At 45.3% G+C, this 144,179-nt stretch overlaps 1 protein-coding gene across 1 annotated transcript; it reads right to left on the reverse strand.

Annotated features, from left to right (window-relative positions):
* Window positions 1-8,500: 8,500 nt before the first annotated feature.
* ERCC6L2 (ERCC excision repair 6 like 2) lies at window positions 8,501-68,822 on the reverse strand. The gene is made up of 19 exons (XM_058657356.1): window positions 68,558-68,822; window positions 66,615-67,039; window positions 57,810-57,932; window positions 52,394-52,587; window positions 50,720-50,881; window positions 50,142-50,349; window positions 48,666-48,806; window positions 48,056-48,166; window positions 47,112-47,231; window positions 45,086-45,157; window positions 43,867-44,012; window positions 38,273-38,368; window positions 36,621-36,720; window positions 33,143-33,295; window positions 29,808-29,888; window positions 27,526-28,672; window positions 24,814-24,968; window positions 10,714-10,877; window positions 8,501-9,546 (listed from the first exon to the last, which is right to left on the reverse strand). The coding sequence occupies exons 1-19, from the start codon at window positions 68,604-68,606 to the stop codon at window positions 8,592-8,594; spliced, it is 4,602 nt and encodes a 1,533-aa protein (XP_058513339.1). The 5' UTR covers window positions 68,607-68,822; the 3' UTR covers window positions 8,501-8,591.
* Between the last annotated feature and the right edge of the window lie 75,357 nt (window positions 68,823-144,179).

The following is a 144,179-nucleotide window of genomic DNA, read 5'->3' on the forward strand; positions in this document are numbered from 1 at the left end:
ACAGAGAGAGAGAGAGAGATTTCCCATCTGTAAGTTTTGGCATCCAAGGTTTCCACCCCCGTAAATACAGCACGTCCACTGTACTAGGTAGTGTGAGTGCAGGACGATGCTGGGCCTGTGCAGATCCCAGTAGTGGCAGCCACACACTGGGAAGTTGCTGAGTTGGGGACCACCCCCCCCCACCGCCCCAGCCTCAGAACAATGAGGTGAGGAGGTGGCGGTGGGGAGTGTACTCAAACTCCTGGCTGCAGCTGAGCAAGCTCCGTGCCAACAACCCTGTCTAGGAAACAGAAGCCAGAACCCAGGCAAACTGTGTGTGTCCTGGAGCAAGGAGCAGGAGAGGGGCCTGAGCTGCAGGGGTCTGGGTGGCAGGAGGTGGCTCCAGCCGAGCCCTGAACATTCCCCTGGGCTCCTCTTCCTGAATAGGGTCATGGAGCCCAGCAGCTGCAGTCCCCCAGGCGGGCTGAACCCCTGGGCGAGCCCTGTCTCCCACCCTCCCTCCACCAAGCCCTGCCTTGCTTGCAGCCTGTGCCCCACGCCCCATCCAGGGGATCTTGTTTGCTCTGGCAGACAGAGAGCCCATTCAGGTCCCGGGGTGGCACTGGGATGGGGGTGGGGGAAGTCTGGCTAGGCTCCCGGCTGGCTCAGGTCCCCCTCCACCTCCCCAGAAGCCCCTTCAGCTGGGGGAGGGGAGGGCAGGGCTTCCCTCTGGCCCTGGGGACTTTACAGCATGCTGCTCCCATGAACCAGAGAGCTGCCTCCAGCTGGCAGGCGAGCAGTGGCCTGGTGCCACTCTGTCCTGGCAGGGAGGGGGTCCCCTGCACCTGCATTGGAGGTGCTGGGGTTGTCCTGGCCCAAGACAAGCTCACTTTTCCAGGCCTCTGTCACTCAGAGCCAGGGCTTGCTGGATTTGTCCTGGGCTCAGAATCCTGGTGGCTGTCATCTCTCTCTTTGCCACCAGGAGGGGCTGCCTGGAAGGGTGGGGGACTTGAATGACATCTGATTGTGACTTCCACAGCAAGCTGCCACTCAGGCAACCACATGGGAGTCCTGGAGAGAGAGACAGGAAGAGAGAGAGAGAGAGAGAGAGAGAGAGAGAGAGAGAGAGAACGCAAGCCCTGGCAGGCAGGGTCCAACCGGCAGGCTTGCTGCAATGATGGTGTTTAAATACTAAAAATGCTTAGCTCAATCCATGGGCTTGTTTGCTTTCGTGGATAGTAAGTCAGCCAGCCGAGCTCTGTCAAACCTCCACCATGGTTTGAAAAGTGGATAAGGGACTCATTCAGGGATGCTGAGGTCTTACCCCGGCCAGGAACCAAGCTCGTGGTGGTGGGGGGAGGGAGGGCGGCACAGCCTGGGACCACACACAGAGCCAGCCGCTGCCTGCTACCTTCCCACCCACCCGCATGGGCACACACACACACACACACACACACACCCGTAGCCTTTTTTTTTTTTTAAAGATTTATTTATTTTTATTGGAAAGGCAGATATACAGAGAGGAGGAGAGACAGAGAGGAAGATCTTCCATCTGATGGTTCACTCCCCAAGCGGCCGCAATGGCTGGAGCTGAGCCAATCCGATGCCAGGAGACATGAGCTTTTTCCAGGTCTCCCACACAGGTGCAGGGTCCCAAGGCTTTGGGCCGTCTTCAATTTCTTTCCCAGGCCACAAGCAGGGAGCTGGATGGGAAAGTAGGGCCTCTGGGATTAGAAGTGGCGCCCATATGGGATCTCGATGCATTCAAGGTGAGAAGTTCAGCCGCTATGCTATCGCGCTAGGCCACCCATAGACTTTTATACATTCATACACATACACGCACACACATTCACTTACATACATACACACACATACACCCTCATAATCACACGCATGTACACATACCCAGTACCACTCACACACATTCATTCGCACACTCAGAGGATCAAACACACACTCACACACTTGTTCACATACTCATTGATACCCACACACAGACTGATCCACTTATACAATACACTCACACAAATGCATTCATGCATACGCATATTCTCTTACACACACGTACTACTCACACAGCACGCATGCACACACACACACACACACACACACACACACACACACACTCACACTCTCTCTCTCTCTCTGCCCTTACCCTGACAGGCCGTGAATGACAGCAGGAAGCCCGCCATCAGCATTGGGGTGGGGGGCGGTTTCCAGGGCTAAGGTGGTGGGCCCTTGGTCAGCGAGGAGTGGATGAAGAAAGGCACAAGCTCCCCGTGCTGAGGAGCCCTCCCTGGCTCTCAGTTTTGTATAGGTTCAGTTTTGGCCGTTGCAGCCATTTGGGGGAGTAAACCCAATGAACAGAAGACCTCTCGCTTTCCGCTTCTCTAAAATCTACCTTTCAATTAACGTAAACTTTTTTAAAAATAGAGAAGTGGATCTTGAGAAGGGACAAGCAGTTCTCTGTGAGGACTCGGGACTGGCTTCCAGGGGTCGTCAGAGTGTTAGACTGTGATCCAGTCCAACCTGGCACCCAGCCAGGCCCCCAGTGGCCAGTTCCCCAGCGGTGACCATTTGATGTTTTGTCTAAATCCCTTGCAGCTCTCTGCATTCCCCTCTGTTTGCTGTCCTGTACCCAGGGAAGACTGGAGAAAAACCTTTCTTACTGTTTCAAAGATGGCCCAGCTGAGGAGGCGTAGTAGAGTGCCCCAGGTCCAGTACAAGCTCAATGTAGAGGATTCTGGGGCTCCGTTTGGAAATGGCACTGAATTTAAAAAAACAAATACACTTTGTAGGTATTGGCCTAGAAAACATTAGAACATGGTTAGAGGAGGCACGTTTGCCAGGGTGTAGAGTGAGCCTGAGAAAAAAAAACCAGTGGAACCGGAAGGAGTGAGGGGGGCAGAGGAAAACCAGATACTCGCTGGTTCTCTCTGAATTTTGCGTTTGGATCTACCCAGCAAAAAGAGTGGGGAATTCTATTAAAAAACAAAACAAAAAAAGCAACAAGACCACTGGAGGGATGTGTATTTTGGAGGATGGGGGAGGCAAAAATGCTATCTGATGGGTGAGTGTACAGAAATGGGAACTGGGATTCAGCTTCAGTCACCACTGAGGGCGTCTCCCCTGCTGGCCAGCTGGCGACTGTCTGTCTGTCGTATGCAGGTTGCAGAGGATGGCATGACAGGGATTGTGGCCAATGCTTGGGGGCAGGAGGCTGAGGGCCAGGGACCCTCGAGGTGCTCCTGCTGGGCCCTGGAAAGGGGCCACCGTCCACCCACGCACCCTACTGCCAACCTAAGGAAGTGAAGACAGCTGTGGTGAGTGCCAGGGTGGAGGAGAGAACAAGTGCTGGAGACCTTTTTCCATTTGCCCATCCTGGAAACTCCACCATTCATCCACTCACACAAGTGCAGGAGGCACGAACTGCACCTGTCGCCAGCCACCCACCCACTTGGCGCTGCCGGCCGGTCGACCCTGGCTGCCGTCTGGCCAAGGCCATGGCTGGCGCGGCGCCTCTCCGCTTCCATGGGACCTGCACAGCTTCCTGCAGACCCCACCACCATGCGTGGAGCAACAGGGCCACGGAGACCAAGCCTCTGTGCCTCCGTTTCCTCTTCTATAAAACACACGTCACAATAACAGGACGAAGGCTTCAGACTGTAAAGTTACGCATGTGATGGAAAAACCTGGGCATGGCCTTATTATTACTTCGTACCAAAAATTTATCTTTGGATTCCATGTTTCCTTGACGTTTTATTGCGTCTCCCCTGTACACCTGCCAGGACGAATAGCTGGGCACATTAAAAGAGAAAATGAACCAGCTGTGGCTCACAGACTCCATGTGGGAAGCCCCACGTGGGCCACGATGTCGGCTGCGTCTTCTGTCTAACCGGCCCGAGACAGGCGCACGGCAGCCTCAGTGTCCGCGCGCTTCCCTGCTCCGAGTGAAGAAAATGGATTAAGGACGGAGAGAAGGCAGCATCGGAGTCCACGGGAGTCCAGACGGGAGGCGCGGGGCAGGCCTCGCGCCCTTGGCAGCGGGACGCAGGAAGCACTCCGAAGGAGCGTTCCTCCTCGACGCTCGGGAACAGGTTGGGAACGGGCTTCTGGCCCGGGGTGCGCGCGGGGGGTGGAAGGGAGGCGGAAAGGGAGCTGCTGGCCCGGCTGGGGCGTGGGGAGATGGGGTTCCCGCCCCTCGGCGGTGAGGGGATCTGCGTTCCCGCACAAGTGGAGGCCAGCTGCGCGGCCCCCAGGGGTGGATGCGGTGCCTGGCTTGGGTAGCAAAGGTGCTCGGTTTCCTTTCTCCGCCTTCCCGGCTCCCCGTCCGGACCATAGGAACCCACTGCCGCAGCTCACAGTCAGTGGCTGTGTCCAGGCCCGGCGCGGGGACCCTCTCCTCCCAATCGCGGGTGGGCAGCTGTGGAAGGCTTGCCCGTATCATCACGGCTCTCAAGCCTTCTCTGTCCTACTGCCCGGGGTTCCCCCTCCGTGCGCGGCTGCCCGGGGAGTGCCTGAGGGTTTCCAGCGCCAGGGAACCCGCAGGCAGGAACTCCCTGCAGCTCGGCCTGATCCGCGTGGAGCACGTGCAGGGAGCGTTTCCCGCCGGTGTGGCCGGGCAGAACAACGTGCGCGTGTTCCAGTTCCAACACCTGCAGCGTGAACGCATGAGGCTCATCAGGTGCAGTGGCCCCTCCACATTCCTGAGCTCGGAGTTTGCCTGAGAGCAGGTGCAGGAGAGGCCAGCCCGGAGTGGGCCTGCAGACCTGAAGAGGCCAGGGTGCGGCACTGGCTCTTCCACCTCCTCTGCGGACCACCTCTTTCTTGCCAGAGTCAGTGCAAAAACATGAACCCCTTTTCCAAACCGTGTACATTCCTGCTTATTTGGGGTTTTGAAGGCCAATGGAGACATCCTAGGTCAAGGCAACGTCTAGTTGCCTTCTCTGCAATTTGAGCCTAGCCCTTCCACCTAGGGCATACCTTGGACGTCTTATGTGCCTCATTTCGGCCACTAGGAGGGGCCCCTGGGTAGGCCTCGTCTTCCTGTGTAAAGCTGCATAATATTTCACTCTTGCTGCATTGCGCTGATGGTTGTCGTTGTTGCTTGAAGGTTTGAGCTATTGCGAAGAATGAAGGATGCTGCTGTGGATAAAGACACACAAGGGCAGCATTCCTGCAGAACAGGATATTTTGGGGCAACCATACATGCTGCACCACGGGTTTGGCTGTCCATGAGTGTCCCTTGGGGTTCCCTAAGAGCCACTGTGGAAATGGTCCCTCGGGGACAGGCAGGTCATGCGGTGTGGCATGCCCAAAGCCTTAGTGGGTTAGCTCCCGTGTGCTGGTTCTGGCCCGCCTGGCTAGGAGCTCATGGTCCCACGTGCAGGCAGGACAGGGCAGGGTAGGTACATCTCCAGAGTGGCCCTCCCTCCTGCCACAGATGTCCCTGGCCCATGTGCACAGTGCGGCCACCCTGGGGGACCGTGGCTTCTAAAGTGTCCCTCAAGGCCCTCCAGGGGCAACTGTGGAGAATGCTTGCATGAGAAGCAGCCTTTGCTCTCAACACCTCAACAGGCTCAATGATCCTAGGTGGGTCCTGGAGCCTTCTCTAACTAGATTAGCAACTGAACCACTATTTCCATCTGTGGCATAATCTATGTCCTTGAAGGCCAAGTGGTTTGGTCCCTGAACCTACGTGGCAGATCTGGAAGAAGCTCCTGACTTTGGTCTGGTCTATTTGGGGAGTAAATCAATAGATGGAAGGTGGCTTTCTCTGAATTCTACCTTTCAAGTAAGTAAATCAGTCATGAAAACAGAGTAAGGCAGCTAATCTCAGGGTTGTCAATAAACCCTTGGGAATTCAAGTGCACAGCACTCCGTGTTTATCTTGCCTCAGTTTGCAACATTCACAGCGGCATGGTGATGCTAATAGCTGGAAAGTAACCCTGTGTTTAAAAAGATGTACAAAGGACAAGGACTACAGCCAGTAGAACCACTGTCCTTTGCATTTGGGAGGTGGTTTGCTTAGCTAAAATCTCATCACAGTGGTTTTCAAACAGGCGTTCCCTGCCGTCACAGCATTGTTAACCTCTACTTAATTGTTTGAATCATCAGCTTCTACACTGTAGCTCAGTGGCTTTATAGAGAAAAAACACGTGCTTGCGTGTCAGCAGCCCTGCCTGCCTCTAATCGCGAGGAAGCGGAGGCTGAAGACAGCTGAGCGCTTTGCTTTATTCTATCAGTGTCATTGGCCAAACTTGGTGACAGCATCCCAGGGCGGGGATGGGGTGGCGTGGGCGGTAGGAAGGTTTTCGCCGCAGCCCTTTCCTAGGCACTGTAGTCATTGATGATGGAACCGACTCTTGCCACTGGTCCAGCGAAGAGCATCCACCCCAACAGATTTCCTCGCAAACACTGACCGGCCTCTGCACCCTGCCTGCTCCCTTGTGATGATACAGGTAGTAATAGTGATGATTGTTTTATGGACAACTGTTGGAAACTAATTTTTAAGCTTGGGCTTACGTTTCTACTGATATATATTTTTAAAGATTTATTCTGTTTTTATTTGAAAAGTAGATTTTTTTTTTTTTTACATAGAGAGGAGAGACAGATCTTCCAGCTGCTGGTTCATTGCCCAAACAGCTGCAACAGCTGGAGCTGACCCAATTTGAAGCCAGGAGTCAGGAGCTTCTTCCAGGTCTCCTAGCTGGGTGCAGGGTCGCAAGGCCTTGAATCAACCTCCACTGCTTTCCTAGGCCACAGGCAGGGAGCTGGATGGGAAGTAGAGCAGCTGGGGCTGGAATCGGCATCTCTATAGGATGCTGGCCCCACAGGTGAAGGCTTAGCCCACTAGACCACACTGTTGGCCCTAGGGCCGACATCGTGGCCCCCACATGGGCTCTCATTAGTAAGAGTTTCTTTGCTAGTACGTATGTGAGGTTGAATAGTACAGTGCTAATATGTGTATGAATGTTATCTTGATTATAAGGTCATACCTGTGTAAAACAGTTTTAAAGTGCACTTTATTAAAATGTCTCAACGATGCTGTCTAGTATTACAGATAGAGACACAGCAGGGTCCACTTGGTTCCCAAAGCTGCAGTCGACCACAAAATGAATGCCATCTATGCCAAGCCTACTGCGGACTGGATGATGCATTTATTTCCTATAAAGTCCCCAGTGGTAGAAGTCTGGTAAATCTGGGAGACAACTCAAGAGCAGGTGGCAAACAAAAGGACTGGCTGTATAACCTGAAGGCAGTGGTTTTCAAATCATGCTTCCCAGATACCAGTGGGTCAGAAAACCAAGGGGTTACGACAGCAACATACACACACACGCACACCAGCCTAGCAGAGGAAAATGTCCAGGTGCTGTTGCATGCCTTAAAGAGTATTAATTCATAAACATTTTATTTCTGTATTCATATGTAATGGATCATGATACAAAACACATTTCATCATTCTCTAGGGCCAAGCACTGTTGTCCTAGAGAAAAATGGACTTGACCATTCAGTCAATTGAGAAAAGGTTTCTGTTTATTCGCTTGGTTTCTGAGCGGAGGCGCTACCTCTTGCGTGCTCAGGAGTTCTCTGTCTCCAGTGCTTCTGAGTACACCCACTGCCTGAAGAACGCCTCTTCCTGGGGAGCCCCGGGAGCCTAGCTGAGGGAATGTTGTGACAACATGTCTGACCTGGGATCTGTGCAGCCTCAGCTCCCTCCCTCCCGTGTGCCAGGCAGGCACGGCCCCAGGAGCCTCACAGACACGAGTCCGCAGAGCAGTGGCATCCTGCTTATTCCTGTAGTTACACCTCATCGGCAAAGAACACAGAGCCGGAGTAGATACTTTTAAATAAATGTATTGAACAGAACATTCCAGTTGGTTCATAAAACTGTACAGAATAGATTCAACAAAAATGTGATAGTTTCAAGGAAAGCCCGATGTTGACTCGTGTAGACTCGTGTCTAGTTATAAAAGCGCTATGCAAAGCCTGACTGACCTCAATCGATTGTCATCAAGTTGTAAGATAAACACATAAATACAAGGCCAGGCACTGGTATCCGTGGCTACTGTTGGTAATCTGATTACGTTAGCATTACACGTGATGTCACAGCTATGCAGCATGCGCCCTGCGATGTCACCGAATTACCATTTTAATCCCATACCGTGATTCATTACCACATATGACTTTCAATAATAGTACATGATACGTAGGGGAAAGGAAAAACGCAATTATTTTCCAAATAGTAGGAAAAAAACACATCTGCGTGTACCTCATGTGGGGGGTGGATGGGCATGATCTGGCCCATGACTGAACGAACCATGGAACTTAGGGGAGCAAACTGAAGCTTTTCTTTATTTTAATTTTTATTTTTCCTTTTTAACCTGTAAGGACGCTCTTGATCAAGTTCAAACCCTTCTTCTTTCGTATTGCAAAACACGCACATCAGGGCAACTGACTTCTCTCGGGTCACTTAATTTCACCGATAGCAGATCTAGAATCATCTTCCAGATACCAAAGACGACGGGCCACGATGACACCCTGGACATTTCACAGTGAGGACGTGCTGAAGGCTTAGGCTGACAGACGGAGCGAGATGTGGCGTCCAGGGCTCAGGTGCAGGCCCCGGGGCTGCTCTGTGTGGGGCTGGCTGTGCTCTCCTCTGGGTCACTGGGGCAGAAGGTCTTCCACAGGAACTTGTCATTGGACTTCCAGAGAGAAGCCTCTAGCTGCCCTTTCCCCCTGGAGGGAGCGGGCCTGGGCACCTTCTCACACAAAGTCTCTATCGTCGCCAGGTCGGTGAGTTTGCTAAGGCTGTCAGCGTTCTGCTCGTTCAAGATGTCCCAGAAGTCTTTGGGCCTCTGCTTTGCTTTTTCTACGGGCCCTGCAGGGGTTCTCTTTGGCGTCTGTACAGGAACACTCCGGTGACTTTTAAAGAGGTCGTCAAGAATGGAGGTGTCCCCCAGTAAGCCTGCCATAGAGGTGCTGTCTACTGCTCGGTTTTCGACCGCCTTGTTTTCCAACCGGGACAGCCTGCTCCCTGGAAGGCCTGTGCTGGGAAGGTCTTGTTGGGCTTGCATGGTGTCTGCTGACCGTGTCCCGCGTCCTTCCGAGTTCCCGTCTGGGGCACTGGATGCTGTGGTACCTCTGGAAGTATGGCTGCTTCTCCCCTCATCCGTCTCTTGGGGACAGCCAAGGGCTCTGACCTCATCAGAAAGCACTTCTTGACTGGCATTGTCATTCTGAAACAGAACTGATTTCCCTTTGTGAGCGATTTTGCTGGCAGACTCGTTGAAGGCCAAAGCTTGGGAACTGGATGACTTAACCTGGGTAACAGGTTCTCTTTTGCAAGACCGGTTCCCGCCGCTGCGCCCTTTCTTGCTGGTGGATGTGACGACTTCGGGAGCAGACTCGACTGTGTAGAGTTCTCCCAGCTCCGGGTACTGAGAGGTATAGAAGTCTCTGAGCATTGTTTGTCGCTCTTCTGAACTGGCGTTGGTTATAACTCTGGCAAACTCCTTTATGGAAGCTGATTTAAAATAGGAGGCCATTTCTTCAAACTGCTTTCTAGAGATTTAATGAACAAAACGGGTGGTTATTTTTAGGTGCGCGTTATTGTTAGGACCACATCATAAATGATAGGGTATATGGAGGCGAAGCAATGTTCTTTCAATGTCTGCTCAATTCCATCATGAAAGTGCCTTCCATCCCAGTAAATATGACCTCCTTCCTCATGCTACTGACAAAAATATTTCAGCACATGAAATCACCAGCTCTTAGAATGACTTTGATTTATACTTAAAGGCATTTCTGATAAATTATGAGATCCCAGCATGCCGTTCCTCCCGTGAGCTGATTTACGGGTGACACGAGAACCATAATTTACATCATGCACACTCGAAGTCTATATTACATTCAAGTCCTGTGAAATACATGGTCGGCCCACGCAGGGTCTTAGGAAAGCAAAAAATTTTTTTCTGAAAAAGAAAGAAAAGAAAAACCCTTTCCTTCTCTCTCCTTATAGGGCCCAACTGGCCCAACTTGGGTATGAAGAGCTAAACTAAAAGGTCTGACACTATTGCAGAAGTGAGGTGTGATCCTGGTGCCAGGCACTGACAATGTTTGTTAGTGTGTGTGAGGGAGTGGGCCTTGTGGAACCCTGGGGCAAGATGTGGGCAAAGATCCCCTCCTGCCGAGTGACAGGAGAGGGTGCTGCGGCCTGAGCTCTCTCCCCCATTTTGCTGAATTCCCAAGGACAGGCACAGCACCCACAGGAGGTAATTAAGGACAGAAGATGCCATGAGGATGCGGCCTGATTCTACTTGGATTGGTTTCTCACATGAAGAGATGTCACAGGGATAAGGGGTCTTTCCCTACATGTTCCTCTCTGTGGCTGATCACCTGCAAGCCAGTGGACATCTTGCCCTGGGGGGTCCCCAGCCTTGAGGACTGCACGCTGCAGAACTTACCACAATGCCTGGGCACCTGTTAGGTGCCTGATGACTGAAAAGTGAATGAACAAAATGTACTTAAGTCCTTCCTTTCTGTAGACCACGTGAGTTTGTGAATAAGATACATGTAGGGATTGGCTTTCTGAAAGCATTTAAAGTGGGATTTTAAAAAAAAGTGTACGGTGAATCCAAATGACTTTTGAAATACGCATCTGTGCATTTTGCCAAGGAGAAGCTCTCCCTGGGGTCACTCGCTGGCCTAGTGCTGGCGCAGATGACGCACCTGCGGATTCTGTTCGGCGTTTCTCCGACTATGAAGGTGCTCTGGCCGGTACGGTAGACTCGCTTCTTCCTCTGGCTCACAGGGTGTGAAAGGTAAAGGGGAGACGAAACGCCTCCTTCCCGGGGCGGCTGGCCCTCCGCTTCGTTTGCTTTTTCTTTATACGTCTGAGAAAACGAAAAGGAAGTGAAAAAAAAAAATCAGGAAAACCAGTCCTTTTTGGTCAAATGAAAACAACATTTTATCTTTTTATTTCTTCCAATACTCTTTAGCTCTGGGCCCACATCTTTAAAAGGGTGCTATGGAAAGGCAGGCACTTGATTTGGTGGTTGCATGCATTCCATTTCAAAGTACTGGCTCCAAGTACTGGCTCCACTCAGGATTCCAGCTTCCGACTAAGGCGCACCCTGGGAGGCAGTGCTGATGGCAAGGGAGCTGGACTTAAGGGGAGAGGGGGATCTTGGCTCCCAGCTTTGGCCAGCCTTAAATTCTATACCCACTTAAACTATCATTTAAGAAATGTTCTGACGGACAAACACTACTACAGTCTATTAGACACACAGTCTTGCAGATATAATCATTTTTCTTTTGAAATCTTTATATATTTTATTTATATATAGGTAGTTTTAGGAGCATAATAATATTTCCCACCCACTCCTCCCTTCTTCCTTTCTTGTTTTTCTTTTAATTTTTAAAAATGAATGATTCAATTTTGGTAGTTTTTAGATTGTTAAGTTTTCTAATGCAACTGTAAAATGTATTTGAAAAATATGAAGACATATTAAAATATGCAATGGTAGCTTTAAATATTTAAAATAAATAATGGCAGCCTTTAGCATTTCAAGTTCTACAAGACATATACTAGGATTATACTAAGTAATGGGAAACTTTTGAAAATAAACTTTTTTTTTCTCTAACAGATGCCAAGATGAATCCATGTCAGGAGAACTAACTCTCCGTGATTCCCCGTACAAGTTCCTTGTCCTGGGGAAGTGTTGGTTACTGCAGAAAAGGGCCTCACCCCGCCTGGATCACAGGAGGAGACATTCAGACAAGCTCTAATGATCAATGCTTTCCTTTTGCTTTCAGAATTAGATATAAGGCAACATGTGTGTGTTTTCATTGAAACAGCATGTATTGAAAGGCTCAGCTGAAGAAAGTGTTATATTCTGCATATCAATTGGTAGGAAAACAAAACAAAACAAATTCAGATCTGCAGATAACAATGCTTAAAAAGAGCCCGCTAAAAAAAGGAGAAAAAGGGACACCCCTCCTACCTTAGGGTTGCTTTGATTACATTAGCCTACAGATGGATTTTATCTTTACATAGTAGGAAACTACAGTGAATAGTTTAGAGACTGTATAAGGAGAAAAATCTCCTCCTATTGCTATTCTTTGAAGTATGATGCAATTTTGGAGGCAGCTTAGTTAACAGCTGCAGAGGGCACCTAGGTGGGAGTGGCAAGATGACACAAGTGGATGGCGATGGACTGTTCCTATATCCTTGGGGTGAGAAGCCCCCCAAGCAAAGCCCAAGCAGGTTCCATTCCTGTTCTGGCAGGACAAACACTCAGCAGTCTCCATCCTTCTCAGGTTCCTCAGGCTAGTTCCTGGAGACAGGTGGGAAGTCAGGCAGGCAGTGTTGATTCCTTCTGCTCTCCTCATCTGTACAACAGCCTCCCCCCCGCCTCCCCCTACACACACACACACCTGGCAGAGGCAGCTTGGAAGGGGATGGTGGACGGTGAAGTAGGACAGCCTGGTAGGACTGACAGCCTGGTCATGGCAGGCAATCGGTGCTTTGTCAGATCTTAGGAAGCAAGTTTGGAATGAGTCTGTCTACTGGGGGATCTTTCCAGGACACACTTCATAGAGTACAGCTGAGCAGTGTTTACATCATAGCCGCATGAACCTTCCTCAGCGCCTTAGGGAGGACATTCTGGTACTCAGGTGATTAGGGAGAGGATCAAGGGAGCTGGAGAAGCCAGTGCAGTGACAACACACTAATCCTCTGTCTGTGGTACCAGCATCTTATATGAGCTCCAGTTCATGTCCTAACTGCATTGCTTCTGACCCAGCTCACTGCTTATGGACTGGGAAAACAGTGGAGGATGGTCAAAGGCCTTGGGACCATGCATCTGTGTGGGAGATCCGGAAGAACCTCCTGTCTCCTGCCTTCGGATTGGCCCAGCACTGGCTGTAGTGACCATTTGGGGAGTGAACCGGCAAATGGAAAATCTTCTTGTGGTAATTTTCAAGTAAAATAAATAAATCTTAAAAGAGAGATTAAAAAAAAAAGGGAATTGAATGGTCTAGATGGCTTGGACCGATTGAGAATCTCAAATAGAAGCTTCACTAAGAGTTCTGATTCTGAGATCACTGGAAGATCTGCCCAACAGAGGAAAGTTCTTTGGTCTACAGCTTATTCCTGAGAATGGCACAGAGCTTGACAAACACCCAAGGCTCACCGTGTGGTCCACACGCCCCCATGCTGGCCTGAGCATGCCAGCTTTGCCCCAGTGTACACAATCAAGTGCTCTTTCATCTTGCTTCTTCATTAAACCTTGAATAGCAAAGTCGGAGAGGCAGCCATGCTTTTGTTTACACATCTGTTCAAACAAATGATTAAAAAAGAAATCTCCCTTTGGGTAAGGGCCAAACCCTGTAAACACAGCGAAAGTCATACACTTGCTTGCCTTTCCGAGTACTATAAAAACACACAGCACACTCTATGGATATTCACTCCCATGGTAACTGAGAATCTACGGTGACAAAAACTTCCAAGGCACTTTGTGTGAAAAATCCCCCAAGTAACTGTTCAAAGTTGCTGCCCAGAGACAAGGTGATGGTAAATGTGGTTTTCCAATTCTCAACAAAAACCAAGGGCACCTAGGAGCTACCTCTAAATTGTCTGAACTCATTATTTGGACAAAAGCCAGCTGGGTTAGACAGGACCCTCCACAAACACATGTTACAGTCAAAATTTCTGCTTACGTTTGGAAAGGATGTTCAAATTTGAAAAAAACAAACACTTGGATGGAAATCTGCAACCTTTCCGTGGAGAGGGGAGGCTCAAGTTTCTAACTAAGGGTCTATTTTCCTCCTGGATGGGGAAACGGTTACAATGAAGCTTAAGTCTTCTTTCTCCACGTATTACCTGCTTTCTGAGTGAGTCACAAAAGGACAACTTTATATTGGCTGCTCTGGCCTATTTAAAAAAAAAATCCACAATACTGAATATAACTCTTCAAACTCATACAGGTTGAATTAAATATGAATGTAGAAGTTTGTGGAGGTTTAGAATCACTTAGATCGTCCATCCCTGATCTGGAAGGCAGAGAGGACAGCAAGTGCTGGCAAAGCAGGTTGGGGGCAGACGGGCACATGCTACAGATGGGACATATCAACTCCACCTCCCCAGAGCCGGCCAACCTCCAGGCTCTGCCATTCATGACCGCAGCAGTGAACCGTGGGAAAAGACCAGGTGAGCCCTTGGGCCTGACTCAGCCCCTTACTGTGTAAACTTTGGTAGTTTTCTGGGTCTTTTTCAGCCTCATGGTCTGGGGGATGATGAAAGATTTGGGGACTGGGGATTTGGATTGGGACTCTTTCCTAAGGGTCTCTTTCAAATTGAAACACCATGATCTACCAGTCTTGACAGGATCTCCAATGAAGCGCTCGTGGGTAGCCCCCGCATCCCATGGCCTTGACTTCTACTTTAGATTTTGCCATGCACTGAGTTTTATTTATGCTACTGTCACAGTTCCTCTAAAGCTTATTAGAAGACACCACTCCCTGCAATTTGAAGATTCCAGAGGAGTGGTGTTGGTGGTGATAGGTTAAGGCAGCCTTTGCTGGTAAGCACGCATGCCCGCCTGCATTTCCCAGGGGTGGGTGCGGCCTGTTTATTTCCCTCCTTCAACAGCCTCTAGCTGGGTTGGGGGCTCAGGCTGATTCGGTTCAAGGCCACCACTGGCTCTCTAGTGTTGGGGAAGGACATTTACCTGGTGGAGAGGTGTAGTGCACAGTATTACTGTTAGCAATAAAGAGCTGAGACAGGCACGTGATTGACCTGTTTCAGTAAACATCACTGGGCACTCCTGAGCTCTGCAGGAGAAAGGGGAAAGCTGAACGATAACGCATTCTGCCAGGATGACGTCACGATGCTATGGACTTCTCCTATGCTCTGGCACAGTAGTTCTGAGGCCTTTGGGTCTCAGGATCCCTTTCCACTTTAAAAATGAATGGGGAGGGGGTACCAGGGAAAGGGAACGGGAAATCCCACAGCCTATGGAATTGTATCTTAAAACAATAATAAAAAAATAATTTAAAAAAACCCCAAGATTAAAACAGAAAAAAGAATGGTGTGTCTGGGGTAGGTGGGTGGCGGGTGCGATAGCCTAGTGGCTAAAGTCTCATCTTGTATCCGCTGGGATACCATATGGGAGCAAATTTGTTTTCTGGCTGCTCCACTTCTCATCCAACTCCCTGCCTGTGGCCTGGGGAAGCAGTTGAAGGGCCAAAGTCTTGGGACCTTGCACCTATGTGGGAGACCTGAACAATCTCCTGCCTTCTGGCTTCAAATAAACTCAGCTCTGGTCATTGCGGCCACTTGGAGGAGTGAACCAGCAGATGGGAGATCTTCCTCTTTGTATTTCCTTCTCGCTGTAGATTTGCCTTTCCAGTAAAAAATACAATAAATCTTAAAAAAAAAAAAAAGAATAAGGATCTCAAATAGCTTTTTAAATTTTGAAAATCCAAAATCCTTATTAATTCATTAAAACAATAATATGCCATTATGTGTTAATATCAATATCTTTCCTTTTTAAATATAACAAAATAAGAACCCTATTCTTTTAGAAAGCAAACAAAAAATTAGAAGGGTGGCTCTGTTTTACGTTTTGCAAATGTCCTTAGTTTAATAAAACACAGCTGGCATTTCTGTCTTTGTTGTTGCTTTAACTACAAGCTCTGGGAAGACCTTCTGAGGAGAGCTTGTGGTGGGAGGCCACAGCATCAGCTGGTCCACGCTCTGGAGTCTGATGGGAGCCTGATCACGTGGTGAGCAGCTAGGAAGAATCTGCACTTGAACCAGCATTCTGCAGAACCGCTGAGGCCACACCCCCGGTGAGCAGACCCCCCTCAGATGCTAAAATCAGATCAAGTCCCCACCCTTAATCCAGCTATTGTCCACATTCAGACAGTAGAGTTTAAGCATCTGCGTGAGTTTGTGGGGGACAGGCCCGCTGTCCCCCCGACACTGGCGCTTTCCGGATTCTGCACTCAATCCGCCGTGACGTGTGTTGATATGTTTGCTTGTTAACATTTCCCGCTGGTCATCTGGAAAACACTGACTAGCTGACTTACGGAGATCTTCCAAGTAGTGACACATGTGACTGTACAACACTGGAAAATCATTCTTATTACTACTGGAAAAATGTTTCCGTACTGGAAAGCAGCAAAGTTACAGTGGCAGAGATAAAACAGTTTGGTGTTTTAATTTTCACATGCCAGTCTGAACTTCATCACTGGCACCAAGTACAGTCCATTCTGTGAAGGGATGTACTGACTAGGGTCATTTTTGAGAAACTTTCAAGACCCCAGGTTTGAACAACCATAGGCTGTCTGTCACTGTTTGAAGCAGGGGTTGCTTCAGACAATTGATGTTGGTTGGGATTATGGTTAAAACTATACAAGGGCTGTATGCATATCTTTCAGTTCATCATACAGAATACAAAAACTAAAAGGTGTGAAACGTGATAAAATTAATCAACTTTACTGCTTCAACAGTGATATGCACAAGGGAAACCCGTGTCCTTTGCTTCTAAGTATGCGGTGCTCCGGCACCTCTAACTACTGGTGCAATTTAGGGCCATGGCCAGTCAGCGTCCCCACCACGGCCTCTGAAGCTGTAGGCACTTATACTGTGAAAGCAGTTCCGACTCTGCAGACACCCTGGACGAGTGTCGGAGATGGGAGGGGTGCATGGGCCACCTTTGGGAGCTCCTGATTGCCACATGATAAACTGGCCCACTCGCATTCAGAACACTCCTGATCCCTCTCTGCTAGGAACTCTGACTCCAGCTGGCTTTGGGCTTCCCTTTGGGCTCTACGCACACATGTGCATGAATACCGATTACATGCGCCTGCACTGGCCCCAGTTCTTGGCTGTCTTCATCATGAATGGTTAGATACCTAACACATCTTGACAATCATCAGAGTAAAAACTCTAACACCTTCATCTATTTGGGTCAGTTTAGCATTTTTCAATGATTTCCCTAAATACAGTGCCTATTCCCAATCCCCCATGCAACATTCACTAGCCCCTTTTGTCCAACATAATCTAGTTTCTTCACTAGCTACCAAATGCCTCATCGTGTTTATTCCTGGTTCCAAATGTCCTCAGATTTGCCTCTGCCGCACATCATCCACCCACGCTTACAGGTCCAGCTTCATGACACCTGTCTTGCATACCTTTTTAAAATGTTTTCATCATTACTTCAATTTCTTACGTGATATTATAGAAATGCAATCTAGCTTGATCGAAGATTTTATATAATCACAAACATTAGGCTAAACTAAGCATCCTATAGTACTGCATGCAGGTAGGAGATTCTAATTCACTGAGCAAAGACATAATAAAACAGATAGGATCTGTGTTATGGTTTGAGTATGATTTTGTCCCTGAAATCTTGCAGGAAATTAACAGCTCCTCTTTGCCCCAATCATAAATAATGGCACTAAGAAGGCAGAAACTGAATCTAATTACAGTGTTGAGGGGTGAGGCCTCTGAGAAGTGATCAGACTGGATTGAGCTATGGGGTGGAACCTCCAAGACTGAATCCTGGTGGCCTGCACCAGGACACCCAGAGAGACCACCCAGACAGATCCAGGCCAGCTCTGTCTTTGCCCTATGCTACTGTGAGACTAGGCCAGAACATCCTCACCAGAGGCTGACCCCATGGGGCCTACCTGATGGTGGACTGTGGGCCTCCAGAGCCATGAGTGAGAGCACACTTTTGAGATTAGCCTGCCTCTGGTATTTTGTCACAGCAATGAGAAGCTGACAGCTCAAAGCTCTTTGAACATGCATCCGTCCATGCTGCCTCAAACTATCTGGATTACTTAGATCTTGTCTCTTTAACTGGACCACACATTCTTCTAATCCATACAACCACGTAGTTTTGAAAAAAGTAAGTGCTGAGTCATATATCTACAGTGCCTGCTGGATAACTGCTAACTTGTACAAATGTAACACAAGGAAAAAAGATCAATTTTGGGGAGACATCTACCAAAAATTTTTATGAACAATGTAAAAAGTTTTCACTGTTAAAGCATTCTTCGTTTCATCTGCCTTACACACGCAGTAAAACAGAGGACATGACTTTCTCAGCCTACATTTTTTAAAAAGATTTCTTTCCAATTCCATCTGGATGCAGTAGGTGTTAAACAGTCTTGAGAACAGTTCACAGATTGAGATCTGATTCTGATAGTAACTTGGCTGTGTAATGCTGGACAATTCTAAACAGAAACAGCAACTTACCAGCAAATTGGCTGGTTCTAAGTTAAAGGGGTTATTAGTTTTATCAGAAAAATTGCAAGAATATCGAAATTCCACCACAGACTTATTTGTCCTATCCAACAAGAATGCCAACAAAAGAATTCCCTAAAAAAAAAAAAAAGACTTTTTAAAAGAAATGATAGAGTCAACCCACCCAAGTTTTTTCTGTTTCTTGTTTTTTATAGTTATTGAAGTGAAGGTTCATAGGCTGCCTGGGAAAATTACAAGAACGATTTGTCCTACTGGGGAAGGGAAGTGGAAATGTCCCAAACAAAATGGAGACTAAAGGGGATGACAGAAGGAAAGCTGCAGAAGATGGAGAAGTAGAAGACAACAGCACCCGAGCTGACCACTCACTGCTAAGCCATGGCCAGAGGGAACTCACTCAATTCTCCAGGTTTTCAAAATCAGTGCAAGCTGATGTTTGGGTCAAATGGTCTCCAACAATCCTTCAAATTTTGAAATGTTGTTTCTCAAACCTCACGATTTTTACTTTACTTGCTGTACAGAGGTTCAGAATTCCTACGTGCAGAGGCAGGATCCTCAGATGACAACGTCTTAGGTGTTCCCATGAAGTGTGTCCCACTAACACCACAGCTTTCAGGGAGGTAATGGAACACCCACTAGGCAGCCGCAATCAGCACTTAATGAGACATTAAGAGACAGCATTTTCAGACCTACTTGGAATCCTCTAATTATTCAAAACATAGATACTGCTAAAGAAATCAAATCCAAAGGGTAGGACTTTTTTTTTGTTGGTGGGGGTTCTAAAGACCATTAGATACTTATAGCATCAATTAGCAGGCCACACAAAATTGTCAACTAAAATATTAGCTTGTTTTAGATGAACTGAATTTTGAGTCCTACCTGCAGTTGGCCTTGGTGGCGTCTGATTAAATAATGTTGCTGGTCTCACATAGCCTGTGGGCCGAATGTCCCATCCCCCTGTGTGCAACTAGGACACTGACCAGGAAGGAGGAATCAGACTACTTCCTAATGGGCACAGTTCACTATTAGGTTAATTCATAATTCCTTTCAACTACTTCTTCCCCTGGAATGATCTTTGTAGCTGTCAGTCACAATTCATAGCCAAGTCCCTCCCCTATAACACTGGAGACCTGGCTCTGATATTTTTCAAGCTATTCTTTTTTTTAATTATTATTTATTATTTGTAATTCATTAATTACATTGTATTATGTGACACAGTTTCATAGGTACTTGGGTTCTCCCCATCCCTCCCCAAACCCTCCCACCATGGTGGATTCCTCCACCTTGTTGCATAACCACAGCTCAAGTTCAGTTGAGATTTCCCCACTGCAAGCGTATACCAAACATAGAGTCCAGCATCTTATTGTCCCGTCAAGTTCAACGGCTTCTTAGGTATACCCTCTCTGGTCTGAAGACAGAGCCAGCAGAGTATCATCCCAGTCAATTGAAAGCTCCAATATACCATCAGCAAAAATTTACATCATTATGGAATTAATTGACATAGTAATGAGTAACCAATATGTTAAAAGTAAATGCGAGTTCCTAGCCACCTTCATTCAAGCTATTCTAAAACATTCTATTATTACTACTGTTATTAGCAACACAGAGCGACAGATGACTGCCCAGACTCGAGAGGTGTCTTATCCATCATTCCTGGTGGCGAGCATCAATCGCAATTACAGTGATGAAAACGGTACTTGCAGTCATTTCAATGCTTTTCAACAAAATGTTGAATGTGTCTATCAGCTCATTGGTTACATTCCTCCATGAGTCCTGGCAGTGGCACTGTGACGAAGGTGCCACAGCTCTGCACAGCTGCCAGACTAGCAGGGGACAGGCTGCTCCCTCCGACTAAGCAACATGCTGCTTCATTCAAATGCCATCCAATCCTTCTGAAATGAACTACCATTGCAAATCAAGCCTAGTTGTTGGCACAGAAACACATGCCAACTCTGGTCACAGCATTCCATGCATTTACACATGCAACTTAAAAAAATCTGTTTCTTTGCTAAAATTAAAGAATAATTTTCTGATGCAAGCACCATCACACTAAAATTCAGCCAGAGGAAGAAAAACAGTAAGAATAATAATAATAAAAAAATCCCACCCAGTAAGAGTTAATTGTGCTACATGCTGAAGCCATAAACCTTACTTACTGGACTACTTCATAAACTAGTCATTTGTGAACAATTACTTAGAGCCATCAAGCCATTCATTATCCTGAAAACCAGGATAATGGAATGCCCTATCTCCCCAAAGTCTGTTCACTGTAAACAATCTCTCCCTCCTTGCTGACTCCCAAAAGCTGTATAAACATACCAGAATCAAACCCACCAGAGCTCCCAGAGAACTGTCTTCAAATAGTGTACAACATGCCAATCTAACATGAACACTAGAAGTTCTTGCTACCACAACATTTTGTATTGACAGTACCTCGGAGCAGGGCATCAACTTGCACTGGCTGCGACACCTCCCCCACCTTGGACCTACCAAGGTTCATGGCACGCTTCCTTCTCTCATTTACACAATGATCCGCTGACATAAAGAAGGGTTTACTGTGAACCCAAGTTCCACTACAAAGCAACCCGTTATTGCTCTGTCAAACAGTGGCAAGAGTGCCAAGTGTCTGTCATCCAAGTCAGGGGATTAAGTCTTCTTTTATAGTCTGATACTTGTACCAATTTATATATAAAAAATACAGATATAGTTTCTCAGAGCTGGACCCAGTCTATATTTTGGCTTGGGTTCAGGCAGCAGAGGTTGAGTGTGACAGCTGGCAGGAAACCGAGAGAAGAACACATCCTCATCCTTCAGTGGCCACATCTCCGTTGCCATAGTGATTAATCCTTGGCTGAATGCTGTCTTTGTACCCTTCTTTTCAGAAAACTTTAAGTAAACTGCAGCTGAAAACAGGCAGTTGACTGTAAAGAGGAGGCATGGCATCACAGACAGGTAGAGTGATGTTCCGTGACATAGCTCCACACGTTAAAAGAACAAACTAACTCTCATTAAGATATTGTTCATGTCTTGCGATGCTTCAAACATTTCTTTTCAGTTAGGGGGTAAAACGGTGTCAGGTTTTCCCCTGCTGTTATCAGAGCCCTGATCTTACACAATGAACTGTAGTCTGAAACCGGTGAAAAACAGCCAAGCGCAAGGGAGCTCTTCACGTGGGCATCACTGCGGCTCGCATTACCAAATGATAACGATGGGGAGGTTTGTTTGAGGAGAGCGGGGTTGTACATAAACCTGAAGACACCACGGCAAGCATGGATGAGGTGGTGTGTTCAGGCCTTCGCCCAATCCGAACAGCAGGTTCACTCTGCCTAGCATTAATTACATCAGAAAGCAGAGACAGGTCCCAGGGGCTTCTCCAGGACTGTGAGGTCCACTGCCTCTCCCTCCTCAGTCTCCCACTTAAGACACACAGACTTTTGTGATTTAGACAGAAGCTCAACTCAGGCCCAAACAGAGCATTCCTCAGAAGGTGAAATCCCAACATAGTGTGGCCGTAGCTGTGCTTGTGCCGGCTTTATTCAAATGCACAGGGTTGGTTTGCTTATAAAGTGAGGCATCCGGTCGCAGACACACGCCCCCCCACACCATCTTTTCAAACATAAGGAAAGTTATTTAATAACATCTCGAGGACAGACATGAAGCGCTCTGGAGAATTCTCAGGCATTAGCAGGTTGGGGACCCGAGCCCCACCTGAGGCACTGTGCTGGAGCTGGGAGGTATGGCTTCTTGGCAGACTTGGAGCAAGGGGCGTGCAGGTATTTTCCAACGCTGTGACCAAATCTCTTTTGTTCTTACTTCATTTCCCTCTCCCTCTTTCTTCCCATAGCTATTTACACTTTTTCCTCCAAAAAACAGCAAAACTCACGGTTGCCACCCACCATGACAGAACAAGCTTGGAAATCTCCTGGAGAGTGACACAGATATCTCCAAGATGATGGGGCCTCAGGCATTTCCCAGTGACAGGTGCGTATCACAGAAACGGCGACCTGGGACAATTAAATCCAAGACTGGGGCCATCTTACTTGCAGGAATTGTACGGAAGGTTTTGAAATGCTGGAATGGAATTCCGCTGCCTCAGTACTAGAAGCGGGCCACCGTGTGCGTGTGCTGACACATCCTGTTTTGGGCGTCTAGCTTGGGTGGCATGGGATTGGGGTTAGTGCTTTGAAAACGGCCTTGATTTTTTTTTCTTTTCTTTTTTTTTTAAGAGCCACCGAGATCGAGTCACTTAACCACACATTCCTTCCTACTCTCTGGAAACGGTCAGCTAAGATGGGTGTGTGACGGGTGTGCACACAGCCTGGATGGGTAGCTGAGGGACCCCTGGGGGCACACAGTCCGCTCTGGCTCCTGGGAAGAGGTGCCTGCCTCTCACACGTGAAGCCACTGCAGAGAGCAGTGAGGACCGCGCTGTCCACCACCCAGCTGCGGGGGGCAAACTGCATCTCCAGCACTTCCGCTTTTGTAACTTTCCCTAGGAAGGTGCGGAGGGCCTGTTCACTGCTTCTGTATCTAGGAGGGACTTCTCAAGTCATTTCTAAAGGAATTAACATGCCTGTACATGTCAACAGCTATACAACCTTAATGTTTGTTTGGAAAAAGATTTATTTATTTTTATTGGAAAGTCAGATATACAGAACAGAAGAGAGACAGAGAGGAAGCCCTTCCGCTCATTGATTCACTTCCCAAGCAGCTGCAACGGCCAGAACTGCACCGATCTAAAGCCAGGAGCCTGGAGCTTCTTCCAGTTCTCCCACTTGGGTACAGGGTCCCAAGACTTTGGGCCATCCTCAACTGCTTTCCCAGGCCACAAGAGGGGGCTGGATGGGAAGAGGGGCCACTGGGATATGAACTGGCACCCATACGGGATCCTGGCGTAGGCAAGGCAAGGACTTTAGCCACTAGGCTACCGCTCTAGGCCCCCCAAAATGACCTTTTTAGAAAGGGCATCATTTGGGAAAAAAAAAGAACCCAATAAAAATTACCCATTTAAAGGAGTCCATTTACAAATGGAGACAGTCCAAGTGCACTGATGAAAAGACAAAGAAAATGAGGTCCATATACAAACAGAATATTACTCCGCAATCAGAAAGGAATGAAATCAGAGACGGGGGAGGGAAGTAAGAAGAAACAGAAGGGGAATGTTCAATGAGTAGGTGGGCGTAAGATGTTCTAGGGTTTGTCTTCACAGGAGGACTGTCTATTAACATGCATTAACTGGCATGTACTACATACATTTCTTTAGTCAGAAACACAAACTAGGAGACAGGAATTTAAACATTTTCACTATAAATAAATGTTAATGTTAGAAGAGATATATTACTCTAGTTGGACATAATGCAATGAATCCATGAATCCAAATTGGCAACCCCATACATATGAATTCTATGTGTCCATTAAATATTTTTTTTAACTAAGAAAGATTTTTGACATACTCTTTATCCTGATAGAGCAAACTTCTGAGAAACTCAGTAAGCATCATCCCACATTTTTGGATGGCTGCGGGAGTTGTCTCTGGGGGTGGCTGAGAGACGGTGTACCCTTAGATCAACTGGGAACTTGAGAAGGCAGCAGGCTTGGGTCATGAAGGAATCCCCTGGTGAGTGTCGTTATATACTCTGGTTTTATCGCTAAGACAATCTGAAGACACAGGCAAATGAAGACGGCTTGACAGACCTGAGGCATTCTTTCTCCCCTCTGTTCTGAAAAATGGTACTACAGATCACCATTGCATACACTGTGCGCACCTCTATGGGCCACAAAAATGAGATAGTTAAATTACTCCTCAGACAAGTAGCTCTAAGGAATTAAGAAATAATAATCCAGCAATAAAATATTTTTAAAATCCTTGATGCAAGTGACTCTGAATAAACAAATCATATCACAACTATATCAAACTTATCCATCCCTGCAAGCAGTAATTTCAAGTGGGAAGAGCCTATACAAAATGTTTATTTAACAATATATTTAAAAATCACCTTAAAAATGTAAATCCTACATGAGGTTACTTATTGCTGAATCTCTCCATTTTAAAGAAAAAAGAAAATTTAGATGAAATCTAAGCACACACTTTCCTTCTGTCTCGTGTGCAGAACTGAACTGGGTTCCGGTGGAACTGCATGATTCCCTTAGACTCGTCTTCCTCAAGGGATCAAATTCTAACTCGGGGGTGGAGGGCATCAGTGATTCGACGTTATTAGGTCTTTACAAAGCTCCTTCTGAAAGATCACGGACGTGTGTACCATGGAGACATGCATGAATTGCACAAAACTTCTGCTCAAATACTCCTGTCTTCTAGATTCTGTGAGCTGTTTGACATGCTTTGGTAGACTCACATTTGTCTTTTAAATCTAAAACAGCTCCTCTGACTCTAGTTCCCCAACAGGTGTTTGATTTTCCCCCTTATTCACATGTCACAGTGAGTGTTAGTAGCTGCTTTTGAGGGAGTATCTGATGGAGATTCTACCGAGTGTCTTTCTAGGGAGGGGAAAAAAATGAGGCTAAAAATCAAAGACGGCATTCTTCCCCCTTCTTACCTTAGAACTGCAAACAGCTATGTTGGCAGGAAGCTGGGAAAACTGCTTCAATTCAAACACGTCTCGAGTGGCCCATCGACTCATGTGATTCTCAGCTTTGCTGGATCCGATCACCTTCTGGTTGGAATGAATGTAGGCCACTTCTTGAACTCCACCTAGGAGGCAAGCGGGACTGTCAGGTGCGGTCTCAGCAGGAAGTGACATGACTTCAGCAACAGGGAACCACAGGGACCCCTGTACACCTTCCACAAGAGTTACACATTCAGTTTGTGTGTTAACATCACAATATTCTTTCAAAAACAAAACCAACCTAGTAGCATCAGTTGTGTGTTGACCTACAGGGGAGGATTTGGGCAACGGGTTCTCCCTTAGCAACAGAAGAGTGGCACTCTCCACGGTTCACCCTGAAACCGGGGGTTTTGGCCAAGAGGAATGTCATGGTGAGAGTTCTCCACGCTTGTTGTCTCTGTTCATTTCAACAAGTTGTTTATTCATGGAAGGAGCAGGGCTGGCCCTATCTGTATCTTTAATTGTGGTGCTGATCACACCAGTGACGGAACAGGACCCTGGGGTTTATGACCAGGGAGCTGAGTTTGGCCGGCTTCGCTCAGTGTGACTATTTCTATTTTGTCTTTTTTGCTCACATGCCACAGAATGTCAAGATGGGAACAAATTTTTAGGAAATGAGAAAAAAGTGAATGCATGCCTTTATAACAAAATCAGATGACAAGATAGTCCCATGAGCCCTAAACTACTACAAGCAAGAAGGGACAACCCAACAATCAGCCACTCTCTGGATGGTCTCAGCATTGGAGCTGAGCAAGAGGGCAGCAACTGGGTGGTATCTGGCAGACTTGGGCACAGCAGGCTCTGGAAGAGCCCAGACATTCGAGAGGTGGCAGGCAGCACACGGACAGCTAGGGAGAGCAGTGAGGGGGAAGACAGGCTCTCTAGTGCTGAGGCAAACCCACCCACCAGGGATCCCAGCCCTGCAGGGCCCAAAACAGACAGCAAAGGAACTGAGCGGGAACCAAAATGAGCAGCCAAGGAAGGACAGAATGGGGGAAAGAGAAACAGACATGAAATTGTACCACAGTTCTGAACACTACACAAGAATGATGCATGGGTCTCTGAGGAGTTAGAAAAGATTTCCTAAACTCTGCCTCACTTAAAAAAAAAAAAAAAAGAACCTCATGGCTAATCATCTCATATTAAAGTGAGCAAGAGAAAAGTACCAGGGTCAACTACCAAGAAAATTATCATGAAAAAAAAATCATTAAAAAAATGAATAAGCAGCAAAACACAGCAAAGATGTGTTCACCAAATAGCTTTATATTTATAGCTACCTGCAAACTAAGAAAAAGCAAGGTCTTAACAGGAAAATATATAAAGTGATATCTGTATTTCTGATGATTTGGATGCAATAAACCCATTTTCTAAATGGGAGAGTATATGCTAAAAAGATTAAACAAACAACAACAACAACAACAACAAAAACTCTAAATGTCCCAGTTACTACATAGTGGTAGTATCACTATTTTAAGAAAAATAATTAAGAATGAAAAACATTACATTAAGAAGAAAAACTTGCACTAAGCAATAGTGGAAAATGAGGGGTAAAACTTCTTCACAAAAGCATTGTAAGTAAGGAAGGTGAGGAAAGGAGACAAGTAGAACATACTCTTCCGCAACACTATATAAACGAACAGGTATAGAGAGTAAGCATCAACAGCTGTTGAGACCATGAAGACGCAGGACAGCAAATATCTTGTGACTCTCACAGTCCGGCCAAACACCAACTTTTGTTTGGCTAAAGGAACTGAGTCTGATTCAGTCGGATCCTCCATTTGGTTTGCTTCCCAAATGGCCATCATGGCTGGGCGTGGGCCAGGAGCTTCATCCACGTCTTTCATGTGGATGGAAGGGGCCAGAGCACTTGGGCCAACTTCGGCTTCTTTTCCAGGCTCAGCAGCAGGAAACTGAGTGCTTAACTGCAGCTGCTGGAACTTGAACTCAGACAGATGCAGGCGGTACGGATGGTGGCTCAACGTGCTACGCCACAGCACTGGTACCCCAGGGTTTTTGAAGATAAAACTATAAGGCATTAAAAGAGAAGCAGATCACATAAAAACTCTTAAAAATAGATGAGGCAGGGATTGAATATTCCATATGGGCTTTGGTTCCATCCCCAGTTCTCCACTTTGCATCCAGCTCCCTGTTAATGTGCCTGGGAAAGCAGTGGAGGATGGTCCAAGTACTAGGGTCCCTGCACCCATGTGGGAGACCAGGATGGAGTTCCAGGCTCCTGGCTTACGCCTGGACCAGACTTGACAAGTGCAACTATTTGGAGAATTAACCAGTGGATGGAAGTTTTCTCTCTGCATAATTCTGCTTTCAAATAAAAATAAATAATGTAAAAAGGTGGATGAGGTTAAACTGTGATATCCACAGATGCTTATTTATGGGACAAGAATGACTATGGATGTCAGAAGAACTGGGCTGGGATCTGGATGAGGCACACGGAGGGGCCCCTGGGACGGAAGACAAGGTTTGCGTCTTGATCACATGTGGTCCTTCCGCCTGCCACCCACTCCCATTCTTACTCGTACCTCAGTGGAGCACCTTGACTTTACAAGCTAACTCTCAAGGATCTGTTATGGAACTGACTGGACCAGACAAACACCATCACGTTTTCAAAATGCGTTCAGTTACCTAGAAGTATATCCATGGATTCACACATCTGCTCTTGACTCTCAACAGTCTCGTTCGAAAATTTCATGGATTTGCTTGGCACAAAAGTGCTGTTTTCCTTAGTGTGCTTTGGCAATTTTGAAGAGGGATGGATTCTATCTTTTGTAGCCGTGGCTTTGAGGCTCTGTCTAGAGCAACTGAAGGGACTGGCAGGTGAATCGTCATCGGAGGATGAAAAGCCGTCAATGGTCTGGGAGTTACTGCCTTCACCCACGGCACACAGTCGGCTTGTGCGCTTCCTGGCTTCAGTAAAACTGCACAGCTGTCTCCTGATTCCCTTCTTCCTGTCGGGCCTCACTGGCCTAGTGGCTCTCTGCTTTCTCACTCTTGACGTGGAAGAGATGTCAACGTCGTCAGATTCATCACTAATGTCACTGGGGCCCTTTCTTTCCATCACAGGTTTCAGCGTTGTGTACCCAGGTTTTGAATTGCTGGGAACTTGCACGCTTCCTCTGTCTTCGGCCCTTTTCCCATCACCGTCATTTCTTACATTTGCAGGAGTTTCTGCTCCCGAGTCCTCACATCCCCCCATGGCTGGCTTGCTCAGAGTTGTATCCTGGGTGGGAAATATGACGTCACTGTCATCCGACTCCGTGACCTCTCGTGAGGTGCAGCGGCGCTCGGCTGTACTTTTAAAGTTCTTCTCACCATCAGACTCGGAAGAAGCACTCTGCTCTAAAGTCTCGTCACTTTTTCCAAAAACGTACTTCTCAACTGGAGTCGGGATGCTACTGAATTTGGGTTGCTGGGAGGCAGCCAGGGAGTCCTGTTGTTTCTGACAAGCAGCTTCTCTGGCTTCTGCTGAAGGGTGTGGGGGCGGCCCCTGCTCATCAGCACTTTGGTCGGCAGAGGTGACACTTCCATTGCTGTCCTCTGCAGCATTACGTTTGGTCTCCAACAACTTAGAGAAGCCACACTGGAGTAGGGTGAGCTGCCCCGCAGGACCCGAAGCTCTACTGGAATCAGATGTTTTGCTTCCTGCAGTCTTTGTTCTCGAGGTCCCCCCCGATTCGTCCTCACTGAAGTCACTGCAGAGGTCCCACGCTGCCTTTGCTGTTGGCTCCACAGCTTGCTCTGAGCCTCTGGGTTCTGGATTGATGGGCTCTCTCTAGGTGAGAAGCAATGGCGGAAACATCACAAAATGTCCAGATGATCCTGAAATCTCTCACGGGGGAAGGGAATAAACTTTGGGCAGATAATCTGGGCACCACCGTGTCAGGTGGTGGTTTCTAGAGATGCATTTAATAAGCAAAGGTAAAACTCAGTAGTATAGTTGGCACAGTTCTATTTATTTTCAGGTTAACAGCTTTCTAAAATCAACAGGAGGTTAAACCAGAGTATCAGTTGGTACAGGTACAGCTTCGCAGACTACAGGGACTCACAGCTGTGGCCTCTCACACAGTGACACTTTACAACAAAGTCAAGTCACAGGCCTTAACAGGGCACACATGCCATGACTGGACGATTCTTTTGATTACAAATCAGCCCAGTGGGATCTGGATCATTAGAAATGAGCAAAATTTTGAAATAATATGTAGAAATTTGCTATCTTCCCCATAGAATCAGAGTTAAATACACCCTTCAGTTTCCCAAACTGAAGCTTTTTTATTAGTAAGATATCTTGGCAAACTATTTTCTAGTCAGTCCTCTGTCAACATTTGGTATTCATATTTTTGCCTAAACTTAGAGACCTGTTCACTCCAAATCTAAAGTCATCAGGCTGGTATAAATCTGTAGTTAGGTCTCTGAAAACAAACAAGAAAACAGAGGCAGCGGTAACAACAAGACCTTCTACATACTTTGTACCTCTGAAGAGGCCTGCTGATGATTTTACAGATCTTGTGGCAGGGAAGAAGGCAAACTACTATAAAGATCACAAGATGAAGGCTGCAAAATATCTTTGAACAAGAGACTAACTTTGATACAACAGCAAAGACTTAACTCTCTCACACACACTGGTGTCTAATCTCCTTTTACTTGGGGGGGGGTGAGTCATGCACATGGTGCATCTAATTTGGGGTCCACAGTTCACTGCTGTGAAAACCAGATTTATGGTTTGGTAGTGCTACAGTCCCAGCGTAGATATAAATGCCTGAATATGTCCTTATGACGTGAATAATAAGGCAGTCTACATTACTAGTTTCACTGATGGTCTCCAATTGTTCAAGAAAGCATTGTCTTGATGTAGGGATACAGTGCGTGCTTCCTAGTTGCTGTAGGAGACACACCCCAACGTTACTTACTGCTCCTGGCCTGCCTGCTGGAGGTCCCTCTCCCAACCACGTTGTGGCTGTCAGGATCCCTGCTTCCACTTGGCCTTCTCTCTGTAAGGTCAGTGAGAAAGAATGTAAATCACAGCGCATAATAGCAATGGCATGTTAAAACTTGAATTTAAGAAAGGAAAACCGAATAATACTGCTTGCTTTAGCATTCGGAATGTTGTTTTTCAATGTGCTGTTTAAGGAACTCATATATGGTTTTATATGGCATTTAAAGTTTACTTTTTCAGAGTAGAAGACTAATAACACATTCCAGCAACTCCATTAAATGCACTGGTGGGAACAGGGGAAGTGAAAAAAATGTCATATATTTACTTAGTCAAGGATATCCATAACAACCATTCCTGTATAAAAAATTACAGCAAGGGCATAATAGCAACATTTCAACACTTAGGGCAACGTGGGATATTGTGAACTTGCTCTTGTAGCCTGGAGCTAGCATAGTTATTAAACATATTCATTAAAAATATTTATTGAGCCCTGAAGTGCAGCAGATATCAAAATGACAAGGTCTACCCCAACTGGAAACTGAAAAACCACACATCAATTATAGAACTGACGTGCCACATCTTTCAGGGGAATGATCTTCCCTTTGAAGCTTTTGGTTTATCTTTCAGCAGACACAACTAATGGCCTGGATTCTAGAACATGATATTCTAGAAAATGAAGGCTTGAGTTGTCACCACAACAAGGGAGAAAGGATGCATCCATCCCGAGTTACAAAGGTCCAGCTTAGGCGCACAGATATACCAACAGCGTGGATCCAGCCAGCATGGATCCAGGGTGATGAGCAAACATCTCACCCACAGAAGTCTGCAGGATAACGGGGTATTCCTACAAAGGCAAGGGGCAGCCGCATGCCCAGCGCTGCCATCTGCTTCCTCACAAGAAGCTAAATGGTCACAGCTGATGAAGTCTCTCCCTGAGCTGGAGAGACCCCTTTAAGACAGGAAAATAGTCACTGCAGCCTTCAGCAGCTGGGACCAAACGCCTTGCAGCCATCCTTAACTCCTGTGTTCTTATGGCATACATGTGATCCACCTGCAAGTTCCCCCGTGCCACCTGGATAACACACACATAGACCCAAGCCACTTGTCACACCTTCTGCTGTATCACCCTGGCCCATGCCACCATCATCTCCCAGTTGGATTAGTGTTCTCCTGTTTCCACAGTCTAACACGCAGTGGACGAACTAATGCACCTAAGACAAGGTCATTCTTGTGTTCAGGACCCTCCAATGGTCCTTTGTGGAAGTCAGGATTCCTCTGCATGACCTGGCTGCTGGCAGCTCTCCAGCTTTCTTGTTCACTCCATTCCAGCCAGTCTGGCCTCGCTGTCTTTTAAAAATTACCCTGGGCATGCGACAATCTTAAAAAGAAAAGTCAATCTGAATTTACTGTTTTAAATTGTAGGCTGCTAGTGTCTGCTCAAACACAAGATAGAATTTTGGTCTGTTCCACCTCTTTCTGGCTGTCTTACTCTATGAGCAATGTTGTCTAGCAGATGCTCAGTGAGTATTTGTGAAAGATTCTCCCAGTATGCATCTCAACAGGGAAACTCTAATATTAATGCCAGTAAACCAAGGCAAAACAGAACCAAAGTGCTCAGAAACCATGAAAGTATTACAGAAATCCACATTTCTGTCTCTTAATTCCTTAAAACGACTATTCCACAACCTTTAAAAATTAAGAAATGTATTCCATGAAGTAAAATTCTTCCCATTGTACAGGGGTTTAAACAGTAACATCTTAAAATGTCTTTTGCCCAAAGTAGCATGAATCTAACCAGGACTAAACAACTTGAAGTCCTGGTTGATGATAAAAGAGCGATTGTAATACAAAATTAATTTAATTATCGAGTTCCAACAATATACCTAGTACATTTTACCACAAATGAAACACAAGATATAGACGAAACTCTAGAAGAAAAACAAAATACACTTGGGACAACCAGTGAACAAGAGAACTTCCCACACAATAATCTGCCATCTTGATATATCTTACTTAACATTTATTTAGCAAAGGAACAGGGAGCTATTCCGACAAAACAGAGTCCTACACTATGCTATATATGGCAGAAAATAGAAAAAAATAATCTAACGCTAACGTCTTTACAAATAATAAGTTGAAATCAGAAACATGAACACGGGCCTGCATATCGTGTCCTATGCTGAGAGGAAAGTAGTGAGTTCGGGTGTGAGGTGGCAGGCAAACAAAACTGTGGGCAACAGACGAGAAAGGGAGAGACCAATCTGGAGAACAAACCAGAGAAAACAGAAGGCGGACCTTCCCAGGGCCACGCAAGTCAACCTCAACAGCTACTAGCAAGCAATGCTTGACACCCACCAGTTCACAGCGGCTCCAAGACAGAAATTAGACATCAGGCCTGACAGGACAGTTACAGATACACGCCTTCCTTCCCTCCATCCACCAGGGGTCATGCCGAATGACAATGGAACTGGCTTAATCTGTGATGACTGAGGCCACGTGCCTGTTACATACAGGTTTGCCTATCTCCCCTCAAGATGGCCTAAGTGTCTTAAGGGACAATCGCTGCTTGCACAGGCTTGGTGGCACGTAGGAGTTTTACTACATAGTCCTGCGAGCAGGGGGAAGGCCCTGATGCTCTCTGCGACCCAGTGTCCTCTTCTGTGTATCTCAAGATAACACAGATGATGGTCTAGGATTCTACAGTACCTGTCTTAGAATCTATCAGGAAACAGGCTAATCTGCTTAGTATCAGGGTCCTTTAAGCAGCTTGACGATGTTGTTCAAGGGACACAATATCTTGTTTGAAGAACAAGAAACATCTGCATGCTTGATGATGCAGCCAATGGTGTGATTGCTGTGGAATGTTTATTGGGAACAGAAAACACAAAATTTCAAGAGACGTGAGAGTGAATCGTGGGGAGTCTTGGGTAACTTTTAATCTAAACACAGTTTATAGTTCTGTTTACTTGGGAAAGTCTCCTTTTTTAGTTCCTGACTTTAACAGCTATTTTCAAAAACAATAAACTTCTCTCTGCCAGTCTGAAGATGGCTTTGGAAACGACCCTATGTAGTATTATAGTTGTGTCTGTGAGGGTCATTATTTATGCAAGGCATGGGGAAAAATCTTAGTACAGAGGTAGAATACTTCATTTCCTGTCTCTCCAAAAGTAGAAACTGTAAACATACGCGTTTTTGATAAAGAAATCACAAACAGTTCTCTGAAAAGCCCCTGGGGAAATCATTTCAAGGTCCCTGAGGGAGAAGGGTGTGTTTACAATATTACCCCAAGGTCGGGGGACAGTTTCACACCTCCAGGATGTCCCTGGTGAGACAGGATCCCTGGGATCTGAGCTTGAAGAGATTGCGGATTCCAAAAAGCTCTCCTCGGTGCTCCTTGGAGCCCTGGACGGCTTCGAAGTATCGCTTGGCGTTCTCACTTCCAACCACGACACAGTGAAGTTGCTGGAACCAAAAGGACACAGAGCATTTTTGAAGTGTCTTCTCCAGGGGTATGTCAGGACTCCCGGCCTTTAGCTGGAGCAGGCAGAGCCCCCGAAGGCACGAAGCTCTGTTTTCCTGTCCCTGGCGGGAGCGGCCACTGCAGTGAAGCAGCAGTCTGCCCCGGCTCACTGAAGCCGAGACCTGTAAGCAGCCCCCTTTCCCTGCTGTCTAACAGCTGATGCACGGTTAATCTCAATGGCACAGTCTGTTTGACATACATATTTAATAAAGAAGAGCATGTGTTTTAGTATGCATCCTCCCTTATTAACATGAAATAAGATTAACTACTAATTATAATCTAGAATGATATATTACATAACATTAATATTGTATACAATATAAGCTAGCAAACTATGATTATTAATTATCACTAGCATTATAATGGTATAATAGGAACTATAAAGTTAGCAAGAACCATTGCTGTGTCACTAAAGTTGACAATCCTGTTGGCATCAAACTCTCTGTGAAATGAGGACACTGTCCACGAGCGGCAAGGCCCCTGTCACTGGTGCAGCAGCTCTGTGTCATGGAAACAAGTTCAGACAGAGCCCATGGACATGTGAGGGTCAGCACGGCGTGTCCTCTCCATCTGATGGGTATTTTTCTAAATGCAACACAAACATGTAAAACTGAACCACTTTCTGATTAATGCCTTAGACACTTTTAGATTTCCTGGAACAAACAAAGGGAGTATTCTGGGGAAAGGAATTTGATCAACTGCTGTGGAGATTAGCAAGAAGTTAACAATGACTGTGACCACATCAGAGTTGGTGTATTCTTTCACAGCTGTGGATGCCAGCGGTCTGACTTGAAGTCACAGCTCTCAGAGAGCCACACTCCTGGAGAGTCCAGGGGGCAATCCATCCCCTGGCTCTTCCAGCTGCTGGTGGCCGCTGGCACTCCTTAGGATGTGGCCACATCCCTCCAGTGTCTGCCCCTGTGGCTACACTCTCTTCTTTCTGATTGTGTCACATTTGCCTCTGCCTCTTAATCCTTTTTTCCTTCTCTCAGAATCCTTGTATCTGTAAAATCAGATACACAATTATTGACATGAGGCTGCATTCACAGGGTCTGGGAATTAGGACCTGGCATTAAGGGTCTTCATTCAGTTCACTTAAGTGTCTTTTTTTTGGGGGGGGAAAGAAATGTTTTCCTAAATGGTTCAACAATTATTTCGTTCTGGTATTCCCTTGCCCTTAAACATCTGACACACTTATCTCAGCTACTATAAAGGTTACTTGAAAAGAGGAAGTCTTCTTAGCAATGGGAGGGAGGGAGTTTATTCTGGATGTCGGTCAAAGCTTGGAGCTTGTCTTGCTTCTTTTCTTGTAGTATTTCTACCTACCGTTCCTGTTTGAGAGCCGACATCTCTGCTGCAGTGTGGCACAACTAGGGTAAGACTGTAGGGGTTAAGTTTCCTTGCTTTCTTACCAGTGATCCTTCAAAGAGAATCCCGTGGGCACCCCAGGACCCCTCCTTCCTGACTCTCAGCTTGGACAAACTTGCACCCACCCTTTTCAGCAGTCTTTCCTCTTGGGTCCTTCCTTTAGTCTGATCCCCACTGTCTTTATCTTTCAGAATTCCTTGCAATATCTCTTGGACCAATAAGAGAACTCTCTTGCTTTCTACCACTTTCAAGAGTTATTTCTAAAAAAGCGTATTTCTAGATTTTTTTTTTTCCCACCAAAGGTCTGAGGAACACTGGTGGGGTAGGGGAGCATAGAATGTATGCTCTATATGTCCCTTGGTTCAAATTTCACATTTAATATTTGTTCCCTACATGAGTGCCACCTTCTCTTTATTCGCATCGTAAAAAGTTGTGGAAACTTGAATTACCTCATCTTCTGAAGCCTTTCTCTTCAGTATTACTATGTAATACACAACAGGCCATTTTAACTCATTAAATGGGTCAGCTGATAGGTAAAAAGGAAGCATGTAGAGAAACGGTTTGAAAAAAATGACTACATGCTTGAGGAGACGCTCGTAGTGGTGACAAGTCTAAAATGATATTCTGAAAGAACAGCTGCTAAGAAAAAAAAAATCTAGCTTTTCCCAAGATTGTTTAAATGGGTTAGAAAACAAATACTTTTCAAATAGCTGTGCTATATCAAAGGACAAAAAAATTGAATGTTTTTTTTATAAAGCTAGATGCTATTAAACTCCCAAACTGCTATATATAATTCTATTTTTAGGATGAAGAAAACAGCATAAATTTAAGATTGGATCATTCTTAGGTTAACTACCACCACATGTGGCAGATGTTTGCTCTTAAATAGATGCCAACTGAATATATAGGGAGCAATTCAAATTTAACATTTATAGTTAAACTTGAACCTCACTCCACATCTTCTCAAGTGAGCAGTTATAAACCAGTAAATACTGTTTATTTAGCAGTAAATGGAGCAGTAATTGATATTCTAGGCTTATTAAAGAATCAACTCAGCTTAAGATGAAGACAAAAAGATCCAGCGCAGTCACTGGTGTACGCTGTGTTAGTTCTGTTCCTCTAATCTCATTTAACTGGAGCCATTCTGGGTCCCAGTTCTGGAATGTACAGTATCTCTTTTTAAGTCAGGGATCCCAGTCTTCTTTCTGTCACAGTACCCACAGAAAATGGTAACATGTGAACATCCACTTGGTGTGAGCAGAGGACAGTTGCCGAGGCTGTCCAGGGCACCTAGGACTATGCATGGCATACCACTGTACCTTGGCTGACACTGCGAGGAGGTATGGCCTACACACTAAGATTACTGACACTTGAGGGAGCTAATTGAGAGAAGGCTGGCCTAGGAATTAAGATGCTGCGTGGGACTACAGCATCCCACACTGTACTACCTGAGTTCAAGTCTCAGCTCTGGTCCCTGACTCCAGCTTTCCGGCAGGCCTGGACGGGGTTCCCAGTGTCCAGAGTTACCCGGCCCAGCCATGGCCACTGCAGCATCTGAGTAGGGAAATCAGTGGATGAATGTCTCTTTCTATATATAAAATGTGGAATCTTGGGTTCTATCTTGACCAGTTAAATCTCAATCTATTTTAACAAGGTTCCCAGTGACTCATACATATATTCCAGTGTACAAATCATTGCTTTAAGCAACTTTCAGTTCTAAAATTCAGTGAACTCTAGAGTGAAATCTGTTTTATACGGGTGTATTAAAGAGTATATGTCATAATCTTTTAAAATTTTAAATTTTACATAGTAAAATTAAAAACTCAGTTTTATAGGAAACCCAACTTCTGAAGACAAAGATTCACTTCTCAATTTACAGAAAAAGGAGAACGCACTTGCCTGCTTATAGAGCTGCCGTAAGTACATGATCTCTTCCACAGTTCCCAAGGATATCAGCCTGAGCACTTTAACATCTCGGCACTGCCCAATCCTGTAGGCTCTGCGCAAAGATGAAAAACAACAACAAACAAAAACCAAGTGAGGTAGCTTGAAGTCCAAAAGGGAGTTTCTGGACATTTGAAATGGAACATTGTTTAAACTGTAACTTCATTCAAAAAGAAACATTTTGTGTTTTACTATATTATATACTAATAATGTAAAAGTATAAATTCATATAGATAACTTCATTTCTGTTATAAACATCACTTCTCAATGTCTGAAATTTTTCCTAAATCCAAGTTTTTCTTTTAATGGCAGTCTTAAGCTCCTGAACGAATTGTTTCCAAAGGATTTCATTTTTATAAAATTCCCCCAAATATTAACTAATCCAGGGACAGAAAAGATTGATGGCTGCTAGAAGATGGGGGTGGGGGAAAAGCAGGAGGGATGGAGTATGAGGAGGGTACAGGAAAATTTGGGGGTGATATTTTCTTTCTTTCTTCCTCCCTCCCTCCCTCCCTCCTTTCCTTCCTTCCTTCCTTCCTTTTGTTTTTTTTTTTTTTTGAAAGCCAGATAATACAAAGAAAAAGATCTTCCATCTGCTGGTTAACTCCCCAAGTGGCTGCAATGGTGAAGTTAAGCCAATCCGAAGCCTGGAGTCTGGAGCTTCTTCTACGTCTCTCACATAGATGCAGGGTCCCTAGGCTTTGGGCTGTCCTTGACTACCTTCCCAGGCCACAGGCAGGGAGCTGGATGGGAAGTGGAGCAGTAAGGACCAAACTGGTGCCTATATGGGATAAGGGCAGTTGCAAGACGAGGATTTAGCCACTAGTCTATTGCACTGGGCCTGGGGTGATATTTTCATTGTATTGATTGTGTGATGATTTTTACAGGTGCACACATAGTGCTGGAACTTTTCAGTGGGTAAAAATACACTATATATTTCCAATCTATTGTATGTCAACAATGATAGAACTGTCTAAAAGCTTTAAACAATCTTGGGAGAGAGTGGTCAGTTTTCTGGCCAGTCTGTGATGTGTGAATTTCCTGTGCTCACACAGAGATTTTGGTTCAGTGGGCCTGAGTGGATTCTCTCAGGGCGCAGGGGCCTCATGTATTCAGACGTGTAGCACAAGTGCTCATGACAACTTCAGCCTGCCTCATGGCAACAGTTAGGTATGGGTCTGCAACCTACATCTTCTTTATGGGGCTTTCCTAGATGCTTCGAATGAAGTCACCTGTTGCCAAACAGCCCAGAGCAAAAGGGGTAAGGCCACACTACTTACATGCTTGAAAATGCTACAATTTGGAAGAGCAGTTATTTTTGAACCTGTCAGGCCACTCTGTGTGTTGTTGTAGTTGGTGTTCCTTCTCCCATTCCTCCTCAGAGGAATGATTGACAGAGGATGATGTCTCTTGGAGGTTGCCTTGGGTCCTGAACACGTGACATGCCCAGGGTGTTCACATTGTCCCTGGGGCCTGCAGAAGGAGAAGGCTTCTCGCCCTTTCTCCTCCACATGTGTTGGGGCTCTAACAAAATCAGAATGGATGGAAGGCAATGTCTTGTGGATGAGTGCCCTTGTAGGTCACTTCAAATCTTTATGGCGTCCTACCTGTCAATAGCTTGGAGATCGTTGGCTGGATTCCAGGTAGGGTCAAATAATATGACAACATTGGCACCAACAAAATTAAGGCCCAATCCACCAGCCCTGGAAGAAATAGAAAAGAATATATTAGAAGAGCAAAAACTAGCGTTCTGCCTGATTTTGACTGCCAAAAGAATATGATAATATTCATTAACATCATAAAACAAATTGAAACACACATGTACCACAAATGAAATATCCTTGGCATATTCTTATTCTGCCACTCTAGAAATAACCAACTTCCCTCCCACCAAAGATAGAGGCCATCAGATCCCATATAAATAGACTCTGCTGGTGGACATAACCAAGATAAGTATAATTATGTATACATTTTTATCTACCTTTCGACATGAAGACTCTACAAAATACACTTCAGGCTTGTAACAATGAATAGAGAGCCAAGAGCTGTACAGCAGGAAGATGCCACAGGCCCCACTCTCTCCACTAAGCAGACAGGCAAGAGAAAATGTCACCACTGCTCACAATATAATGAGTAACATTCTCCTGGACGCAGAGCTCCTTTCTCCATGTATTTCTCTTCTTGGCAGAAGCACCCATATACCCATTCATCAAAGCAAAATGCCATCTGGGCATCCTTATAGATGTTTTCTTTGTTATCACCATTTGTCTTCCCCCTAAAAGCTAATTTATATAAAGTCTCTTCAAAACTATCGGACGAATGGCTTTCTTCTGAGTCTCATCTCCATTCTTACCACTGACTGCCCTTTCTAAATCCGCTATGACTGTTTATTGCATTTGTGCAGGAGATCCTCAAAAACCTCACGAAAGATGCATATTATGAAAAAAGTATACATAGGTTTTGATTTTTCGCACAAAACACACTTATCTTTTAATTCCATTTTTTTTTTTTTACAAAACATTCTTAAAAATAACATTTTTCCACAAAATCAGGCCTCAGCAACCAGGCATTCTTGAACGTTATCTCAAGAACTGGCAAAGCACCCAAGGCTGCCTTCACAGGTATTTCTCTGCCCTTCTATCTGCCTGGAGGACCTCCACCTGCTCCACAAGCAGCACGGCTGGAGCCTGAATGAAATACTTATGCCTGGGCTTCTTTCTACCCTGATTTTGACATTGTACTGAACCCACCTGTTCACATTTCTAAGCAACTCGTCTTTCACTCCAACACTTTTTGAGTTGTAAGCTTTAAAAGAACAAGACCTGAGACCCGGTGTGATGGCTCAGTGGCTAAATCCTTTCCTTGCATGTACTGGGATCACACATGGGTACCAGTTCATGTCCCAGCTGCTCCACTTCCCATCCAGCTCCCTGCTTGTGGCCTGGGAAAGCAGTCGAGGACGGCCTTGGGACCCCACACCTGCACAGGAGACCAGGAAGAGGCTCCTGGTTTCCGGCTTTGGATCAGCTCAGCTCTGGCAGTTACGCTCACTTGGGGAAAGAACCAATAGACAGAAGATCTTTCTTTTTGTATCTCCACTGTGTAAATCTTCCTTTTTAATAAAAATAAAGCTTAGAAAAAAAAAGGGAGGGCGAATGTTTTACAGCTTTCCTTCTCCAAAACCTGCCACCTACTGGGTACTCACTATCTTTTCATTATCCTGCCTTTCATGACATTAACTCAAGATACCCTATAGTTAGTTATATGCGCAGCTCTTCCATGTCTCATAAGCCCCAGGTAGTTCTCTAGTCATTTTTAAAATTAATTAACTAATTAATTTTTTTCGGAAAGTCAGATTTACAGAGAGAATGAGAGACAGAAAGATCTTCTGTCTGCTGATTCACTCTCCAAGTGTCTGCCATGGCCAGAGCTGAGCAGATCTGAAGCCAGGAGCCAGGAGCTTCCTCCAGGTCTCCCACATGGGTGCAGGGTCCCAAGGCTTTGGGCAGTCCTCCACTGCTTTCCCAGACCACAATCAGGGAGCTAGATGGGAAGCAAGGCCACCCGGAGTAAAAATTAGTGCTCATATGGGATCTCAGCAGATGAAGACTTTCGCCACTGGGTACTGTGCCGGACCCTAGTCATTTTTGTACCTAAGCTGTTTGTCCCCAATGACCTTTACTGAAAACTTCTTTCTCCATTCCTTTCCAGTAAATCTTCTCTATAAAAAACCAGTTTAAACATGCCATTCATTTTTTTAACTTCTGAATTGTTAAATGCTTCATGGACTTTCACATACTGCTCCAGGAAAGTTTTTATTCTGTTATATTGCTATTCGGGGCAAAAAAAAAAAAAAAAAGAAAAAAAATGTCTGTAGCTCTTTTTGGCCCACAGTAAAGAGATGAAGACAGAGGAAATGAACAAAAGATCCAGTACCAAACCACATAAAGCAGCCGAGGCTGAGCCTATCAACAGGCAGAACAGGATTCTGATGGCTTATCTGAAAAGAGTGTTTCTCTTGGGGATGTCTAAACTCCTTGTTATGGGGCAGCCAAGATACGGTTTTATGGAATACACAGCAAAAGCAGCCGGCTTCTCCTCAGAGCTTGTCAAGGTCTGTGAGTCACGGTGTTGACCTACTGCGTGGCCCCCACATCACCTGGAAGACTTCCTTTTGAAGTGCAGTACTCCAAACTGACAGCTCTTAAAAGTGAGTAATTGTGAAAGCATTATGGTTCTAGTTGCGTGGCTTGCCTGGAAAACGCTTTCTAGCCACCTCATGCAAATCTACAAATTAGAATGAAGAATGAATCTGTGCCCAGTGTTCATACTGTGCCTGGGCTTTTGTCACTTCCAGGAAACCAAAAGTTTTGCCTTCCTTTAATTTGACTTGTGGTTAAGGTATACAATGGACAGAAAACTCTAAAGATGTATTTTTTATTTCTCTCGCTAATGTTAAATTATTTGTTGGTTTTTATTAATATGAAATTATTTACTGGTTTGTTAGAGTCATCTATTTAGCAGCCAAAACTATCAAGCATGACTCATTCCTCTCGGATGAAGTTCTAACACTGTGGTGCAATGCATTACATGTTTGTGGTAGAACTGCTGAAAAGGAACCTTACAGTACAGCCAACAATATAAACTACATTCAGCTTACTTTGTATGTAATACTTAGTAATGGCCACAATTTTGTTACTTGCTTCTGGATTTTCTGTATGATCTTTATAGTGGGTTTCTTCTACTTATCAACCAAGGGTGGGCAGAAGCTTCACACATCTTGTGTTTGCTACGTTGCTTGTTTGTATCAAAAAGCCACACAGAGTGATGGACCCGCACCTTCTAGAGCTGTGCAATTTTGATGCTCAACTCAAGACAGAATTGCAGTCATGACACAGTTCTCGGGCTGTAGCCCCATCAACAAGCCATGCTCCACTCTAAGTATACTACAAAAAGCATCCCTCACAAATTAAGCTTTGTTGTTATGTACAAAGTACTACAAAGAATCGAAATGAGAATGCTTTGAATTATTTTTTCTGAGAAAATAAAACAGACTCAAGGAGATACACTCGTGAGTTAAAAGTCTTTGCTATCAGAAAATTGCCAATACTCTTCAAGGTCACTTAGGAATTCAGTGATTGCAATAAAAATGCCCTGCCTTAAATAAATGGAATGAAATGATGGCAGAAAGCTCAGTTTTAAGGTGCTGATGTTTTACAAGAAGGATAAATCCAGAAAACAAAGGGAAGTAGGCATCTGGCCTCGCAGTTAAGACTCTGGTTGAGGAGTTCATGTACTGGAGTACCTGGGTTCAACTCTTAGTCTCTGGATTCTAGTTTCCTACTGATGCATATCCTAGGGGGCAGCGGACGACAGTTCAAATTACTGGGTTCCTGCCACCCGCTTGGGATAGGTGGAGGGCATTCCTGGCTCCCAGGCTCAGCCTGGCACCTAGCCCTAGCTGTTGTGGGCACCGAGGGAGCACTCATGCCAGTGGATCGGAACTCTGGCTCTCAAATTAAGAAGAAAAATAGGAAAGAAGAAAGCAAGAAGCATTTCAGATCGTGATTGTGAAACTATTTTCAGATCATGAAATATGTGATTATTTCAAATGAAACAATCAAATTGGGAAATGACATTTATCAGAACATAGAACAAAAAGACAAAATGTGAAATACAAGAGAAAAGTCTGAAGACTTAAGGAACCAATAAAGGAGTTCTAAGAATCTGACAATCTGGTATGCAATAGAGAAGACCGGAGAAAATGGAAGAAAGCTATTGTTAATGACTTCATGAAAGACAATTTCCCAGAGTCGAACAAGAACACAAGGCCCAGCATGATAAATGAACAAAGACCTACATTAAGACTCGAATATCACTGTGAAATTTCAGAATACCACAGAGGAAGAAAAATTCTGATGAATTTCCAACTGGCATTTGGGAAGTATTTAGTAACACAAAATACGACAACGCCTTGAAAGATCTCAGAGCGAAGGATTTCCAATCTAGGCTTCCATCATTCGCCACAGTAGCCACTCATTAGGAGGGTACATCAAGCATACTTTCTTTACTCAAAGATGCTGAAGGTGTGGTCACAAGACCTCCATATTTTTCTTTGCTTTTTTCAGGAAAACAAGGACACAACACTGAAGAGTGTGTAGCATCCGGGAAAAAGACTCATTCATTGTGGAAGCCCAGTGAAAGCAAGTCTGCACCTGGGGCTTTTCATCAGGCCCGGAGACAATCAGCCTGGATTCTAATCAGAAGACAAAAGGTTTCAGAATAAAGGATACAGAGCACTCCCGGGAAGAACGAGTGTGAAGGACACACCAAACACCAACGACTGCTACCAACAGCAAACGTGACCACTGCGAAGGGGAAAAAAAAAAAAACAAAAACCCCAAAAAACCAAAAGTCATGACCGAAGCACGAAGTCAACTCAACTGTGCAAACATGACGCACGGATAGTGCTGGAAGAGAGAACCGAGCTGAAGCTGAGGGCAAGCTGCTCTCCCTGCAGTGCTGAAAGGTCACCGTGTGATGTCAACAAATGAGGAGATAAATGAAGAGTCAGTTTCCTGGCAAGGGAATGGTTTCCGCAGTTACGAGGTGGCCGGAGTTTGCATGGGACCCACGTGACCCTCAGACCTCCAGCAGGATGTGGAAGAGATGGTGCAGATTCTGCCCCCGAGACCAAAGATGGATGCAAACCGGCACTTCTTTTCCTGATAAGGACAGGAGCTGCACCTGCTCCCGCATCAGGAAGGGTATAAAAACCTCCTGCACACTTCTTTGCGGGCCTTTTGTAATTTTTTTTAAGATTTATTTATTTTTATTGCAAAGTCAGATATACAGAGAGGAGGAGAGACAGAGAGGAAGGTCTTCCCGTCCAATGATTCACTCCCCAAGTGGCCCCAACCGCCAGAGCTGTGCCTATCCCAACCTTGGAGTCTAGAGCCTCCTCTGGTTCTCCCACACGGGTGCAGGGTCCCAAGGCTTTGGGCCGTCCTCGACTGCTTTCCCAGGTCACAAGCAGGGAGCTGGATGGGAAGCGGGCCCTGCGAGATTAGAACCGGCGCCCATATGGGATCCCGAGCGATACTTGTGTCTGCGTCACCACTGCACGCACGCGTGGCTAGCAGTTCTAAACCCCGCGTTCGGTCTCAAACACGGCAAGACACAGAGCGCTGTGCTTTCTTACATGGTCGAGACGAGGCAGACGTTCACGTCCTGTGAGCTGTTGAACTCCTTGACGATCTTGAGTCTCTCCTCAGATCTGGTGCTCCCGTCCAGCCGGCGGTAGTCCAGGCCCGCCGCCATGCAGTACTGCTGCAGCACGTCCAGCAGCTAGGGCAAAGGGACGGACACCAGACAGGGCGCCCGGCTGAGCGGTACACGCCATGACACAGGGGACAGTGCCAAAGCAGCAATGACTGTCACTCCCAATTTCTCTTAGAATTCCAAGGGGATGCAGTGTTTATCTCATCTCTGACCCATTTATTTCTTCCCATTGCAGTGAAAACTGCCTTTATTATTCAGCACTCTGATTTTTCTTTAATTGAGGAACTTTCGGCACAGCAGGTCAGACAGTAAGCTGGACAGTCTGGGACAGTCCCAGCCCCGCTTCACATCTCAGCTTCTTGCTGAAGCGCGCCCTGGCAGGCAGCAGATGAGCGCTCGAGCAATAAGGTCTCCGATTGAATTCCCAGCTCCTGTTCTGGGCCGGACCCAGCCCCAGCTGGTGCAGGCATGTGGGGAGGGAGCTAGTCATTGGGAGATCCTTCTCTCCCTACCACTCTGTCATCAATCATTTTAAAAATTGAGATTTAAAAACAAATGCGTTTATTTGAAAATCAGAAAGAGAGAGGGACCTTCCATCTGCTGGCTCACTCCCCAGATGGCCACAGTGGCCGTGGTAAGTACAGGAGGCAGGAGGTTCGTCTAGGTCTCCCCGGTGGGTGCAGGGGCCAAATCACTTAACCCTTCTGCCTCTGCCTTCCTAGGCACATTGGCACAGAGCTGGATCAGCTGGGACACAAACAGGTGTCCTAAGTGGACGCTTCACCTGCTATGCCACAATGCCTGTCTGAGACTTCATTAAAAAAACAAAAGTAGTAATAATAATAATAACAAATAAAATTACTGGCCAAATCATTTATTTGAACATATTTCTTTCTTTGTGCTGTTTTCTAAGTCTGGACATTTAAACGACTTATGGCATACCTTAATGATGAACAAGAACATTAAAACCAAGCAAAGATCTCTGAGTTTGCCATCTGCTGAACCACCCTGGCACAACAGGGACTGCAGTTCGTCAAGAGGGCAAGCGGTTCAGCTCCCTGCCATGTGCTGCCATGCGGACGGCCCGTAGGTCTCTCGTGGTTCCTGCCTGCCAGGGGAGAGCTGGGTCTGACACATACCTTGGTGGAGAAGGAGAAGAGGAGGACTTTATCTCTGTTCTTCCTGCAGTGATTTAAAAGCTGCTGGAGCACCTGGACACGGAGCACAGGAAGGACATCAGTGAACCGCTTCCCAACCAGAGCACGCCTTCTCCAGATGAGGCCACCTGAGAATGTCTTCAAAAGCATCTTTACACAATACGAACCTCAGCCATCCCTTCAAATTCCCTCTATTTTTCCTGAGAGAAATAAAGTGTCAGCTATTGTATTAAATGGCAGTCATCACCGTGTTGTCAATGAGGAGGTCAGGTTCCCAAAGATCTAATTCGCCTCGTCTGGCTTTAATTAAAAACAAACAAACAAACAAAAAAACCACACCATTTTAGATTGCAGGTCGCATTTAAGTGGATTGATTTAATCTCCAAAACACACTTTATTTATACCTACAACATGTTAAAAAAAAAGTGCCTGCGTCCCAGCCCAGCATGCCTTGTAGGAAGCATTTACATTGTCAAGATGCGTGTGGTTAAACAGACTCAACTGCGTCTAGCTTTGACAAGTCTCGGTATTTATTTTCTTAGAATAATCAGTCAGATACACACCTCTTCTCATTTTCTCCCTCTTGTTTCTCTATTTACAGTAAGTTCTGACTTCCAGATTTGATTTTGACCTCCAGATGCCAATAACCTTCCCCCACACAGGGAGCTTTCAAGGGGGAAGCGAACAGTGGACTGCCCTGTGCGGAACAGGAACACTGCTATTTTAAACAGCTGTTTCCACATCTGGCAGCGCCATGGAAAAGCAATCCACAGAGGGAAAAAGGAATTCTCTCCGCGAACACTTTCCAAATGATGAAACAAACACTGAAGTAATTTTATTTATTCAACGGCAAACATGCTTTTAAATAGAAAAATTTATGCCCAATATAAATAACATTCTTAATAAATGAACAAGAAAAGACACTGTGCTAACTTTGACTCCTACCCTGCAAGTCCTCAAAGACACATGTAGTTTTTTTTTTTTTAAATCTACTCAGAAAAACCAATCAAGTGGTGAATAAAAATATTAAAGGCCAGATAAACACTGCAATATCTGGAAAACATGTGAAGTTGGTTTTATTCGTAGTTAGCTGTATTTCTTAATTAGCTGATCCTACAGGAAATATATGCGTCTGGATTTTACATGATACATTAAGTTTCAATGACAGACTTTTTTTTCAGTTTATAGAACTGGAGGTACAGAGAACTCTCACCAACCCCCTGTGTCTATCACTTCCACTCCTCCTGCGTATGTTCTAGGAATATCTCTACCATGGTATTAGAAAACATATCAACCTATGATTTTTAAAATACTTGAGACAACTGATAAGCTAATAAGGGTACTTGACTGACTGAAGTCCAAGGCTTACACTGAGATCCACTCACAGTGCTGTGTGCTTTGACTGACTTGCCAAGGAACCACACCTACACTACACAGAGCAGTTTCACTGCCCTCAAAATGGCATCTTTCATCTCTTCCTTCTCCTTTTCCCAGAATTCCTGGTTTACTGTCCTAGTTTTCCCGAGCATCACACAATGGAATCACACAGAATGAAGCCTTTTTTAGACTTGCTTCTTTCACTTGGCAGTATGCAAATAAGGTTCTTTCATGTCTTTTCATGACTTAATAGTCCATTTCTTTTTATTGCGAAACACTCTTCAACTGTATGACTGACATCGCCTGTTTATCCAGCCACCTACTCGCAGAACGAAGCACTCTTCCATCTAACTTTGGTCAATTTAGTCAGATGGGCCTAAGATGAACAAGACCTTTGTGTGAGTCCAACAACACTGCATTAAGTTTCCTAGGGGTTTTCCTTTTTCTCCCCACTCACTGACCTCCAACTAAGTGATTATGTGGCATTTCCCTAAAGGAAAGAAATGAGAGCTCACAATGACATCAAAGCACCTGCTGCCTGATGCCCTGCTGTCCCTGCCGCCTGAGTCCCACAGCCAAGCATGTGCTGCGTCATGGCTGTCGGTACACAACCCCGACCCAGAGCACTCACCTTCATCTTCCCGCTGTATTTAGGGTCGGAAAGGGTTTCGAAGGCTGCATCTTTGCTTTTCCGCACAAAATCTGGGAATTTGGAAAACACTTGATCACATATCCTTTGGATAAGCGTCTCCTTGAAATAAACAGGTAGAAGACAAGACACATTTAAAGTCTGACACATTTAAATATACATAACTTGAAGCTGTTTATGAAAAACTATTTCTAATTAGAAGGAGTATGTTACTTTGAGGATTATGCTTTCTCTGAGTTAGAATAATAACTCGAAAATCTTAGTAACTTATACCGACATGTCTTTGATAAGCTCTTGATGACATGGCTAGGCTGTCAAATACTCTCAACAAAGTTAAGAGCACTACCAAAGAACAACGTTAAATTTTTATTTAATTTCAAAGTTACATTTAAATAGCATCAACTGTAACACCAACTATAAAATATAAAATCACTACTAAAAAAGGGCTTTAAAAATACTTTTGATTTATGCTATGCTCTAAAAGTAATAGATCAAAGGAAATGACTGCATTTAACCCAAAACTTTGAACTGAAATGCCAGTTTGGGAGGCAGGCATGATATTTAAGATATATATCTTTACAGCTTCTCATTTGACTAAGTAGGTTAGAGAAGTGTAACCATACACATTGTAACTGAAATAGGACTGGCATCAACTATCATACTGAATAATTACACCAAAGGATGTTAGGAAAAATAAATACATGGACAGTACGAGAGGCCAAAATAGAGTTACTATTTTAACTCAGACTTAAATCTTCCCAATTTGATTATGAACTAAAGTGAACATAGTCAAAACAGGCAAATCAATTTGCCTTTATACTTCACACAAAAACCTTCTTAAGGACCTTGGGTTAAGAAATGTTGTATCAACCATAAGGTATTTATACCAGGAAGGTCCCGTGCCAGCGTGGCAAGCCCTCACAGACCTGCTTGGAGGTGCTGGCAGCCTGCAGCAGGGCGACGTGGTTTGCCGCCTTCTGAAGAACTGTGAGGTAGCTGAGACACAAGGTCTTCACTGATTCACCGTGTGAGTTGGTCTGCAGGTGAACACACAGAGGGTGACATAAGAACAGGGCCAACAGGGCTACGCAGCCGTGGACCTCGCAGGGTGCACAACAGTATCTGGTGTCCCATCATCTTGACACAAAGAGGTCTAAATTGGCACTACACTGAATGTCAACAATAGCATGAATTCTTTTGCATAAGTTACTTTACTATTAGTAGATACTGAGACACTATCTGAAACTGAAATGAGATTTTAAGATGAATAGCTGAAAGGGGAAAAAAAAGGACTCTTTTTAAAATTAACTTTTTGAAATACATTTGAATATTGTACTTTCTGTATGATTATTATTTGATATTGTAAAATATTTTTGAAAACCATTACTTTTAAAAAAGTGTGGCTCTGAAGTTAAAAAACAGCTGTTTGAGAAAGAGCTATTTATTATTTTGTACTTACTCTGACCCTACAGCACAGAGTACTGGGTAAGGAGAAGCAAGATGTTGTAAAGACAGGACACTACATGCAATGCTTGCCTTGTAACAGCAGCTTCTCCTTTTGCGGCCACTCTGGCAGGTGCAAGGCTCAGAAGACTGAAGTATCAAGGCCACATCTTCTGTTTCCAGCACCGTTTGATAGACAGCTTTCTGGAACTCTGTCAGAGAACAATACACCATCTTCCGAAACAAAACCCCAGGTCATCATTAGTGTGTTCTTACCAGCCATGAGAATAGCCATCATAACACATATCCGAGTTCCTGGACTTTCATAAGCTAATGCTTTCCCCAATTCTCTAATATTCTTGGCTCCTCCTACTGCCCTAGGGTGTACAAATAATAATTACACAAAAAAACCTCTGTTTTTTAATCAAAAGGGTTCATAATAGAAAAAAGCTACATGATTTCCTTATATATATCTCAAAATATTATGGCACTTTCAGTGTTTATGCTAGCTTACTATAACACATTACCACAGCTTGGGCAAAGCAAAAACAAAAACAAAAAAACAGAAAAACAAAACAGAAAAAAAGTGATAAGGAAAAACAGAAGATTTTAGAATAAGAGCAGGTATAATAAAAGTACTTGGGCAACAGAAAAGTCTCAACCTTCACATAACCTAAAATTGCAAGTACAGTGTTTGAGTTTCATACCTTGGCCTAAGGTCCTATGATCAGTAAAGACAAGAATTATAACCACTCACCTAAGTGAATACTATGGCCAAACTGAACAAAATAATTAATAAAAGAATGCCACTAAGTGATGAGGGACACATGTCACCCTATTGTTTCTGGAAACACTGGAAACTGGTAAGGTTCTTCTTCATACAGCTCTGCGTCAGGAGCAGCATAAACAAACAAACAAGCTGTAAATGGGCTTTGAGCAATGCGAACAAGAGGGAACAGTCCCTGCATAAAGGTTTGTGCATATAGAGCAACATAACAGGAAATTATAGCAAAAAAGTGATACATGTGCTTAAAACACAAAGATGTTTATTAAAAAAAACATAGATTTTTTTTTAAAAAGTATGTATAAAAACACGAAGAATATCTAGATCCCAACCTTGAATATAAAAGTCCACTGTGTGCCCAGTGTGGTAGCCTAGTGGCTAACATCTTTGCCTTGAATGCACTGGGATCCCATATGGGCTCCAGTTCTAATTCCGGAAGCTCCAGTTCTAATTCCGGAGGCCCTGCTTCCCATCCAGCTCCCTGCTTGTGGCCTGGGAAAGTCGAGGAAGGCCCAAAGCTTTGGGACCCTGCACCCGTGTGGGAGACCTGGAAGAAGCTCCTGGCTCCTGGCTTTGAATTGGTGAAGCTCTGGCCATTGAGGCCACTTGAGGAGTGAATCAACGGTTTGGAGATCTTTCTCTCTTTCTCTCCTCTCTGTATATCTGACTTTCCAATAAAAATAAAATAACTCTTTTAAAAAGAGGTAAGTTTTCAAGGGAAAAGAAAAACTGACAAGAACTATAGAACTAAGCAATCGACATGAGCGCAGCTCTGCAGTTCTCACCCGATCCTCCTTCTTGGGCAGCTGGCCCTTGATGAGAGCCTTGGTCCGCCGGAGAAAGCAGCCGGCCATCTTCCCCGCGAGCCTCCGCATGGCCTTGCGGCCAGTAGCCAGTTCTCTTTTTGTCGCCGTGTGTCTCTGTCCATGTTCCACTGGGTCAGAAAACTGCTTCTTGAAATAGACCCTGCTGCCTAAAAGTCCTGGCACAGCCCTTCAATAAAGGCAGTAGGAAAAACACGAGGGCTTTACTAGGATATCGCCAAAGAAAAACCACCACACTAACCCCCCTGGTTACTTGCAATCACAAAACCAGAAGCCAATGAGTGGAATGTTCTTTCTGTTTTTGTCAGTTTCAGCCGATAAAGTGATGAGGAAGTTGGTAGGATGCCAGTGAATGGTTACTTCAAGGACCACGAGTAACACACAATGATGGGTTTCCAAAGGTCAACCTTTTGCATCGCATTTGCGATCCATGCTACCGTAAAGAGGTAAATGATTCTTTTCTTCAGGAATGGTTGGCAGACAGGGGAGCCTTAAGAGAATGGAGCAGTCAATCATTTCAAAACAAGGGCTTCACTCACCAGTCCATCACGCACCACAGCTCCTTCATGTTATTCTGGAGAATGGTTCCGGTGAGGCCGATGCGGACGCTACACTTCAGCGCCTTCATGACTTCCGTCACCCGGGCCGTTGGGTTCTTGATTCGGTGCGCCTCATCGACGACGACAGCGGCCCACTCCAGACTGCAGCGCAGAAGAGGACAGGAGACGATCAGACAGCTTTCCTTTGCTGCGCCATACAAGGCTGAGAGAACTTCACAGAAGGAGTAGAAGGCTTAGAAGGTTCTGGAGGATTTTCAAATTTGGGCTGATTTGATTAGGTTCTGACCTGGCTAGTTAAGTGGTCATGGATCTGGACAGTCCACAAAACATAACGTGTCTATGTAGAAGACTAGAAGGAGTAGATATTACATGTAATGATGATGGAATAAAAACTCTGATTTAAATATCATTAAAATGGTGATAAATACAAGACGAATAAGGCCATTGGTAAACTGGCAGCGATATTTACTTCAAGGACCAGGAGTATAATTTTCTAAAAATAACAGAGAGGCTTGTTTCTCTGATTCATATTACTGTCCCACTCGCAGCTCCAGCGCTCTTCTCACCAGCCCCGGGGCAGCAGGTGAAGGCTCAAGGACTTGGCTTCCTACCAGCCACGTGTGAGCCTGGACTGCGTTCCTGCCTTCTAGCTTCAGCTCAGCCAAGGCATGACTATTCCGGGGAGTAAGCCAGAAAATGGGAAATCTATCTGTCTCTCTTACAAAACTCTCTGCCTTTCAAATCAATAAAAATACATGATCTTTAAAGTTTTTTTAAATTTCAGACTGGTTTTAAAATCACAAAACAAAAATTATAATACAGACCTCTCATATACCCCACACTCAACTTATGCTACATTTAACACCCTACATTAACATATTTTTTACAATCATAGATCACATTCAGTTTCCTTTAAAGTCTTCATATTTCTATATTTTCCCAATTGAGATAAACAAAAATTAAAAAAATAAAACAATTCAAAATGTGAAAATCTAATTTAAAAAAATCAATTGCCATGCCATACCCCATTGATGTATACAGCTATTGTTAATAAAAAAAAAAAGGGTTGTGAAAATTAGGAGATGTAAACAGGGTTTGGCACAGTGGCACAGCAAGCTAATCCTCCTTCTGCCGTACCGGAATCCTGTGTAGGTACCAGTTCATGTCAAGGCTGCTCCACTTCTGACCCAGCTTCCTGCTAACGGCCCAAGAAAGCAGTGGAGAATGGCCCAAGTGCTTGGGACCCTGCATCCACATGAGGGAGACTCAGAAGAAGCTCCTGGCTCCTAGATTCAGAGGAGTTCAACTCCAGCTGTTACAGCTATTTGGGGAGTGAAAAAGTTGATGAAAGATCTTTCCTTTTCTGTCTCTCCTTCTCTCTGTAAATTTGCCTTTCCAATAAAAATAAATAAATCTTTTAAAAAGGAGAGATGGAAATACTAACCTGATTTGATCTTTATACATTGCATATTATGTTGGCTTATCATTTTGTAACCAACAAATACGTACAACCCAAATAATAAAACTAGTTGATTGCAGTAACTCTGAAACGAAATTAAACCAAAACTAACACTATGTAGAGTGTTATAAACAAGTCATGAAGCACAGGGATCAACACAACACGTAAGCTGGTAACACACTCTCTCCCACTACCTGTTGAGTTCCTCCAGACACAAGCGCAGCGTTTCATAAGTAGTTAGTGCAACTTCACACTTCCTCTGCTTTATACGCATCAGTTCATTGTCCTTTTTGTTACCGTGCAAAACTGTGACCCTGAAGTAGCCCCAGGTGTCCAGTTCATCTTTCCAATTGTAGAGGACAGAAAGAGGAGCAACGATTAAAAACATCTACAAGAAAAAGAAAAAAAAATGTTTTTTTAAAAAAAAAACCCAAGAGGTAAATTACAAAAGATCAACAGTTCCATTCTCTAATTTTGATACTCTAAGTTAATAAACGCAGCTAAGTGGTTATATTCTGGACACAGAAGACCTTCAAAAAATACTTCACGGCTTACTTAGTGTTTTGTTACCATTACGGATTTCTTTCTTTATTTGGAAGGCAGAGTTCGAGAAAGGGCAAGAGATACAGAAAAGTTATCTTTGACCTGCTGGTTCATTCCCCAAATGGCCACAGTGACGAAGACTGGTCCCAGACCAAAGCCGGCAGCCAGGAGCTTTACCCAGGTCTCCAAGTACTTAGGCCATCTTCTGCTGTTCTGCCAGGGTCATTAGCAGGAGGCAGGACCGCAAGAGGAGCAGCCAGAACGCCAAGTGCGGACGACATGGGATGCCAGCATCACAGGAGTTAGCCATGCTGCAGGACTACTTAGCTTTTTGTTAGGACAAAACAGACGCCTAAACTTGTCCAGAAGGAAAGCTATTTTAGTTCCTGCCCCACCAAAGTTGTTCAGAGATAACAAAGGAAGAATGGTCTATATAAGAATGTTATATATATATATATATATATATATATATCAGTTTAAAAATGAAGCAGAAATTCTATTTATAGTATCAACCAGAAAGATGTAATTTTTACTAAACTTAATGATTAAGACATAGTCATATAAAAATTATAAACTCTAACAGCCTGAAATAAGAATAGGAGCAAACTATATGGCTATTTTTTGGCATTTATATTATGATATACACGTATACAGGAGACATATATGTGTATATATACATATACATATGAGATATATAGCCTCTATATTATAGAGATGTTCATCCTCTAAATAAGCTGACAAATTCAATGTAATACCAACTTAAATGTCAGCAGGGAGAAGTTTGAAGGAATTTATTTTTTAAAAAGCTGAGAAAATCTGTGGAGACTCTACTGTCAAACATTAAAACCAAGAGCTAAGACACACTGGAAGGAAATTGAATGATCAAAGCAATAAAACAATGTTTCGACTCAAATATCTGCATGAGTTTATTTTAAAACTAGCTCTTCAAATTATTGTAGAAAAGAGAATTTATTCAGTAAATGACATTAAGACAATTGGCTAACCACCTGACAGAAAGAAAGCCAAATTACTAGACACAAAATAAACTCTAACTAAAACATTGTAAACCTACAAAATTAAATCACACTTTATAAAAGAATCACGGATTACTTTATTTGCAATTATAGACTATAAAGACTTTTCTGGGCATATATAAAACACTCAAACTATAAAATGAGGTTAACTATCCGCCAACTTTTAAAAATCCAAAATATTTCGAAAACTGACTCTGATACAGTAGTTAAGAAATATTTTCAAAACATGCAATACATGGAAGGGTAACATGCAGAATGTATGTATGTGGACTCACTAACATCTGAGGTTAACAACAAAAGACTAGATGTAAAAATGGCTTGTGATCGTCTGGAATAATACTCAATTTATAAAGAAATGCAAATAAAAACAAGTCATAATTCATAAATCTGAGACATAAATTTATAGTTTATTACTAAGGTAGATGAAAAGTTAGGAAGATAAAAAGTTATGCAACATTGCTGGTTGAATAAATTATTACAACTCACTGAAAGGACAATCTGATTCCAGATATCCACATGTAATATGAAAATACACATGATTCCACTATCACTTTCTACACAATTTCAGCACCAAGAATTTATCCTACATACAGAATTGTACAGGTTGCTGAAACTTAAGAATTTACTTACAGTAGATTCATATACAACATAACACTGTCAGTTCATACTACAAAGAGCTGAAATATGGTAAATAAAAGAACTGAAAAACATTTTTGCTAAAGAGTCATCTAAAGTATTCGGATAGTGCTACTGAGATTGCTAGAAAAATCTGCCTCCAGCACATTAATTATTAATTTTATATAGAACCTAAGAATTTACTCATTATTTTCATAAAGAGTGAATTTCAAACTAAACTTGGCATAAATCCAAAGAATCATCCAAGAATCAATACTTGAAATGCATAGTTTGTTTCTTTTACTTCAGGAATTTTTTCTTGGCACAAAACATCCATTTCATGCATTCTTAAATGACTCACACCTGAGAAGTTTTTGAACGTACATTAGATGTATCATATCACACACACATACCTCAATTTCATCACTCCTTAACTTATAATTTTCAACTGGTAAAACGACTTTTTTTCAAGGAATTCCAACATTAATTTTTCAAACTCTATTCCAACCCTTGGCATTAACAAAAAAAAAAAAAACCTAAAAGAACTTGTCTTTTCCCTAGCTACTGTGAGGAGTGACTCAAACATTGGTCCTGAAGAAAAGACCCCCACCATTTTAAATATCTGCTTCCCCTTTAGGTTCAAATTTTACTATCTGTCTTGCCACTGTAGCCTCGCAACCCTGTTTTCCACCAATCTGCTGTAACTTCATGAATGACCCTGTTCCCACCAATCGACTGTAACCTCATGGTACCATATCTTACGGCCCTATCCACCAATCCCCTGCAGCCCTTCCTCCTCATACCTGCCTACTGCCACATCTACCAATCCCCTCTGGCCTGCCCATTGCCCTATCCTCCAATCAATCCCCTGCAGCCCCTCCTCCCAGTACCTGCCTACTGCCACATCTACCAATCCCCTGTGGCCTGCCATTGCCCTATCCACCAATCCCTCTCTGCCCCATGTTACTCCTCCCCTGGACATAAAAGCATGATCCTGCATGTGTGCCACTCCCTTCCTCTGGCGCTCTCTCGTCTCTCTCTCCCTCTTGCTCTTCCCTTGGAGCCGCTTGCTGTCACCATGGCACGAGACCTTTCTCTTCCTCTCTCTCTGCCTTCCCACAGCCATCTTCCTCTGTCCTGTTTTCTCTCCCATTCCTCATGGCCGCCTCTCCCGCTGGAATCTTGGGTTAATGGTGGAAAATTCCTAACAGCTATTTCATAACCCATGTTTTTAAATGCTCACTGTTACAGATGGACCAATATAAACCTATCTGTTTTTTTTCCTTTGCATTTATTTCTGGGAACTATTGTAAGATAGATACCACCAGTGATGTCACCAAAAACTAACTCAAGACATGTCTGCATCGATGCCAATGAAACAGAAGAGTAAGTATAAAAATTATTTCCTAATGGTGCTAGAATAAGTGGAGGCTCACCCCCAACCCGCTGGGACATTTGTAGAGCAAGTGGGAATGCCATATTGGAAGAACTAATTCCACATCTGTGAAGAAGAAAACTTTTTCTTACTTTTTTATTATTTTTAAAATTTCTTTTCTTCACAGGTTTAACACACTATTAGATAAATATCAACACACAGCAAGTAGAAAGTAATAGAAAAATAACAACAAAAACAAAAGACCTCCAAACAAAGACTTTCCACAATAATTCAATCCTAGAATGTCACCTCTGTAGCTACAGATGACATTATCACAAATTCGGGAAAAATGGTTTTTGTCTTCTGGGGACCAGCTGAGGTCACTAAGCATAATGGTTTCCAATCACATCCATTTAGTTGTAAAAGACAAGAATTCATTCTTCTCTGTGGATGAGTACTATTTGATAGTACATACATATCATACTGTTTGCCTTGATTGTATTGAGAAATATTTCTTCGATTCTCTATTTGCTTATGGTTTTCATAATGAAAGATGCAGTATTTTTATCACACTTTATCTGCATCTACTGAGATCATCATATGACTTTCATTCTTCAGCTTGTTAACGTATTGTGTTTATGGACTTGCGTGTGTTGAACCATCCCTGCATGCCAGGATTCCTACGTGGACTCATGGCTGACCTGGGTGAATGACGGTGCGGAAGTGCTGCTGCTGGATTCAGCTGGCTGGCATTTTGCACACGTGTGTTGCTCAGGCATACTGCTCTCTGATTCTCATTTTCTGTCGTATTATTTTGGGTTTGGGAACTAGGGTGACACTGGTCTCGAAAAAGGCGTTTAGGAAGACTCTCTCACTTTCAACTGTCGTGAACAGTTTGAGAAGATCTGGATTAGTTATAAGCTGCTTGGTAGAATTCTTTTAAAACATGAGCTTTTCTAGAAGAAATTTTCAAACTGCAACAAATAAAGCAAAACAACAGAACTCAACAGAGCAGCTGAGACAGGAAGAAGGGCTGGGGCCAAAACAGCCCAGCACTTCCAGAAAGGAACAGTCTTAACTCTGAAGTTCAGCTTCAAATCATGAACCAACTTCCGCTACATAGAGCAGGCGGCAGGCCTCCTAAGCAAAAAGTTATCTGGAAGAATTCCGCAGTGAGTGTTATGGTTAAGGGAAAACTGATTCTCAGGTTCAAAAAAAACCACACATAGGTTTTTTAAATACCTGAACACTTCAGATCAAAAGTAGAAGATTTCCTTCCAAGGAAAAGAAATTAGTTTGTCATAGGAACTTCTACAGTATGGAATGAAAGAAGATAATGAAACTATTTTGGTCAAGTTGGAAGACAAAATGTTCAGATAAGCTGTCAATCAAGTATACTGGCCATGTACAAGTGCACGAAATTTCCAGAGAAAGAACTGAAGACATTAGGCAGAAAGTACCATTAACAAGAAGAAATGAGCAATCCATTGTTATAATAGAAAAGTCATTTATTCATTTTTTGATTTTTTGACAAGAATGCTGTATACTTAGAGACATGCATTCAGGAAGCAGAAAGCTGAGGCAACGTCATGACTAGCGTTTCTATCACGTACACGTAACGTCTGTTTCATCTGGGGGAACGCAACCCGTCAGCTAAGCAACTTGAATTCTCAGTAACGCACCTCTGCTACCATTACTGACGACCGTCTCCTTTCCATCACATAAGTAAAAATAATCCACTTTACAGACACATTCATGGGAGTTTAACAAATCAAGGCAAATCATATGAATCCAGTCAACAACAGATTAAAACCCCAAATAACTTCAACCCGAAATTATACTCTGCCATTTCTAAGAGTCAATCAGATTTTCCTTGGACATCGGTCATCCTTCAAAAACAGGAGGAATGTGTTGCTAAGACCTTTGAACCGCGTGTCACAGCTCTCGCTGTGTTTTGTGATTACTGTTTGTTTGCTCTCACAACGTCAACTACAGGACTGAGTATTTCTAGATTTTTATTTATGTATTTATTTATTTATTTACCTTTCTTGTCACAGAAGGAGGAGGTTCCTTTTTCATACTTCTTAGTAAAAACTCCGGCATGTTATTTTCAATATCCTCACGAGTTCCCTTTTTGCGCAAAACTGCAGCCAGAAACGCAATAACCTGGCAAAGAAAAAAACGCTGTGGTAAGCCATTGTGCATGATGTACCATCTCATAAAACTGCTCCGCTGACAAAACACATCAGTGACCATCTATGTGCAGGGAGGCTTGGAGGTAGCAAACTTTGACACGAGGCATTCACACTGATTTTATTTGTATTTTACAAATAAATCTATGGTAATCTGTTACCCTTGCGCGCACTTTTTCCAGAAACCCTCATGTTGCCATTTCTTCCACGGTAAGTTCTACCTACTCAAAGAATTCTTCCTTAATTCTTCAGTTGAGATGGTGCCTTCTTATTTGTTTCTATCCACGAAAACTATCTCCTCATATCTAACCAGCATAAACTATACATTCTTCTCTCTTTGCAGCAAATAAACTTGTTAAAGGGCGTAATATTTCGCTCATAAGTCTGTGGCCTTCTGTTATCTAGTACATACAGGTGGAATGCTAGAATGTTATTTTAAGATAGGGTAGTACAATCTATCAATATACACATCATTTTGAATAACTGTTCTCCAAGAATCCAATGAAAGAGACAGGTAGGAAAAAGGAAACAACCACAGATGACGGAGACCGTTAGTGAGCCAATCTGAACTTGGCCTGTTGAGCTGGTGCTGCTTGGCAGCTATGTGAACTTGAGCAAGGTAGTCAGCCTTCCTGAATAATGGCAGAAAGAACAAGCACAGCTGTTTGAAAGATCAGGCATCCATACGGGAGGAAAGAACTAATCATGACCCTACAAAAATAAATTATAAAAAGATTAAGACAAAGGGAAACAAAAAAAGAACAAACTGAACATGGATTTGGATACCTTTAATCCAAATCCCCAATGATAAAACATTTTTTAAAAAGTAAGCAAAACAGGGCCCAGCGCAGTGGCCTAACGGCTAAAGTCCTAGCCTGAGTGTGCTGGGATCCCATATGGGCGCTGGTTCTAATCTCGGCAGCCCCGCTTCCCATCCAGCTCCCTGCTTGTGGCCTGGGAAAGAAGTCCAGGACAGCCCAAAGCCTTGGGACCCTGCACCCGCGTGGGAGACCCGGAAGAGGTTCCTGGTTCCCGGCTTCAGATAAGCACACACCTGCCGTTGCAGTCTCTTGGGGAGTGAATCATCGGACAGAACATCTTCCTTTCTGTCTCTCCTCCTCTCTATATATCTGACTTTGCAACAAAAACAAAATAAATCTTTAAAAAAAAAACTAAGGAAAAAAACTACAAGCTAGGATCTTCCCAGCTACTCCACTTCCTATGCAGCTCCTTGTTTATGGCCTGGGAAAGCTGGGAAGGACGGCCCAAAGCCTTGGGACCCTGCACCCACATGGGAGATCCAGAAGAAACCCCTGGCTCCTGGCTTTGAATCAGCTCAGCTCCAGCCACTACAGCCATTCGTGGAGTGAACCAGCAGATGGAGGATCTTTCTATCTCTCTTGTCTGTAAATCAGATCTGCCATTTCAGTAACAATAAATAAATCTTTAAAAATACAATAATGTATTATTGTGTAATTAAAATTCTGTTCTTGTAAAGAGTATGTTAAATATCAAGTGAAAATACATGTCACTGATTCAGGAGCCATTTTTGTAGCCTCATTCTTGGCTTTGTTTCCTATAGCCAATGCTACACAACTTGAAGAAGTTTGTTTCAAATTCTAAAAATTGGTTCCAAAAGTTCCAGAAATCCAGATTTTTCAGAACATGCATTTTCCATGAACTTTCTGAAGAGCCTTACATATTACAATAAACAAAGTAGATTTTGAGCAAATTATGCTGTCTAAAAGACTAAAAATGATATCTAAAAATGTGCAAAACTTTTCCTCAGTTTTAGAATATGCTAATAAAATCTATATTCTAATTTGCAAGATTTATAGCAGAACTTTGTATTCTGACAAATCAGCTTTATCTTAGCTGTGTGACGTAGAACAAATATTGTTCACGTCTACAAATTCCAATTTTTTTATCAATGAAATGGAGGCATTAATGCCTAATTAATATGAACTTCAATGGAAAATGTCTTCAGTAGAGACTGATATACAAGATAATTAAATAGAAACTGCATCCATGAAAACATACTATCACCCAGGTGAACTAAAGTAAGAATATAATTGCTACTTACTGTATAGCAAGCACTGTGCTAGTTGTTGGACAGTCTAGACAAAAGGGTATTTCTATTATTCAATGACATCAAAGCATCTTTTTTTTCTTATAGAAAGGGTGGATAAGGAGGTAGACCTTGCAGTACTGAAGAAATTCAGTTAAGAAAAGATAAACAGAAAATAAAGTTATGGAAAGGAGCCAGCAAGACATTCGTGCAATTCGACTCACTGACACAAAACTCAGATTAGAGACAGGAAGGATGTTCAACAAGGGACTGAATTTAAATATCTTCAAATATGTTTATTTTTACCTCCCTGAGCTATGCCCACAATTTCCATTTATAAGTGTCCTAGGGGGTTGTGTTGTTTATGTTTTATATTCAGAAGAATGTAACCTAAGTTTAGAGTTACTGAACTCCTGAGGATGTAAACAGGCACGTTTGGAGGATCTAACCACTTCTTGGAATAGAATTTAATCCTGAATCATAGAAAATTTATAATTAAAATAATGGAAAGTTTAAAGTTCGGGTAATTGTAGCAATGACGCAGAAGGGACATCAGGAAAGTTCCCAGGGTGAAACCCTCTAATGCATTCATTACACACACAGGTGCAAATTTAATGGTCAGAAGGCATTGAACTCTATAATTAAAATCTGTGTGATTCACTACTGTGATTATACCTTAGTTAAAGCTACACATGTGTACACTTTTTTGTTTTTTTAATTTTAGGCAACTAGTCCTCAAAGGCAAGGCTGGAAGGAGACCTACCAGATAGTTTATAAAATATTGTGATGTATGATCCAACCCACTGCTATGATTTTAATCTATAGAGTACAGGAAAATCATAAACCTGACTATGATAACTTGCAATTCAATCTGTTCAAATATTTGAGATGATACATATATGCATATATTTAATCTTAATTCTAATTTCGTTTATAAAGTAAAGTGTGTACAGTGTACACTCCCCTGAGAACTGGCTCTGTCCCTGCCTGCAGCCTCCTGGTAGTGCGCATCGCGGGGCAGCAGAGGACCACTCCAGTCCTTGGCTCCCTGCCGCCTAGGAGGGAGCTGTGCACTGAGCTCTGACCTCCCTCCTCTGCGAAGGGAGAGGGAATGCATGTCTGGAAAGACCCAGCAATGTTTTAATCCACAGCAGATGAGCGGAAAATTTACAAAAAAAGGTCCACACACCTAAGCTTTCAAACAAATGTGGCTTACTGTGGAGTAGTTCTGAAAGAAACAATGGTACGCCTTTAGATCAGCCATCTGTGGCAGAGGACAAGGAGCCAGCCCCCGGATAGCCTGTTCACAGGCACTCTGCCTTAAGTCTGTGGGACAAGTGCGTCTACCCTAGGCCACCTCTCCCCACGCACAGTCAGCTCGGGATGGACAGCAGTCATCCAAGGCTGCCCAACAGCACAACAAACCCTGAGACCAGAACAGACACTGCTGCACTACTTCTCTTTCTCAGGTGACAAAAAGAGGAATTCTGCACTCAAATTCCCTCCCAAGTAGCTTCATTTCTTAGTCCAATCAAAAGTGACATTAAAATGGTGGTACGTTATTAGTGTTAAACATGGGCCTAAATGGCCATGAGGAAACTTCCTAGCTGAAGGTATGTTTATTATCTTGGCTATGGTGAGGAGGTGAAAATTTCTTGGCCGTAGGTACTGGTATTAAAAATCCAGCCAATTTGTATGGTAACAGACTTCATTGTATGTCCGCTGCGCTTCAATGAAGTATACAAGGAACATAAAAACACTTCCATGCACACCTCCCTTAGAAATTCTAAGATTAAAAGGGCTGACAAAACCACACTGCAGCAAGGATATGGAGCAACACTAACTCTTACTCAGAGCCTGCGGGCACACAAAGCAGTACAAACACCTGGGGGAAAACTATGCCCACTGCTAACAAAACCAAGCGGGCATCAGTCCTAACACCAAGCAACCTCATTCCCAAAGGCTGACCACAATGCAATGACTATACAAGAGGTTCATTCGGGAGAGTTTATAAAACCTTCATTCATAAAAGCTGAAAACAGCTCAGCCGGTTCATTAGCAAGAATATGTATAAACAAAATAAAAGTTGTATAATGGAATCCTACATAGCAAAGAAATGGAACAAATTATGCACTCAGCAACATGGATGCATTTCAAAAAATATGTTCAGTGAAAGAAGCCATAGACAAGGGTACCACCAAGGCTTCTTTCCTGGTCACACTGTGTTGGTGGGCAGCCACAAACACACACCCTCCAGACTTGCCTGGCACTGCCACAACCCCCAGCCCTGCCACAGGAGCACCCCACCCCCTGTTCCCACCACTGCTGTCTGCAATAACAGTGGAAGAAGATAGAGACAACCCTTCAGCATTCAACCGGGAATGGAGCGAGGAGGACCTAGCCAGCTAATACCCACAGACACAGCCTCAGGAAAAAGCCTACAGTTAAGAAGACCACCCGTCAAACGTGACGGCTCATCTGCTGTCAGCTGGACTGTGCCAGAGACACAATTATCAAAACAGACACACGTAAGGGCGAAAGAGTAAGGCAACCAACATCACGGAAGGGACAACAATGCTTTAGTATCCGATTTCAATAAAAGGAACGTGGACAAAATGCACCCCTCCCAAACAAAAAATTCAAAAGAAGGACAGGCATTTGGCCTCATGGTTAAGATGCCAGCTGGAAGATCTGGTGGCCTAGCAGTTAAATCCTCGCCTTGAATGCGCCAGTATCCCATATGGGCACCAGCTTGTATCCCGGCTGCTCCACTTCTCATCCAGCTCCCTGCTTGTGGCCTGGGAAAGCAGTGAAGGATGGCCCAAAGCCTTGGGACCCTGCACCCACGTGGGAGACCAGAAGAGGCTCTCCCGGCTCTGGATCAGCTCAGCTCAGACCATTGTGGCCTCTTGGGGAGTGAACCAGTGCATAGAAGATCTTTCTCTGTGTTTCTCCTTCTCTATGTGTATATCTGATTGTTCAATAAAAATAAATAAATCTTAAAAAAAAAAAAGAAAGAAAAAAGTTGCCAGCGGGAGTGCCTGTAGTACCCATGTTCAACACCTGTCTCTTTCTCCTGACTTCAGCTTTCTGCTAATGTAAAAGCTGGAATACAGCAGTGAAGGCTCAAGGGTTTAGGTCTCTGCTGTCCACATGCACAACCTGGACTGAGTTCCCAGCTCTCGGCTTCAGTTCCCTGACCACTGTAGGAATTTGGGGGAGTGAACGAATTTATAGAAGCTCTCTCTCCAGCTCTGTTTTGCTCTCTCTGTATTTGAGAAAGTACATTTTTAGCAAAATCAAAAAGGTGCAAGAGAAAACGACAGTGAAAACAAAATTAGGAAATCAATGCACCCTGTGAACAAGAAATTGAGAATGGAGGTGGAGATTTTGAAAAAGAAGCAAACAGAAATCTTTGGAGAGGTCAGTAAGTCAAATAAAACACACACCTGAAAGCCTTGACCACAGACAAGATGAGCAGAAGGAAGATGTCTGAATGGAACATGAGACTTCTGAAATATCCTGATGGGAGGAAGAGGGAAGGAAGGAAGGAAGGAAGGAAGGAAGGAAGGAAGGAAGGAAGGATGGATGCAGACAGCCTTTGGCACCTTGGACACACCACAAAATGAACTGATCTTCAACTTCTGGGGATCGCTGAGACGAGAGTGAAGGCTGGGAAACCCTCTCTAACAAAGGAACAGCTGAAAACTTCCCTGGTGTGGAGGAACACAGGGACACACAAGTGCAGGAGACACAGCAGCCCACCGGGGCTTTCTGCATCTTCACCACGAGACATTCAAGGGAATTCTGAAATCTGCAAGAAAGACACCAGGTCTTGTAAGAGAACTCCCATTAGAATAACACGTTTTTTCAACAGAAACCCAATGAACCATGATGGAATAAAATGCTACATTCCAACTGCTAAAGAAAAAAAAAAAAAAGAATACCTTAGCCAGCAAAGCTTTCTTTCATAAATGAAGGAAAAATGAAGACTTTCCAAGACAAGCAAAAACTAAAGGAATTCATCCCTGGCAGACCAGCCATCAAAAGACAAATGAAGGAGTCCAACAGTAAAGGAAGATAGCTATCGCCACAGAGACATGAAAGAGCAAGGCCCACCAGAAGACCAACGATATTGAAATAAACAGAGCAAGCCATTTCAGTGATAGAAGCAAGTCATTACTTAGAAGAATAACTTTAAAAGTAAGTAGTCCAAACTCCCCAATTAGGTTACAGACTTGCTGAATGAATGAGACAGCGAGAGAAAGAGAGACAGAAAGAGAGAGAGAGAGAGCGCACCAGACATCCAATGAAATGCTACCTACAAAAAACTTAACCTCACACCAACGGAAGGCAGAGTAGAAAACAACAGTCTATGTAAACAGACCCATAAGTGAGCAAAAGCTACAATTACAGATAAAATAGATTCTCAATTTAACAAAATATGACTGTTATAAATGTATATGTCAGGGCACTCAGTTCTATAAAACAAACATTATTTAATCTAAAGGAAGAGAAAGACTCCAACATAATCAGTGGGGGACTTCAATGCTCCACTTGGACAAGTGAACAGATTATCCAGTCCAAAAAAAAAAAAAATCAACAAATGTGTGTTAAACCACCCCTTAGGTCAAATGACTCTAACAGAAATTTCCAGAACCTTTCATCCAACAGATGCAATATACACATTCCTTTCATTACCATATGGAATGTTCTCTGGAATAGAGCGTGTATTGGGCCACACAACTAGTCTCAACAAAGTAAACAAAAACAAAAACAAAAATCCAAATCATGTTAAATATCTTCTCTGAGCACAAGGGAATAAAACCAACAAACACCTGAGTGAACAGTGGGGTCAGTTAGGGGACTGTTCACCACAGCAGTCAGGAGACGCATCGCCTCCAGAGGTGTGCTACCAGATGGTAGTTTCCAGAATGCTTCTTTACTCTTACCAATGAATTCTCCTGACAAAGCAAATCATTTATTCCACAATTCCCAGACACCTGCGATGTGCAAACCTGGGCTATCTCACTGCTTGGGCTTAACGGAGCACAGAGAATCACTAATGCTAATGAACCATGATTACTGACGGGTTTTAGTCTAGCTCTGCACACCTGTGTTTTATACCCACCAATTTTTTTCACTATCATGAAGTGTTAAACTCCATTTTTCATTTAATTCTGTGCCTCACTAGCCAGTAAATAAAATAGCTTAAATTCATCATAAGGAAACAGAATCACTTAACTGCAAACGAAGTAAACATTCCTGAGAATCCAGAATGACTGTCTAGTAGAAAATCGAGATTCAAACCTAATCCTTCTGAATGACAAACCTATTTGAGAATTGGAAGAAAGGTAAGGTGCTGTGATAGAAGGCAACTTCTGGAACAACTGCCAACAATCCCCAATTGCTGGTATTCATAGCCATATTTAATCTCCCACGAACACCAGCTAGAACTGGCTACCTCCCTTCCAATGAACAGAATTCGGCAGCAGGAAGGGGATTCTTTTCTGTGACTGCTACAAAAGACCAGGCTTCCATCCTCCTAGCTCTCTCTCCCTGGCCCTCCTGCCAGCCCTCTCTGATGAAGTGAGCTGCTGTGTTGGAAAAGCTCCACAGAAAGACCCGTGTGGCAAGGCAGCAAGGGATGCCTCCAGCCAAGGGCATGCAAGAGACTGAAGCCTCGGTGGGCAAACTCAGAGGACATAGCACCCTGCAGACAATTGCAGGGGCTCAGAAGTCAATCCTCCCCAGGCCCAGCAAAGCCACAGCCCAGAAACTACGAGATCATACATGAGTGTTGTTTTAAGATGCTCAATTTTGGAGCAGTTTGTCTTACAGCAACAAATAACTAGCCCTGTACCCGTCTACAGAGAAGTACATGGGTGTACAGATTTTAGCACACATGTTAGAATAAGAGGAGGCCTCCCTGCAGTCTGCTAAAAGAACTTCTTAATGGCCTTAAGTTTCCTGATTAAGAATTTTTGGATACAATAAACTCCAAATAATATGCATCAACATAATCACACTAAGTGTAGAAATCTCAGAACACTTTCCCCCAGAATGCATCTGTAAGGTTAAGTACTTCAGATATAACTGTATCCTTCACAGCCTGGGCATCCCGCTTCTAAAACACTTGAGATCAGAAGTGTCTCACATCTCTGATTTTGTCAGATTTGGCGACAAGTTGCGGCGATGTTTCTAGCTGAGCACCCCTAAACCAAAAATCTGAAACCTGCGACATTCCAAAACGCAGTGTCAGATTTCAGAGCATTTCCTGTTTGGGACTTGGAGTTTACGGATGCTAAACCTGTGTGACAGAGGGCAAAATCAAGCCAAGTTATAACAAAACCTTATTCTGAAATAATCAATCTCATGCGTCAGAAATACCTATCAAGGATAAAACGGCAATGTGCTCCCTTCACCCCTGAGGGTGTCGCTGTGTAGCGGGTGAGACCAGCACAAACACACGTGTGTGCGCACCCCCACCCACCACAGCTAACCTAAGTGATACGAGGACCTGCACGCGCTATCCACTCATGTATTATAACGTCGTCACTGAATGCCAATGGCAAAGTAGTCACTCACCTGTACTGTCTTCCCAAGTCCCATGTCATCACCAAGAATACACCCTCTTCCTTGTCTGTAGTGTCCATAGAGAAACCGGGCTCCCTCCCGCTGGTAGTCCCTCAGGTACCTATTGATAGTATAAGGAACAGCGTGTCCCTCTTCAGATAATCGAAAATCAACAGCAGGCATCGGGAATTTCCGACCCGGGAAATACGGTTTTTCCAAATCTTCATCATCAAATATCACATTCCTGGGACAATCTTGAACAGGCTTGACTTCCTGGAGCCTTTGGAGAGGGATCTTCCTTTCTTGAAGGTCTGAGTATAAGACAACAGCAAATGATCTCCCGTGCTCGTCCACTGTGACAGACTTCACGCACGCCTCACAAAGCTTTTCATCCACCGGAGATGGGGCAAGGCATCTTTCTCCCGGATGCCACCTGTCTACAAAAAACAAACAAGAAAATCTAGCTGACAGAGTAACACCGCATTCGTACATCACTACAAGGTGGGGAGGAGGATGTGCCTCACGTTAATATTCTTCCCAAACAGCTGAAACGAAATCCACTACAAGAAGTGTTACTAGAGGCCTTCTGCAGTGGACACAACAAAGTGGACTTTGGTTCTTTCCAGTGGTTCTCACTCTGCGTTCCATACACACCACGGGTCCCTGGTCTTAGGATTTTGTTTGGTACCTACTGTGGAATGCCAATTGTGATTCTGATACACAGCTCGGGTTAAGAACTGCTGCTTCCAATAGGAATATTGCCAACTTGCGTACATTGCACGCCTCATGCAGGATACCAGAGCAGCAGATAATAGGACTTGGCAACGGGGAAGCTACGATCCTTGGAGAGCAAATGTTTGTGGTTTGCCTGCCTGCTTTTGCATCTTCCCTCTGGAGATGGTTGCTGCTTCCCGCTGTCAATACCACTGCTGTTACACCAAGGGGAACTCCCATTCAGCTACACAGAGGGATGGCACGGTTCTGACGTGATGACATCGTATATAGCATTTGCGACAGACATAACATGTTAGCACAGTCTTCCACAACATTTCTCATCAGAGTTCCTTAGAAGAGAATGCACTATTCCAAATCACTCAGGTGTGGCTGTTCGACCACACAGGGGAGGAAAAAAAATATATATATAACATATATATTTTTATATCTTCTCCCACTCCAATCTCTGGGCCCAGTTTGAGAACCGTTAGAGTATTCCAGAAGACAAATTTTCATGTAAAGCCAAGATCCATTGTACGGGTGCAACAACATCCAGGGGCTGTTTCCACCAGTGTCCTGGCAAGGCTGAACCCCTAGAACATGCCCACAATTCTTCATACATTCAGTCTATTTCACCTCATGAGTTTGCCCACCTGGCCAAGCGCTGCGTCATTTTAAAAGACTATTATAGAACATTTATGATGCAAAACACTCCTTTGTTCATCCCATATTTCATCACGTCTCAGATGGGAAAGGAAGAAAATAATTGTAAAAAAAAAAAAAAAAAAAAGCACTCTTTCTGCAGCAAATTAACTAGTCTCACTTAGAGCCCATGTTTAGTCAGTCTGTAACCCTCTGACTATCTGTCTGCAACTAACCCATCAGGATGCCCTCGGGTTCTGCCTCAGGAAAAATACCACTTTCACTGAGACCACGACCTCTCTAAGCCAAAGGCAGGTAGACTTTTTGTTTTTCTTTTGGCATCACACCTGAGCTATTATTTCAGATTTGAAGACTGAACACTCTTCACAAAACCACCCCACGGTGGAGGGCGATGGACAGGAGGGAGTTGATAAACAAATGGGCATGGTGCTGCTGCCAATAAAACTTTATTCACACCGTAAGTGTTGGACTAAATGTGGGACATACACACACACACACACACACACACAATCGCACTGATTCATCGCCCCCGACCCCATGGGAGAGGGCCGGGCCCCGAGGCCGGCGCCCGCTCATACCTTTGCGGGAGCAGTCGGCGCGGGGCTCCGGGGCACAGGCCTCCTGCATGTTTAACAGCCGGCGGGCGGAGGAGGACGGCCGCCCCCGGGGACATGGCCTGGCTGCAGCCCCAGGGGAGGCCCACGGCGGGCACCCAGCCGCCTCCGGCCACGCCGCCGCGACAGGTGGCCGCTCTCCCTTCTCCCGGCCCGGTTTCCCTGGAAACTCCACAGCAACTTTCCACCGCGACTCGAAAAACTCCCGCGAGAAGCGACTCCCCAGCTGTCAGGGGGAGGATCTCGCGAGAACAAACTCAAGCGGACGTGGGCGGGGCGAATCCGCCAGCTTCCCTCGGGAGGCAGAGGGAGGGACCGCGACCGTTGCAAGTATCGCGAGGTTTCCTCTGGGGTTAGGGCGGATCTTGTTCCTGAGAGAGGAGGGAAGCGCAGGGAGGAGGGGCGGGGCGATGGCTAGGGGCTCTCGAGCTTCCGGTGTGAGGTTTCTGGGTCCCGCCCACCTCTCGCTTCCCCCAGCCGGGAAAATGGCTCCTGAGGCGTCTTCCTTCTGTAACTTTAGGTTAGCTTGAGTGGCCCTGCATTTGTCTCAGCGTCCTTTCCTACCTTTCATAGTCTGATGACAGCCGCCGGGTGCAGTCCTGGGTTTTTAAGGACTCACCCTAACACCCAGCAGGCTAGCCTTCCCAGTTTCCCAGTCTGCACAGACAGATCGCTTTGGGGTGCGGGAGAATATGGGCTCGTGGGTCCTAGGGATTAGGACGTATGCGAAGTCATCCTCTTGCCTATTGACTGGGCGGTATTTGGGTACAATATCCATGGCTGTTTGCATGCACCTCTTGGGCAGATTCTAAAAAGTAGCAATACATTTCCCACAGAAGACTGAGGTCTAGAATATCACCTACTTGCCTACTTACCAGCGGGTAAGAACTTTAAATCCGAGAGAAACATATAGCTCTGGGTTGAAGATGTTGATCGAGTCACCTAACTCCCCTCTATATCTAAATTGGGGAGCAGCACTCAGCCCTCATGAGGGCTGGTTCCAGTCCCGGCTGCCTGTCCTCCTATCCAGCTCCCTGCTGATGTGCCTGGGAAAGCAGTGGAAGTGCTTGGGGGATTGCCGCCCATGTGGGAGACAAACACAGCCTAGCAGCCACCTCTGGTTAGCACTGACCTTTGTGGTCACTTGAAGAAATGAGCCAGAGGATGGGAGATAATTCTAACAGCCTTTCCCATAAATAAATACATTTGTAAAGAAAATTAAAAAGAAATGAGACAAAATTCCCCAAACAGTGTGTGTGTGTGTGTGTGTGTGTATATTGTAAGGAATAAACGTGTTGCTGTTACTGTTACCACTGCAATGCAACCTCTTGAAAGTTAGCTATTTGCCTATCTAGTGCTTGAATCTAATACTCTGGCTCATGTTCACATGTAAAACCACTGGCAGAGGAGATCCTGGCAAAATTAAGCAAGACTACAGAAACAATTATAACATGAGTATTTCAAAAGAATATTACTCGGGTATCAAAAAGACTCTTGAGAGAGATGGTAACTAATAGTTTAACAAAAATAGTCTCTCCTTATACACATGGCAGACAACATATGTATAATTCTGTGTGGCAGCTCTAAAAGTTGCAAGTTAAAGACTCAAGAGAATATGTGTGTGTGTGTATATATATATATATATACATATATATATATATACATATATATATATACATATATATATAAACCTTAAACACAAGAAATTGAGTCTTAGGGTTTTAGTTAGAAGATTGTAAATTGTAGCATTGTTCCACCTAACAAAATGAAAGGAATAAGAGACAAGAGCAAGAAGAAAAAAAATAGATATGTCCTTTGCCAATTGATGACTTAAAGATTAAAATTTTAAATTCAATGTTTGGCATAGGTGTTTTTTGTATTAGCTGAAACAGGACTTGGGATTCTCACGTGGCTTATCAAGGGCCTGGGTTCAAGTCCTGGCTCCACTCTTGATGCCAACCTCTTGCTCCTACAGACCCTCAGAACAAGCACTGCAGGCTCCAGTGCCACAGGCCTCTACATGACAGACCTGGATTGAGTTCCCAGTGCCTGGCTGAAGCCTGGCCCAGCCCCAGCTAGTCAGAACATTTGAGGAAGGAACCATAGGATTGGAGATCTGTCTTAAGTCTACCACTCTGCCTTTCACCTAAATAAATTATAAACATTTTAAAATTTGAAATTAAAAACAAATGGAACCTAGAAAAATCCTTACTGATATTATAAACTAGAAGGAGAGTGTGTCACAAACTCTATAACTTATTCTAAAATGTGTTCCACAAGCGCATGCATGTGCACACACACACCCTTTTGTAACAAAATGGTAACAGTCGTGAACTCTAGATGGTAGGTACATAAAGGACCTAAAAGTTCATTGCATCCTTAAAAAAATTTTTTTTCTGTGTAACAAAACACATGGACAATTAACAGTAGGAAAAATGAAAACCATTAAGCATTTGCAACAAAGGATACTGTTAGAAAATGTAAAGAACAACCCAAATAAATTCTCTTTGCCAAAGATCTTAAATCAAGCTCAACACTGAACTAGCATTCTTCATGATCAATGTCATTGTTCTATTGCTAAATAAGGAGCCAAGAAAATAAGGGTCATGATTTCTAATATGTAGGCAGTTTTCCTTGCAATGCCAATGATCTTTTGTTCTAAAGTTCATGTACACAGTCAGGATCAGTGAGAGTGCTAATGGCTCAGAACACTGCACTGGAAGCTCAAAGCGATGGTGTATTTTTAATTACTGTCACTGTCACTAGACATCCAGTCTTTACATAAGGTGTTGGAAAGGATTCAGAAGGCATATTGACTTAGTACAAACTCCAGCAGTCTTGGAGAGCAGACTGGTAGAAAAGCATTTTACTATTTAACTGACACAACATGCAAGGTAGCTGAGGTTACCTGAGTATGTGTGGCTCTCCCGGAGATGGAGTCTTGGCATCTGATTCTTCAGGAATTGCAAAATACTTCCCCGGTATTGCAAAAACGTTTCTTAACAGTATTCGTGTAGGAACAAACTTGGCCAACCGATCCACCTGTTAAACCCAAAATCAACCATTGAGCTGAAGGAAATACCTGTTAATAATGGGTAATAATGAAAATAAAAGTTAATCCTTTAATAACCACTGGCATTGACAATTGTCAGTAGTTAGCAATGGAACCAGAGCTAAATGCCTTATTAATCAAAGGTCTTTTGGCAAATTTAAACTAATGTTTATGCATCAAATGTTTTAGGGATTACAGCCTAAATTAGCATTGGGAGGTTTAAAAAAATGACCTTAAAATTTTTAATTACCTTTGCTTCCCATTTTACAATGTAATACTCAGTTGTTTATTTTTCCATCTATCTTTCCTTATATTTTCTTTTATTCCTCCTTGTCATGAATGTCTGTCTTCCCTTCACTTTGCCCCCTTCACTTTAAAGGACATGTTGTAAACACCAGTGGGGTTTCCCACAGTCCTTGGGAACACAGTTTGGGTCCCTTCATCACTTCCTGCAGCCCATCTCACCCTCACTTTGTTGTGTTGTAGGGCCCTTGGTGCAAGGACCAGTAGGATCCAGCTCTGCTTTGAAACCCACTATGAATCACACGCAAAATGCCTCAGGGTACTTAGGAAGGTGTCAGAATCCCTCAGGGCACATAGGGATAAAGTAAAATCTTTCAGGGTGTTTAGGAAGGGTTCAGAACCCCTCAAGGCACTTCTGAAGGGGTCAGAATCCCCCAGGGCACTTAGGAAGGGGTCAGAATCCCCCAGGGCACTTAGGAAGGGTTCAGAATCCCCCAGGACACTTAGGAAGAGTTCAGAATCCCCCAGGGCACTTAGAAAGGGGTCAGAATCCCCCAGGGTGCTTAAGAAGAGAGGTGAAGGTGGGTCTTGGGGAGATTTTTCTAGTTACCTTCCACTGCAGAGAGAGTCCAGCCAGCACGCAGACACCTGCTGCTCAGACAAGCATCCAGAGAGTTGGTGTAATTGACTGTTCCTTGTATTTTGAAAATCTGAAACACACACACAAACACTGTCTGTTTCTTGGGCACCAAAATAAAGACCTCTTCAAACTGTCCCACAGCAACAGAAAGTCATTAAGCTCTGCCCTTTGGAGAGGAACTACTTAGCAGCAGCCAGCACTTTGCATGACTGTCTAACAATCCGACCTCCTGCACAGCAAGTTTACCATGTAAAGTCGATTTGTCATTCCACTTGACGTGGAGACCACCTGCACAGACCTTCCGCCCCTCCAGCAACTCATTTCTTCTTAGCAGATGTCGAAAGGAGAAGCCAGTTAGTCATACCGAGATGACTGACTGCCAGCAAACAGGTGAGTCATACAGGGAACAGCTAAAATGGACTTCCCAGAAGTCAAGAAGCCTGCTTCTCTTGATTGGTAGTGCGGGAGGGGAAAGACAAGCTTTCTGCGACTGGCAAGTTCCCTCCCCAGGGACTCAGGACAGCTGTGAAAGTCCATGCGGAAGTCCAGTGCTGAGAGGACAGGGGACAGTTTGTCCTCTTCTCATTGCCATGAAGAATGAGGTTTTGGCTTGCGGATCCTGGGTCCTGCACCCATACAGAGAAGATGGGGAATAGGGCCAAGGTCTAAAGCAAAGCTTGAGGATCTGCCTTCTCTGTCTTCGTTAAGGTTCCCAGTATGTTCTGGCTCATCCTCTGCAGAGCTATGGAGTAGGTGCATCATGTCCAGCTTCCTTCCTTCCTTCCTTCCTTCCTTCCTTCCTTCCTTCCTTCCTTCCTTCCTTCCTTCCTTCCTTCCTTCCTTCCTCCCTCGCCTCCAGCATCCTCTCCAGCCCTGCCGCTGTTTTCCTAGTGTCCCTCCTGGTTGTTGCCTTGTCTGTGTGTTCAGTGTCTGTTTCTCTAGGTCCTCTCCCATAGGGTTCTTGTTCTCTTGCAAGGATGCACCTTCCCAGAACACTCTACAACCCCCGCCCCCGGTGCATATAATGGAAGAGTTGCTTGTGGAAGATTGGAATTTCTGCTTAAAATATCAAACCACTAATCTTTTCATCTCAGCTATCCTGTTGTGTGTATAGTAATGTCTCATTGTGTGGATAACTAAAGATGCTGACCAAATTTCCATAATGTGCTGTGTTGAATCTGCAGCCAGGTCCTTCTGCCTTGAGTTTGTCTCCAAGGGACTCTTGGCTTCTGTGTGCATTCAGCTTCAACAGGGTTTGACTTATGTCTGCACCTTGATCTAAGGTCTGTTGCTGCTGGCCTGCTCTGTGCCATGAGTTCCAGGCAACGGGGCAACGTGAGCCTATATTGTTTTTGCTCCAATCACATGTGAGGATAGATTAAAAAAAAAAAAGAGTCAGTTTCCATCTAGAACCCAAGCCCCCCAAGCTTACCTCTAAGGCTGCCTGGGTTTCCTTAGGAAGAGATTCTGAGGCATTCACCAGTCTCACCTGCTCCAGGCTGAGCTCAGTTCAGCACTGGTTTCCAGGTTGGGCCTGTGTTTATGCTGAAGCAATCAGAGGCACAGTGGTGGTATTTCTAATGTTCACTCTGCAAGTTTTAACAGAAAATGAAGGACACAGATGCGAACTCCTCATTTTCAGGCCTGTAAGAATCTTCTAAAAACCAGCCAACGTTTGCCATTCACAAAGACCTCCCCCGCTCCTCCCTCCCCCCAGTCCAAATTTAACTTCTCAGTGACCACACTCTGCTCCGAGCAGGAAGGGCTAGTAACCGTGACCGTTTTGATCATGGAAATTGTCCTATGCTTTCATGCACAGAAAAACATGTATTTCTGCCTAGTGACAGTTCTATTTTTAGGAAGTTAATGAAAGTCAGTAGCAGAATTGAGTTAATCTGGAACAAAGTTTTATCTTGTGGCTGTCCTCAATGTTGCTGTGCTAGGCAGTTGAGATTCCCGTTTTGTGAACAAACTAAAGTCCACACATTACTGAGAGTTCATTCTGATAAAACCATAAACATGACCAAGAATATGCAGTGTCTATCAAACATCAGCTGACAGGACTACAGAGTACTATGAAATCTGAGCTTAAGTTGGCAAATGCTTTCTAAAAGGTTCCCTCTTGATTTGAGGACTCCTTTTTAGCAGTTAATTGCTTGAATTTCTTATGTGCAGCATTGAACTAATGTCCAAAATAAAAGAATTGATTTCAAACCTGTAATAGTGGGTCATCTGGAACAAAACCCATCAAATGAATCACAATTTATCTTTGAACTCCAGGCAATTGTTTTTGGAAAGTTGAAATCTTAAGGGTTTCATCAGATCTTTTTAATTCCAGCTTTGGTTTCTCAAGGTGAATTCTAAAACAAAAGTTCTCAAATAATGACATCTAGGAAACTTGTCAGATAGAAGATTATGAGTCACTGGGTTTAAAGGAGCTAGCAAGCTCTCGAGAATTACAGGTGCGGCCAGGTCGTGGACCAGACTCAGAGCCTCAAGCCAGGGTCACGCCCTCTGATGACAAGCCTACTTACCTGTGGAAACACAGCTGGGAGCCATTAGGAAGGAAGCGTACTACAGCAGGAAGAATAATGCCTGGGTTCAAGTGCCAATGGTCCTGGTCCCACTCCTGGCTGGTGGTACAGATTTGAGCACTTCCACGTATTTTCAGTTCTCTTGACTTTTAAGTGTGTACATTACCACCTGCCTTACTTAGTTCAAAATAAGTGGTGCTCCTTCTAATTCGAAAGTTAGCTTTAAATTAAGGTACTAACTTTTAATGTGTATAAACATTGGGTTCATGGCATGTGTGTAGTGTGTGGAAGTAGCTGTGAGTCTCCCATGAAGTATATGACTTCAACAAACACAGTACAAGTCGGTGGTGGCTTGGCTCACTGTTGCAGACGGTTCTTTCCTCCTGGACGTCATAGTTTTTGGGGCCTCCCTCAGTCTCAGTGAGGTTCTAATTCCCTTCTATCATCAAGAAGGGGTGGAGAAGGCGGTGATGGCCCAACCCCCTTAAGGCTTGCCCCCTGCTGATCCTCAACTACAACAGAGCAACTTCAAATTAACTTTCAAATGGATTTGTGTAAACTGCGTAGGCCTTTCCAGAAAGAACAATCCACAGTATCCACTTATAAATGGAAAGCTAAACTACAACAGATGTTCTCCTTTCTGAGAAGGTCCTTGAATTCACTGACAAACCTTTGGCTCAACTGATGAATTAATTTGTTCAGGCCAGATTTCATGAATCTTCTAATAATTCTCCCCTGTAGACATATTGACTTGATTTCTGAGGTCTACAGTCTGTGGTTTAAACATTTTAACCTTTACTACTTTAGTCAACTAACATTTATTACAAGATTGGATGATGACCGACCATTGAACAATGGAGATAACTAAGAACTAATGTCCAATTTTGTCTGTTAAATCAGCCTGACTTTAAAATAGTAAGTTGAAGTTGGTGGTGTCACTGAATTTTGAAATGTTTGGCAACCCTGATGTCATTCTCTTCCAGGGCTATGCTACAGATATGTTTCTGGGTATTGTTGCAAAGCTTGGACGTGCATATGGTTGCCATACTTAAAAGTGGCTGATCTATTTTGGCAATACACAAGCCAGATTTTAACTGCATAAGTAGATTTATTTATGGTTTGCTAGACTCTTTTTTCATTAAATAGAGTGTACTTCAAAAAGTTTATAGAGAAGTGGAACTAAAAGATAAATGTATTTTTGGTGCCCAAAAAAATCCTTTTGGAATAGATACATTATGCATATTTTTTCCTTTAAGGATCTTGGAACATGAAGGCTAGCTACCAATTGAGCATGGTTCAAATTAGATGTTAACATAAAATAGAACCGGGCTTTGTGAGTGTGTCTTTGTCCATTCTGTACACTAGACTTGAGATGAACATTTGGTGAAAAACTTGTTCAAGGAGTGTATTCTATGTGATGACTGTGAAGAGAGTTAGAAAACTGTGCTTGCAGGGGCAGGTGTTTAGCAGGGCAGTTCTGATGCCAGTGACCCCTGCATCTCATGATGGAGTGCCTGGATTGAAGGGCCTGTGCTGGCGTGTTGGCTCCACATTCCGCTTCCTGCTCATGCCACACCCTGGGAGGCAGAGAGATGCTTCTAGCAGTGGGGTCCCTGCCACCCATGTGGGAGACCTGGATTAAGTTGCTGCCTCCCAGGCATTAAGTGAGGGAGCCAATGAATGGAAACTCTGTCTCTCTTTTTGTGTTTCTTTCTGCCTCTCAAATAAAACAAACAATAAACAGATGCATTTAAATTTTTTTTAAAAAGATATATTTTTTATTTTCATTGGAAAGTCAGATATACAGAGAGGAGGAGAGATAGAGAGAAAGATCTTCTGTCCGATGATTCACTCCCTAAGTGGCCGCAATGGCCAGAGCTGCGCCTATCCAAAGCCAGGAGCCCAGAGCCTCTTCTGAATCTTCCATGTGGGTACAGGGACCCAGGAACTCTGATTCAGGCTCTTGTTTGCTACCTTTTAAGTGCAAGGAGCTGGATCAGAAGTGCAATTGCCAGGACTTGAGCTGGCATCTACATGGTGATGCTGGCGCCACAGGGGGAGGCTTGGTCTGATATGGCAAGGCATTGGCCTGAGGATCACTTACGAATTACAACAAGAATGAAAAATATTTGGGTGTTTGGCTCAGTGGGCTACAACACCTCTTGGGATGCCCACATCCTATACTGAGGTACTTGGTTCCAGTACTGACCCCCCTGTTTCTGATATAACTTCCTACTCTCACATACTCAGGGGAACAACAGATGGTGACTCAAGCCAATATGTCCCTGCCACCCTCCTGGGAGACCTGAACCTGGGCTCATGGTTTCAGTCCAGCCAAGCCCTGACTATTGCAGGTATTTGAAGAGTAAAGCAGTAGATAAAAATTTCTCTCTGTCTTTTTTCCTCTCTTTCAAAAAACACACACACACACACACACACACACACACACAAAAACAAAAAACAAAGAGAAAGTTTAAATAGAATGGAAAAAAAAATCAGTCTTTAAAAGCAGGGATGAATCAAATGGATCAGTTTCCTTTGTGAGAGGAATACTGTCATTATTTAGTATTTCCATAAGATTAATGAAAAGAAACCAGGATCTATTCCAAGCTAAAATACCTTCTGTGCATTTGGAAGACTATTTGCTTACGGCACTCTTAATCTTGTTTTAGTGTAAGATAAGGGTACGAATCCACACTCAGGGTAGTAATTGAAGAGCGTGTCAGAATTACAGCACATGCAGATTGAGACAAGGCTGCCAAAACCATCTAATTGGGAAGGGGTAGTCTTTCCAGCAAACAGGAGGAGAAAAACTGGATTTCCACATGCGAAAGACTCAAGTTGGACCTTTACAAAATTAGCCAAAATATAGAACCAATTCAAAATTAATTAGTGATCTCAAACTGTAAAGCTCTTACATGAAAATAGAGTCCAATGTCATGATATTGAATTTGGCCATATGTTCTTAGATATGTCATCAAAATACAGCAGCACAAGAAATAAACAGATCAGACTTCATCAAAATTGAAACTTTTTTCACTTTTTTCACTATTAATATACCATGCTTAAAAAAAGAGAAACAGAATGGGAGAAAATATTAGCAGCCAATATTTCTGATAAGAGATTCATATCTGGAATATATAAAGAAACCCTATAATTCAACAACAAAAAGATAGCCCAATTAAACATGGGCAAAGGATTTCAGTAAACATTTTTCTGAGGAAATGTGTGTGTGTGTTTAAATTGTAAAAGTCACATGAAAAGACAGTCTAAATTGTTCATCATTAGGGAAATGAAAATTAGGACCACAAGAGATTTTGCTTCACACCCAGTAAGATGATTTTCATGAAAAAAAAAAAAGAAAAGAAATAAAGAAATCAACAAGCACTGGTAAGAATTTGAAAAAAAAATTCAGTTTCTTATGTTTTGCTGACGGAAAGTGAAAACAGGACTTCAAGTGGGAAATACAGGTTGGTGGCTCCTCAAAGAGCCAACTGAATTGCCATGTAATTCAGCAGTTCTTTATCTCAGTATACACTCAAAGCAACTGAAAACTGACAACCGAATAAGTGCATTTGTACCGGTGTTCATAGCAGCATTATTCACCATAGCTAAATGGTGGAAACAACCCCAATCCCCATCAATAGATCAATGGCTATGCAAAAAGGGGGGCATATTCTTACACAGAATGTTATACAGCCCTAAAAAGGAGTGGGGTTCAGGTATACACATCAACATAAATGAACCTCAAACAGTTATGCTAAGTCAAATAAGCCAGACATAAAGCGAGAAATATTTTCTAATTCCTTTGATATGATGTACCTAGAACAGATAAACTCATAAAAGCAGAGCATAGAATAGAGGTAATCAGATTGGAGGTTTAGGAACCTGGGAGTGAGTGCTTAATCTGTGAGATATGGAGAGGTTCTGGAAATGAATACTGCTGATGGTCATACAGCATTGTGACTTACTGCTACTGAGTTGTGCACCTACAGATGGTTGGATTTTATATTACACACACACACACACACACACACACACACACACTGCTAGGCCCTAACCCTAGAGTTCTTGACTCCTTACATCTGTACTGGAGTCTGAGAATTAACATTTATACCAAGTTCCCAGATGATGGGCTTGGTATTGGCCCAGAAGCCCTCCCTGAAGAAACCTCTCCTTTGAGTCATTTGTCTCTCTTAATAGGACAAAGAGCTCCAAAGAAGGTTATGGAAACGATGTCAAATTTCAGGCCAATTCTAAGAGAAGGCGGGAGCTCTCCAACACTCAGCGTTGAGAAGCGTTCCATAGTCCCATCCAGGCTCTGGGGCAAGGCAATCCCAGAAGGAGTAGTAAGAGCACGCCACAGATAAGGAGCAGCAGTTAGCAGCACAGATACCACCTGTCATTTTGTCGTCACAAGACTGGCTGGTCCTTGACTGGTTCTCTTTCTCATTTTGTAGTTCGATCTCACTCTTGTTTTGGAATGCAGTTCATATCACTGAGTGTTTGTCCTTAATGGAAAGTTTGAGCAAATGTCATCAATACGGCTAACCATGGTGTTAGGCGTTTTGGGGTGGGAATGGGGATATTGTGGCAGTGGGAAGACTGGTTCATGGAGAAGGAAAGGAGAGAAAAGTAATACAAATATAAAGGCACAAGGGAGAAAGCTCACAGACATACTCGAGGGGGAGAAAACAGTGGGAAATAGACAAGTGTGCGCCAAGATTTCTTGAGAATTTCTAAGCGGTTGATTAGAAATAGACCAAATCTGTGGAGCTGGGTGGGAGGTTGAGGGCTGAGGCAGGGGGTGGCGGGGAGGAGGGTGGGCAATGCATGCTCAAGGACCTACGCTATCACTGGCCCTGAATCTCTTGGACTTGGCTTTTCCAAAGCAAACTGTCCCAGAAGTGCAGATGACATCTGGAATTCAGGAACCCTCCATGTTTCCAATCTGGCTGATGGAATACATGTGGTGCACAGGCTGCATTTTTTGCCACCCACAACTTTGGGCCCTGTTTAGAGCCAATGAAAGAACCAATCTGCCGAGTCAGAAGAAAATGTTAACACTTGGAAAAAGATCTTATCCAAATAGGCACTCACACACGTTGCCACATGAGGCGCACAACAGGCGCCATGAATGAATAATGAAACCTTGAGACTCCAAGGTGTTTATGTCCCAAGTTACGATAGCAAAGAAAGCAGCTGAGAATGTGAATTCTGCAGTCCTGAAGTCAAGCTGGTAGCTCAAGTACAGGCCTAAGTGAAGGCATTTCTCTCTCCATTCAGTTCTAGTGGACAGTGTGGTCCTGAGTACCTATGCGCTTTTACAGGTAAATGACGTATCTAAGTAAAACCAGGCCCTTGTCTTGAAAATGCTTACTATGGAATGGAGGGGTAAGATAAATGTGTGAAATCAATAAATGTGATTACATATGCCACAAGAGCAATATAAGCAAGCCATTAAACAAGATTTAAGAGGATCAAAGAAGTAGTAAGATAATGTCTCCATAGCCCATGGGATACTCTTAATATACAAATCACTGTACAAATGAATTTGACACCAGCTTTTTAATAAATACAAAAAAATTAAATCATCTTTGAAAGGCAGAGTTACAGAGAGGAGGGAAGAGAGAGGGAGAGAGACCTTCTATCTGCTGGTTCACTCCCCAAATGGCTGCAAACGCCAGAGCTGGGACAAGTTGAATCTAGGATCTTCTGGGTTTCCCATATATGAGAAGGGGCCTCAAGCCATTGCAATTCTCTGTTACTTTCCCAGGTGAATTGGAAGCGGAGTAACAGGGACATGAACTGGCAACCAAACAGGATGTTGGCATAGCAGGCGACAGCTTTACCCACTATGTTACAATGCCAGCCACTGCATTCACTCATAATTTACATGATTTTGGCCAAATGTCTAGCTCTGTGCTTTGAAATCATCAGTGGATTCATGCATTCACAGTCCTAAACAGTTCGTAGACTCAGGAATCTCAGCCCATGGTATAATCCACTAAACCAAATGTAATTGAAAGAGGGACTCAAAGCGAAGACTCCATGAAGAGAGCCACAAAGACAGAATCAAGGAGAAGCAGCGGTAGAATGGAAAGAAATTATTTACCTGTGAAATACATGTTTGTTCCTGCCAAAAAGGTGGAGGAAAATTCTGGAAGGACATACCAAAAACTGGGTACAACTCTGTCAACCAACTTTCTCTTTGCCTCCGATTCATATCACAGTTTGTACTTGGCACCAGGGCCTGTTTTTGCAGGAATGCAAGATGGAATGTTCCTGATAAATGGAATCCTTTCATTCTGCACCCGGCAGGGTCATTCCTGCCCATTTAGCTTCGTGCACCTGTCAATATGGAGCCCGTGCTACCGGGCAAAACCCCCAGGAGCTGAAGTGCTTGCAATTTTTTGGCAGTGGAAGGGTTTTTTAAAATATATTTTTATTTTGAATTTTGAATTGTGGTACAATTTTGTATAGATGTTTTTTTTGTCAAGAAGCAATTTCAAAGCAAATGTCTTCCCAAGTTAGAGTGAGGAGATGCAAAATACATGTCAGCAATATTTTGTTTCATTGGGAAACCTAAGATGGGTTATCTATGGAACAAGACAACCAATATGAGTTTTAAATGCTGGTATTGGGGTGTATAGGTTAGATGACAGCCTGCAACTTCAGAATCCCATGTAGGAGTGAGTTCAAGTCCCGGCTGCTCCACTTTTGATCCAGTTTCCTGCTAATGGCCTGGGAAGGCAGCAGGGAATGGCTCACATGTTGTTGAATTTCATATTATTGAAAGTCCTCTGTTTTCCTCCCTGTTGTGAACTGCATTTTCAGGTTCTGTATTTAAGCGGATATATAACCAGAAGTGCAGTGGAGACTTGCATGTCTAGATATGGAGACACAGTGCAGTAAGTCTCTCTGCATCCAGACCAAAGATGGACTCCCAGTGAAACTGTTGAATATATTGTGACCGTAGAATCTGGGCTCTCTGACATTGTCCATGCCTACAACAATGGGAAACACTTCAACAGCGGAATGATGAACTTAAGAATATTCATGAAGGCTCACCCATTATGATACTAGAGGAGAAATCAATGGTGGGGAGGGTCCTGAGAACCTATGGTCCCAGAACCTATGGAACCATATCATAAAACAATAAAAAGAAACTGGCTCAAGTGTCTGGGGTCCTGTACTAACATGGAAGACCAGGAAGAGGTTCCTGGACCCTGAATTTTGGACTGGCCCAGCCCCAGTTGTATTGGCCATTTGGGAAGTGAACAGTAGATGCAAGCTTGATCTCTCTCTCTCTCTGTATAAATAAATAACATATTTTTTAAAAAGACAAATATGACTTTTAATGTTACTTTGCAAGATGATCCCAATCTTTGGATATGCAAATCATAAACGTGATCTCGTGAAACCAAGGCAGTAAAGAATGTTGAACTTTTGGCTTTTTGCCAGCATTAGAATATAACCTTGTAACACAAGATTTTTATGATCTGATTTACAGTTTTTAAAATAAAATTTATAATCTTGTTCACTATTATATATAAATTTTCTGTATTGATCCATTCCTATTGAATAGATAAGTGAAAATCTAAGTAAACTAACATAACAACAAAACTCATCATATATGTGATTCAATCGTATTTCTTCAGTCACTAACCAACTGTCCTCACCTGAGACAGTTGCTTTGTCTCCCTGAACCTTAAGGTCTGTCTTGCTTTATGTTCTCCCAGAATCAGATCTGAAGTCAGAGATTGGCGTGCAAGGAGGAACAGCGAGTGGTGTGCTGGCGAGAGCACGCTCATGTGTTTTCCTGGCTCTATCTTCAGACATGACCTGTGGTGATCTTGAACTAGGCCACAGCACGAATGCACTTCAATGAGTCTGTGAAGGAGCTGGTGTGATGGAGAAACAGATGAAGCCGCTGCCTGAGATGCTGTCATCCTACAGCAATTCTCACTTGAGTCCTGGCTGCTCGACTTCCCATCCAGCTCCCACTTAATGTGCCTGGAAAGAGAGTGGAAGAGTCCTTGGGTCCCTGCTACCCCATGGGAGATCCAGATGGCGTTTATAGCTCCTGGCCTCAGCCCTGGTCATTGTGGCTATTTGAGAAATGAACCAGTAAATGGAAGAGTTTCTCTATCTTCGTCAAATAGATAAATCTTTTTTTTAAAGTTTATAGAAAATGGAATCAAATGATAAAGTTTATTTTTATGTAAGATAATTGAAATTCATGCTTGAAAGTTCACTGGAAATGTTTTATGAAAAAAAACTGGAAAAATTTCATTAAAAATTTTTTTGAAAGGCCTATTTACGTAGAGACTGAGAGAGTGATCTTTCACTTACTGGATCACTCCTCAGATGGCTGCAATGGCCAGAACTGGGCTGATCCGAAGCCAGGAGATTTTTCTGAGTCTCCCATGTGGGTGTTGGGGCCCAAGGCTTTGGGCTGTCCTTGACTGCTTTTCCAGGTTGCAAGCAGGGAGCTGGATGGGAAGTGGGGCAGCTGGGATACAAAGCAGTCCCCATATGGATCCTGGCTTATGCAAGATGAGGACTTCAACCACTAGGCTACTGTGCTGGACCCAAAGGCCATTCTTGAAGGAGGTGTTTGCAATGTCCTGGGTGGATTTTGCAGTGGTTTGGAGTTAAAAAGAATCCCTTTCTTTATCTGAGGGGAAATGGTCATGGACACATACGGGAACTGGAGATACCACAGGGGTCCTTCTGGAATCCGGGAACAGGTGCAAGGAGGCGAGCTGGTAAGGCAGCTGGATTCAGCCCACATGGTGAAAGCAACTAGACATGCAGACAGCAAGGTGGAGTGTGGGATGCAAAGGAAGGGAGAAATAGGATATAATTGAACAAAGTCACTGGGGGGGAAAGAGTGGCATTGGGGAAAGTGAGAAGCCTCAGGGAGGTGGCAAGAACAGACTCAAGGGTGTGTAAAGATTTCTGTTCTCAGCAGGATTCTCATGAGAATAGAGGCACCCAGGGAGCAGAAAGGAGAAGGCCGGGGTGTTCTCCCAGAGTTTGTAGCTGCGTGGACATCTCAAGAGACAGCTTGGCCGAGAGTGAAATAAAGGATGTACTACATTGTAATTTATTCATTCATTTGTATATTATTTATTTAAAAGGGAGAGGGGAGAAAAAGGAGGGGAGAGAGAGAAGAAAAAGGAGGAGAGAGAGAGAAGAAAAAGGAGGAGAGAGAGAGAGAAAGAGAGACAGAGAAAGAGAAAGAGAGAGATGGATGGGATGCAGGCACCCCCAGCTCCTCTTAACCTCCTGAAAATGCCTGCTGGAAGATAAGCTCCCTGCTGTGGGCTGCACTGTGTCTGCCTCCAGACACCTCTGCTGAATTGCTAACCCTCTTAGTCTCAGGATGCGACTGTGTTTGGAGACAGGGGTTTTCAACAGGGGGATTAAACTGGGATGGCGTTGTTCAGGATGTCTGTATTCCAAGATGGCTGGAGATTTTATAGGGAGAGATTACAGGGCACAGACAGAAGCCGGTGTGAAGATGTCAGTGTGTGTGTGTGTGTTGGGCAGCATTGTTACGTGGAGGAGACAGCCTACTGTTGACACCTGTGTCTTAACCTTCCAGCCTCCTGAATGTTGAGACAACACATTTCAGTTTTTGATGCCACTGGGGGTTACTTTGCTCAGGAGTTTTAGCAAAAATATTCATTCACTCTGTTCACTGGGTGGGGGGAAATCAGCTTTTCTTTTACTGTATGGTATCCGATTTTTTTTTTTTTAAAAAAAGGTCCATTGGAAATGAACTCTCTCCCATGAAAATATAATCATTCATTGGAGTGATTCCATTCTTTATCTGAATATGAAAATCTCTGTACAAGCAATAATAATTATCTGAGTGCTTTCCCCACTAACATTTCTTCAACAGAATCATCAATACTCAAAGTCACTACTGGGAGAGTTTAAAATCCACGGCATTGTTATGTGGCTTGCGGCTGGACAGAGGGGAGAGCCGGAACACGGCCCTATTTCACACGCTTAGTTGTAACATGCACTTCTTCTCCTAGTGGTGTGGTTGCAGGGGCTTGAACTGAACACTCCTGTTGTGCATTTCAGCACTGGTATCAGGGTAACACAGTCGTCTGCAAGACCCCTAGTGGATAACACCTGCAAGTTCAGGCAGTGTGGAATTGTACACACCACGCTTTTCCCTCCCTATACGTTCGCTTACTGATTGAAAGATGGTTCAGTTGATTGAAAGGCAAGAGTGACATAGAGAGGAGAGACAGATAAAGCATCTACTGACTGGTTTATTCCCCAGGTGGTTACAGTATCATGGAGTAGGCCAGGGTAAATCCAGGAGCCAGGAGTTCGACCTGGGTTTCTCACATGGGTGCAGGGCCTAAGCACTTTTGGACTATGACCGGCTACGTTTCCAGGTACATTAGCCGGAAGTTGGAGTGGAAGTAAAGTAGCTGGAACTTGAGCCAGTGCTTGTGTGGGATGCCTGTAAGGCAAGTGGCAGCGTACACAGCTGTGCTGGTATGCCAGCCCCCCTACACACAATTACCTATTCTTTTCAAAAGTTGTATGTATTTATTTATTTAAAAAGAAGACTGATGGGGAGAAAGAGAGACAGAAATCCGGGGCTGGGGGTGGGCCAGGTAGGGAAACTTTTGGGCACTTCTTTGATGGGCTGAAACTTCCACTGGTGAGACTGAGAATAAGGGCTGGTGGCAAACCTGGCAACACAGGTGGTGTCACCTACTGGCATGAGTGTGGGCTGGATAGTGGGGTCAGTTGGGTTGAGCTAGGTTTTACTGCCCATTGATGTGTACGAAAGTTGAATGGGATGTGGGACAGACTGGACCAGCCTGTGGCACATACTGGTAAGCATTAGAACCAGGGCTGGGGGCAGGCCTGGTGGGGGAATTAGGGTTTGTTCCGACTAGGCTGCAGTTTCTGCTGGTGATTGTGATGGTTGAGGGTGCGGTGGGCAGGGCTGGGCTGTGTTGCAACATCCATTGGTTTACGCAAGAGACAGGGCTGAAGCGAGAACTGACCCAGCAATTTTAACTACCATTGTGTGCATAGGCTGATGTGGGTGACTGACTGAGACGGATCCTGTGCTGGCAAGCACACACGAATCAGGTCTAGGATCACTTCAGACAATGTTTCTTTGGGGATCTCCCAACCTGAAACCACTGGACCATGGGGGAGAATCATGGGATCTCTGGTCTGACCATGGAGTGCATATGTCATAACTGGGCCTTCTAGGTGGCTTAAATGGAGCAGTGTATGGCATACCCAGATGCACACGGAGGATATGGCAGTCCACTGGGGCCTGCAGAGGACACCTGGTAGAGGAAGGAGGGCAGAACAAACTGGACAACTATCCCAACCAAGTGTTGACAGCAAATATCTGGGGGAATGGAGATTCTAAAAAATTAATGTTGGTTGGAAACGAGTCTGGAGCCAGAGCTGGGACTCAAATGCAGGTACTCTACGCGGGACAGGGATGTCAGGTGTCAGACAGGAGTGTCTTAACTTCAGGCCAGATGCCTGCTCCCAAGTGGGTTTTTATTGGTGAAATTATTAGCATGTTGGCATCTTGATGGGCTCTGAATGTTGAATTTGGAAGTATTCAAGATGTGTAGATTAGTTGAAAGTTTTCTGGTTTTTTTTTTATTGTTTTGTTTTGTGTGGGTTTTTGTTTGTTTGTTTTTTGGCCCTATCCCTACCCTCTAAGAATAAGTGATGTAAGACTCGCTTAAGATCCACTGGCATCATAATATCTGGTCAATAATATCAAGTGTTTGAATGAAGCTTTACAAGTCCCTTTCTCTGCAGGGCCTGGAGAGCCCTCCACCTAAGGTGAACAAAGGTTCATTGTATTGAAATCTCCTAACAACATGTCCAGCTGACAATCCATTCAGCTACACTAAAGGCACTGGGGCCTTGCCACCCAAGTGACCAGAGTTCCCTCCTTCCCTCCCAGGCAGTGTGGCATTGAACTCCTGCTCCAACCTCTCAACATCACTTTTGTCTGTGGAGACACGTTTCGACGAGACACTCCAAGTTGCTGTTCCTGTGGCTCATCATAGCCCTCGTCTATGCTAATTTAGAGGTTTGTGAATGCCCGTCAAAACCACATCACCTCACAAAGATGCTTCATGTTCTCTGCTCGGGCCAGGTGGCTGAGTGTCCACTTTGGAAGAGTAACTCCCACAGGTGCATTCCTGGTGTCCTTCATGGTAGTGGCAGACCTCACCTGCTCACATGCCTGTGCGGCTAGATCTTTGAGGTATGGCTCCAAGGCAGTTGGTCCTCCAATGAATCAGAGCTCCTCCTTCCATCAGAGGACCAGGGCCACATACCGTGTGGTTTTCTTTGTCTCTTGGCTGCCAACAAGCATTTCCCTCTTTCAGCAGAGGCACAACCACAGGCCCATAAAAGCATGGGAAGTACAACTCCCTTGCGTCTGCCTAGCGTGGAATTGGCTGACTACCCAGCAATTATTCAGTTAAATCTCTCTGCTCAAAAAGCCAGCTAATTCCATTTCAAATTAGGATTATTAACTTACAATTAGTCACTATATTGGAGGAGATAAATTGACACAAAAAGAGACATTTTTTAAAAGTAAAAGTGACAGCTAATACATCAGAATGAGCAAAATCAAGCTTTAAATCTGAGAATTTGAATGAATGTATGTCTGGTTGCATGTGAAGCTCAGATGTGACTTCTTAATTTTTACCTTAGTTTTTCTTAAACAGGCTAACCAATCTTAATATTTATAATCACTATTAGTGTGTTCTTTAATCCCTTGTAACATTGGTAAATGTACTATTTACTAATAAATGAGTAGCCTTGGCAGTTTCTTTTCAGTCACAAAAACTGCAACTGGCCCTGGAAATGGAATAGTTGCTCTATTTGTTAGCATCACGGCCACACTGACACTTCTTCTCTTCCTCTGATGTTCTAGTGCCAGATGTCAAACTCACATGTGGCCAGCAGCATATTTGTCTAGCAAAACTGGAATGTCGTACCTGTTGCCATAATAAAAAAAAAAAAAACTCAATCGCAAAGCAATCTTTGGGCACCCGAGTCATTGATCAGTGACTTCATGAAGAGCGGTGTTATTTTTCAGGGGCAGGGATGTTTTTCCTGCCCAGGACCATTTCAAGACTTTTAAGCTCAATCACAGGCCATACAAAATGGTCAGCTTAAAATTTAGCCCGCTATAGACTGCATTTGATATTTCAGATCTCTGCTGTGATTGCCCTGGCAGGGCCAAGACCAGATGATTTTCGCAGGCCTGCAGGCACTGTCCCCCGCCCTCGAGGAACACACAGGCTCTGCAGCGGTAGCACTCGCTCCCCGGGACGTGCTGCTGCTCGTCACTCGCGGCTTTCGGTGCCAGCCTCTGCTCCTTTCCTCTTTGTGTGATCTCCCCAGGTCCATCTCCCAAAAGCATCTTTACCAACTGTTAGGGTCAACCAAGGTGAGATACCTGTTAAAGACAGGGAGCAAGGAATGAGAATCTAGGAGAAGTCTACTCTCCTTTCTCCTCCCTCCCTGCCTTAGCTGCCTTTCCTCTCTGCTCTCCCTGGCAGCCCCTGGGTCTGGCACTGCTTCTGGCCATGGCACACACTCCACTAAAAGTCCTTCTTATGTGCTAGGTGATATTCCCTATTGTTACTAACAGCTGAGTTTTTCCCTTTCCTTCAACTCTCCAAACACCTTTATAACTGACATTTGATTTTCTGTATGGAATGCCTGAGCATTTTGTCACTGCTTTTATGTTGGAAATTGTTCTCTGATGACTGCCCATCACCAACTTAAGCTGGGTTCTCAAGAAAACTCAGCTGAATCTGGTTGCTTGATAGGCTGATGAAGAGCTCATTTTATTATTATTATTGTTATTGTTATTATTATTTGAAAAGGAGAGAAAGAGAGGAATCTCCCATCTCCTGAATCACTCCTCGAAAGCTTACAATAGCCATAGCTGAGCCAGGCTGAAGCCAAGCCCTGGGAACTCGATCCAGACTCTCCCACATGAATGGCAGTCGTTACCAGAAATGTCCGGTGGGTTCTTTCCTCAGCTTAGTATAGAAATAAAAAGCCGGGAATCTCTTGCAAACAGATAAGTTTATTTGTGAAGGGACCAGGTGAGCAGGGAAGGGCGAGGAAGGGGAACACCTCCGAAGAGCCGGGAGGTGGGTGCCTCTCGAAAGCGGAGGGAGAGAGAGACACCAAAGGTTTGAGGAAGGGTGTTGGGATTTTATGCCTTCCCTGACCCCTCCTTGTTGGGCGGGGAACCTACAGGTAAGATGTTCCCCATTGGTGGTCTCAATTAATTAGAAAATGGGTGGGCAGTGCTGGTGCCGCCCATCTGAAGGTGTGGCCAAGACCTCAGAAGACCTGGATGGTCTCAGCAGTCACCTGCCCTTACCCAGGATGCACATTCACAGAGCAGAAACACAATTCCTGGCTCTCCAATGAGGGGTGCGGGTCCTAGCACCGTCTTAACAGCTGTGTCAAATGCCTGCCCCACATGAGTTCATGTCTGTGAAAATTCAAGCACTGTCTAACAAGGTATTGAGCCTCAGAAAAGACGTGATAGGCACTGGATAAAATCAGAGATAACTTAGGGAATTCTAAAATAACATAACATAACATAACATAACATAACATAACATAACATAACATAACATAACATAAAATAAAAATAGAGCTTTAGGAGAAGGTGTGAGCCCAGGCAGCCAGTGTTGTAAAGAACGGGAAGGTTGACAAGGAAAGTGGAATCCAGTGCAAGGTAGAATTTTCCTGGTAAAAGCTTCGTGGGACAGGAGGCAGATGCCTTCCAGATGGGAAGGCCTGCACCTTGGGAAGAATCTGCTGGGGAAAGGGAGGGGAGGGAGGTGGAGAGGAAGGAATGTCTCTGCTGGCTCTCTCCCATTTCCTCACCTCCTGCCTCTTGTGAATGTGGGTGGTCCTCTCCAAATCTCATCTTGGAAACACAGCAGTACTGAGAGTGGCTGGTGCTTCCGTGGTGGAGAGCAACGCATGCCTTTGTCTCCCATGGATACGTTCTGTCTCTCACACGGGTGATGGTTCCTGCGAGAGTGAGTTGTTGGAAAGTCATTCCACCACCTTCATGCTTTGCTTCCTCCCCACGCGTCTGCTTGCAGCTCTGTTTCCGACGTGATGGGGAGCAGAGGAAGAGGCCAAGCGGATGCCAGCAATGCACTCCTGGGCTTCGCAACCTCCAAACCAACCTCACATGTTCACCACTTTTCAGGTCTCGGCTATTCTGTGACAGCAACCAAAAGCTGACCAAAATAAGCACATTGTTCAAATGTGGCTGGACAAAGGAATGTTGGCATGTGGAGAAGAGCAGACAGCATGGGTGGTTGTGCTTTCCATCCAACAAGGAGTGGGGGCCAAACAGGGGCTGGGGGAAGTTGGGGAGGTGGGGACCTGCTGCATGGTTACTCCCAGATACAGTGCCTGTCCCACTGTTTCCTCCCACCCAGTCTTCCAGAGTTCATACCTGAGCTGCCATGGTTGGGTTCTGTGATGAAAGAGGCTAAGAGCACAAAACAGGCTCCCCCAAGGCCTCCACAGGCTGCCGAGGTCACAGTGCTAGCAGCTTGGTGGCAGTATCAAAAGGCAGCATTAGTTACAGTACCAAGCAGCATCAAGTCCCTTTAAGCTTCTTACTTTACTTTTAAGGGTTTTATTTTGCTGGAAAAGTAGAGTGAGAGAGAGACAAAGAGAACACACTAGAGGGAGAGACAGAGAGAATTTTCCATCTGCTGGTTCACTCCCCAAATGACCATAATGGCCATAGCCAAGCTGTTCTGAAGCCAGCAGTCAGGAGTTTCTTCTGGGTCTCCCACACAGGTGCAGGGTCCCAAGGCTTTGGGCTATCCTCCATTGCTTCCCCAGGCTATAAGCAGGGAGTTGAATATGAAGTGAAACAGCTGGAACACAAACCGGTACCCATATGGGATGCCAGTGCTTAAAAGTAGAGGATCAGCGCTGGGAAGGTTCACTTTCAAGATGGTGTGTCCAAGCCCATGTGTGACTCAAAGGCTGGCTCCCTGGGTCACCTGCAAATAGTTGGACTTTTTCATGCGTCTCTGGCATCCCATCATGTGGCTGATAGTTTCCAAGAGGCAGGGAACATGCCACACATGCCTGTTCCAGGAGTGCTCTGGCCTTGAGGTGGTATGGCCCTGCAGGATTCACATATTAGGGGTCAAATCCTTACTGTGATTATGTGAGAGAGGGTGGGATCCTCAGGAAATAGAATGTAGTGGGAGGTTATTGTGGGGTGCTGTCTTTGAGAGGGATGAAGGCAGTTCTTTTTAAAATTTCTTAATTTGTTTTTAATGTTGTTGACATACTTGAGAAGAATGCATACCTATGTGGGCCACTGTTTACAGTGAGAGGGTCAAGGCACAGAGGAAGGGGAGTGGTGACCCTAACCCCTGGCTTTAGACTGGCCCAGTTCTGGCCGTTGTGGCCATTTGGGGAGTGAACCAGCAGATGGAAGATTCTCTCTCTTTCTCTTTCTCTCCTTCCTGTGTCTTTTGCCCTCTCTCTCTTTCTGTGCACTCTGTCTTTTAGTTAAAAATGTCTTTTAAAAAAGGAAGAAGCCATAAAGGACATTGTTCTGGAACCTGGGAGGAATAGTATTTTTGGAAATAATAGGACATGTTCTTATAGGTCAGCTCCTCAAGCTCAAGGTTTCTCGTTTGACATTCAGTGTCTTTCGATTGACTATTGACATATCTGCATTGCCCATCTCATGTGGCATGTCCGTTCTCCATGTTGATTGTACATGAACTCTCCTATCACCGCTCATGCCAGTGTTTCCATGAAGAACTGTGCTCTTCCACACAAGTGAATTACTGGCGCCACATGCGCAGAAGGCAGCGTGGGGCAGGTGCCTGGCTCCCTGGCTGACCACCGAGGCCCTGCAGGAAGCTGAGGGGCAGGAGGGCATTCGTCTTGGTGGTTAGGGCCCTATTTGGGACACCCACTTCTCTTAGGGAGGGCTTAGACAGCAAGTCCTGACTTTGCTCTGGAGTGGTTCCAGCCAGGCAGCAGGTGGTGCTGGCTCCAGGACTTGGGTTTCTACCAGTTGCAAGAGAGACCTGGATTGAGTTTCGGCCACCTTGATTTGGCTTTTGAATTTGGTCCAGCCTCTCCTTACCCTTGTACCTGTTGCAGGTATTTGGGAGATGAACCGGCGGATGGGAGATCTTCCACCTCCACTCCCCCTGCTTTTCACACTTGGTTAATTAATTAATATATTTAATATGCTTAAAGGTGAGAGACCTGGATGGGTGTATCCTGGCAGCATGGATGCCTCACACATTCCTCTGTCTTGTTTTCATTTGGGGACTCTGGTGGACACAGCATATTACTCATCCACACCACGCACAGCTCTCTCTGATCTATGTAAAGATTCCTTCATTTTTAAAATGATGTTGTCAACTACTGCGAACTCACTACTCCACTCAGAAATCGGACATGGACAATCGATGCCCGCAGCAGTAGGGCCCATCTGTCCCGACCTCTGACCTCCTGGCCTCTTGCCCTCATTTCAGCCTGATTAGTCCTCTTTGGGGACTTACAGGGTGCAGTGTGATAGTTTTCCACGTGGGTACGACAGAGGGTGAGCAGACCAGGCAGCCTGTGCTTGCTGCCAGCTATCTCTAAACAAATACCCTATTGAAATGCGTGGTGTTCTTCAATGTTCCTTAATAACTGTGTTGCTGTTTTGTTGAGTTTTGGCTGTATATATATTTTCCTGTGTGTGGAAGTGTACAATGTATGGAATCTCTCTGGACTTACTCAGAAAGGGAACTGACCAGGTCCCAGGTACTGAATTCAAGTTCCTTCTGCATTTGTTGGTGTAGTGAGGGGAGACCCTAGCTGGCTGTTGGCCATAGTGACCCTGGAGATGTGGAGGGGGCCACCTCCCATCGTATCCTGCACACAAGCACACTGCCTCTTCCTTGATTTGTTGTTCCCCGCAGCACTTGCTCCTAGACACTCAACTTGTCTTCTAGGCCAGGACCCCAGCCACCCATTTTACAGGGCTGCCTGCTCCCCCACATCACCCGCCCCACAACACCTGCACAAACAAGGAGCTTCCTGTCACCACGTGAGCTCAAGCAGCACAAGACTGCAGGCGGAAGCTGTGAACTTTTCATTTCCTAACAAGGATGAATGCAGACCTGGAATACAGCTGTTACCCAGCGGCCACGGCACGGTGGACTTCAGCCGCGCTTTGGGGATTTCTGTCTTGTCCCTTGCAATTTCCCACAAACCTGCATGCTTTGCTGCTTGCATTCTGCCTCAGTGTGATTGCGAGCACTCAGCCCTCTTGGGAGACCCTGGGATGGCATGGAATGTTTTTTCCTTCCCACATCCTGAGGGGGGATATAACATAATGTAGAGTCACGGCATGCCACTGTGATTCAACAGAACTTCAAGGTTCTGGGTAGGATTCCCTTCCTTGCCCTCTCTCATAACAACTCTCAACCATATGCAAAAGCTACAAGCTGGTGTGTCACTGTAGTAAGGCTATGCATTTGGAAGCCAAGGAGAAGTGAGTTCAAGCCTCACCTGTGTCATTAATTCCTTATGTTACCTGGGACTTCTCATTATCTTAGCCCCCTGGTCTGTAACATGGAGTCAGATACCTACTTTAGGGCGCATCACGAAGATAACTTGAGATAAGATGTAAAATAGTATTCCTCACACAGGCTGAAACCCAGGAAACTGTCTAGGTAGGTGCTTACAGGTCAGTAGGTTGGGCCAGTGCCGCAGCATAGCAGCTAAAGCCAGCACCTGTGGTGTCAACATCCTACATGCTGCTCCACTTCTAATCTAGCTCCCTGCTAACACATCTGGGAAAATAGCGGAAAATGGTCCAGATGCTTGGACCGCTGAGCCCACTTGGAAGACCAGAAAGAAGCTCCTGGCTCCTGGCTTCAGAATAGCCCAGCTCTGGCCATTTCCAGCATTTGGGATGTAAAGCAGCAGAGGAAATTCTCTCTCTCTCTCTCTCTCTCTCTCTCTCTCTTTTTAACTCTGCCCCTCAAATAAATAAACTGAGTTTTAAAAGCGATCAGTGAGCTGAGACCAGGGTCTCATTTCTTCACCCTGAGTTTACTGAAATCCCTCTACTCCCAAAGCTGACTCACTCTCTCTTTATTGGGATCCATCACACCCCATGGTCACATGAGTCATCCCAAAGCAGCGTCTTGTATATATCACTTTTCCTTCCCTCCCTAACCAAACCCACACCCCTAAACATCAACAGAAACCTTAGGAGTTTTCTCAATGCCTTCAAGATGTCCTAATCCCTGAAGTTGGCCTGTAAACTGAACCATGATTTAAAATCAATTTACCCCCTTACAGAGTCTCTTTACTACTCCTATACCAAAATTCTTTCAAATCCTATATTTCTAGCAAATTCACCCATCTCTCCATTATGTCAGGATCATACCATGTCTATCCCAACCACAGTACCCAACACTCACTCTGTTCCCTTGTGTAGAATGCTTGTCCTGTCTTTACGCTGAAGAATGACTGGAGTATCACCACTCTGTACTTTCCCTGTCCCTTTCTGTGAGCCATTTCATAGGTCCCAACTGGCCTTGTTAGAAATTTCTTGTATGTAGTACACATCCTGGAGAGGATGCTCAGAAAAGTCTGCTATAAAAACACACATGTCGAAGTCATTTGCATTTAAAGAAATGCCTTCGCGATCAACTGGAACTTGATTTGTGACTGTTTTTTGCCCTACAATTCTGAAACATTAGTAGCCAGACTGGGATGTTCAGGTACCGAGTCTGTGTATGCCTGTGTGTGTGTGTGTGTGTGTGTGTGTGTGTGTGTGTGTGTGTGTATTTAGGAACATTGTACTTAGTGGTTTAGTTCCACAGCGGTCCCAAGTGGGAAAATTACCCCACTTCTTTTTCTCCTTCATTATTCTTGACTGATAAACTCATCAGACCACACTGGTTGCTACAGCATCTGAAATGAGACTGGAATTTAGAAAAGATCTTGGAAGATAAATGAGCCTGACAACTGATTAACAGGATTTTCTTCCAAACAAGGAGGACTGTCTTCCCAGAGCTCCCTGGTGATTGGAGAAGGGTGCTCTGGCGTGCTGGCAGTGAAGGGTGTGGCGGAAGGGGCCCTGTTTAAACTCTCAGCTGGGCTAATTCCAGGCATTCCCCGAGAGGGTAACACCTATGCTGGGATGCAAAGATGGAAAGACTGTGTGTTATTAGTCCCATATTTAAAATACTTGGGGATTCAGAGTCTGAAGCAGTCAAATGGTAATCAACTTGAGTTCTTGTGTTTGAGGAGGCTGTTTTGGTGTCCATCTCTGCCTGGCAACAAGTTTTATGTCTAAACTCCAAGAAAGAAGAAAACGTATCCAGCTTGGAGTTTCATTGTGCGGAGGATTGCTAGCGCTGACAGGAGAAGACCCCCCACTCAAGAACTCTTACAAGGGGACTTGAAAAATTTGTGGGCAGCCATTGTGGTGCAGTGGTTTAAGCTGCATATTGGGATGCCTGCATTTCATACCTGAGTGACAGTTCAAATCTTGGCTGCTTTGCTTCTGATTGAATGTCCTGCTAATGCCTCTGGGAAGGAGGGAATCATGACATAAGTTCTCGAGTCCCTACATAAGAACCTGTGCTCAGGGCACGGCGCGGTGGCCTAGCGGCTAAAGTCCTCACCTTGAATGCACCAGGATCCCATATGGGCACCGGTTCTAATCCCAGCAGCCCCGCTTTCCATCCAGCTCCCTGTTTGTGGCCTGGGAAAGCAGCAGAAGATGACTCAAGTCCTTGCGACCCTGCACCCACATGGGAGATGCAGAAGAAGCTCCTGGCTCGCGGCTTTGAATTGACTCAGCTTCTGCTGTTGTGGCTATTTGGAAGAATTCCCTCTGCTCTTCCTGTGAATCTGCCTTCCCAATGCAAATAAATACATCTTGAAAAAAAAAATGAATTACTCTACCTAACAAGTGATGGCATTTGATCTAACTTGATCATTCTACACATTTGGTTGTTGCTTGCATGGAAGCTGCTGCTGGAACTGGCCCAGGTTTTAAAATGAAGGCTTTGGAGCAAATGGTATAGCTGAGGAAGACTCCTATGTTTAACTGCTATATGTGAAAATTTTTAGAAAGATTGCGTGAGAGCTCATACTGAGAAGTACATCCAAACTTCTTTGGTTGATATGGTTGGAGCAGGAACAGCAGGGTCCATGGAAAAAAATTACACCAACTAAATAGTCAATGTGACAGGACTGAAGAGAGACCAGCACCACTGTTGATAGGATGGAAACTGGGACAATCCCTGCAGGGACACATGAGCTCCTGAGGTTCAGTGCCCAGAGTCAGAAAAAGTATTCCTTGGCTTTCGTCCACACATGTAAGCCTTGGCTCTTGAAGTCATGTTTGCCCTTTGCTCTATTTGTAAATCCTCATGCCCCTTCTAGAATTCCTATATTCCTTCTAAAGAGGCCTCACCAAACTATATAGACTTTATGTAACTTTGCCAGTTAGCATGTTGCATGTTCCACACCTTTTTTTTTAATCACCTCAGTCCTAGGAGCACCTGTTAGGGAGGACGATGGGCTGGGGAGGACTGTCCTGTCTGTGCACAGCGTGCAGTAGAGATGGAAACTGGTGGTCTTCCACGCTGGCTTGCTCAGACTCAAAAGAATGAACAGCTAGGCAAGATGCAACGAGACCAAGGCACAGCAGAGAAGGTTTCGCATTCGAATGATTGCTTTAAAAACAAACAAATACTGTGCTGGTGGGGAGCAGCTGACCAGAACACATCACATGGGCCACTCCCAGTCTTTAACTGCAATGCTGCAAGCGAGCTCTGGCCTCCTATGCTGAGAAAACAGATTTGTAAGTGGGGCAGTTAGAAAAGCATCCTGGGCTTCATTCTGGACTTCTCCTAATCTAGTTTGCTTGGAGGCCAGGGACCACCCAGGAAGCCACATTCAGACGCCACAAAGGCATCCCACTGAAGGACTGTGACACTCAGGGAAGGGATGTCTCCCACATTTGGTTCTGACCCCATAGCTCCAGCTCTTGCCCCCTGCAGAGTGTGTGCTGAGTGAGGCTCTGCTGGGACTTGGTTTGCCCTGTGGCTGTGGGGTCAGTGCCCGAGGGCAAGGCACCAGGGGACTTTCTCTTTCCACAAAGTGCCACTTGAAGGCAGAGACCCAGCCTGAGCTCCATTTCTTAGGCTTCTCAGGGTGTAGAGGCTGGCTCTAAGACAACAGCGTGAGAAGATGGAACAGCTTTCTTCTAAAAAGGGGACTAAATATAAAAGTGCATTCTCCCCCTTCCTCCTGCCCCTGGCCAAAGATGTGGGAAAATGGCCTTCTTGAGACTTGGTGAAACCAGACACTAAGAGATAAGAAACACTGAATGCAAATTATCTTTGCATTTGCTCTTTACAAGACATTCATCTAAACACAAGATCATATGGAGGAGAAATGGCATGCTTGGATCTGGAAGCCATTCCTCATTGCCCCGCTGCCAAGGTCATGGATAGCCGCTGCAGAACTATTTACATACAAACGAACAGAAGGACAAAGGTCCTGGAAGACACTCGAGCTCCAGGCTCCAGGTCACAGGGCAGTAAACACGGCGACATCCAGGCCTTTCAAAGGAGCACACATGGCTCCAACAAACTCTGCTTTGAATGTGGATTTCCAACATCTTGCAGCAGATGGAAATAGCAATGGGGCAAGAGCTGGTAAACAAATAATATCAAGATGCTTCCAATGCAAACAAGCAGGGGTGGGGATGGGCAAGGAGAGGAAGGAGGGAGAGTATGAAAGCCCATAGAATTTCACACACATCCAAACTGGAGTTAGACTGGAGCTAGCACCAAGGAGGAGCATTAACTGTGCAAGAGCAAGATGCCCAAGAGAAGGAGAAGCAGCCACAAAGAATCTTTTCCAGAAAATCCACATCTCTTTGGAGTGGCCCCTCAGATAACATAAAGGTTAGCTTCAGTGTGGCAGCAAGGGCTGGATCTGAAGCCAAATGAGTTCATTCTTAGCTGAGAACTGAAGAGGTATTTGAAAGACAGAGTTACAGGCAAAAAGAGAGACACACACAGAGGAAAAGATCTTCCATCCACTGGTTCACTCCCCAAATGGCTGCCAATGGCTGGAGCTGAGTGGATTCAAAGCCAGAAGCCAGAAACCTCTTCCAGGTCTCCCATGTGAGTGCAGGGTCCCAAGCCTTTGGGCCATCCTCCACTGCTTTCCCAGACCATAAGCAGGGGGCTGCATTGAAAGTAAAGCAGTTGGAACATGAACCAGCACTCATTTGGGATGCCGGCATTTGCAGGCGGAAGATTAGCCAGTAACACCCCCCCCACATCTGAGTGCATTTAATTGAAATGTATCTGTAGCAGAAGTCAATTCCTACCAGAGAGCTCACTAGAACATTCTGCTCAGAATGTGCCCCAAATTTCATAGCTCCTGTCAAGAAGAATGAGTAAACTCAACAGGGCTTGGTGATGTGGAGTCATCATCTACTAAGAGCATCTTTTCACACCCTGGAACTCTCAGGGAATGCTCATTACCCAACCTTCTGAACCACCCAAGGCCCCAGCCCAGGTGCCTGTTGCTTTTGTGCACCAGCTCCTCCACTTCTCATCCAACTCCCTGTTTGTGGCCTGAGAAAGTGCTAAAGGATGTGGCCCAAAGCCTTGGGACCCTGCACCACTGTGGGAGACCCAGAGAAAGATCCTGGCTTTTGATCAGCTCAAGAAAGGCTGTTGTGGCCACTTGGGGGAGTGAACCAGAGGACGGAAAATCTTCTCTCTGTCTTCCCTTCTCTCTGTAGATCTGCTTTTCTAATAAAAATAAATAAATCTTTTTTAATTTTTAAATGACATGCTTCTTTACTTTGGGCAAATGTATTTAACTTTTTGAAAGGCAAAGCAAGAAAAAACATGAGAGACCAAAGGAGGAGGGGAGAGAGAAGAGAGTGAGAGAGACTAAGTTAAGCACAACAATCTTTTATTTGATGGTTTACTCACTAAATGCCTCTGAACAGCCAGAGTTGGGCTGGACTGAACCCAGGAGCCCAGAACTCCATCTGGGCCTCCCAGGTCGGGGACAGAGATGCAGCTATTTGAATTGTCACCTGTTGCCTCCCAGGATGTGGATCAACAGGAAGCTTCAGTTGCAAGTGGAGGAACCTGGAGTTCACTATGGGATGGTCCTCACTATGGGATGCCAGCATAAAAATGGAACCCAATTGCTACGTCAGATGGCCTCCCCAGAGATGCTGTCTGATGAAAGTTTAAGTTGACTTCTTCAACCTGTGCATCTATCCCTATAAAATGACCCTACTTCTTTTTTATTATATTGCACTGGGAGGATTCTCTCTACTGTTGAGTCCCAGACATCGATTAAGCCAGAAAAGAGCAACCCTTCCTTCCTTCACATTTTTTCAATCCTTGTCTTGACTTGAAAGCCAAGGCTGGCAAGCACAGATTCTCCCATGAGCAGCAGAGACAGAATGGGCAACGGCCACAGCTCTGCTTGGGGAGAGAGAGGACACTGGGCCAGTACACATCAAGAGTCTCATCTCTGTGGCGTTAGAGTAGCATAAAGCACACTCCTCCCACTCGAGCTCTCGGGAAGCCCAGACGTCCTCTTGTCCCTTTGCCCTCTGCACTAGAAGATTCCTGAGGTTAGGGACTTGTTCAGAGCTGTCTCTGCAGCACCTAATGGGGTTCAGGACAGACAGACAGGGTCACAAATATCGACTGCTTCAATGTTGCCATGTGGGGTATGACAGCACCTTACGCCAAGGAGTGAATGATGCACATGGAAAAGACAGGAATTTTAAGGACCCTCAAAATGCCTACATGAGTTTTCAAGAAGAAATGATTTAGAGCAGCAAAATGTGAACGAGGTGTCATCTGAATATTTTAGTGGGTTAGGGACGTTTCCACCCTGACACAAGTGAAATATGATGATTCCAAACACACTGGACTCAATAATAAGCGATACTTGGTGCACATTTCCAATGTCAACACGTGTGGTTTACATAGATGACAACAAGAGATCAGCTCTTTATGACCGAACATTTATAACGGTGTATATTTTAAATCTTATCTCGTCCTGACTTTTCTTTCATACAGGTTTGTTTTTGCTGGACCACCAACAGCAAATTCCTGGAACTTCCTAACCATGTGACATTGTTGTCGCTGTTTTCAGCAAACGGCTCCGATACATCTGTTAGTGAAGGGTCTAAAAGTATTCTCCAATGAGTCACTGAAATGTCATTGCCAAAACCAATTCAACTTGTGCCAAATATGACAAGTCACCAGAAGACTTTCAGCAATTTACAATGTTTTTGCTGGGAAAGGGAAATAAAGAAGCGAAAAGAGATCCATTTGCGTAAAACTTTTTTGTTTCTGAAGAGTTAGAGACACATCGACTTGACTGTTTCATTATTTCACACTATAATTCAGAGCTGATTGTTAAGGATCGGGTGGTTGGCTTTTTCCATTCCTACAAGATATCCGTGTTCTTGGGCTAAGAGTGTGAAAAAGAGGGATAAATGAGCAAATGGTAGAAGAAGCAATGGCTAGCTCCCATATGTAGCAGGGACTCGGGGGAGCTACAGTGGCATGCTACATTTGAGACAGTCTTGAGAGAGGACATCTGGCTCGATTCTAAAGGTGTAGAACAGAGTTCGGAATGCGTGTAGGGGAGGGCTGTACTTGCCCTCGCCTCACCTAGTTCAAGAGCAGTAACTAGTTGACCCTAAGAGGCAGTAGATGATGGTTCAGGTGCTGGAGTTTCTGTGAGTTATTAGAAACCCAAGTTGAGCTTTTGGCTCCTGGTTTCTGCCTGTCCCAACCCTCACTGTTGTGGGGATATTTGAAAAATGAACCAGCAGGTGAAAGAACTCTCTTTCTCCCCACCTCCTTCATCCCCCTCTCTCTCTTGCTCTCTTTCAAATAAAAAGAATATAATCAATAAAGTCAAACTCAGAATAGCAGTACATAGAAGGTGGTTTCCAGGGCTGGGAGGGACGAGAAATGGAGAAATGTTTGCCACAGGATGCAAGGGTCACTTTTACAAGGTGAGTATTAGGTTTGCGGGACAGTATGGTGTCCTTAGCGAACAGCACTGTGCTTTGAACATGGACTCTGCTAAGAGGCTATCAAGAGAAAAGGAAATGGCACTGGTATCAGATGATGGACAGATTATCTCTATTGTAATTATTGGACTTAGTGTACCTGCAAGAGCATCAAGATAGATACCTTAAGAAGTGTATTTTTAAAAACATAGACCATGGAAAAGATCTCATTTGAAGTAAAATGAAATATTTGCTGTCATTCTGAATGGCTTAGTTATTTTTGAGAGAGAGAGAGAGAGAGAGATCTATTAGCTGGTTCACTCCCATAAGTGGTTACAAAGCTAGGACTGGGCCAGGCTGAAGCCAGGAGCCTGAGTCTCCATCCCAGTTGCAGGGATCTGAGCACTTACGACATTCTCTACTGCTTTCTCAGACACATTCACAAGAAGTTGGGTGGGAAGCAGAGCAGTGGGGATTCAAACCCAAGCTTCCAACTGGAGTGGCGGCAGTGCTACTGGCAGCTTAAAACACTGTGCCACAGCTATGGCTCCAACTGTAGGTGTGTAAATGCTTTCAGAGGACCAGACGAAAACAGTAGGGCACAGAGAGAAATGGGGGTCTATCTGCACATATTCCCGATAGGTGCCAGGAACGTCCAAGTGAAGGTGCCGGTTGAGATACCCAAGGCTGCGACAGGGGCCTGGTGTCATACGCTGGCATCGCCGTCTGGCTCGTTGGACTCCAGAGACACCATGACAGGTGCAGAAGCTTGGCAGAGCAAGCTAAGTCTTGGAGAAAGTGGCTCCAGACTCTTAGCCGGGTGCCACGGGCTAAACATAAAACTGAAAACGTAAAAGCTGACTTCAGTTGGTGCAGAGACCACATACACCCCTTTTCACTTCTGTGGAGCCACGCTCCAAAATAACACAGGCCGAAGGATATTTGGTTGTGAGCCCTCTTTGTGATCGCTGCCTCAAGGCCCTTTGAGGAGGATCCCTTGGTGTTGCCAAATCAAAGATCTTCCACAAGCCCTCGGTTTCTACCTTTGAAGTCCTAACAAGACAACTTTCTCCACGGCCCCAGGGCCTCTCTGCTAAGAACAAGGGGAGAGTCAGGATAGGAGAGCTATGGAGGCTTGCCGGAGGGGCGGGGGGGAGGGGGTGAGCCTGAACACCTGTGATCTTCCGAGGGTGACATTATCCTTGTACGATATGCATTTTCATTCAAGAAATTATCTACCTTGTCAAGACTGCCCTCTACCAGGAATGAGAAATGCCTGGTTAGGTGGAGGGCTTGGCGGGGGTGGGGGGGACCATTTAAAGGAATCCTTCAGTTTGGCCCTGTCAAAGTTCAACAGGCTGTTTTCAGTTGATCTTTCTGTATGGCCCACGAACAATGTTATAAATCTCCAAATGACTCTGGGAGGAAGCTAGGTTGCCCACCTCTGCATGCTTCACTCCAGATGGCTCGCTAATTAGGTGCCAGCTGTCACTTGTAGGTGTTGGCAATGAATCGAGTGGGTAAAACTGCCTGTTCTTCATGACATCCCATCACATACTCTTCAGACATCAGGAGAGTGGGGGTGAGGTTGGGTGCGGTTGTTAGGATTCCACTTGGGATATCTGCTGAAGGGCCTGGGCCCGAGCGCTGGCTCTGCTTCTGATCCAGCTTCCTGTTAGTGTAGACTCGGGGAAAAGCAGAGGACAGCTCAGGTCCTGGAGTCCCTGCCCCCATATGGGAGACCCCTGTGGAGAGTTCCAGGGGTCTGTGGCCTGATCCAGCTAGAACTGTTGAGAAAATTCGGACAAGATCTCTCTCTCTCTTTCTTGCTTTCCAAATTAAAAAAAAAAAAAAAACAACTATTGTGCAACGTTTTGGAGCATTATGAAATATAGTTCATACACATTCACAAAAAGACTACCATTTAAAAAGTGAAACCATTCGATTCCAATCCAAGACATCATCATCTTCCTGAAAAATAACTTTATAAGGCTAATTTTTTTTAACCAAAGGAAACGTTAACATTTCCTATGAGAATTACGAAAGAAGCTAAACCTTGTTGATCATTTTTTTAATATGAACTTTAAAAAAAAATGTTTGGCTGAAAGACAATTGACGAGGTAGAAGTTGGGGTGAGGGTGGGGAGAGAGACCTTTCATCCATTGCTTTACTCTCCAAATGGCCAACAACAGCCTGTGAAACCAGAACCCAGGTACCTGTCTTCACCTTCCACATGAGTAGGGAGGGCAGGAGACAAACACCTGGGTCATCTTTCACTGCCTTGCAGGCGCATGAACAGGAAGCTGGATTAGAAGCAGAGTAAGCTGGGACCTGTACTGACCTTCTGATACAAGGCACCGGTTTCACAGGTGGTAGCTTAACCCACCGAACCACAATGTCAGCCTCTCCTAGGAATGTCTTTAGAAGACCCTCTGACCCTACGGCTTTCAAAATGTTGCTGTACTCCAACAAGCGCACTGTGTAATTTCATTTCCCAGGTGCTTTTTGAAGTCTCCTGCTAGAGAGGGCTGTGTGTTCCCCAGCAGGGCTGGGAGGACTTTGCTCGCCGACAGCCTGTGCCTTTGGAAGCAACTCTGAGGGATTGTGGGAAAATAAAACTGTCCAACTTCAGGAGGAGCTTCATTGATACCACAAAAACCTTTTCAGAATGACAAACGTGGACCTGGTTCCATAAAGGAGATGGCATTTTTCCCTGAGTGGTGCTGAGACCTTGGAGGGGGAGGGAGGGGTTTCTTACTTCCCTTCCTCCCAGCCAGCTCTTTGTTCCCCCAGTCCCTGCCCAGCTTGCTGCCTTTGCCACAGTGTCACTTACAGCACTGCTAGGTGCTCCATGAATGTGAGGACAAAAAGGAACAATGGGGCTGGTTACCCGAGGCCAGAAGCCACCTGGGAGCCATAGAAAAACATACCTTCTCAGGTTCAGGTGTCGCTTACCCACAGGGCCACCACCCACCTCCCTTTGTCAGAGTGAATGGAGCAAGCAGCCAAACCCAGGGAGCAGGGGAAAAGGCACCTGATTTAGTATCATCATCACCAATTCAGTCCTCTTCGACCATATACTAAAGCAGTCTCCTTCCTCTCCTACTCACACTAAGTACGTCCAATGACAACAGTGGAGTCATCCCACACAGGCTGACAGGTGTGACAGGTGATGGAACTCCTCCCATCATTGAATAGCTCAAGATGGATGTTCTGTCCCCAGCAGGTGCCAGTCTGCTCAAGCAAAGATAGATTTGTTGTTCAGCCCTAACTGTGGTTCACCTCCTGGTGTTCTTCTCTCCCTGCTGGATTCCAGGGAATGACCCTTTGGGAAAGTTGGAGACACTACACCCACACACCAGCTGTACTCAGCACCGCAGCTTGCAGAGGTAGCTCGGGAGATCTTGGCCTCACAAAGATTCAGGCCAAAAAGTACAACTGTTGATACAGAGGTTAGTTTCTGCCAGAAGCTGGGTTGTGTCTCATGGGGAAGAAAGAGAGAGAGTGTGTGTGTCCACATGGTTTTCAGGCTGCAGACTTTTCCAAGCGTGAAATGCACCTGCAAGGTCAAGTTGTATGTGTGAGAAGGAGGGGCATGCATCTGAGCCAAGAAGAGCATTTGGCTGTTGGCTCTTAGTGTAACTCCCAACCGCGGAGGGAGATGTATCCTAATGCTGGTCCTCTGGCCCCAGCCGGTGTTGTTTAGTTGCTGAATGGCTGAAAGACTCTCTCATAAGGCCAGGTCAGTGTGGTGCAGACCCCGAGAACAGCGCGTCAGCAAGGCCCTGTGATGGCTTTCATTTGAACACAAAGCTGCTTCCTGAGTGAGTGGAATCCAGCATGAATGAGCCGCCAAGAGCCATTCAGGTGTCAGGCTTCGAAGCAGGTGTCGGATACCTGTTGCATTAATCAATGATTGCAGGATCTGCCGTATGTGTTTGATCTAGAGAATACCCAGGGGTTCCTGAAGGCAAGAAGTCTTTGAAGCGTAAGAGGAAGGCTGGATGGAATTGAGGGTTTTAGTGGACGGATAAAACATAACAAAGTTCTCAGGAGAAACACAGGGTGAACTTCAAAAACAAATTTGGAAAAAAAAATTGTCTTTTTTTCTCCCCAACCTTCCTCTCTGCCCAAATTTTACTATAAAATTTTTCAAGATGTTGGCACTGTGGTGTGTCAAGTTAAGGGGCAGCCTGCAGTGCTAGCATCCCATGTGTGAGTCCTGGCTGATTCAGTTCTGATCTAGCTCACTTGCTTTTTAAAATATTTATTTTTATTGGAAAGGCAGATTTACAGAGAGAAGAAGAGACAGAGAGCAAGATCTCCCATGCACTGATTTACTCCTTAAATGGCCACAACAGACAGAGCTGAGCCAATCCAAAGCCAGGAGCCAGGAGTTTCTTCTGGGTCTCCCATGTGGATGCAGGGTTCCAAGGCTTTGGCCCATCCTCCATTGCTTTCCCAGGCCATAAGCACTGAGCTGGAAGGAAAGTGGAGCAGGTGGGACATGAACAAGAGCCCAGGAGATTCTTGTACTTGCAAGGTAAGAATTTAGCCCTTGAGCTATTGTGCCAGAGAAAGCAGTAAAAGACGATCCAAGTGCCTGGGGCTCCCGCACGGACATGTGAGATCAGGATGGAATTTCTGGCTCCTGTCTTTAGCCTGGCCCAGTCAAGCCATTTGGGCCATTTGAAAAGTGAACTAGGATGGAAGATCATTCTCTCTGCCTCTCCTCTATGAAACTCTACCTTTCAAGTAAGTAAACCTTCAAAAAAAAATCTTTTCAAGTACAAAAAGAAGTTGAAAGATTATACAGTGCACAACATACTGCCAAGATATTATAATGATTAGTCCATTATAATTGCTTTATCACATGTCCATTTCTCTGATTTCTTTCCTTCCCTTGGCCAATCCATTCTGTGGTTTTTTTTTTTTTTAATTAAAAATAAAATCGTGTATTTCAAAGGTTGAATGATGGGGGATGGAAGGACGAGAGGAGAGAGAGAGATTTTTCTTGAATTCTTACCTTTTAGCTGGTCGTGTGGCAATTTAACTGAAGACTACATTTCCTAGGCTCCCTTGCTGGCTGTGGTCCCCAGACTTACCATTATAGAAGTGTCATTTCCAGGTTGTATCTGCAGAGGGCGTGGTTGTGCCTCCCCTTCCCCTTCCCCCTTTTCTGGCTGGAAGGCAAAAATCATCCCTCTAGGTAGAGGGCTGAATAGACCACAGAAGGAGGGAGGGAGAGAGACAGAGAGTTGAGGGACTTGGGTCCCTGATCCGCTCTCCCCTCCAGCCTCACAGTTTTTTCAGTGAGCAAAGAACTTCCCTATTGCCCCAGTCGCCACCCTTCTGGGACCCTCAGCCAGTGTGTGTATGTTACACTCCGCCCTTGTTCACCTCCTGCTCCTGCCATTACCGTAGCACTGCACCTGCCCCTTCCACACCACCCTCAGTAAAGCCTTGGCTGTCCAAGTGCCGCTCCCCCTTTTCTGCACCGCAGCTGGGATTTTCAGCCCTGGAGCAGTGGGTGGCCCTGGGCTGGGCCTGAAGCTCTCCGTGAAAGAGACCCAAAAAGACACTTGGAGACTCAAAGGGGAACAAAAAACTCCAGCACTTCCTCATTGGAAACAGGCCTTTGCATCCCAGGACAGCTTCCAACAAGAGAAAAACAGAAGCTTACGAACCTGCGTAGTTCATATATGTGAGGACATCCCTAGAGAAGGGACATGTCCCAAAGAGATGGCTTTGAATTCCATTGAAACAGCATCATCAATAAAGAACTGCACGTGTTTAGGATAAAAGCAAGGCCTCAGGCCATTCTCCACTGCTTTCCCAAGCTATTATCATGGAGTTGGATTGCAAGTGGAGTAGCCAGGATTCAAACTGACCCCATATAGGATGCTGGCACTCCTGGTGGAGGATTAGCTTGCTATGCTACCTAGCCAGCTCCATTATGCCAAGTTTTAAAAAAGACTGTTTCAAAAGAATTTTTTTAAGGCATCTAGTCCTGTTAGCCGGGAAGGCTGTGTTAAAAAAAACTCAGCAGCAACAGTGGCCCAGGAGATCAGCAATTAGGGCTCAGCAGAGGCTGAGAAAATCCCACCTACGTGGTTTTGTTGTTGTTGTTGCTGTTTTCTTCTCTGCCATGGCCAAACTGCCTACTTTTTTTTCTAGCAATTTCGGGAGTTGTCCATCACCCACATCTGAAAAACCGTCTTGGGTCCTGAGACATGGGCTGCTCCTGTATTTCAGCAGGGCCCAGAGCAGGTCATCCAGGAGCCAAGATCAAAGTCAGAGAAACACACAGAAGATGTGCCACCAGCGAGTTCCTGGACTGGGCATCCATCTGTTGGAGGCGGGTCTCCCCAGGGCTGGGCAGGGAGGGGCAAGCTCGCAATGACACCCAGACACCCATCCTGTGTGCTTCCCTCTGTCCGCAGGGCCTCCTGCTCTCTCTCTCTCTTTTTTTTTAAAGATTTATTTATTTTATTACAAAGTCAGATATACAGAGAGGAGGAAAGACAGATAGGAAGATCTTCCGTCCGATGATTCACTGGAACCTGGAATCTCTTCCGGGTCTCCCACGCGGGTGCAGGGTCCCAAATCTTTGGGCCGTCCTCGACTGCTTTCCCAGGCCACAAGCAGGGAGCTGGATGGGAAGTGGAGCTACCGGGACTAGAACCGGCACCCATATGGGATCCTGGGGCTTTCAAGGCGAGGACTTTAGCCGCTAGGCCAAGCCGCCGGGACCACCTCCTGCTCTCTTAAGCGCTGAGGTTCTTGACTGAACATTTCCCAGATGTGAGCAGCAGCCAGTGTCTGTGTGTTTGCCCCGGGCCCTAGAGTCTTTAGGGAAGCATTGGGAGGAAAAGGACGATACTGCCCCTTCCACCTGCCAATACCGCGAATTACTGACATACTGGGGGCCTGATGGGAAGTGCCCAGCAAAGCCCCACCCTGGAGGAGGGGAGGAGACCATGGAGAGGGCAGGTGTTCAGGTGGGTTGTTCCAGAAGCAGCTGCTGTTCGGTTCTGCCAAGTTCAACCTTGGGGGCTCCAACAACCCTCATGAAATCCCACACCCGCTGTTTGTCAAAGGAATAGAAGGAGGTAGGCTGGGGACAGCAGAGTAGAGCGGAATGTGGGGTAAACCGGCTGCCCTTCAATCTGTCACCAACTAAGGCAGCAGGGACGGTGCATACCAGCAATGTTTACATCCTGGCTGTGGCTGGCTGTCCACCAGACAGACATGCAGCCTCTTCCCTCTGGCCTCTGGCTCCAAACATCAGGCTTGGTAGAGGCCAGGGTGGAGGCTGGGGGGCGGTGGCAGGGGCCATCTCCCATGCCTGCAAGCTGCCCCAAGCCCTCATGGTCTCCCAACACCCACTGTGGTGAACCTGGGACGTTTGGGGATGCCTGTTGGGGGCCTCCAAAGACACCACAGGTTTCTTCACATTCCCCAGAGGCCCAGCCCACCGGGTGCCTTGGGGCCACCTCTGTTTCTCTCCCTGCCCTGCTCTTTGGTGGAGGCAGGGGGTATTAAGTGGTGGTGGCAGCTTTGGAAAGTCTGCAGGGCAAGTAACAGTGCAAACTCACCCAGAGGAGGCCACACACGGAGTCAGTGGGGAACACACACACGCGCGCACACACACACACACGCACACAAATACGAGCAAACAAAAGCAATCTCCATTCAGTCCGTCTTTCAACACGCAGCAAATGTATGGCAAACACTGCAAAGTCGGGGGCCTTTGCCAGGGGTAGGGGGTGGAGGGGTTGGAGAGGGGTGGCTCTGGAGTTGGAGCTGGGTGTTGCAGCCTGCGGTAGATCTTAACCCCTGCTGCTCTGTTTCTCCCCACCCGCCCCCTCTCCCACCCCAGAGTCGGAGGGAGCAGCTGGGATTAAAAAAAAAATCACCAGCGAAAGGACAGCAATGAGGGGGGCTGCGGGCGGCTAGAGGAATAGGCACAGGACACTGCCCTGTTGAAATCGCGACAGTGGTTGTTGGAGAACAACTCCAGTGGGAATGCAAATGAAAGACCTGAACAGACACACAGTCTAGTGGTGGCAGGGAGGAAGCGGGGCGGGGGGGCGGGGGTGAGAGGGGAAGGAGGGCTTAGCCTTTGATGTGGGTGGAGGTCTGGAGTCTGAGCGTAGGGGGGAATTGTTAGCAAGGTAACAGTGACGTCAGGACCAGCGCGGTACAGGTGGCTGTCTATGCCTTTTTTTTTTTTAACCATTTTCTATGCATCCCCGTGAAGCCGTCTTGCATTCGAAAATCAGGCATGGATAGATGAAATTCCTGCTGGTATTCTGGGTGTTTGTGTATGTGTTTGGGGGTGGGGGTGCGGCGGTGGATGATGTGACCACCCCCCACCCCTGTCCCTTCCCCTACAGGAAAGGCAATTCAGAACGTGGATTCTCAGCCCAGGAGTGGGAGGGAGGGGGGGTCGCCAGGGAATCCCCAGGAAGCTTTACAAAGCATTTGCCCCCTGGGGACTTGTCAGAATCTGAGCGAGGGACCTGTGTAATTGGAGTGCACCCAGGACCACACACGATGCTGCCACTGCTACCAGCATTGCAGCCGCAGCCCCAGCCACTGGTTGCCAGGGTTAAAAGCACTTTCCCTCTTTGGTGCCCCACTCCTGTACCCTTGGCTCATCAGACCCAAGCCTCCTTGCTGGTTGTAAGTGTGCAAGGGTGAGAAGTATCCTCTGTTGAGAAACTTCAGCCAGGAAAGCATAGGACTGGGTTAGCCTCCCCAAAAAACAGGCCACTAGCGTGTGTGCTGAAGGAGGTGTGTTACAGCTTACCTGTGAGCTCCGGGAGGGACTGAAAGCCTACAGTGGGTGATGCTCCTGTACCTGTCTTCACCGACTGTGCAAGTGCAGGCAAGGCGCCAAGCCAGCTGCAGGTCTGGGGCGTTATTACCAAGTGGGTCGCTGGCGCCAGGAGCCTGGCAATGGAACCCTGTAAAAACTATCCTTGGCCATGGCATCGTTTCACCAGGAACAATGCCCAAGCTCAAGCAATATCATTTTTTTTTCATCAGGCACACACATGCTTGCATCTTTATGTGGTCTTGGGTGGCTTGTCTGTTGTGTACATATATATTATATTTTCTATGTGTTATGTGTTGGATTGGGACTCTTTCGTTTCAAACTGGTGCAAGCAGGAGAAGGATTTCTTGTACTACGTAAGTGAAAAGTCCAGCCTCGGGCACAGCTGGATTCAAAATCTCCCACGACATCATCATCGGAGTGTAGCCTCCCTCTTTTCCTTCCTGTTTGCTCCTGTAGCAGGTGGGCTGGGGGTCTTCAAGGGTGGGGGTCTGGCTCTAGCGTCAAGCTGCTGCTCCAGCTGCGTGCAGCCGCTCTCAGAGCTCTGGCTACTCAACTTCACATTCTAGAACGCAGGACCCCGGGTGGCAGTAGCCGGTGTCTCAGTTTTACTTGGATCCCCGCCATCAAGGTGGAAGATTCAGAGTATATTGTAGCTTTGGCCAGGCTCCACCCTGGTTATTGTGGCCGTCTGGGGGAGTGTATCAGCGCACAAAAGATCTCAGTCACTCTGCCTTTCAAATCAATAAAAAAGAAATACAAGAAATGTTAACAATTCAAAAAGAATTCCCAGAGAATCTTCACCTTAGCAATTCAAGCATTGCGTTTCTTGGATCTTACTAGGTGAACTGAACCACAGTCATCTAAGCCAATCACTGTGACATAAGGGATCCATTTGTCTAGTCCTGGGTGCCAGACACTGCTGTAGGTGCTTAGGAGACAGCAATGTGCAAAACCAAGAGGCTGGCTTGGAAGAGTTTCTCTGGCATCTATGAGCATGGGTAGAGCTGGGTAATTCATGTGCAATGAACAGATAAATCAGTAACTGACAGTGCATCACTATGCAGTAAGTACTAAAGGAAGAGCGGAGGAAAAGTGGAGACGGAAAGGAGGTTATCTTAAGAAGCACTCGGGGTCTGCTATGAAGGCACTGTAACTTCGGCTGCCATGTAAGAAAGCAGCACCTCTTATGGGCACCGGTTCAAGTCCCAGCTGCTCTACTTCTGATCCAGCTCCCTGCTAATAGCCTCGGAAAGCAGTGGAGGATGGCCCAAGTGCTTGGGCTCTTGGCAAGGTATAAATGCTGGAACCCACAACTCCCACAGACATCCTGCTGGTGTCTGGGTTGCGGGGCTAACCCCACTCTGAGACACTCCAACTGCCTCTGGGGTCCATGAGCCGGTTACTGATACACTCTCATAGATTTGCATTTTTGAACAGAATGAACTGTGTGATGTGATTGCCTTCTTTGCTTCGCTGTTTACTACAAACAAACCCAAGCTTACAACACCTTCTATGATGTCTTCTTGATGGCAGGTGTTGTAATTTCAGGTGATGTAATTACGGCAGGTGTTTATTTTGCATGAGCACTACCTTCGGGTACTTTAAAAAAATTATTTTTATTGGAAAGGCAGATTTACAGAGAAGGAAAGACTGAGAGAAAGATCTTCCATCTGCTGGTTCACTCCCCCAAAAAGCCACAATGGCTGAAGCTGAGCCAAGACAGAGCCAGGGACCTCCTCTGGATTTTCCACATGGATACAGGATTCCAAGGCTTCAGACCATCCCGGGCCAGAATCAGAGAGCTGAATCAGAAGTGTAGCAGCCACAGGGCATGAACCAACTCCCACATGGGATCCTGGCACTTGCAGGCAGAGGATTAGCTAGCTGAGCATTGCACCGAGACTTCCCCCATTTCATCTACTTTTTTACTCCCAATTTTCAAGGTAGCAATACTTGTCTTTGAGTATCAGAGTCCAAACGCAAAGAGGATCTGAGCTAGAAACACACAATTGGACCAATCTGAGTCTTAGGGATTCTTTAGCTTTGTATAGAACATATCCAAAGCCACCGGAAAGATTCCAATACAGGATCTAAGAATATTATGGCTCACGGAAGAAATGGCATGGCAGATTCTATATCTGAATAACCACAGCAAATCAGCAGAAATTAGATGTTTACCAGAATGATTGGATTAGGGTGTCCTGGCAGATGTTTCACAATGGCTCCGCAGGGACGTGTATGTGGGGAGTTCTCTAAGTTTCCTGGAGTTTCTCCAGGACGTCAGTACCCCAAGCTACCAAGGGGCAACTAGCTGAAGAGGAGTTCCCGGTTAGCTCTAGTCAGCTGGGGCCAACCTGCACACCTGGCCTGGATACCAATAATGGTAAAGAAACGCACACACACCTCAGCATCATCTGAAGAGATGAGAGTAATTACGTAGATGGTTCCTCAGCAGTTCCTGGTGACAAACTTTTTTAACCCCGAGGATCCCTTGAGTGGTGGTGGCCAAGGAGCCTGGGGACGAGCCATCTCACGAGAATTTCAGATCTGCTGAGCTTTGTGTGGTGTTGCTGTGGCAAGCTCCAGAGCAGGAAAGAGCCTCAGGAGCTTTGCATGCCCAATTCTCTATACAGATCTAGAAAAACGCAGCGATTTCACCCAAGCTCTTACCATCAGTTTGTGCCAACTGGAACGAGGTCTCAGGTCTAGCCAAACTGGTTAGAGCATAAGCAAAACTCAAGTATGCATTGCCTCTTGTTGTAGAGATACTTGCCTAATACAGAGATCAATATAGGACAGGTGCAGTAGTTAAAATGCCTCCTGGATGCTAACGCTACTAGTGGAGAATTAGCTTGATATACCATATCACCCACCCCTGATTTAGAGCATTTTAGCTGTTTTGCCATATTACTACTATTTTCCTATCTTTTGCTTTGCTAAAGTGAGGCAGCTTCATCCTGTCCTCAATGGTTTACAGCCTAGCAAAGGGAAACTGCAGAAACAACAACTGGCACGAATGAGAGTTTCAGGAGCGGTGTTCACTGCATTGCCTGCTGCTTCTGTGGTCAGGCCTGGGTCAGACATGTCTGGAGTTGAGGCCTGGCTCTTCCTAGTTTCTGGCCTTGGGCCAATCACTTGATCTCTGTAAGCATTGGATTCCTCACCAGGGATGACAATGGAAGCCCTTGGGAAAGTTGAGAATTAAGATGAGAATTAATATAAGAACCTGGACTGTGATAATTATTCAAGAAACAGGTTCTGACCTCTACTTTCATTATTTTTTAAAGATTTGCTTATTGTTGTTGGAAAGAAAGGGTGACAAAGAAAGAGGGAGAGAAAAGTTCTTCCATCTGTTGGTTCACTCCCCAAACGGCCACAATGGCCAGGCCTGAGCTGATCCAAGCTCGGGAGCCTGGGGCTTCCTCCCAGCCTCCCACGTGGGTGTGTTGCAGGACTCCCTCCTTCATTGGCCCCCAAACCCCCAGAACACAGGACAGCAAGATGCAGGCCACCACCAGAGGGCAGTGTGGCGGTGTTGGCCTATAGGCATGCTCAGTCTTGGTTTTTGCCATCCTAGCAAAACAAATGCAAGAGAAAAGTAGTATCTCTCTTTGTTTCACACTCCTGCAGATACACTTTGTGATGGGGCTCATGAAACAAAATGATGGCTAAAACAGAAATAATGGCTTGGCCAAGTCAACCATTGGTCACTTTGGGTAGAGTTCCATTCTGGCGAGCTGATACTCCCCGGCTGAAAGAGCACTGCTAGGCTGGCATTTGGCTTAGTGCTCAAGAACTACCCCCATCGAGTACCTGCTTTGAGGCTTGGCACAGTTTCCCGGCTCCAGCTTCCTACTGGGAGATGGTCATGATGGCTCAGGTGATTGGGGTCCCTGCTACTTTTGTGGGAGACCTGGACTGAATTTTTTCCAGTACCCAGATTTTTCATCCAACATCTGGCCTAGGGTTTTGGTATTTGAGGAAAGAATAATCAAATAGGCTTTCTCTGTGACTCTCAAATATTACTACTACTGATAAGGAGCTATTTTACTTGTCAGAAAATGTGAATTCTTTGGCAAGTTAATGGGTTGCATCCCTTTCTTGTCTGGCCTTGGCTGTGCTAGAAGCAGCAGGAACCAGTCAGCAGCAAGCTGGTACTGAATGCAGCGTGAGCAAACTCTCACATTGATTTTCTCTCCCAGTATGAGATCATTTTCCCATGGTCCCAGTAAAAGAAGGGATCAGGGGAGTTGAATCCGACTGATTATACACCCGAGGATCGAGCTAAAGGCTCCAGGTTAACACTGACAAAATGCAAGGTCCGTGCCAAAACGCCCTGCAGAGACATTCCTTTCAGAACCCAAACTTGGCAATAACTTCAACACTGTAAAAATCACCACTGTGAGTTTTCTCATTTCACTTTCCCCTGAAACTGTGTGGGAGGTAACTTGGCTCTGAAGTGAGTTCAAGAGCAGATGTGGGGAAGGGGGCTTGCCACAAGGGTAAATAGTCAGTTAAGATGCCCTTGTCCACTTGTCTGAGAGCCTGGGTTCATTTCCCACCTCAGCTCCTGACTCCAGCTTCTGCTCATGCAGAACCGGAGAGCTATCGGTGATGGCCCAAGTGGGTGAGTCACTGCCACCCACATGGGGGACTTAGGTTGTGTTTTAGACTCCAGGCGTGGGCCCGGCCCAGCCTAGCCCTGACGATGACAGCAGTGAACATCTGAGTAATAAGCCAGCAAAGAACAGTTCTGCCTTTGTCTCTTGAAGAAGAAGAGGAAGACAAAGGAGAGGGAGAGGAGGAGAAGAAAAAGAAGAAGAGAAGGAAGGAAGGACGGAAGGAAGGAAAGAAAGAAAAAGAAAAAAAGAAAGAAAGAAAGAAAGAAAGAGAGAAAGAAAGAGAGAAAGAAAGAAAGACACTGTGACATAGTAGAAAGAAGTCTCCAGCTGAGAGTACCAGCCTCCCATATGGCGCCGGTTTGTGTCCCAGCTGCTCCACTTCCAATCCAATTCTCTGCTTGTGGCTTGGGAAAACAGCAAGAATGGTCAAGTCCTTGGGCCGCTGCACCACTGGGGCAAGACCCAGGAGAAGCTTCTGGTTCCTGCTTTTGGATCAGCTCAACTCTGGCCGTTGTGGCCACCGGGGAGTGAACCAGTGGATGAAAGATCTCTCTTTGCATGTATCTCTTTCTCTCTGTAGCTTTGCCTTTCAAATAAAAACAAAATAAATCTTAAGACAGAGAAAATGGAGGAGCAGAAGAGGTAAATCCTAATCTTAAATTCCACTTGTTAGCTCCTATGAGATCTTTTTTTTATTATTATTACATTTGATTTTATAACACAGTTTCGTAGGCTCTGGGATTCCCCCAACCCTTCCCTGTGCCCTTCCGCCATGGTGGGTTTCTCCACCTAGTTGTAGTGTTACAATTCAAATCCAATCATAATTCTTTCACTGCAAGCAAGTACTTTGCATAGTGTCCAGCATCTTACTGTCCAGATAAATTCAGCAGTTTCTTGGGGAGACCATCTCTGGTCTGAAGGCAGAGCTGGTAGAATATCATCCTGACCAATCAAAAGCCACAACATAACATCAACAACTGTTTACAACCTTATGGGGCTAAATGACATGGTAGTGAGTGACCAATATGTTCTTAACACAAGTTCTTAACCACGTGCTGTGACTACTTCATTGACTTTTCAATTTAGTTTAAACAACTGGCTGCTATACACCTTAAAATGGCTATTGGGTACTATTCAGCTGTCTCATGTTTATTTTCATTTTTGTATTTAGTAGTTTATAGTGTTGAAGCATGATTTTCACTGAATTTGGTGAATTTTGGGATAGTCCATGGTGGCTTACTCTAACAAGGCATGTGTCAACAGTTGAGGCGCAGAACGGTTTTAGGAGGGGTGTGCAGAGAAATCTTCAGTACCTTAGTGAGGAGTAACTTATGTTCGTGTCCTACCTAATAAGGTATATGTGATACCAGCTAACCGTTTCCTGTGTGGTGCTAAGCTTTCATTGTTGCTCTCTGTCTAGCTAGTCTAATTTTCTTAGTATGTGAATTTGACTTTCAGAGAGTTAGTGAAGTGTGTTTCTAACAAAGTCTGTTGGAGAATTGCCTTGTAATAAGGACAAGAGATCCATTTCTGCTGCCTCCTTTAACTTGCAGAAATTTCTTTTTCTTTGTTGAAAAAGGGAAATCATGCATAAGTTTTAATTTAGTAAAGCGTGGCTCTCACCATGGTGTCTGTATGCTTTTAAGAAAAGAGTCCAGGCTCCTGTGTGGTGGCTCAATGGGATGGTTCTCTACCTGCAGGTGCCAACATCCTAGCTGGGTGCCAGTTTATGTCCCAGATGTTCCACTTCCAATCCAGCTCCCTGCCGGTGGCCTGGGAAAGCAAAGCCATGGAACCCTGTACCCACATTGGAGACCTGGAGGAGTCTCTTGGCTCCTGGCTTCGGGTTAGCTCATCTCTGGCCATTGTGGATGTTTGGGGAGTAAACCAGTGGATGAAAGATCTTTCTGTATTTCTTTATTTATGTAATGCTTCCATTCCAATGAAAACAAATGCATCTTTTTTAAAAAGCTCTTGGTTGTTGTGGCTTTTGCTTTATGTTTTGCTGTTGTTGACCGATGGAGTCTTGATATTTAATTTGCAAGAAATCAGATAGCAGAAGGAACACTGAAAATGGAAAGGATGACGAACGAAGAGACCATCATGGTCAGGCCACTGTATTCATCATCAGCTGCATCTTGGCTGGACTCATGGCAAAGGCTTTCCCTGTTAGCCTGGCCTGAGACGCAGTTACAAGGTGGCTACGTACAAGCTGCACAACTCCAACCTCAGTTTGTGGTCCTGCAGCTTGGCCTTGACTGTGACCTTCACCCTGCCTTTGGGGCTGTGTGGCCTCATTCCGAAGCCAGGAGCCAAGAGCCAGGAGCCTGGAGCTTCTTACTAGTCTCCCACGTGGGTGCAGGTGCCCAAGGCTTTGGGCCATCCTCCATTGCTTTCCAGGCCACAAGCAGGGAGCTGGGAGGGAAGTGGAGCAGCTGGTACTAAGAGCAGTGCCCACAGTTCCAGCCCTTTCCCCTTGCTTTTATAGGAAAAACCAAACAAAAACAAAACCTGAACAAATGGAGGCGCTGTAGAGAAGGTCACTCTTATATCAGAGCGGTACATTGCCAGTACATTTCAATCTGAAATGGACATATGAGATTCCCGCACTGCACAGCATCCTTTGGGGAGCTCTGGCTTTGCAATTTCTTTTCACCCATAAACCCAGTAAAGGGGAAAGATCTGCTGTCCAGGCAGGCTGAGAACAACTGAGGCAGTTGCCATGGTCTGTGGTGGGGATCCAGGCTACAGATCTTGGAGCTTCCGTGGTCACCAATGTCCACTAACAGCCATTTGGACATCCTGTATCCTGAAACACGTACCTTCAAGGCGTCCACAGGGGTGTCAATGACAGTCAGCTACACAAACAATTTATCACCAAATGTTTGTTAGCTGCCCCCCATAGTCACTTCCATTTATAGCTTAGAATTAGCAGCTCCTTCACATCTGATAACCAGTCGCAGAACAGGTGGCCACCCTGGGAGGTGCAGCAGGCTTGCCTGTGGGTGGTCTTCCTGCCTGTGGAGTCCAGTGCCTACAGGAGGAAAAAGAGCAAGAGGGAGAGAGGGAGAGATAGGAGGTCTGTGCACAAAGCCTCCAGTTGTGGAGATAAGAGACTGTGTTGTCTGTTTGCAGAAAGAACTGTCCAAGTGACAGCTGGCTTTGCTTCCTGGTGAGCAAACACCGCCAGGAAGGGTTGAAAGTTCAGCGTGATTGGTCTCCCCCAGACAAAATGCCTTGCTCCTTCTTCTTCATCTTAGGCCACCAGCCTCCAAGCTCACATTTTGTGCTTGCCTTTAGGGAGTTTGGTGAGAGCTGGAGAAGTGGCTGTGGCTGAGGCTTCGCTGGAAACTCAAGGGCAAGAGACAGAAGTTAAAGGGGGAAGTACATGCCGTCAGAGGGAGGGGAGTATTTTTTCAAGACTCTGTGTTCTCTGGGTTCTTTTTCTTTGCTAAAATAAATAAATAAATAAATAAATAAATAGAAGCTGTGCAAGTCCCCACCACTTGACGTTCTCAGAAAGTTACTGGTGCAATTGGCCACAGAAACATTAGACCTTGGGTCCCTGGGTAGGTCTTCAACAGAGCCCACAGGAGGTGATGATCTTGGCTAATCCTCCTTCTGGAGGCACTAGCATCCTGTATGGGCATGGGTTCATGCCCTGGCTGTTCACTTTCCATCAAACAATCTGCTTATGGCCTGGGAAAGCAGAGAAGGATCACCAAAAGCCTTGGGACCCTATAGGCATGTGGGAGACCCAGAACAAGCTCCTGGTTCCTGGCTTCATATCAGCTCTGCTCCGGTCATGGAGGCCATTTGGGGAGTGAACCAGTGGATGGAAAATCTTTCTCTGTCTCTCCTTCTCTCTGTAAATCTGTCTTATATATATATATATATATATATATATATATATCTTTAACAAACTCCATCTGCAAAGAACCAAAAATGTTTGTGAAGGAAAGACTGTATCCCTATCAAGCAAATGCAGATCTCCCTCCCCTCTAGATTATTCTCCAAATAAGACAGTGTAACAGCCACTTCCTTCGTGCCTGTATTGCATTAGGTGTTTTAAGTAATCTGGATGTGAGTTACAGCCTGTAGGAGCATCGGGTAGGGTTCACTCGTGTGCAAACACTGTGGTATTTGCATGAGGGACTTGAGCCTCTGCAGATCTTGCTAGTCTTGGGGTTCAGGATCCCCCTGAGAATCCCAGGGCACTAGGGCAGACGAGTACAAGGGAGTGGGCATGCAGAGTCATGATTGGCTGGAGGACCTTAATGAAACTGAATACAACCTCACGAAACCTATGTGAAATTCATATTTCCTTATCCATTTGTTTGTTTATTATTTGTGAATGTTTGTGTGCCCTGAGGACAAAGTTAAGCAATCATGACAGAAAGGTCAACACAGCCTGAAATATTGACTCTTTGGCCCTTCATAGAAAAAAAGAAAAAAAAAAGTTTCCAACCCCTGATTAGGCCATAAAAAGATGCGGTCGCACATTAAGGTTGATGGAGGGGGCCGGCATTGTAGCACAGTGAGTTAAGCCACCAGCTGTGATGCTGGTATCCCATATAAGTGCTGGTTTGAGTCCTGGCTGCTCCACTTCCAATCCAGCCATGTGTATATACACCTGGGAAAGCACTAGAAGATGGTGCAACTCTTGGGGCTCCTGCACCCACATGGCAGGCACACACGGAGTTCTTGGCTCCTGACTTGGGCCTTGCCCAGCTCCCGCCATGTAGCTGTTTGGAAAGTGAAGCAACAGATGGAAAACCAAGGGAAGACTTCCCTCTTTATCTCTCTGCTACTCTGCCTTTAGAATTGATAAGATATTAAAAAAAAAAAAAAAGGCCAAAGAAGGGTAAGGGTAGAAGTAGGGGAACTAGAAGACGGCTTTACAAGGATCCAGGTGAGAGAGGATGGTGGCTTGGACGGACGAGGAAGTGATAGGAAGGGACTGGAATTTGGATGTGGTTTGATGGTAGAGGCACCAGGATTCACTGATGGTTCTAACAAGGCATGTGAGTAAAAGAAGGAGTCTATGCAGTAGGATGTGAGAGGTTGCTGGTTTCTCAGAGAAGCAGGTGCCTCCAGGAGCAAAGCTTTTTTTCTTCAGGTAGGGAAGAAGATAAAAGAGTTTTGGATACCATGTTGTAGTCCTGCCTTAGTATTGATTGAGTTGTTGGCTGTTTTTTTTTTTTTTTTTCCCCTCTTCTTCCTTATTCGACTAATTTGGCAATGTCAACTACCTGGACCTGAAGTAAGTTACCACCTATAATTCTGAGAGTTTCCTACCAATGGATCTAGAACTTTTAAAAATCACCCGTGTGTCAGAACAAAAGACTTGGGTTAAACTAAAGGACATTGTACATGTTACAAGGGACAAAGAGTTATTAACAAAATAAGCACAATAACTCTGATGTGTTAGGTGGTGCTACGGCTTTGGATTTCAATCTGGGTGTCCTCGGAAAGCTCACATGTTAAAAGTTGGGACCCCAGGGTGACAGCATTACTGGGAAGTGGTGACACTATCAAGCGTGACCCAGTGAGAGGTTGTTAGGTCACTGGTGGGAGTGCCCTAGGAAGGTAGTTTTCTATGACCCCACAAGAGGGTTATTATAAACACCCGAGTTTGGGCCCAAGCACTCGGCTTGCTGGATCCCTCCTCTTCGGCTCCGTCACTGTCACCTGTTGCCCTTAGCAAATGTCTAGCCATCGGGGCTGCCTGCCTATGCACTTGAGCCTTGAGCACTGACTGTAGCCAGTCTCCCTCTTTACAGAGCTAGGTGCCTCTGATATTATGTGGTACTAATGGAAATCTGACCAAGCTGGTCAGCATTCTCTAGAAATTCATAGTTTGATCTATAGATAAGAAGTTCATTTGGGAGTTCACTTCAAGAGCCGCTGGCAGGAGAGTGGGAGATTAGTTAGAGTGGATGGCTATTGTCAGGCGGGCTTGTACGGATGTCAGCACGTGTATGTATACATGAGTGTAGATTTGCGAACATGTATGTATACATATGGGGATGGATGTATGCATGTACATACATGGGCAGGTAAACAAATAAATGGGAACCCCAGAATTACATTAATTATTAAGAAACCACACACACAAACACACACACACACTTACCAAAGAAGTTACTGGTTGCCTAACAAGTTCAGGTCTTCACAGTACCTGTAATTACTCGAATATTGTCTATTGAATCACTTGCGGTTTTTTTCTTAAGATTTATTATTTATTTTTATTGGAAAGGCAGATATACAGAGAGAAGGAGAGACAGAGAGGAAGTTCTTCCACGCAATGATTCACTCTCAAGTGACCGCAATGGCCGAAGCTGAGCCGACCCGAAGCCAGGAGACAGGAGCTTCTTCCAGGTCTCCTATGTAAGTGCAGGGTCCCAAGGTTTTGGGCCATCCTTGACTGCCTTCCTAGGCCACAAGCTTGGAGCTGGATGGGAAACAGGGCCGCTGGGATTAGAATGTGTGCCCATGTGGGATGCCGGCGCTTGCAAGGCAAGGACTTTAGCAGCCAGGCCACGGCACTGTACTTATCTCTTAAACAAGTGTCAGCCTTATGAGGTGAACACAGTTCTACACCTAGCCTAGGTCTTGGTACTTAGTACACTGCCTGGCACAGAAAAGCAATCACTCAGTAAGCATGTGTGAAAGAATGTGTGATTGAATAATGATAGAATCTTGGCTGCAGTGGAATGAATGGGATTTTGTTCAATCACTGATTTTTTTTTTCAGCTTGCATTTCAGTTCTGTCTTGGGCTGACACTGGTGGGATTTTATGCCTTTTTTTCAAAAGTGGGTAGGCTGTTATCCAAGAATGAACAGAACAGATAAGGTTAGGACACTCAGAGCAGTCCAGGCACGATGCCCTTAGAGGTGCTACTGGGATAGGCTAAGGTCATTTCCAAGCAGTGCTACTCATGGTTTAGAAGGTAGGGCCAGAGGCATGAAAGAGCAGAGCCCTAGGGCCACATTTTCAAGAGTCCTTGCCAAAGCTTCCCACTGCTGGAAGAGTTAGAGGGGTTATCAGTGCAGTGCCCTTCTGAGGCCTGGAGAGTAGAAGGATAGGACTGTCATCGGCAATGATCTTGAAAGATTGGGGACCTCAAGATGGACAAGAGCTCCAGAGCCCAGGCTGACGTCGGGATGTGGGATGAGAAAATTAGCACTCAAAGATAACAGTGGCTCTACTTCCAATCCAGCTCCCTGCCAAAGTGAATGGGAAAACAGCAGAGCATGGCCCAAGTCCTTGGGCCCCTGCTACCCATGCAGGAGATTCAGATGAATTTTCAAGCTCCTGGCTCTGGCATCGTCCAGCCCCAGCCTATTTGGCCATCTAGGGACTTAATCAGAGGATGGAAGAGTTCTCTGGCTCTCTGCCTTTCAAATAAAGAGATGATGGCGATAGAAGTAGAGCTGGAGATAGACATGGAGATGCTGGGAGAGGGGAGGCCTCCGCCCCAAGACTGGCATGCTGGAGTGGCAACTGCATCACTGGGAAGAAAATAAAAGACATAGAAGAAGAACGCCTAAAGAGTCTCTTCTGAGGGCAAAACCACTGACGCACAGCTTTCTGCGAACCACACTCAAGCAGAACTTGCTAGGCTGATTGAATTACTATGGAGCTGGAAGCTCGTTCTCGGTCCAGAGAACTGAGAGGATTAGAGGGAAGAGGGAAGCGGACAGCATGAACTTTGTAACAACACAAAGTTCACAAATATTTTTTCTCCCACTCTTGGGAAAGGAGAAGGAAATAAATTAGAGGCACATGCCAGGACCTTCAACCTCCTCGCCTCCCACCAACTTCTAGAACAACTAAACATCAAGCATCCCTTAGTGGTTTCCTCTTTGTGTGAACATGCATGAGCGATGGGAAAGAGATAGACTTGGGGCCAGTACATTTTTAACTCCCTGGGAGGTATTTTTTATCTAAACATGCCTTCACTTGGGCCTTCAAAGATGAAATAATGAAGCAACTTTCCCCGAATGCCATATCTTATTCTATCATCAACTTTTTATAGACTCGAACACCATGTAAATTAACACCTTTTAACTCTGGACAAACTCCTCCCTTGGGAGTAGTTTTATCCTAAAGGATATGGGAAGGATAGAAGTTGTACTGTAGTTCCACATGGAAGCCCTGTCCTCTACCCAAACAGCAGCCATGAAATTTTCTTTCTTTTTTTGACCATGCCTATTGTGTACGCCATTCAGTAAAAGCCTGTTTGTTTTTCCTTTCACAAAAATTTTATTTCTAGCTGCAGATTCATACCCCCTCTGTGGTAGCATTTCTCTCTGGGGCTGCCTCTCCCATCCTGGTGGCTTGAGTTATCAGTGACTGTCTTCTGCTGCTATCTTGTGCACTCCTCACCCCTCAAACCAGCCTCCGACTGTGCAGCTTATACCACCTGCTGGCTTCACTTCTGCCAATCAACAGCATTATGTCTTGGTAGGTCTTCTATCCAATGTCAGTGTCTGTCCAGTGTCACAGCAATATTGCACAACTCTACAAGGACATGGAGACACTTGTGGGAACCCAGGTGGGCATGCTATCTTTTAGAAGCCTAATTTCTTTGGCTTAAAAATCTGTGAAGCTACCCTGATAGGATCATTACACGTAGTAGGCATGTGTCAAAATATCACACCTGACTCCAGAAATACTGACGGTGATTGCATAAGCACAATTCTGCAAGTTGGTGGAGAGATGGAACTGAAACTTACGTTTAGGGCTGGACCTTTGACCTGGCGGCTGGGAAACATCAGTTGGGATGCTCACGTCCCGTGTGAATGCCTTTTGATTTTAGGTACACCTCTGGCTCGTGACTCTAGCTCCCTGCTCATGTGCACCCTGGAAGGTAGCTTCCTGCTCCACTGTGTGCAAGGATTGGCCTCGACCCAATCCCACATTTGGGAAACAACACCATAGCTAGCTGACCTCTCTGTTTTTCAAAAAAAAAAAATTTTGTTTTGGTATGAAACAGTCTTAAAAATGATGCGTGATTATTCTACCATGCATTTCTCCATGAACTCTTTTGAAGATCTCTCTTCCTTCATCTGACTTCCAAGTTTTGCTCTAGCAGAGCAAGCCAGACTTTGAATTCTGTTCTCCATGAACTTTTCCAAGTAAGCTAGATTGTCAACTCAAAGTCAGTTCACTGTAACCCACAGGAAGACAGCCCTTCCTGGGTCCCTCTTTATTCCTCCTGGCGCACCCTGCTCCCTGGAAGAATGGCCTCCTCAGAAAGCTGCCCCTCAGGCGCCTTGCCCTGGGCTCCAGTGTGGGTTTAGCCAGAGAGGTCTTGGCAGAGCATCAGAGGGCAGGAGCAGAGGGCGGGAGAGATGTTGATCTTCCAGGCTCCCTTTGACTCACAGGTGGGTAGAGGCTGTATTCCTTGTCTGAAAGTCACACACCGTTGTGGGTATTTCTGATAGTCATGGCTGCTCTGAGCTCTACAATCGCTCCTGCCCCGCCCGTGAGCCTTGGATATGACTAGGGTGGCTCCAAGATGTGTCTCCTTCCTTTCACCTTGCCCTTGTCGTTTTGTCATTGCTGCCTTCCTCTCTGTGTGCTTGCCCTGCTTCACGTGTGCCATCTGTGTTCAATGGGCCCCCGATTGGGTCAGTTAGTTCTGGGGACATTCGCTGCTAAGAGGCCACATCACCTCTGTCTAGTGATAGATCATCTCTTGGGGTTGGCGCAGGCAAGGTGGGGATGTCCACATGCTCCAAGCTGCTGGACATGGTACCACGGGATCGGGGACTACGCCTATGAGAAACAGTGGAGAGAGCTCAAAGACTTATGGCTGAGGCTGAAAGGGAAAGGCTGAGTGGAGACACTGCAGAATGGCCCAAAAACAAGTCCTCATGCAAGAGAGGCTCCCAGGAGACCCTGGACGAAGAAGTAACCTTAGTGGGGACAGAGATACACACAGCATTGCTGAGCTGGGACACTGCAGTGCCCTTGATCTAGTTGCCTGGGGTGATTTGATGCTTGGGTTTCTGGGGCAGGATGGGGGCTGGTCAAGGGCGTTGATGGTTTAGAGAAGCTGCAAATCCAAAGAGTCACCTGGAAAGAACCTGTGGACCAACGGTGGGCCCTGGGTGTGATCCCTGAGCACCCCAAACTCGGTGAGCTTCTACAAGCCCCAGGTCCTGTCTGAACAGCTGCCAGCGTCCCTGGATTCCTGAGAGACTGCCCAGCCGGGTGGTTAAGAGCATGGGCCTTGGAGCCAGCCTGTCTGGGTTTCTATCCCAGATCTGCCACTTGTTAGCCTTGTGGCCTCTGGGCAAACTCCTATGCTGGTCAGCTCTGTCTGCTCGACTGGAAAATGAGGCTCATCCCTGGAACCCCCTCGCCGGGCATCCTAAGTTAAATGAGTACCTAGACACAACCGAAGCTGGAAGGTCCTGTGTAGAGGCTGCCATCCCTCTTCTAATAACCACCCCCTCCCCTAGCTCACCGGGAGGCTGTGAGGAGAGGGAAATGAGGCACCAGTCACAGACACAGTCTGCAGGCTTGTTAGATTTGCATCAGTTGTGCAATCTTGCAGCTGCAAAACGGGAATGATAGCAATACCCACCTCCTGAAAGTGCTGCTGAGAGGGTCCAAGGGACAAAGTGGACAGAGCTGACCTCGCGTCTGGTGCACAGAGGTCAGCAAGGAAAGCTGAAGGGTTAGCACCGTTCCTGCTATCACAGGTGAGCACCTCCTTGGGACAGTCATCCCACGGGGCTTTCCTGTGAACATGGAGCCCTTCTTCATCAGGTCTCTTGGTCTTGCAAATGTTTTCTGCCTATAGCAACCGCCATCCACACCAAAAACTTTTTGAGGCAGTTGGTGGTTTCTATCACTACATGTCTTCAAAATCTGGGGAAAAAAAAAAAGAAAAATTAAAAAATACAGCCTGAGTTTTCCTTGGAACCAGAGTGCTCCAGCTTTTGGATTTTTGGAATATCTGCATGTATGCAATGTGACGTCATAAGGAGGGAACCCACGTTTACACACACAATTCACTTGTTTCCTAAACGCCTTGCACCCACCCCTGGAAGGCCATTTTATCCAGTATTTATAACAACCTTGGACATGAGACAGGTATTGCACAGTGTGGACTTTTCCACCTGGAGTTTGCAATTTTTGCGTGAGGGATGTTCCACCTATCTCTCACGTCCTAGCGTCACAGGGGTCTTGGAAGAGGAGATGGCCAAGTTCTGGCTTCACGTTGGTGGGGCCATGAAGTGGCTAGAGCAGGAACAGAAGAAGAAGTAGGGCATGCAAAAAAAGCCCTGATCCCCTGCCCCTACCCTCAGCACACATACATTCTCTAGGGCATTTCTGGAGCCAAGTCTGTGACACCCCAAAGTTCTCCTGAAAAATGGCACTGTAGCTCAGTGAGCTAAAACACTGAGCACCTTGCAAGCATCCCATATGGGTGCCGGTTCGGGTGTATTCTGCTCCACTTCTGTATCTGCTCTCTGCTAATGCACCCGGGCAAGTGGCAGAAGACGGGATGTGTGTCTGGGCCCCTGCGCCTGTATGGCAGACCTGGATGGAGTTTCAGACTCCTGACTTCAACCTGGTCAGCTCTGGCTGTTGTGGCTATTTGGGGAGTAAGCCCAGGAATGAATGATCTCCCTGTCTCTCTGTAACTGCCTTTCAAACAAGTGAATGAATCTTATTTTTATTTTTAAAGAAAGTGTCTTTAGAAGGAACAGAAGATGAGCTGAAACCCACACTTCATGTTACTGCTTTGCTCAGAAGCTCTCGAATGATTCATGATTTTCAAGCAACCAACAATCAGGTGGTGATGAGCTCAAATCAAGTTCAAAGCCCTGCTTCACCACAGCTCTAAAACAAACCCTAGGGCCTCCTTTACTCAGGTGTAGACTTGGAGCACAAGCCTTCTCCATGGCCCCCACAAGATACTCCCTAAGAGTTCCTGGGCTAGTGATAGAGATGGAACAGGAAAAGCTTTAGGGCTGCTGGGAAGGCCTTTGGGAGGGCATGACCCCAATGGCAGAGCCGACAGGAGCCACAAGGAGCAGCAGATGTACACATGGGCAGGGGCCTTCATGCCACTCAACGTCATCTCCAACATCATCTGCAGGTGACTTCAGCAGGTGCATGCTAGCAAATGCAAATGGAAAGGGCAAACGCCTGGGAGCCCCTCGCCCAGGTGTGCAGCTGGGCTGGCCTCCTGCCCCAGACTCTGGACATTGGCTGTCAGATTGTGATCATGATTTTGCCACTCCAAAAAGTGGCACAGGAAACACCTGGTGAAAATTTCAGAGGCGACTTGCACACACCACAGGTTCCAGACAAGCAATGTCCAGCCTTGTCACGCGTTCTGTGTGCATGTAAAACCAACAACTGTTAGGTGCAGTTTATATGGCAACCTAATTCCCACAGATCAGGCACCTTCCCAGAACTTTGTAGTTTTTCAAGCCTCTATTGACTTTTCGTCCAGCTAAGACCTACCAGGTCATCACCAGTCCTGAGCTGCAGAGAGCAATTTCACATGGAAACAGCTCACAATGACCAACGTGGGCCTCACACTTATCCTTAGACACAGGTCCCAAACACACACACACACACACACCCATCCGTGTCCCCATGCCACAGCTGCGTCAACAAAGTGCCGGGTGCTGCAGGCACAGTCCCGGGATCACACAGCGAGACCAGGTTGAAGCCAAGAAAAAGATCTGGGCCTCATGACTGTCTCTCTGTTACCGTAATTGCTTTATGCCCTTATAAAGTGATTAAACAGTTCTTTTTCTCCTTAAAAAATAAAAAGGTGGGGGAGGGAGAAGTGGTGGGAAGGGACGGAGGGGGTGGTCGGGATGGAAGGGGGCAAAGTTAATTTGAATGCAACTATTTTGCCCAAGTCTCCAAACACTGTAGTTCTTTTATTCGTTTGGAACGAGTAAGTACACAGGACAGCTTTGTTTTTCGATTCATTAACTTCCAGAGAAAAGACCATCCCCTCTGTTTATACTGAAGGAGCTGGATGTGGGAGCCATGGCCATGTGTGTGGGGTAAATAAGACGGGCCACCAATGGAGATCCGTTCCTTTCATGATGAGAAAAATAAGAGTTGGTTCCTTGGGTTTTAGGCGGAAGTTTCTTACTTACCAGCTGTCAGTTTTTATTGATTTATTTATTTTGTTTGCAAGGAGTAGGTAAAATGGTTGTGGTCTTTGAAAATTCATTCCCTTTCATTTTTAGAGCCCCTGGGACTCCTAAGGCACTTCTCTGGACATCAATGCTTTCATGGGAAAAGAAGGCATCCAGAAAATGTGACACAAGAGACTTTCAGAGAACGAAGACGCCGGGTTAGCAGAGGATAATTATGTGCCTGTAGCCTTGAGCCCGGAGCTGGGTGTCAGTAATTCCCCCAGCAAGATAACCAGACCCCCTGGGAGTGTTGGGCGTGAGTCATAACATGTTGATGCCAACAGAATGCAATCTTGGGGTCCCTCTGTTGTTAGAAGACAACGTTGGCTGTGTGTGTTGGCCAGAGCTGGCAAAGGGACACAGGACCTTTGGGAAAATCCCATCAATATGTGGTGTCTTAGCACTCTTGCCCCCAGCAGCCATTTTTGGCCAGTTTGCCACAAGTATGATGCTGTTGCACATTCTTCTCCTCTCTCTAAAACGTTGGAGAAGCATCTCTGTGATTCATCTGCAGTTACACATGCATAACTAAAATATATAGCCAAGAAAACATTTCGGAAATGTTGACAGTGACCTTGGAACTTGCGTCATCCTCATTGTTTAATTTACAAGGAGGTGAAGGGTGGCTTCTGGCTCAGGCTTGTCGTTTTCACCTCTAGAAGAGCAGTGACCCTCCAAGGTACAGGCCCACTTCCTGGGATCAGGGGCAGAATAGGGATTCAGAGAAATGGGTTTTGTTTCTAAGAAATGCAGGAAGCCTTTTTTGAACCTGAGCTTCTTCTGGATTGGAAGTTCAGAGGTCAAAGTAATTCATGATCATAGTGGCTTACTTATTTTCATTTGTTTTATTATTTTTTTTGAAAAGAAGAGAGAGCATTCATGGATTTAATCTTCAAATGCTTGTAACAGCTCAGTTTGGGTTGCTCATGTGGAGGGAAAGACTCAACTTTTGGGCCAACACAGGGTGAGCTGGAAGTGGACTCAACTTTTGAGTCAACACAGGGTGAGCTGGAAGTGGACATTGAGCCAGGACTCCAACTGTTTCACTCCCATGTGAGATACAAGCATCCCAAGAGGTGTCTGTACAGTTGGACCAAATGTCTGCCCCTTGCTATAAACTTTAAGCAGAATTTGGGATAAGCCTGGTGTGACCTTCCCAGATGTACTACCTCAGAGTGTGGATAGAAGGAAAAGCTCTTCTCCTTTAACTTGCCAATGCTTATTCCCTCCCTCTCCCATTTCTGGTTTTGTCCTGATAAAGCAGCTTGATGGGCCACTACCATGCCATAGTAGGTTAGTCCTCTGCCTGTGATGGCAGCATCCTATATCGGTACAGGTTCAAGTCTTGGCTGCTCCATTGGTGATCCAACTCCCTGCTGATAACCTGGGAAAGCAGCAGAGAATAGCTCAAGTTCTTGCTCCCTTGTATCCACAAGGAAGACCTGAAGGAAGCTCCTGGCTCCTGGATTCAAGTTGGCCCAGCTCCAGTCATTGTGACCATTTACGAAGTGAATCAGTAGATGGTAGACATCTTTCTGTGTCCTCTCTTTCTGTCTCTCTAACCCTGCATTTAAATTTTTTAAAAAAGAAATCTTTCCTAAACATGACTTTATCGATCAACAAGCACCCTGGCTGAACCTGATAGGTGGCAGACATTAGAGAAATGCAGCTGAACTCACTCCGCCTTGACCCGAGTCATGAGTAGAAACCTCATTCTCAGTTCCAGCTCTCTTAACTCCTGTGAAGGGACTCTCACAGCCAACAGCTCTCCCAAGAGCATATTTTTTTTTTACTTGCAAAGCTCAGTATTAACCAATACACCTCTCTCCCTCATCCTCCACATCTAGTCCTTTATCATATCTTCTAAACAAAGCTTTGATTTCTTTAAAGATGTGTTTGAAAGGCCAGAAGAGACAGAGAAAGAGTGAGACATCTCTCATCAGCTGGACTGCTGCACAAATGCTGCAATGGCCAGAGCTGGACAGGTCTGAAGCCAGGACCCCTGAGCTTCTTCTGGAGCTTCCGTGTGGGTGTAGGGGCCCAAGGACCTGGGTCGTTTTCTATTGCTTCCCCAGACACGTTAGCAGGGAGCTGGAGGGAAGTGGAGCAGCCGGGACTTGAATCGGCATCCATATGGGGTGTCAACCCTTGCATTTGGAGGATTAGCCAACTGAGCCTTTGCATTGGCAGCTCCTCCTTTTTAATTTTATTTATAGTCCCTCTTTTTCTGTCCCCTTAAGACTTCTGCCAAGAACAAGAGGCAGCCTCCGGCAGCTTCCCTTCCTCTCCTAGGGCTCCCCAGTTTCTTCCGTGCCCACAAGGATCTAGAGCCTTCCTCTCTTGGGTTTCACTGCTCCTTTGGTCTCTAGTGTGGAACATAAGGTGAGCCCTGGCGTCACTGGTAGTGTTCATTGGACCCTGTGCCCTCTATGCCCCCATTTCCAGGAAAGGCTTAGCAAGGAGGTTATTTTCTGCTCACACCTTCCTCCTCTGAGGAAAGCATCCCCAGTCATTGCCAGTCTCCTTGATTTCAGCAGATGGACCTGTCTGGAGACAGACACACTCGGCTTGTGAAGCATTGGCTTTGAGGGCCTGTGATTAGTGCTGAACATATAGGAAAGAATAGTCACAGTGACCAAGCAGCTGACATTTGTTAAATGTTTGCCCTGTCGGACTTCGTGTGTGTTCTGTGGCTTGACCTGCAGCACAGCTCTAGGGCTGTGGGAACTGGCATTTCCCCCTATTTTACAGAGGCACAGAGATTCAAATGCTTTCCAGAGCTGACTCAAACATGGGCAGTTTGACTGTAGATCTCATATTTAGCCACCTGGACCACGGCTACCTGCAAGGAGCCCTTTCGTGGCTGCTGTGACCAGTGGCACTGGTGGTTAAAGTGATGTGAGGGTGTCCCCAAACCCTTGGCCTAGCACTTCTACCCTTGGAACATTTCCAACCCAAATAATGAAGAAAGTTAGCATGTAGATATATGTCAAAAAGCTCATAAAATTTGTTTTCATGTGAGAAATTAGGAAACGACTATTCAATAAAGGGGGAGGGTTGATGGAACACAATGTGGAATGTATGTGTGATGGATGATCACAAAGCCCTTAACAACCGTGGCTCAGGAAATCCTTACCAAAATGGGATCATCTGGTCTGTATTGCTAAGTGAAAACATCAGATTATAAAATGATATTCTGTAACCACGAAAAAATGCACATGGAAGTATAAAAAAAATAGACTGGAGGAACATCATGCCCTCAATTATGAAGTCTCTCCCTCTAGTTGGTAATATTTGGAGACTATATTGTTAAATGGGGTTCCATATTTTCTAAGTTTTCCAAGTGACATTTAGAAAAAGAACCAACAAAGTCCTTGGATTCATAATCTGCACCATCGTGCATTTCCAGATCTCTCGCACCAGACGTGAAGCGAATGGCTGTATCCGTACCTGCGGCTTACTTTCTTGTTAATTGTCACCACAGCACGAAAAACGAGTTCTTGGATGCTACACAGGCAGTTGTCTTATTCCCCTCAACTCTGAAAAAAAAAGGAAGAAAACCAAGTTCTTCTTGGTTATAACAACATTATAATTGGGGAGAAAGAATCAAAAGTCAAATAGGCTCCAGTACCAAAGACCTACGAAGGCTCTTGAAAAGGTTCACAATGAAATGGGATTAAAGAGGAGCTCATGTTGGTGCAAAGAAATATTGAAAGTCCATGTATACTGGAGGAGGGTTCTTTACAAAGCTCATGGAATTTGTTCATTCTGGAAAAAAAAAATGGTGGTACAAGTGTCACCTGTGGCCCAGCTCACAGCCACGGTAGAGCTCATCCCAATCAGTCTATTTACACTAAATGTGCCATGCACGTGAAAAGAGAGTACCCTCCCAGAAAAACACACACACACTCAATGCCTTTGGTTCTCGAATATTTGCTTCATAAGTATGTAAGGATGCCCGCAGCTAGGTTTCATGAGGAAAACTCCAAGAACAAATGAGTGGAGAAAACTGAACCCAAAGCAGAGCTGCTGGGGAAAAGCAGCAGGAGGCTGAAGAGAAGGTGGGAAGAGGAGGAGGAATAAGAAGTGAAAAGGGGAAGGAGAAAGAAGGGAGAGGGAAGAGAGGAGGACTAGTGGCTTATCCATCCACCCTGGACATTCCTGCAAGAGAACCTACAGGCAGCCACGTTCCCTCTGAGACCCCGACTGTCCACTGGTAGCTGGGCTTCAGTGCCTTATGTCCAGACCCAATAGCCTTACACCGCCCAGGAGCTGGACCTGCCATGCTAGAATCTGCACCAAACCCCATCCATGTGCACCTTAGTGTTAGAGTAGCATTAGCCTGGCCTGTGGCTTTTCTGGAATTATTCAGGAAGGATTGCAATTCTCTCTGGTCTCTCTTGAGTGACCCCTAGTGGCAAACCCCATAGACAACACGATCTGTGCCGCCAGATGACAAACGTTGACCTCCAGCAGGAATCGGCACCCATCCGGGCCTTGGCCTTCCAAGTCCAGGCACTTGGCAGCTTAGGAACTTTGCTGGTCATCCCAATTGGAAGGGCTGATAGAGTCGAGTCCAAGTTGGAGGGTAGTGCTTGTCTGTATGTGGCTGCTGTGGGATTTCAAGATGGTGTTTCCCAGCGGGATTGTTCTCCGTGAAACTCTGAAAAACACTAATACACAGCTAACTTTGCATCTCCTAATTAGAGATACACCACACGGCCCAGTTATTACACTGCAACTGTATTTCATATATCACCTTTTGGACTTGCCATTCCTAAAAGGCCTTTATTTGGGAAAAGAAAAAGAAAAAAATATTAAGACAATGTCCCCTTACAGGAGGCTAACATCCCATTGGGATGACATCGAGAATTGAGTTTTAGGAGAAAATCAGGAAATTTCAGGGAATTTTGGAAGAGAAAGATGCACCCTAGAGCTTACCTATGACCTTTCCCAAAATCCTGCAAAACATCGATAGAAGCTAGAAAAAAGAGTGCCACAGTCAAATTAACTTGAGAACACTGGACTGTCACCCCCTCTCTGCCATCCCAATGGAAGATCTCATCCTGCTTTGGCTCAAGATTTTTCTAAAGAGATCTACTTCTTTTCTTTCTTTTTAAAGATCTGTTTATTTTTATTGGAAAGTCAGATTCGCAGCAAGAAGGAGAGATAGACATAGAAAGATCTTCCATCCGATGTGGCCACAACGGTTGGAGCTAAGCCAATCGGAAGCCAGGAGCTCGTTAGATCTCCCACGTAGGTGCGGGGTCCTAAGGCTTTGGGCCATTCTCTACTCTTTCCCAGGCCATAAGCAGAGAACTGGATGGGAAGTGGAGCAGCCAGGATATGAACCAGTGCCCACATGAGATCCTGGTGCATGCAAGGCTAGGACTTTAGCCACTAGACTACTGTGCCAGACCCCTTATTTTTTTTTTTTTCCTTTATCTTCATTTTTAAGGCAGACTTACAAAGACAGAGGGAGAGAGAGAGATCCACTGGTTTGCTCCCCCATATGGCCACAATAGCCAGTGCACTGTGCCAAGATGAAGCTTGGAGCCTAGAGCTCCTTCTGGATCTCCCACATGGGTGTAGCCACCTTTCCTGCTTTCCCAGGTGTAATTGCAGGGAGCTGGATGCTGATGCTGGATTGGAAGTGGAGCAGCCAGGAATCGAACAAGCACCCCTATGGAAAGCCAGCACTCTAGCACGGTGGCCCTGTTTGCTCAGGACTTTTAGTTAACTCTGACAACAGCGCTTGACCACTCAGCGAGTTTCCCCCAAATCCTCAGTTTCTGCTTTCTCGTCTCTGCTCACAATTGTATAAGAGGATCACAATTCATTGTTTCCACAATGTTCCTAATGATTCCATTCCTTGGATCCCAGCGGATACATCCAGTCCCTCTTGGCCCTCACAGTTCTGCTCCTCGTTCCTTGCTTCCTGTTGCTCTGGCTGCCGCTCATTTTGCTTTGCCTTGAGATGGCCCATGAGATAGCGCCAACCACCACTAACCTCACGCTGGCTTGTTTGTGCACTCTTTTACCAGCGTGGGGCAAAGGGCATGAGTGACTTAGGAAGCAGGTAAATGCAGGTTGTGCTCCTAAGCACAAAGAATTTAAGGGCAATGCGAAGAAGGCTTTCCTTTCTGTGGCTGGAAACTTCAAGTCAGAGGGTTGTAGTGGAAATAAAGATAATAAAATGTGGTTCAAAGAGCAGTGATCTTTCTAATTGGGACTGTGAGAACAACTAATGATAGGTTGTCGTTTAGCTTCCTCTAGGTGCTAATTTCCAGCTGTTAATAATATGTAATGTTATGAACACTTCTCTTCAATCTTGGTCTAATGGTAGAATGCTAGTTTCTAAACATCATTTCCTTGGGGATGATCATATAGGTCACAGAATCCTTGGGAGTAAATGAATGCTCTGGCCTCTTTAAAGTTTAGGCTTTGCATACCATGGGTAGGGCTGGACCAGGGCTGAAGCCAGGAGCCAGAAACTCAATCCAGGCTTCCCAAGTGGCTGGCAGGAGCCCACTATTGGAGTAATAGTGTTGCCTCCCTGGGCCTGCACTGGCAGGAGCTGGAATCAGGAGGCAGGGTGAGGACTTGAACTCAGTACCCCAGTATGGAATGTGGGTTTTACCACTGTGTTAACCAGTCAGCTGAACAGCCACCACTAGGCGATGTCTTTGCAAGGAGAAGAGGTTGTTTGGCTTGTCACTACAGCTGGGTCTGTGTCTTGACTGGCTTTCAACAGCTCTGTAGAGGTAGAGGTTTACCTTGCAGAAAACAGAAACATTCTTGTGTGTGAGTGAGGTTGATGATCGAAATGCAGTGAATTTTCCCTGATGGAGACACCATTATTGACATCTGATAGTCTCCGATAGCCCCACATACTACAGTTTACCACTTCAGGGAATACTGTTAGGAATTCTACTTCAACATTCCTTCATGTGACTCAATATGCAAAGCTGTTTCACGGTTCTTTGAGCTGGTCGTAATGTTCCACTGGGTCCCTCATCAATTAGTGAGCTACATACAATTTTGACCCGTATGTTGTTTGGATGTGCACAAGAGGCCTGTTTTTAACTTTTGGAAAAGTGTCTCAACAGCCAGATCAATTGTCATTGTTTCGTTCCTACTCATTTGTGATATTGATACCGTACCAATAAAAGCCAAATTTTTTATTTCAACTCTTTAAAAATGATTTCAAAGGATAGCTCGTGTAGTCTGGATGCCTCTGCCTGTACCTTCTAAAACATTTCCAAGCCTTAACACAAAACGTGTCTCAATAGCTATGGAGTGTTACTAATGCATGTCCCGAAAAGGAACAAGTCATCCATTTGACCTAACCCTTGTCACACTGAGAGAACATGAAAAGATTGCCAAGGTTTTGAAACACCTAAATTGCTAATGCAATGATAAGAAGAAGGTCCTGGGGCCAGCACTGTGGTGTAGCAGGGAAAACCACTACGTACAATGCCAGCATGCCCTATTGAAGCTGGTTCGAGTCCCAGCTACTTCACTTCTGATCCAGCCCCCTGCTAACGGCCTAGGAAAAGCAGTGGAGGATAGCCCAAGTGTGTGGGCCCTTGCCAGGTGCAAGGGAGACCTGAAGCAAGCGCCTAGCTTCTGGTTTTGGCCTGGCTCAGCCATGGCTGTTGCAGCACTCCGGGGAGGAATATCTCTCTCTGCCTCTTCATCTCTCTCTGTAACTCTGTCTTTCAAATCAGCAAATAAATCCTTAAAAGAAAAAAGGTCTCGTGTCGCCATTGACGTGTTAATCTCTGTATTTATCCTATAAAATAAACAATTGCAGCACATAATTACCAGGGGAGGAGAACCGTGGGATTCACTGCTAATTTCCTCTCCTACATAATCTTGCCTTGCTTCATTACACTTGGTTCCGGCTGGGCATAAACTACTGCTTCCTGAGGCAGGTCCCTTGAGGCTGGGGAGCATCTCCCATCATGCCTTGCATCCCAGTTTTCTTGCATTTCCTGCCGTTCCCTTGTTTTCCATCTTGGTGGCCTTCTGCACCCTGAAGGTAGAGTGCTGCTGCTTCTGTGTCATCCGGAGAGTTTTGTATACACACACACACACACACACACTCACTCTCTCTCCATACTCCTGCTCTCCCTTTCTCTCTAACATCGCTTTTCAAGGAAGCTTTTGTGGTCGTCCCAAGCAGAGCAGGCCCTCCTGTCCCACTCGCTCTCCAACTCTGTGCCTTGCCTTTCAAGCTCTTGTGTGTCACTATTTGTCTGTCTCCCCCATTGTTCCTAAAAATCCGGGATCATTGTATCACCACTGTATCCCCAGACCTGGCAGAATGCCTGGTACAAAGAAGGTGTTCTTGAATGAATTAATAAGAACTCAATGCCTGTTTGTTACATGGATGAATAGATGGTTGTTTGGTCTGTAATAGTCCCTAACAGCAAAAGAAGCTGTTAAAATAGTATGCTTCTGACTTACTGTTCATGTCGCAATAAAAGAGACCATTCACATTTTGGACTCCGTTTGACAATGTCCTGTGTGGGTGAGTTGTAGGGATTCATGCACAGACATTTCTAGGGAGAACTGCTAAACCTTTTGAGAGAATAATTCGAGAAAAGCTTCAGAGATGACCGAATTACAAATCTTTTTGACATCATCATTTTCGCTTTCAGAAACACATTCGCAAGACAGGCTGGCCCGTTTGTAAAATAATTTGTGTGCTCAGAGATGTCTATGGTAGGAACACATGTAATAAATACTAACCTATTGAAACAGCCCAAGTGTCCAATGATAAATTAATTACATAGCACAGTGAACATTCCAGTGGAACACACTGTGGCCATTGAAAAGAGTGATGGTGGGTGATTTAAAAGATCATTATATCCGTATATGAGAGAGAATTGCTACTATGCACGTGCACATTTGTGCAAACACACAATGTTTCTGGAAGCTTCTCAAATCATCTAGCAATGGTAGCTGCTTTGGGGAAGGAGGAGATGTGGCTGAAAGGCAAAGGTGGGAAAGAAAGACATGTTTCATGGCATACACATTTTTTTTTTTTTGCTTTTTAGTTTTATGCATTTTACCTAGTGCAGAAATGACCAAATGAGATTCTAAAACGTGACAAAAGTAAACCAATTCGTTAACAGGGTCACCGTGCATGTATATCAGAATTAGATTCCATTGATGTTTGACCTACTTTTTCAAAGGCTGAATTTCCACATGTGTGTTCCCAAGGCATCCTTCACTGACTCCTCTCCTAACCTCTTCCATCTTGTCAGTATCCCCAGAGCCTTATCTAGTTTAGGGACCTCTTTCTATGGGAGCTCCACTAAAAGGACTGAAACAGAATGAACCTGGAGGCTCGCAGCAAAACCGCGCCACCCTTGAGAAACCTGCCCAGTCCCTCCCAGCCTACTGTATTGACTTTGGCAATTTTTATTGGCCTTGTCATGCCCATCACATTACTGAGGCTAAGTTGAGTGAGCATGTGGCCATGTCCTCCGAATGCTTTCTGATCCAGTGAAATGGAAAACTGGAGATTACATTTATTTATTTTATGATAAACCCTTTGTTTATGTTGTTGGTGATCCAGAAAAAGTGGTCTTCTACAACAGACCATGACCTATCCAACGACAAGTTGAATTACTACTTCACTTAACACAAGAGACTTTCCACCATGTGTTTCACAGCAATGATTCTTGATACAACTTAAGAAATGATAAATGACACCCAACAAAAACAAAAGAGAACCTCCGAGTTTCATAGCAGATAATTGTAAAGAAAACAGTTATTTGCATCTCTGTCTCCCACATTTCCAAAAAAACAATGTACTTGAAGTACAAAAGACCCACGAATAGTAAAAACAATTGCATTTTCCTCTTATAATTGGAAGCAGTTGGAGCAAACATTTTGCCTATTCAGGCTACATTTTTATGGTGTAATTTACATAGGGAATGCGGCCCTACCTTCTGCTCTCATGTCACTGTTATTTCACTCTCCACAAATGATCAATATAAACGTTGTTGAAACAAATGCAGCAAGTACAATAGCATTCCCATACATCCCCACACCAATAGCTGTCCTTTGTGTTCAAAGGCCTTCTATGAAGTATGACCCTCGTGTGCAAGCTCAAATAAAGTGGGAGGCAGGGGCAGAAATACTGTCCATACCCCATTCATTAATAATAGCAATTGTGTGGCCGCGTCGCCTGAGGACAGTCAGAGCTTCTGGTCCTAGATGCGGACACAAAAGCAGCATAAACATGCAGACTCTCAGAGGCTAAAGGGATGGCTCCAGGGATGAGTTCCTGCCACTTATGTGGGAAGCCTGGACTGAATTTCTGCATCCTTCATTTTGGCCCCAAGCCCTAGCAGGCATATGGGCAATCGCTCTCTCTCTCTCTCTTTGGATCTCAAATAGACTTAAAGATAAGAAAGTCAACATCAAGTCAAGAGCAGGATACCTGGATGGAGTTTCAGCAGGTATTTGCAGAGTGAACCAGAGAATGGAAGATCTCTCTCTCTCTCTCTCTCTCTCTCTCTTATCTGCCTTCTCTCTCACTCTCTCAAGTAAATCAGTATCAGGAGTGAGCATTTGGCATGGTGGTCAAGACACTTCTTTGGATGCCTGCATCCGTATTGGAGTATCTGAGTCTTGCCTCTACTTCCAGTCCTGCTTCCTACTGAAGTGCACCTTGGGAGACAGCAGGTGATAGATCAAGTAGCCTAGACTGAGTTGGCAGCTCCTGCTTTTGGCTTGGCTCTTTCCATACTGTTGCGTACAAGATCTTTCTCTTTCTCTTGAGCATGTGTGTGTGTGTGTGTGTGTGTGTGTATACTTGCCTCTCCACCTTTCACATAAAATGAAAATAAACAAAATTTAAAAAGAAGACATCACTTGGATGATGATCTTTTAAAATCAATGACATACACTAAGAATCCTGCCAATCACTCACAGGCTATCTGGACGTCAAGCAGTAACTCTGATCTGTTTTATGAAGGCTGATATCATCTTCGTTCGCCTTTGAATTCTCTCCTAATTATTTGATGCTCCTTTGAAAGAGCCTCAGGGTGTGCTCCCTGGCCGATACTTTTGTGGTTAAGATTCGGTATCACCTTTAATATTTCAGAAATACTGATTTTAGCAGTTTCAGTTTCATATCAACTCACCTCAAGCTGTAGATGAATTGATTTAGTAACCCAGGGATGCCGTGTGCTCCGACACAATTATTTCCAGAAAGTTCAGAGAGTGGGTTCAGAAGCCGTTTTTTTCCAAGCTGGTCCATCCAAGATAGATGCGCTGCCACTGTAGGCAGTTCTGATGGGTGACTAACAGTTCATGTGCTACACAAATTCTAGTGATCAAAACTGCCTGAGCCAGGTTTTACAACGCCAACACCGAGGACTCCGTTAAGCAATCCTCCCCGCACTGTAGTTGGCCCTGGATTGCTTCCTGAGGGTAACGCTGATCTTGTGCAGGTCCCACATCTGCCCATGTCTGGGTTGGTAAGGCTGATCCAACTCACAAGTGGCAATCTAACCAACCGCTTCCCTGCTTTTTCAACGAACACAGTTCTTCTCATAAAGGAATAAGATGAACTGTTTTCCACAGCAGAAACAGAAGACCACATCCACCAACAGGCTCCAAGAGGTTACTTTATTGTTTGCTAGGTCAGAATCTGCAGATGGGCTGTCTTAAGGTGGGACTCACAGCCAGCAAAAATCTGATCTTTCTTCTTTCTCTTCCTTTTCTCAGCTCAATGGCTTTTCCAGTTCTTCCTTATTGCCTCATGGTAGCTGCCTTTGCACCAGGCATCAAATTCACATTTAAGGCAAGAGGAAGAGGGAAGAGGCCCTGTCAATATCTTTTACAACATTTGCTTTTAACATAGTTGTTTATCTATCTATTTGACTCTTTGAAAGGTAGTGTTACAGAGACAGAGAGAGATGTTACCCCTCTGCTGGTAGATTCCCCAGATGGTCGTAATGGTTAGGCTAGGTCAACGCCAGGAGCCAAGCTTCTCTTACATGAGTGGCAAGGGGCCAAGCACCTGGACCATCTTCCACTCCTTTTCTCAGGTCATTAGCAGGAGCTGGATCAGAAGTGGATCAGCCAGAACTCCAACTGGTGCTTCTATGGGGTGTCAGCGCTATACGCAGTGGCTAAACCTGTCATAGTGGCAGCCTCATCATTTCTGTGAAGAAAGAGTCTCCTTAACACACCCAAGCTAATTTCCCCTTCTGTCTTTGGTTTCGTTATCTGTTTGAAAGACAAAGAGACAATTAGAAAGCTCCTATCCACTGGCTCATGCCCACCTAGAATGAGCAGGAGATTTGCTGGAACTTTTCAGAGAGTGTTAGGACAGCTCTACCAAAAGGCAGACTTAGCTGATCCCTTAGTCTGGCTTCTCCCAAAGGAAGATCTAGAGCACTTGGAAGCAGGTGGTGATCACGGGAAAACAAACGAGGGAGATGAGTGAGAAGAGGGAAAGAGGAAACCAAGGAGGCACTGATGTGCCAGCTACGAAGGGTGCTTCCTTAGTTTGTGGGACCTTTGAAGGCACTGTATGAAAGCAACCTCCCTGTGGTCCCAGTGGAGGCCTTGTAGGCTCGGGAGCCTTGTACCTCCTCTGTGCGAGGTAAGCCAAGGTTGTTGGCTGTCTTTCTCTAACTGGATGTTCCTGTCTGTGGTTGTGCGGTCTTCTGTGTGTTGGAGGAGGGAGGAGGGGAAGTGTGCGTGTGATTCGTATTGTGTGCGTGGAACCCTATCTGTGCCTGACTGAGAGAAGAGCCCAAGGGGACTTGGCTTAATTCCCCAAAACAGCTACCTGAGCCAGTGTGTGCACCTGTCCGTCTCACTTTCTCCTCCTGCTTGCGTTGTAGAATGCAACTGTGAACAGGGAGCAGGGGCCACACCCCGCACAGGTTAAAAACTAGAAGCAGCTTAGGCTCCTGTAGTTTTCATGGAGCTAATGAAAGCCTGAGACTTCACAAGGACCTTCCAAAAGTTCATGGAAAATGGAGCAAAAAGATGTTGATTTTGGTGTAAAACAAATTTTTGGAAGCAATGTATATGAGAGGTCTTCAAAAAGTTCAGTCAAAATGTGTATCAAGGAAAAACTATGTGTGGATTCCAAAGGCTTTTGCATCAAGACTAACATCTTTTAACTCCATTTTCCATGTACTTTGGGAAGTACCTTCATGTGCCTTTGAGCTTCAAAGGAAAATAAACCCATGTGTTGTTTAAGCTTCTTTCATTTCCTTTTAAAGAAAACTGAAGTCAACCCTGCACAAGACACCAGCCACACATCAGATTTGGAGTTCACAGAACCCACAGATAAAGCCATTTTTTTTTTCATGATGATTCAGTTCAGGTTGCTTTTCTGCTCTGTGAAAGTTGCTCAGAGCAACGTTGCTCACTTGAAACTGTTCTAAGCTGCCTGGAAATCAAGCAGAGTTTCTCTTTCTGTGCATGGTACCAACCGACATCATTAAACTGCAGAACCCACGGAGTCTTCTGTTCCCAACAGATTTCACTCTCACTGGGGGTAGGCGAAGGGCTGTAACCAGACAATCCCAAACTCTGTGTAGGAGGGTGAATAGTTTATTTCTGAATTGCCACATTCCACAGCAGGTAACAGAAGGCTGTGCTCCATGAAATGACTCAGGAACCCAAGCAGCTTCTATACATCCTATACATCCAAACACAGGGCAGAAAAGAACAAGAGTGTGGGAGGAGCCAGCAGGTAGATTTGGTGTTGTATTTCTGCCATATTGTGATTTTCAGAGCTCCGTCACATGCTCACCACAGGTGGGAAATAAAGGCTTCCTGTGTGCTCTGGAAGGAGAGAAGGCAGAACTTTCAAAACATTTACCAGGCCTGTGATGCAAACGCAGATGTTTTCCAAAGGTCCCAAAAGCATCTTCTCAGCAACGAAGAGTACTGGCAAAGTTCTGCGGCCACGCCCCCAAGTGACGTGTGCTCACTGACTCACTCTCTCAAGTCCATCATGTCAAGTGGGTGGCCCTTGCAACTTCTCAGTTGATCTGTCATCTTATATTGAAATCCTTGTTAGCTCCTGGGTCTCTGTCTCCCGTGCTAGGAACACCACTCCCCCCACAGCCAAGTCAGCCTCAAAGCTAGGCAGAGCTGCCCGGCCCAGGTCCTTGTCCTTCCCAAAGCAAGGGGTGCAAGGCAAGGACAAGGCCATTTTGACTCACCTGGGAGGGGCAGAGCTCCCAGTGTGTGTGTGTGTGGGGGGGGCGCAGGGGTGTCTACCAGATCTGTAGGCACCTCTGTTGCGGTTCCCCTCTTCCTTCTTAGGGATTCGCTCTCACAAACATTCTACACACAAGACTCTAGCTTACAGTCTCCTGTCCAGAGAGCCAACCTGCAATGGCATTTTGGAATAACAACATCATGTTCCTCTCCAGTTTGAAATAGACTGATAAGGGGCTGGTGTGATGGCTCATTTGACTAATCCTCCACCTGCAAGTGCCAGAAATCCATATGGGCACCATTTCGAGTCCCAGCTGCTCCGCTTCTGATCCAGCTCCCTACTTATGACCTAGGAAAACAGTGGAGGATGGCCCAAAGCTTTGGTACCTTGCACCCACATGGGAGACCTGGAAAAAACTCCTGGTTCCTGGCTTTGGATGACAAGCTCTGGCCGTTGCAGCCATTTGGGGTGTAATCCAGCAGCAGAAGATCTTTCTGTATTTCTTTTATTTTCTACATAAATCTGGTAGCTCAGGTAATTGGGTTTCTACCTCCCACACGGGAGAGCTGGATGGATGCCCAGTGCTTGGCAAGAAGCTGCAATTGGGAGCGGCGCCAGGTACTCCAACCTAGGCACTTTGATGAATGATGTGGGACCGAAGAGGCGTTTGCGCCAAATGCCTGCTGGTTTTGAATACTTCTGCATCAAGAACCTTTTTGAACAGATACGCACAAGACAGAAACAAGGCTGGCATGAGCCTGGGAGGGCAGAAGAAGTGGGGAGGCCAGGACGCCTTCTGAACCAGTAATGTTGGCGAGTCGGCTGTGATGGGCGTCCCGGATCAACAGGGTCTTGTGGGTCACAGCCCAGCTCCAAATGCCTCCATGTGCTGGGACCACAGCAGAAAAGACTATCTTTACTCCTCCTCCTCCTCTCTGCTCCCCCCACACATACGTGACCTCAGCACAGGTAGTGTGGGACCTGTACCAGGGTTCTTGTCTCTTAGCACTCAGAAGATGGCTCTGATTTCAACTCTTTTTTTTTTTAAGATTTATTTTTATTGGAAAAGCAGATTTACAGAGAGAAGGAGAGACAGAGAAAGATTTTCCATCCACTGATTCACTCCCCAAGTGGCTGCAACGGCCAGAGCTGAGCCAATCCGAAACCAGGAGCCAGGAGCTTCTTCCAGGTCTCCCTGCAGGGTCCCAAGGTTTTGGGCCATAGTCCACTGCTTTCCCAGGCCACAAGCAGGGAGTTGGATAGGAAGTGAGGCTGCTGGGACATGAACTGGCGCGCATATGGGATCCTGGTGCATGCAAGTGGAGGACTTTAACTGCTAGGTTATTGCACCAGACCCCTGATTTTAACTCTTTAGACAGCATGTGAAAACCACCCAAACTCCAACCAGGAGAGGCTGAAAGTTGAACCTGGAAGCCTTAATTCACTGCCCTCACCAAGTCTTTGAAAATTCCCGGTGCGTGTTGTTTTCTTCTTAACTGATTTGTAGAGCCGTACTGGGCTCCTGATTTTATTGCACTCATCTTGCTGGATGATTTTCAGTTGCTCACAGTCTCAAGTCTCATCCATATTTATTGAGAGTCTACCATGTGTCCAGCTCAGGAACAACAGTCATCCAAAGAAACCCAGTGAAGACAAGTATGTCTTTGTGATTTAAAATGACAGAGAGCAGGGTCAGAAAACTGGCTCCTCTCCTTGCCCTCCAGAGGCTGACTCTTGCCAGTCCCAGGCACTCTCCACTTTCATAAACTCACATTGGTCCTGGGCAACTTTGTGGAGCAACAGGGATGTTTAAATGAGAAAACTTGTCTTTCCCAGTGGCGTCATTAAAAGGATACTCAAAACTTGGATACCATTTCTTCCCCGTGGCTTCCCTGACATCCAGGAGCCAACAGGGATCTGAAATGATTCCATAAGGTATTCTTCTAAATGGAAATCTCCCACTTAAGGGTTTGGTCCCTTGGAGGCTGGAGATCCTGTCTGGTTTCCTGGAACAGTGGAGCAAAGCAAGCCATGGTAGCAAGTGGTGGCAGCCAGATCCTCTGTTGCTGGGGACACA

The sequence above is a fragment of the Ochotona princeps genome, chromosome 31 (genome assembly GCF_030435755.1).
Source record: "Ochotona princeps isolate mOchPri1 chromosome 31, mOchPri1.hap1, whole genome shotgun sequence".
NCBI lineage: Eukaryota > Metazoa > Chordata > Mammalia > Lagomorpha > Ochotonidae > Ochotona > Ochotona princeps.

Coding starts and splice junctions, on each gene's coding strand:
- ERCC6L2 (XM_058657356.1), bottom strand. CDS start 68,606: ATGCAGGAGGCCTGTGCCCCGGAGCCCCGCGCCGACTGCTCCCGCAAA. Junction 45,158..47,111: donor AATACAGCGGGAAGATGAAG/GTGAGTGCTCTG, acceptor CTCCGTGTCCAG/GTGCTCCAGCAGCTTTTAAA. Junction 33,296..36,620: donor TACGGCAGCTCTATAAGCAG/GCAAGTGCGTTC, acceptor TTTTGGTTCCAG/CAACTTCACTGTGTCGTGGT.